The 143,367-nt window shown below is 46.0% G+C and overlaps 8 protein-coding genes across 16 annotated transcripts in view; 1 reads left to right on the top strand and 7 right to left on the bottom strand.

Annotated features, from left to right (window-relative positions):
- Positions 1 to 14,098: 14,098 nt before the first annotated feature.
- On the top strand, positions 14,099 to 34,051 carry map3k10 (mitogen-activated protein kinase kinase kinase 10; the record flags this gene model as incomplete). Its single annotated transcript, XM_080007470.1, has 11 exons — positions 14,099 to 15,104; positions 28,549 to 28,729; positions 29,453 to 29,601; positions 30,089 to 30,264; positions 30,640 to 30,886; positions 31,359 to 31,481; positions 31,713 to 31,851; positions 32,288 to 32,400; positions 32,527 to 32,822; positions 32,953 to 33,487; positions 33,651 to 34,051. 11 exons carry the CDS (start codon positions 14,099 to 14,101, stop codon positions 34,049 to 34,051), a joined length of 3,366 nt encoding a protein of 1,121 aa, XP_079863596.1.
- Positions 34,052 to 42,342: 8,291 nt separating this feature from the next.
- ttc9b (tetratricopeptide repeat domain 9B) lies at positions 42,343 to 60,476 on the bottom strand (the record flags this gene model as incomplete). Its single annotated transcript, XM_080006835.1, has 3 exons — positions 60,080 to 60,476; positions 42,698 to 42,880; positions 42,343 to 42,437 (listed from the first exon to the last, which is right to left on the bottom strand). Exons 1-3 carry the CDS (start codon positions 60,438 to 60,440, stop codon positions 42,343 to 42,345), a joined length of 639 nt encoding a protein of 212 aa, XP_079862961.1. The 5' UTR covers positions 60,441 to 60,476.
- A 4,231-nt stretch (positions 60,477 to 64,707) lies between these two features.
- cUnh19orf47 (chromosome Un C19orf47 homolog) lies at positions 64,708 to 73,941 on the bottom strand (the record flags this gene model as incomplete). Its single annotated transcript, XM_080006834.1, has 8 exons — positions 64,708 to 66,350; positions 66,440 to 66,513; positions 67,902 to 68,051; positions 68,186 to 68,311; positions 68,721 to 68,802; positions 72,063 to 72,177; positions 72,283 to 72,370; positions 73,923 to 73,941. The coding sequence occupies 8 exons, from the start codon at positions 73,939 to 73,941 to the stop codon at positions 65,826 to 65,828; spliced, it is 1,179 nt and encodes a 392-aa protein (XP_079862960.1). The 3' UTR covers positions 64,708 to 65,825.
- A 2,113-nt stretch (positions 73,942 to 76,054) lies between these two features.
- On the bottom strand, positions 76,055 to 83,311 carry fosb (FBJ murine osteosarcoma viral oncogene homolog B). 2 transcript variants are annotated; one of them, XM_080006832.1, is made up of 6 exons: positions 83,090 to 83,311; positions 82,694 to 82,884; positions 80,858 to 81,244; positions 80,565 to 80,672; positions 79,560 to 80,000; positions 76,055 to 78,489 (listed from the first exon to the last, which is right to left on the bottom strand). In XM_080006832.1, exons 1-6 carry the CDS (start codon positions 83,151 to 83,153, stop codon positions 78,436 to 78,438), a joined length of 1,245 nt encoding a protein of 414 aa, XP_079862958.1. In that variant the 5' UTR covers positions 83,154 to 83,311; the 3' UTR covers positions 76,055 to 78,435. The 2 variants fall into 2 exon arrangements, with proteins under 2 accessions (XP_079862958.1, XP_079862957.1); XM_080006831.1 differs by having other exon boundaries at positions 76,055 to 80,000.
- Positions 83,312 to 94,504: 11,193 nt separating this feature from the next.
- Positions 94,505 to 103,849, bottom strand: capn12 (calpain 12). Of its 2 annotated transcripts, XM_080006829.1 has the most exons (21): positions 103,605 to 103,849; positions 103,344 to 103,413; positions 102,630 to 102,748; positions 100,646 to 100,779; positions 100,078 to 100,249; positions 99,843 to 99,926; positions 99,611 to 99,696; positions 99,362 to 99,439; positions 99,063 to 99,247; positions 98,720 to 98,964; positions 98,382 to 98,461; positions 97,987 to 98,109; positions 97,848 to 97,884; positions 97,696 to 97,767; positions 97,525 to 97,570; positions 97,103 to 97,164; positions 96,926 to 96,994; positions 96,747 to 96,825; positions 96,253 to 96,369; positions 95,092 to 95,144; positions 94,505 to 94,997 (listed from the first exon to the last, which is right to left on the bottom strand). In XM_080006829.1, exons 1-21 carry the CDS (start codon positions 103,800 to 103,802, stop codon positions 94,971 to 94,973), a joined length of 2,136 nt encoding a protein of 711 aa, XP_079862955.1. In that variant the 5' UTR covers positions 103,803 to 103,849; the 3' UTR covers positions 94,505 to 94,970. The 2 variants fall into 2 exon arrangements, with proteins under 2 accessions (XP_079862955.1, XP_079862956.1); XM_080006830.1 differs by lacking the exons at positions 94,505 to 94,997; positions 95,092 to 95,144 and adding an exon at positions 95,399 to 95,490.
- Positions 103,850 to 111,106: 7,257 nt separating this feature from the next.
- On the bottom strand, positions 111,107 to 119,647 carry znf296 (zinc finger protein 296). The gene is made up of 4 exons (XM_080006652.1): positions 119,378 to 119,647; positions 116,968 to 117,312; positions 112,304 to 113,167; positions 111,107 to 112,225 (listed from the first exon to the last, which is right to left on the bottom strand). Exons 1-4 carry the CDS (start codon positions 119,427 to 119,429, stop codon positions 111,306 to 111,308), a joined length of 2,181 nt encoding a protein of 726 aa, XP_079862778.1. The 5' UTR covers positions 119,430 to 119,647; the 3' UTR covers positions 111,107 to 111,305.
- Positions 119,648 to 120,992: 1,345 nt separating this feature from the next.
- Positions 120,993 to 135,006, bottom strand: clasrp (CLK4-associating serine/arginine rich protein). 7 transcript variants are annotated; one of them, XM_080007235.1, is made up of 21 exons: positions 134,916 to 135,006; positions 133,746 to 133,885; positions 133,365 to 133,462; positions 133,000 to 133,101; positions 132,670 to 132,746; positions 131,842 to 131,926; positions 130,832 to 130,968; positions 130,163 to 130,259; positions 129,954 to 130,032; positions 129,783 to 129,856; positions 129,656 to 129,697; positions 129,354 to 129,542; positions 128,034 to 128,357; positions 127,754 to 127,939; positions 125,830 to 125,869; positions 122,715 to 122,775; positions 122,524 to 122,582; positions 122,345 to 122,409; positions 122,136 to 122,221; positions 121,983 to 122,007; positions 120,993 to 121,692 (listed from the first exon to the last, which is right to left on the bottom strand). In XM_080007235.1, exons 2-21 carry the CDS (start codon positions 133,842 to 133,844, stop codon positions 121,650 to 121,652), a joined length of 1,968 nt encoding a protein of 655 aa, XP_079863361.1. In that variant the 5' UTR covers positions 133,845 to 133,885; positions 134,916 to 135,006; the 3' UTR covers positions 120,993 to 121,649. The 7 variants fall into 7 exon arrangements, 3 of the variants coding, with proteins under 3 accessions (XP_079863361.1, XP_079863362.1, XP_079863360.1); XM_080007236.1 differs by having other exon boundaries at positions 122,363 to 122,409; positions 132,670 to 132,749; XM_080007234.1 differs by having other exon boundaries at positions 132,670 to 132,749.
- A 2,152-nt stretch (positions 135,007 to 137,158) lies between these two features.
- Positions 137,159 to 143,367, bottom strand: part of LOC307235316 (uncharacterized protein) — a 40,764-nt gene continuing 34,555 nt past the window's right edge. Inside the window, exons 9-14 of the mRNA XM_080007351.1 lie at positions 142,423 to 142,536; positions 140,736 to 140,849; positions 140,197 to 140,243; positions 139,469 to 139,645; positions 138,682 to 138,832; positions 137,159 to 138,542 (exon numbers count right to left, since the gene is read on the bottom strand). Of these exons, the coding sequence (XP_079863477.1) occupies positions 138,106 to 138,542; positions 138,682 to 138,832; positions 139,469 to 139,645; positions 140,197 to 140,243; positions 140,736 to 140,849; positions 142,423 to 142,536 (1,040 nt within the window). The 3' untranslated portion in view covers positions 137,159 to 138,105. The remainder of the gene's footprint in view (positions 138,543 to 138,681; positions 138,833 to 139,468; positions 139,646 to 140,196; positions 140,244 to 140,735; positions 140,850 to 142,422; positions 142,537 to 143,367) is intronic.

Consider the following 143,367-nt stretch of genomic DNA (forward strand, 5'->3'; position numbering starts at 1 on the left):
GGTGTACGTTTTAATTCTCCATACAAGTAAGAAACTAAGGAAACAAAGCAAATTTAATTATTTCTCTATGAGATTAAATCTTATATTGCCCTTTTTTTTTTTTTAATCGGGCACGGTTTTTTTTTAAGTGTGAATGGGCATCGAGGTAGCGGTTTGTCTGGGCAATATATATTCATGAGAAAGGTCTTCTGCGTCCCGAGGTGCACCACCACAGGCGTTCCGATGCGCACCACCACGGGCGCCCGTGATCTACGCACCGCCATGTCGCTCTGTTTGCCCAGAGCGGCAAAATTGCTAGAACTAGGGGCTGGGGGTCCATGTGCCTCTTCCTTATTTTTTTTGAGCACCTGCCCCTCAAAGTCTCTGCACGGGACTGTAGAGTAGGGAAATGAGAGTCGATCACCAGTGGTTACTCGACAGCTCTGAGTGGAGAGGGCAAGAGCCTCCGCCCCCCCCCCCCTCTCCACCTTACACCTATTTTCAATTCCTGGATTTTTCCTCAAGGATAAAAAAAAAAGAGAAAATAAATAATCATCCGCCATCAATGTCATTCGCAATTGATAAGAGTTGATTGCCGATAGACGATTTAATCGTTAATCTGCCCAAGCCTACCACTCGCTCCATCCGAGGGTGAAGAATAATAATAACAACAATAATAAGATTTTAAAAAAATGTGAATAAATGTTTTAATTCAGTCATCATTTCGGATGAGTTGGTAGCCTTGTCCGCCATCTTTGATGTGCTGTAACAAAACACTGCGATTTCTGCAGCATACTTTTTTGCATCATGTCCTGCATCTTGCACACTCTACCCAGGCGCCACCCCTCGCCTAAACCAAACTTTCCAGTTATTTCCAGTAGGTGAGAACACGTATGATACGTACAATCTGCTGTTGGGCGCTACCTGTGTGAAAGGGAGACTCCGGACCATGTGCGGACCTGATCCTCCGGTCATTGTCATTTATATGTGGTTCATATCAGAAAAAGGCTTTGGTTTCCTGCCTGTGAGAATGGTTCCTTAGCATACTTTCTCTAAACTGACACTATATCCAAATGTTTTCCTACTGTATGTAGCAGAGCTCTCAACAGACACTGCTAATCAGAACCCTGGCCACAGCCATGTTGATTGGCTCATATTTTAAGAGATATCCATTCATAGTCTCCACTTCATATACCTAAATGGAGAACCATGCCGGCCTGTGTAAATCACTCCATGTATGCTCCTTCGTGTGGCTGTCCAGATGTTTTGTAGGCCATGCGCAAACCTCTTATAACCCTGTCAAAAGTTTTTTGTGCTAAGTCCAATAACCCTGTTCAAGTGCTTACTCTGTGGGTGGACGGTAGTGGCAGGGCATCTCTCATTTCATCCACCCCTCTCTCCACCTCTCCTGCTCTCTCTCTCGCCAGTGCTGCCCAGGGGGAGCATATAGGCCGACCTGTGGCAAGAAAGGCCTCCTCAACATCTGTGTTTATCCTTGAGCTAAAACCAACAGGCTATATTTACACCAGTCAAACAGGCCCAACAGAGAGCTGTCCAGAAGGGAAACCGTCCAGCCTTAGACAGGGCATATTCCACGGTATGGGAAAACCCTTCTTCTCTCCTCCTTGTCATCATCATCATAATCATCACAGAGCCCTGCCACTTGAGCCCGGTGCCATGTGTAAATTGTGTTCAAGTTTAATCTCTCTTATTCATCCACTTCCGAGAGAGAGAGAGAGAGAGAGAGAGAGAGAGAGAGAGAGAGAGAGAGAGAGAGAGAGAGAGAGAGAGAGAGAGAGAGAGAGAGAGAGAGAGAGAGAGAGAGAGAGAGAGAGAGAGAGCGATTGGCAAACAACACTTTTGAGGGAATTTGACCTCTGAGGGAGTGAGAGAATAGGATGAGATTGATAGACTACCTACTTAGCAAATGTTTTATGACTGCACAATAGCCCATAAAGCACAATCCCCTTTCCTGAGACACGCTATGTGCGCTTCTCTTTCTAGATCTATAACCCTTTGACACTGTCACAGGAAAAGACCCCGAGGGGAATCATGATGGATGAAAAAGATTTACAGGGGGCTTCAATATGGTTTCATCCATCACCTGGCTGAAGCAAAAACTTTGCATTGGCTTCAAACATGTGTGCTCTCATAAGAATATGCATGCCTGAGACGTTAAAATGGAATGATCCCCAATGAAGCCATATAGCAAGCAATTACAGATGCTATATCCTTAGGTTCAAAATAATATACAAATATCATCGTTTTGAGCAACCGCATCCACCCACCCAAACTAAAGTATGCAGCCTAACATGGGCCAGATGGTAGCTTTAGCCTAAGGCATCTTCTTCCCTCCCCATGACCAGGGGACAGGGGACACTAACAAGCATGATGGACGGTTTGGGATATATGTGCTTGTGAGTGTTCTCTGAGGCAAATGTTTATTTCTATTAACCTTTACTTCACCAGGACACCTCTTTGAATTTAAAAGAAAATCTGGAAAGAAAAAGCATTTATGTTCTAAAATTACAAACGAGAGTAGGACTGCCAATGGGTTGTGGTTGGGGGAGGAGACGCTCAAACTGAGGCTGGCAGCACAGGCCCAACACGCTGTCTAGAAACATCACATGGAGAATCTGGTTTAAATCTATGTAGCACATTAGAATCTTTAAGATCAATTTAGTTAGAGCACTCCAGGGCCATTAGGAATATTTGTCCCAAATATACCTCTGAATAATTTATTTTACAGAAAAGTAAAATCAACAGACTGTTGTGTCAGCTGAAATATAGATTTGGGTTTGAGACCAATAATTAGGGCTGGGTATCAAATTTGGTACATAAAAAAAATCCATCAACCTAAGTATTTCATCTCATTGGCGCCAGTAAGAAAAAAAAATAACAATACCTTTTTCTACAGTAACAGTAAATACGTTTATCTAAGTGACATTTGTAAAGCTAGAGAGTGACATTTTATTACAAACCAGTATATGACCTTTAACAAAATATATATATATATGAGTATGGTTTAGGAACTGGTTTTGAAGTTAAGATATAATTATTAATACGAGTAGTTGAATACCAAGATTTTTATTTTCTAACAACAACCAACTGTTAATTCAGCTCCTTTTTAGGGAAGATCCTCCATTTGTACATGACTATACACTAACAATGAAACATCTGAATGAGTAGCGACAAAGACTATGTAGTATCATGATTCAAGTCTTATCTGAGCCCAAATAAGATAAGATAAAAAATAGTACTAACTTATACCAGCAGACTGCGGCAGGCACTTTCCGATGATGTGCGCCAAATTATAAACAGCTTTATGGATTAGCTTGTATAAACATATTCAGGCCAAAAATGAAAACAGCACAAACATATGCTTGGATTATTCTGACATAAATTAGATTAATTCGACAGCCACTAATGCCTTACCAAGGCTGAATGCAAAAATGGTACAGACACAATTTTACATATAAACAAACTAAGGAATGTTCTGAAATACTAACTACAGTGATATAATCATCCAGAAGCACGCTGGTTTAGTCGCAATAAAATAAGTTAAATAAAAATGTGGCCGACAACTTCGGGGCTATACCAAGTGGGATCAATGTGACTGAGTCCAATCAAGAAAGATAGCAGATGCAAGCTTTTCCAGTTAAAAACACAATATGAACAAGTTAAGTCTGTTTATCGAGCCATTCTAACATTCCTCTAAACCAGTGGTTCCCAAACTTTTTACAGTCTGGTACCCCTTCACACATTCGACCTCCAGCTGCGTAGCCCCTCCAGAGTCAGAGTCAGTCGCCCCTCCCACACACACACACACACACACACACTATATAAGATACATATAGGATACTGCCTATATAAGACCGTGTGAGTTATGGATTGTTTTGATTTTTATTTAGCCATCTCACATAAAAAAAAAAATTCAGGCACCAACTCACACGCATAATGAAATTTTTAATTGTGACGTTTCGGTCTCAAATCGTTTTTCATTCAGTTCAGATACAGTTAATTCAAGCGAGAAAAACATGCACCCAAATGTATCAGCCAGGTTGCAAATTGGAATGGACTGGAATAGACAGGCTCAGAATAGCTCCGGACTAATTATTCTCACCACCGTTCCGACAAACAATTTGAACCATTCCAAAGTTCACATGGATTGTCCCAAATTTAAAATGTTGTTTTCAACATTGTGATTACTTCACGTAATTAGTTAAAAGTTATCCTTAGGGATTCTTGGCAAAAAAATGCGAGACAATTCGAAGGATTAGGAAATAAACAATTGTATTCTTATATAAATATTTGCTTTCATGCACGCTGACTGAACGTATACTTTCTTTTACCAATACAGATTAAGGCTAGACCAATGAGACATTCAAATTCATTCGTTTTGCTTGCAATTATAATTATACTGCTTTATAATTAAGTTTGTTTGGAGATCATACCAAGATGTAAGGCAGTTGTCTCCATGTTTACATATTGTGTTAATGACTGGCAAGCCACTTGCAGCCACACGGAACATCGTGATGCAAGTCTGGCGAGCGACTCTTTTTACTGAGTGAATCATCAGGAACTGACGAACCTTTTATCACCAGCCGAATTTGCGCACACTCTCTAGCAGCAGTGATAGATGCACACTCTGCACAATTTGTCATTTGCCAGTTGATGGAAGAATTGTTTCATTTTAATTATTTTAATTTGAATTATTTACAAAAAAAGGTGTCCCTGGTCACGAGTTTGGTCTCGTGACCCGGGACTGTTCGAACCCTGGACTGTAAAACACCATTTTTTTTGTTGCACCCCGACATCACTACACGTACCCCTAGGGGGTGCTCATACCCCAGTTTGGGAACAGCAACTCTAAACCATCCTGTTCCAAAACGGGCTGTTTCTGTGTGTGTAGCTTTAAATGTAAATAAGCTGCCAGGCTCTTAGTTCTGTGAGCCAATGGGGTTGCATTTAGTCTGTAAACTTTCACTGATTTCACCTTATCAATCCACTAAAATCTGTTTCTGAACAAATTTGAGGTAAAAAATAAGTCAATCCAGCTGCTGAATCTTCAGTCATATTAGATCTAAAGGGCCTAATTTAGTTTCAGACTTTCTTTGCCAGTATCCAAGCTTGTGGTGGGACACTGCACCAGGACGCACCGGAAAACAGCACACAGGGATCTTTTGTTTCATGTACACATCGGAAAATAAAATAAAGTAATTCCCTTTTTTTGCACCAGAGGTCATTTTTTTTCAACTGCGCGCAGCTACCCAGCCTTTTACATAGAAACAATCGAAAAGATCCGGTTCTTTTCAGCGGCTCTTTCATGGTAAGGGCGGTTACCGAGCCTCGCTGGGCGATGAGCCATTCTTTTTTTTGTCAAGTTGCTGTCTCCTGCCACCTGCAAATGTTTCCTCCTCCATGTAAGAGATAAAAGGAGAAGAAACGCACACAAGAAACCTCTTGACTCTCTTGACTCTTGAAAAGGAGTGCACCCATAGTCATGTCAGGTTCACAAAGCGAAGGCACACACGCAGTGGTCTGACTTTGAGGTTTTATTTTACTATTATTCTTTTTGTGTGGAAAAATACTGGTTATACCTGTTCTACATAAAAATAACTAACTATAGTACTGGTTTTATTTAGTTTTTATTGTGAAACTTTTTTTTTTTTTTTTTTTTAATATATAAATTAATAAATAAATAATAAACAAAAAATGATATTTGAATTATCCACTATCCTGGACACCCCTCCCCCTCCAATCAAATTAACTTATGAAAATTATAACAAGCCACCAATGAGCTTGAGTTACTCAGATGGAGGGCAGTTCTACCAAAGCCGTAGATGACGTACATCAGGCTGCAAAGCTGAACGGCATGGTTTTTGACATGTTTTCTAAAAAACTCAGCTCACAAGAAACTGGCTGGGTTTCCTTATTTCACAGTTTGTGTGTTAGTAAGCCCATCAGAGACCCAAATGTATGTGCACAAGCAATGAAAAAGTGAGTTTTGCACAAAAGGTCCCCTTAAACACCCAAAATAACGGCACTTTCCCCAGAATTCTTTTTTTATTACAGTGTTTTTTATTATTATTGGAAATGACAGTCCATTTATGCTATTTAAACCATGGCACAAACTGATGTTAAAATGTTCTAACCAAAAAAACGACTTGTGTCTGTGTTCTCTGTGTCAAAAGTAAGATCGAACATCTTTTTTTTGTAATGGCCAATTCAATATGTTCTAAACACACCACTTTTCCAAAATACCCAATTCAAAATATTTAAAATAAAATAAAAAAAACGTATGGTAGTTTTTCTAAATGAGATGGAGCGCTATATAGCTTATTTTAAGGCAATAAATGCAGCTTATTAAGTCATCCTGTCCTTGTGATGACTTTGTTTTAAGCCTTACATATACCGACCAAGCAAAATTTGGAACGCAAATATAAATTGCAGCCCGCCTGCTGTGCCATCTGACCGAAGCCGCCCATGCCAATATGCTATCCCGCACGCCTTGTCTGTTTAGGGCTTTTTCAATGCAAACCATCGGGCCTGAAAAAAAATTATAGGGGAAACACTGCACGCTATTGATTAGTCCAATTGTGGTCAGTCACTTCTTGCTAGTCAGATCAATTATTCTACTATGTGAAGTTGTCGCTTCATTTAACATTGTGCACGTCTTTTGACGATTAAAATGCTGCAATAAAGTAATACAAAAGTAATAAAGTCAAAAAACCTGTAGAAAATAGTTAAAAAAAAAAAAAGTACACTGTGATAAAGTAGACTAACCCATCCGTTATTAGCCGTGTCCATATTATTACTATTGTATTCATACAGGACAAAATGTATATTAAAATGTACTAATCGGGTTGTATCTTGCCTATCAATTACAACAGCATCCACTTCATATCCACTTCCACCAAATATGCACCAAGTATTGTTCTCTACCAAAACTCTCTGAAGATAAATCTTTGTGTGTGTGTGTGTGTGTGTGTGTGTGTGTGTGTGTGTGTGTGTGTGTGTGTGTGTGTGTGTGTAATCATATGTTCGACACATTTTCTGTGTAGAATCAGAATCTGTTTATTCGGCCAAGTACATCTCCATGGACACAGAATTTGTCTTGTTGAGGGTTGGTGTTGTTATACGGACAAAATATATAGACGATATTTAACGTGATTGTATGCACGGGATACATGCTGGGTGGCCTGCACGGTTAATAGTGTTGGCTGTATGTATTCATATAAACATCGATGTACATTCTGTACATGATGAATAAATATATAATAATAATAATAATAATACGTATGCTATGATCATGGATAACAATGGATGAGTAGGTCTAGATGACCACGATGTTATAACTCAACTATTCCAGTGTCTGCAGCGGCTAAAGTCGAAGTCACTACATTGTTATCACTCTCTCCAAGGCAACTTCCCGTTGCGGCGCAACTACTCGGCATTCAAAGCCCGTCCGAGCCCCACTTGCTGCTGGGCTCCGCTCACGACCACCGAGACAATGCCGCCATTGTCTGGAACTTGTAGTTTTCACGGAGCGACTCGGCGCTCCCGCGGGCGATCGACCCCGGGTACAACAAACTACAAGCCCTGCGCTCCGCAGAGCGCCGCGCGGCGCATGCGCGGTGGCGTCCCCGAACCCCAGGAAGGTTGAGGGGTGTTTGCGCGTTGAACGCATTTTCGCCGCCAACGACGCGTTTGACCAGCGCGAACGCACCCCGGGGCCGGGTGGTGCGGGTTGAACGCTGAGCGCCTCGGGGTTGGGAAGCCGCAGTGGCGGAACGCGAGCCGCGAACGGCGCCGTAGTACGCGGGCTGCTCTGCGTTGACTGAAGTTGGGTCGTTTGTAGCGACGGCAAAAAAGAAAAAAAAAAAAAAAAGTCGAACGATTCGTTCGCGGCGAAAGAACCGTCCGAACGACTCGAGTCACTCCGGCGAAAGAGTGGGAGAAGCTTCACTCGCGAACTAGGAGCGACGAGGACTCCCTGGACGCGGGGGACCGGGGACCGGGGACACTTGACACGAGTCACATCCAACGTGACGGACTCGCATTCTCACGCTCCAAGATAAATCCTTTCGGCGGGAGTATCGAATACTGAGCGACATTCCACTTTGCGCTCCCCTGACAATAGAAATCGCTTCGAGGGAACTGGGCTCAGCGATTACCTCGGAGACGCAAGTTTGCGTTCCTCCGCCTGGATGAATACTTGCGACGCAATTTATCGGAGACTTCCGACTGGTTCTTCGCCCCCCCCCGCCCCCGATAACCTCGCACACGCACGACACCAACTGAATCGAAGCGAGAAAGCCGAACGACTCGTTGCACCGAGTCGGCTCCTCGAGAACCGAGTCTGAAAAAAGCCGTCGAGCCACTCACCCACTACGTTCGCCTGGCTCGGCTACTTGACTCCTTACTTTTCAACGGCGTTGAACACCCGGTGCCGTGAAAATCCAAACTTGTTGACGGGGAAGACGAAGGCAAGCGGGGCGGCTCACCCGGCGAAGAGCTCTTCTTTTCGTTAACTTTACATCCCGTTTTCAATCACTCGCGAGCCGGAGACGAAGCACTCTCGCCCGCCCGCTCGCCGCTCACTGCGTTGCCAGGAATGCTCCAACCGAAACCACGGCGGAGCCGCTCGCCCGGCCGCGGCGCATGCGCGAGTCGGGTTCGACGCACTGCGCTCGTAGTAACGTAGGGGGCGCTGTGCGACGGTCTCGCCGGATGAGGTTCATTTGCAGAACTTTTTTCGAAATCAATCAATAGATATATCAATAAAATATCGTCACGCCGACTTGTGAGCCCCATGTGGAAAGTTATGACAACATTACACAGAAAACGTGGCAATTCAGTAACAGTAGCGGTTATTCTTGTTGGCAACAGTGATAATAAGGATATAGTGCTAACGGTGATATGAAGAAGAAGAAGAAGAAGAAGAAGAAGAAGAAGAAGAAGAAGAAGAAGAAGAAGAAGAAGAAGAAGAAGAAGAAGAAGAAGAAGAAGAAGAAGAAGAAGAAGAACAACAACAACAACAACAACAACAACAACAACAACAACAACAACAACAACAACAACAACAACAACAACAACAACAACAACAACAACAACAACAACAACAACAACAACAACAACAACAAGAAAAATGTTAGAAGTGATAATTTTAGTATCACTGATAATAATATGCAATTATAACAAAAATTAAAAACAGCACATATCACATTATATATTATATTATTATATAATACATACTTTTAATTATTGCATTATTATATTGCATATATTATATATTATATTATATATAATGTACATTATATATCATATTATTATAGAATATATAATGTAATCCTTTATTATTATTATTATTATTATATATTACAAGGGGAACATATAAAAGAGAAGTAATGAGTACATAAAATAGGAAAGGTACTAATTGCTGAGAAGTCATACTAGTGGAATAAACATGTACATGAACGCCACTGCAACTCCGCAGCGATTTTTCTTTTAGCATTTTGAGATGGCTTGCCAACCTTGTGGATGTCATATATATAATCGCTCCATGTATTTCCTTCTACTGTCCTAATTAACTGCGGTTAGTTCTTTTTATTCTTTACACAAAAGCCTATTGGAGGCAGACGATCCGCTGTGGCGACCCCTAACGGGAGCAGCCGAAAGAAAAAGAAGACGACACAAAAAAGCCTCGTGAAATTGATTTTGACGTCTTAACATGCGTTTTTGGAGCGGTGTGTTGATTCGAGAAAGCTTGGTTTATATTGGCACACTCTAAAACGTGACACACTGACCTAGACAACCTCATTTGTTTATGTTTATTCATCAATATGTTTTGGCATAAACTTTATTGCTATGGTAATAACTGCTGTATTAAATCACACAGGGGGTGATTAATTGGTCATTCTTAACAAGTAATTACATGTATTACATAGAAACCTTAGTACTCAATTAATTGTACTAAGGTTTCTATTTTTTTGATGATCTTCCAGACTGTTGACTGCTGGCACAGTGGGTGTTGGTGAATTTTATCTTCAAACCTTTTAATGATAAAGCCAAGGTGAAAAAAATCTACTAGCAACTGTTTCAGTAATTGCAGTAATGCCGAGGCTCCCCTAATGAAGCAAGTTAGTAAAGTAATTTAAACTACTGAAAAATAACTCATGGATCAACATAGTGGCTGTAATGTAATCAATATTGTATCTGTAAGGTGAAGCTATAAAATGGCCTTGTGCAATATATTCACAGCCATCGAAGGATTTTCTTCTGCCGTGACTAACTACAGAATAAATACATAAATAAACTGATCAGAATGTTTGTTCCAACCAAGGCCTCAAGCCTTAAGACTAATGAAGTCCAAATTTTTCAATATTTAACAGTTACCCTTGAATCCTCCGGATGTTGCAGAGATTGGTAAGGAAGGCGACCATCAACTGGGACATTTGGAGCAGCGTGGACTGCGGAGCAACTTCACAATGACTTGACATTTACAGGGATTCTATGTAAATGTCAACTCATTGGGGAGAGTTGATGGGCGGTGCATACAGTGTCCATATGTACCTCACATAGACTCTCTCCTCTATTCTTGGATTGCATGATATTATTTTTCTTTTGTTAATTTCTCCCCCCCTCTGCCCTGCAGCCCAGGAGTGTCTCTATCTCCTCTATGGTGGACTATGAGCGGACCTTCAGCCAAAGCAAGATCCTTGCTCATTGTACAAGCTTATTGGACAAACCCCGTGAGGCCATGTATGATAGTTATTTTCTATTACCATTCATGCTCAGGAATGAATAAGCCAATGGACTAAACATTGTGAAACCATACTAACAGTACAAAGCACATCATCACTGAAGACACAAGTAATATTTTATTAAGGAGACAAAATTGGTTAGTTACAATATTTCAACAGAAAGGCAGAAAGGCCTTGACTGTAACATGGGTTTTCACAGTGAATCTGAAAAATGTCTCAACCAACAACCAACCTGCTCACACTGTACTGTGCACAGAACCCATTATACAAGCATTAACTACGGCCTATCATTATAATGTGGAGGTAAAGTTATCCAGCCAAATAAACCACAGGTCATGGTGGAAATGGGGGCATTTTCCAGGTAAGTAAAATAACTTGCCTCGTAAAAAGATCAGGTTAAATCCCCCCCTCTGGTGTCTGAACTGCAAAATATGGATCCCTAAAACACACGATACCACAGACACAACAAGGTAGATCATGAGTCCCACCTGGAAAAAAATGGGCAGTGTAATTATCTGGTCTACTGAGTGAATTTGCTGGTAGTAAGAACAAAGCAATGCGCTGATACCACAGGTGGATCCGAGCGAAAGCAGTGTCAGTCACTAGCCACCAGGGGTCGGTATAACTTCACCAATAAAGCAGCGACAGAGCTATTGACAGTGCCCTGCATTTATATACCCCGATTTTATTATGGTTTCTAAAATAAATGTTATTAATGTTGTCTTTGTTGTTCTTATCACTGTTTTATATATATTTATATATATATAATGTTGTGGCTGGCCCTTTTTGTATAATAATATCATGGCCAGCAATATCTGCCACCATGTTGTTCCAAATTGTCATAATATCACAATATAAAAGAAAACCACGGGCCTGATTGGCATTTATTATAAGAAATATATCATTGGTGCTAAATCATTTGTCACTACAGATAATTCAGAATTTCTGGTGCATTCTTTTGTAACATTAGCTTCCATAATGATTTAGGTCAATGGAGGGATTTTGATAAACTGCGTTACCCACCATGCAATGCGACACCCACCCCCAGCGCAGCTCCATCCCAATAGGTCGGTGCGTCCGCTGCTTCACCCCGCACAGCGCTCCCTCAGTGCGGACCGGGCTAAAGCAGCGGGACGGCTACGGCGCTGCGGACCATCCCCGCAGCCTGAGATCAGCGGCGCACCGAGCCGCCTGCCGTCCGACCGGGGAACCACGGATCCCCGGTATATTTGGATGCGCGGTCCGCCTGCAGATCCTGACAGCTCGGCGCGCAGAATGGAACGTCTCTCGCGGAGGGGAAGGAGCCGTTCGGTGACGAAGTGCCTCTCCGCCGGCCGACTGACCCGCACGATTTAGGGAGCCCGCAGGAGTCCGGGGAGAATGGGTGATGGACGCTGATGGGCCCTGCTCGGATGCAACCACACGCCCATGCGACGATGTCGGTGGATGTTGCTGCCTTCGGTGTCCAGGTTGGGTTCCAGTGAACACAACATTTTAATGCGTTCATTGTTTGTTTAGGTTAAAAGAGCCTAAAGCGGCTGCTATAGTCTTTATCCACACATTATTATTATTATTATTATTATTATCAGCTATTACGCTATTATTATTATTATTATTATTATTATTATTATTATTATTATTATTATTATTATTATTACCAGCTATTACTCTATTATTATTATTATTATTATTATTATTATTATTATTATTATTATTATTATTATTATTATCAGATATTATAATAATAATAATAATTATTATTATTATTGTTTTGTTATTATTAGCTATTATTATTATAAATATTGTTATTATTATTATCATCATCATAAACTATTAGGCTGTTTGTATTACTATCATTACTACAGTATTATTATTATATTATTATTATTAGTAGTAGTAGTATTAATAGTATTATTATCAGCTATTACACTATTATTATTACAAGAATTATTGTTATTGTTACTATCATCATAAACTATTTGTATTACTAACATTATTATTATTATTTGATTTTAAACGTCTATCACTTTGTTGCTGACAGCCAAAGAAAATGTGTCATCGAGGAGGATTCTGTGGCCTTTTTTTCTCCACATCAACACGGATCAGAGACATTCTGCGACAACATTTACAATAATGCCTCATCGGAGACCCAAGTTGCATTGGATGGTACAAAGTGGACTTTCTGTTGCTGTCGTGAAAATATTTTCATCGCCTTTGGGACATCTGTGGTGAAGACCTTACTGACTGACTGGACTTAATGGACGTAAATTCAGTGACATTGGGTCCACAACGAGGCTGCTGGGCTGTTGATCAAGCAGCTGAAACCAACAGGCAGTGAAGGCCAGAGGATGATGACACAGCCAGCCAAGAGCAGAGCAGTTTCTTTTTGTCTTCAGGTTTCCAACTAATGACTTGTCCATTCCAACTAGATCAAATGGTTGCAATGTAGACCATTGAAAAAGCGGCCATTCAAATCCATTAGAGAGTGAACCACAATGTAAGGAGGCAGGTGATCTTTGTTGTGTTGCAGCTCCAGTCAATGTTATTTCACATCTTAAAATAACTTAGGCGTGTTTGCTGTAGACTCTCCGGGATCATTGAGCTGGGTTATGGTTGGCGATGTATGTGCTATAGGATTTAGTTTGGGCTCGCCTGTGAGATTCAATTTAAAAGGATATTTGATAACATAAATAATCAAACCCCACCTTCATTCACTGATACCTACAGAGGAAGGTGTATTTACACATACTGTATATCTACCATGAGAAAGGATAAGGAAATATGGCCCACTCCATCCATCTATCTAGACTATTCGTTATTTAATCTGGCAGACATAATAGCATATATTTCTTATTGAAATTAAACTGACGGTTTAGTTTTATAATTGGCCACTGTGGGACACATTGATAAAGAGTCTTTTGTTTTGCGCCACTGTAAATGGTTACAACACACTTGTTATTGAATCACCACACATTTTACCTGAACCATAATGGAAACATGGTGATGATCCTTTCCTTGATCTTTACCAGACCTGCTATTTTGACAATTAAACATTTAGGTTCATCTCCTGTTAGGGTTCCTAAAACATTTTAATATTTATGAAACCGCTAGTAGGAACAGGGTTATGAATCTGCTGCAGTATATTTTGGACCTGGTGAACACTGTCCTTGCATGAACTTGCCTTTGGATATACATGTTACTTACACACCGCATCCCATCAACACTGGTTACAGGACGTGGCACCGTTTCAACAGCGAGGTGTGTTGATGGCAAAAAGAAGCCGCAGTTCTGCGACCCACTGATCCCCTCTTCCCTCTGGTCAAGGACGTTTTGCCTCGATCAATGGGCCCCATATGGATTTTGTTCATGAGTTGACAGAGGGAAGGCCCAAAACGCCAACCAGCAGCCCCGCTGCCATGGACCCGTACGGCAGAACAAGGAGCACGGCCGACCCCCTGCATTGCACCAGCTGCGGAGGTTGCTGCTCCCCTCCTCCCCCTAGTCTCGTCCCCCCTGGGCCTCTTTGCACTACCTCTTCATCCTCCTCCTCCATGCCCCCTAACATGACCCCCCCACCCCCAATGTATCCCGCCCCGGCCATGCAAGGGGAGAATGGCGGCAGCTGGAACTCGTCCACCATCTCTTTCTCGGGCTCCCCGGACTCCCACCACGGCCACCACGGAGGTGTCCCGAACCCCAACCCCTATTGGACAGCGGTGTTTGACTATGAAGCAACAGCGGACGAGGAGCTGACCCTGCGGCGCGGGGACCTTCTCGAGGTTCTCTCCAAAGACTCCAAAGTGTCTGGAGACGAGGGCTGGTGGACGGGCAAGATTCAAGACAAGGTCGGCATCTTCCCCAGCAACTATGTCACAAAGCGGGACGCTGCCAGCTATCCGCAGCTGACCCCGGGGAGGCTGGTGGCCGGCACAGTTGGAGAGTGCCCCTTGGAAATTGACTTTGCAGAACTTCTCCTGGAGGAGGTGATAGGAGCGGGTGGGTTCGGTAAGGTGTATAAAGGAGTGTGGCGGGAGGAGGAGGTGGCCGTGAAAGCCGCCCGACAGGACCCCGATGAGGACATCAGTGCGACAGCGGAGAGCGTGCGGCAGGAGGCCAGGCTGTTCTGGATGCTTCGACACCCCAACATAATTTCCCTGCGGGGGGTCTGCCTGCGGGAGCCCAACCTCTGCTTGGTGATGGAGTATGCCAGAGGGGGGGCCCTGAACAGGGCCTTAGCCGGGAAAAAGGTCCCTCCTCGGGTCCTGGTGAACTGGGCTGTCCAAATTGCCACAGGGATGGATTACCTGCACAACCAGACCTTTGTACCTGTCATACACAGGGATCTGAAGTCCAGTAATAGTAAGTACTCAGCAAAATAACGTGATTAATCTCCCAAATAAAGGTGCTGCGTGAATATATGAGCCCAACAAGGACCAAGTGACTACCGCAACTGAAGAAAATAATGTTAAAATAATAACGTTTAATAAGTTCAATATATTAAATAAAACACGACTTCAGTATATCTATAGTGATGCTATGCCAAATCTAAATCCTCTATTCATGATAACCAGCTCGGCATGATCACAGAACCCTCCTCTGTTTCTAGTTAATGCCGGTGTTTTTCATTGGACACTGATAAACAAAAGTCTATTAAAGGTTATGGCTAAATATAAGTTCCTTAAATTTAACACGGCGGGAACGCCTTCCTGGAGAGCCAGTCTTCCTCTGCCATCTTTTCCCTGTCAACACTCTCTGCACTTCCTCCTCTTCATCATCCTCCTTCTGCCTTTCCTCCTCAAGGAGCGCAGCTCTGCTCTGCAACTCACTGGGCTATTTTTGGTCCTTTGTGCTACTTGCTGTTTAAAGACACAGTTGCAGTTGTTTGCGCATCAGAGAAATAATACGCCGTGCGCATTTGTGTTTGTACTCAATTTGTGTGTGTTTTTTTGTGCGTGTGCATCGGTGTGTGTGTGCAGGTCTTATCCTAAGTGACATGAGCGATGGGGGATGGTGGTTGAGCGTGCAGGATGCTGACTGCTGGCCTTTTAACATGGGTGCAGAAGTTACCGTGGCTTAAACACTGTTCCCACTGATCTGCCAAAAACGTCTCTTAATCCCCCCCCCTGTCCCTCAGAAGTTCCGGAGTCTCTGATGTGCACGGTTGTGCTGTGGCCGCGCCGAAACGCTCCTCCCGAAACTCACGCGGCCCTTACTTCTTTTTCCCCTGTCCTTTCTCTCCCCTCCGCGTGGCTGCAACGGCGCTGATGAGGATCGGACGGGTATTGGCCAGCGATGCCTTAGCAACAACACCCGAACGCTGCCTTCCTACAGTGACATCGGTGCCTCTGTGTTGTTGAGTCATGTGGCCGAGGGCAGCTGTTGTCCTGTGCTGCGCAAGACGTCAGTCGCCTCTCCTAGAGCGTCCTCTTTGACGAAATAGTCTGTTCTCGGGGAGTGCGGGAGTGCTCTCGGAAAGGCGACGTCCTTAAAATTATGTATCTGTTTCTAATTGAGAGCGTCGAAGATGGAGTCGCTTCATATGTGATCGGACCGTGACACACGGGGACGTTTGCAATACCGAGTGACGCCCAGGGGTGGATGGGAAGAGGAGTCCGAGTTAGAAAAGGAAAAAGAATGTAAAAAGCGAGGGGGAGAGGGGGATTTGAACACCAAATACGTATGCACGGTGACGGCAGAGAAGGTGAGGAGGTAGAGGAGAAGGGCCTGACGGGAAAGGGTAAGAGAAGGAGGGAGCGGGGGACAAACAGCGGTTCATCTCAGTTTAGGGTTACACCTCAGCTCATTGTCCAGGTGCGTTGGTCTCAGGTGTCCTCTTCAAACCGCCGACCGCCTGGCAATCGCCGCGGCAGTGGAGGAGTACAGGCCCCCGAGCCTCTCCCCTGTCTTCCATCACCTCAGATCCCTCGCTCCGTAAACAATCCTAACCTCATTCTCAAAACAGCGCTCGACTCGATATTTGGAGTCCCCAAATATTTGCACAACGCAGAAATGTTGAACGTTCAGACGCTTCCAGTTCGATTGGATTTATCTTTTGTACACACGGGCTGCTGGGATGCCCATGTGTCAGGTCGGCGTGTGCGAATGCATTTCGTATTTAAGCTTCCGAAGCGTAATTGTCAAGCGGACCCAAAGTCTGTGTGTAGGGTATAATCTGAGCACCATGACCTTCTCAGAATGATGTCACACCATGCTTGTGGGTTGGCAGATCGCTGCCCGCATGGTCCTTACTCCACCTGTCTATACTGATCCTGGGTCAGCCTGTGGTCTCGCGGTACAGAGAACTTAGAATTGAAACAAATACGACAAAAAACGGCACCCAAATTGTCGGAGAGATACCTTCACGGCTGTCTTGTGCGACTCTCTAACTGCAGCATCACCCTCTATAATACTGAGGTCTAGTTACGGAAGGTCGCCAGCGTACAGTTGAATCCCATCCCCCCCCCGTGTCCGGGAACTTTTGTGTGGGATCGGTTACCGATCGTGGGGCACGCAGGGATGTACGTGTCCGGCTCATCCCTGACTGTCACTGACACTTTATACAGAGATCATTCGAGGCTGTGAGTCAGCAGCATGCAACACATACGGTGCTGCCGAACACAGGAGGTGACACGCTCACAGACCTCCAGCCATCGCGACTTTCACATAATTAGCCTGCACATACATGTGTATAATAATATCGTACTTTGCTCACCCCTGTTCGTCACTGATCCTGTATTGAATGAATGAAATAATGTTTTTTGTCCTCACCATTTCAGTCTTTATATTTTTTAAGTTCTGGCTTCATTTGCATGGGAATGCTGAGTTTAGTGTAACCCCAATGACGACAGAGAACAGTTGACTCAACTTGAAATTAAAATGTAAAAAAATATTTACATGGTCAACAATGATGCGAGCCCGTGGCTGTCTAGCTATTTGGTAGAAGAGTATTTAAACTAACTTTGAGACTACACAAAGCATCACGGCGTGGAGCAAGACGCATCTTGAGTCCCGGTCATTGTTTGGGAGTCGAGCTGTACCGTCAACACAGAAGAGCAGTAATGATGACACCAACAATACCACCCTTACGTTGTTATTTGTTGTTTTTTTTTTTCGGCTCCTACTTATCTGATTAGCGGGTTGAAATATGATACATGGTCCCTGTCATCGAAAACCCCTCAGCGTGTTTGTGTGCGAGTGCTTTGCGTGGAGAGAGAGAGAGAGAGAGAGAGAGAGAGAGAGAGAGACATGGAGATACGGGGAGAGAATGTGCAAGTGAGTCCGTTGAGGGAAGGATTAGAGTTGCGGCCGCTGCCGACTGCTAATCCCTCTGAGAGACGGAGCGGTGGAGGACTAGACTGTGACTAACTGGACTAGCGGGAGCGAGGGAAGGGCCCGAGGTGGAGAGCGGGGTCGGCGTTAACCCCGAAAGACACACGAACCAAAAAGAAGCGGCGGGAGGCAACTGTGGGAACTTTTCGCGCAACGGTCATTTCAACGGAGTGCGTTCGAGCGGAGGCACGCGCAGACATTTTTTACGAGGATCCTCCGCATCGTATCCCCGCGATAGGTTATAAAGTGAGCAGGGCTGGTGTTTACCACGAGTGACGGGCGTCTGTATGCTTAGCGCACGTGCACGTGCACGTGAGCGCGTAGGCCCTCGGCGTTGACGGAGGTGGGCCGGTGGGACACGTACTGCCGCAGCTTGGGCATTAAACTCACACGCCCCAGTCATGAGCATACATGCACACACGTATGCATGCACACATTCAACGTACACACTCACAGAACATACAGTACAAACACACGCCGAGACGCTCGCTCGCTCACTTACTCACTCACTCACTCACCCACTCACTCATGTACTCATGGACAGAAATGGTGGACACACACACAACCATGGACACACACACTTAGACACACACTTGGACACACACACACCACAGCGGAGCAACAATGACCCCATTCTCACACAGCAGCCCAAGCCAAGACAGAGTGGGAGCAAGGCTCACAATGGCAGGAGTCACTGTGTGGGGTGGGGGAGGATGGGGTGGGGTGAGGTGGGGTGGGGTGGGGGTGCAAGGGACATGAGCCGAAGTGCACCAGGGCCGCTGTGGAACCTGAATGACTAGAATAGGGAGACGGAGGAATGGTGAAGCGGGGATGGATGGTTTGAGAAATGAGATGGAGAAAGAATGTGGCAGCTCTGGAGCAGGCCCTGGAGGTTGGGTTGTGGGCGGGGTGGAGGGGGGTGGGTGTAGAAAGATGGATAAGGAAGGGATTGGATGTAAGTGTGTGTGTAGAGGGTTAGTCCGAGAGGATGTCAAAGCGTTCTCTTCTATCCCTGTGTGCTTACTATCGATTAGGACGGGCGTACTGTAGGTTGCAAGTACCCTCATGACGTATTATCCACCATATCAAAGTCAAATATATGAAGTACCATAATAACCCAACGTTAGAATTGCACTATTTGAAAAACAGCAGCCGCAGGAAAAACGGCCATTTCTGGGGAGAGACCTTGGGCCGGGCTTAGGCTCTTGTGTGAACAAAAGCACAGATGTTTATATTCCCTCTATCGTTAAAGGAGAGTTCCGCTGAATTCCGGTGCTCGGTGTGAGCGAGCGAGTGAGTGAGCGAGTGAGTGAGGGAGTGAGGGATAGAACGGCAGGACCAGCGTGCGGGATTGACCGCACTAGCACAAACAAGTGTGAACGATCAATGTTCACGATGATTGCAAACGAAAACACACATACACACACGCACACACACACACACAGACCAAAGGCAGACACAACGGTAACTCTCTCCATTGGTCAATAAATGGATGAGATGAGGCCGACGGCGACCAAGAATTTGGGCTGACACCCTGCTCTCATTTGACTTTCCAAACACACTGACACACATATTCGCAGGAGCCACGCTGTTCTTCGCTGCATTGCATTTCGGCCATGTTGATCTACCCAGCAAACCAGAGTAATCTTTATCCACGAGCGTGTCCGTGTTATAAGCTTGAGTAGATTGACACCTAAAGCTCGTCAGAGGGCTTGCGTAACATTATGTCACATATATATATATATTTGATTTTGAGCTGGTATTCAGCCCTTCAGGATGCATGCCCCCAATATTTGCCAATAGTCCATTATATAATGCTTGTCTTGTTTGAATGCAGTCAATAGGACAGTTGTGTTCATGGCCGAGCGACGCTCCTACCCCCCTGTATGTTGGCCGTGTGAGACAAAAGGACGGACCCCACCCAAACATACACCCAGACTCAAACTGTGGATTTAAACGTGTCTTCGCACTCTGACAACTTTCACTTGCAAAGCCAGAGTTACAGAGGCACCCATTAGCTTCCCCCCGAGTGTCGGCGCGGCAGTGGCCGACCGAGTGTTGGGACGGCTGTTAGGGGACCATTGTTGCCCGGCGGCAGCCTGGCACGGGCGCCAAGGGGCAGCCCGAGCAGAGAAATCACCGGGTGTCCCCGATCCCACAGTCCTTGACCCACTATCACGGTTTCATTCAGACGGAGGCTCTGCATGCGTGCATTGTGAGTGCGCTGACAATATGCTGTAAGTGTAGGTTACGGAGCTCATCGGGGAGGGGGGGGGGTTGTTCATAGTGGATACCAAAATGTTTTCCATGACAAGCATGTAAAGCCATTGAGATGGTTCGGAACGACCGTGTTAGGCAGCGCCACGTTCCACTTTGTCTAATTCCTCAACAACCAACATCACAACAGAGTCATTAATGTTGGATTTGTTCAAGAACACTTGTAGACATCAATATTTTACAGCAACTGCACTAGGTGGAAATTATTATATTATATAAATTATATATTTTATACCTTGTTCCAAAACGAATGCTTGTGAGCCTGCTGTGCAGCATGTAGGGTCTTGCACTGAAGACATTACTTCAATAACACGCAATCTAATTTCTAAATCACTGGTTGCAAAATGTGCAAAACCATTGTTGCAAAAATTTGCTAAAACAATTGTTGCAAAAATGTGTTAAATAATTGTTGCAAAAATTTGCAAAAAAAAAGTTAATTGTCAGTAATTTTAAATTTGATTAAAAAGATTACTCCACTCGTATTAAAATAAAATACATTGAAAATGTTTACGTTGGAAATAAGTAAAATAGGTTTATCTGTGGATTTCTCACTTATTCTGATAAAAAAACTATAATTCTTCTATACTAGATCAAATGAGTTGCTGAATATGTTCTTTTTGCATTCTAACATTTATGGTTTCACATAATCGTGCAGCAGAATCTGACGGGTGTCATTTGGAAACCTTATTGGGGGGGGGGGGGGGTCTGTTAACATGCAGGAAAAGTGCTTTATTACATATAAAACCCAAAGTCACTGTGATTTTCTGCATCCCTTTCAAACTCCTGTTTCATATCACATACACACAAACATTCAAAAAGAGAGAAAAAGTCAAGAGAAAGTCACCTTCTTTCTAATTCCTCCATCTCTTCTGAGAGAGACGCTGCCCGGTCACACGAATCTGGCAGCTGCGTTTTGTGCGGAGACAAAGTGAAATGCTGGAGGGTGAAACTGTGCCACTGCTCGGCTCAGGATTAGAGCCCGAGTGGCCTGTGGTGGTACGAGGGGAGCCAAGCGGGGGTATCGATGACACGACAGCACACTCGCTGCAACCTCCGTATCAAAGCGCGGAGGGATGGAAAAGGCCCAAAAATATGACAGGCTACGTACGCGGCAAAACCCATCAATGGTCCGTAGCGGTGCCTCTCCCTGTTCTGCGCCGTCAGTGGTAGATAGCTGGTAGTCAAGTAGGTGTCGGATTAAGCTCTCTTTTTTTTTTAAAAGATGTGTTAAAAACCCACCCTCCCTTCAGAGTTCAGTAAAATTGTGGATCCGGGTTTGCCTTTCTGCTGGAATCTTTTCACTTTTTTTTGCAGTACAGTACTCATTTTGAATTTCTATTAGGACTGGAATGGTCTCTACCAAGCGCCAACAAAACCATCATCATAACATCAGGTGATGAGACCTTTTAGAATTGAAGATTCTGCCATCCAGTACAAAGGGCCTGGCTTGCCATGGCATGATGGAATAATACTGCCACATGGGAAGTTTTATTGGATTGGATTTTATTATTATTATTATTATTATTATTATTATTATTATTATTATTATTATTATTATTATTATTATTATTATTATTATTATTATTATTATTTTATTTATTTTTATTTTTTATTTTTTATTTTTTTATTTATTATGATTATTTTTCTAAGACTGTTAAGCTTTTATTTTTTTTCTGTGGATATGCACCAATAATCACCATGACAAATTCCTCGTACATGTGAATGCAGCCTGGCGGAATGAACTCTTTGTGATTCTGATGAGGTGTACTGCAACGTATGGCAAACATCAGGGAGAATGTTTCTACAACAGCGATGACGAAAGGGCGCCGCGCCGCTCCCTTTGAAGGGCGGCGGCGTCAAGCAGGATGTGAAGACGCGCCGCGTCGTGCGATCCTCCCTGCAGATGGCACGGCAGTCTCTCGGGGAGGGGGTGCGGGGGGAACGTGTGAAAGTCAAAGAAACGGAGAGAGAGAGACCTATTTAGGTATAAAAACATCAAGTGTGTGCGCTCACGGGGGGGATGATAAAAGCTCTCCCCGCAGTCATCTCTCTCTGCATTCACCGTCCCACCTCTTTTCATACGCTCATTATCCCTCTCTTTTCTCATACGACTCGTCCTTCCGTCCTTGCAGTCTTCAGCCCCCACCCACCCCACGCTTTCTGCCTGTATACCCCTTGTAGCCCATTCTTCTCGTCTGCCCTCATTTCTGTTGCCCTCCTCTTCTTCTTCCTCCTCTTCGCCCCCCCCTCCATCATTTTTTATTCCTTCCGTCTCCCTCTCCCCTCCCCCACGCCTCATCCTCCAACTCCCACCTCCCTTTTGACTGCGTTCCACGTCCCCCCTCTGGGTCGCGGACCCTCGCCGCCCTCTTCCCTCCTTCCTCCTCGTTTCCCTGTCTCTGTCTTTCGCCCGCCGCCTCGACCCCCTTTCTTGCCTTTCCGTCTCCCCGCTCTCGATCTTCCGACTGTTCTTCTCCCCCGGGCCAGGGAGGACGCTGCAGGCCAGCCGGCGACAGCTGGAACGGCAGACAGTCGGGGAGGGACGCCCATCGAGGGAGGGGAAGATGAGGGGGTGCGGGGGGGGGCTCAGGGGATGTAGGGGAAACAAGCGTCTTGTTGGGTCGTCGGGGGGGGCGGGTGCTGATGTCTTTTCCTCGGGTTGGCGAGGCTGTGATCTTTGCTGATGTAGAAACAAGAGGCTGGACCCCGCGGGGGCGTCTAGCTGCCCTGCGTCAAAGATGGCGCACAAAGGCTGCCTCTCTTTGTGCAGGATCCCAGGGGCCCGGGTCTTATCACCCAGTGTATCTTGTTTTTTCACAGGGACGTTTTCCCGTTGTTGTTTACGTTGACACACCAGATGGGTTCACTGGAGATTAGTGCTGAGTTATGCAGGTTTTTAAGCGACGCAGCCAGCAGGTATCTTGTGTTTACAAGGTTTTGGCGAGAGCCCAGTGCATTGGGAGTTTGGGAGCCGCAGCGGGGGGTAGGTAGCGGTAACTCCATGGGGGGCGGGGCGAAGCGCGGCTCCGGATTGGCCGACCTGGCGCCGCGGCAACAGCTGTTCCACCCGGCAGGCCACACCTGTTCTTGTATTATTCGGAGGAGGAGGAGGGAGCAGAGAGAGGACTGGCAAAATATGAATCAAAGAATCTGGCAAAAGGCGAGAGAGAGAGAGAGAGAGAAAGAGAGAGAGAGAGTGAGAGAAGGGATTGAAACAAAAAAAGGGGGTGGGAGAGTATGGGGGCGGGGGTCGGGCAAACAGGCGATGGACTGAGTCAGGCGAGGAGAAAAGGAAAATATTGAACTATATTGGGGCGTAGAGTTACTGCTCTCTGGGACTTGAAGCCCTCTCCCCTTTCCCGCTTCGGTTCCTTCGTGTGACCTCTGTCCTTGTCGCCGTGACAATAACTTAATGAGGCGGCCGCGCACTGAATTGGCCCCCAGCCAAAATAATATCAAAACGCCCGCTGAATGATTACTTTGCGAGCGGCGGTGCCGCACCACCGCTGTCACGGAGCTATCATTCCAGAATGGCAAAATAAAGGGTGCGATGACGTCGCTGGATCCACGTTGGTGGCGAGCATCGTCTCGCAAAACTACACTCTTTTTTACACCATCAAATACGTGAAGCCGGCAGGGCTCGCTCCAACTCACATATAAATCCAGCAGCGGATTGAAAGACAGAAGAACAATCTTTAATCGTCACACAGCACACCACACTGCAACACATGCTTTGGATGGTGGCTGGTGAAATGAGGCCTCTGCGTTTAACCCATCCTGGCTTGTCCTTCCTCCGGGGCCACAGCCAGCATTCATGGACGCAACCGGGGACCTGGTGATCAGTGTCCATCGCTGGTCAGAGGATGAGTACATGGTGGTGGGGGTCCTAACCCGCCGGAGCATGGTGCCAACAGTGCCCCAGGTGGGAATCGAACCCAGGACCTTCTTGCTGTGAGACAGCAGTGCAATGCACTGCGCCACAGTGCATCGTTACGATTTTAAACATGGGACGGGTTTAGGGTCCAAAAAAACATACAGTACGTTTGTCTGGTCTACACAGAGTAATTGGCTTTCACCAGTCTTTACTCTTTGAGTCAACATTATGCAATTATTGTTTTTATTAAACAAATACTCATTACGTTAAAAACACATTAACAACATGAGGCTGTGGGCTCATGTGTGCCCAGTTCCCCGTGCATGATTCAGGTGAAAGCTCTCAGTAGTGCTGCCGTCGTGTGTCAGCACCAATGATTATTGAACACTGTCTCACTGGCGTTTCCCAACCGAGGTCAGGGTCCAGCGGTGGAGGAACGGGTGGGTGTGTGTGTGTGTGTGGGGGGGGGCTGGTCGTGTCTCTTTATGCGAGTCGGTGTACATTAAAAATACATTGAATACAGTCGTTTTCCCTGTTTGAATCCCTCTTTTTGCGTTATGACAGAGGTCACAACGCCGGTCCTGATCGGTGTTTAATTTTACTTTGTGTGACAAGGGGAAGAGCTGCGACACTTTGTTCCTGGCGTTATGCGTTTTTTGTCGACCTTTGGACAGGAGTTAACTTCAGCCCGGCCAAGATTGATCCCAGTTTCGATCACGTTGGCAGTTCTGGGTGATTAGCAACGCTTCGCCGGTTCCAGTTAGAACTCATTGACCAGGCGCCTGAAGTGGTAAATCCCCTGGGTTTTTTTTCACTCCCGTGTGCATGTGTATGTGTTGATAACCAGGGGTAATGGGAGGCTCGTTCACAGCTCCTTTATTTACACTTTGATCCTACTTTTTATTACTATGCCTCTGCACCGGTGACAGCCGTGGCCGGAGGCATTATGTTATCAGGTTGTCCGTCCCATTCTCGTGAACGCGATATCCCAGGAACGCCTCGAGGGAATTTCTATAAATTTGCCATAAACGTCCACTTGGTCTCGAGGATGAACTTGGTGGTCAAAGGTCAAGTGTAAACTGCAACTCGACTCGTTGGCGGAGGCATACAACCCCAACCCGGTCATTCCAGTTTCTAGCTCTAGTTCACGTCTCGCTTGGGCTTAAACTAGCGCCCGTTCAAAAACATGTCTGTCCGTGAAAGTCAAGGCAACTCGCGGTGAAAAAACACCAGGGAATTATGCTTTCTCACAGAAAAAAAACAACCAAGTCGTGCTTTTGGATAAACTCGCTGTTGGCTTGTTTATTTTTAATATTACACTTGTCACGTGTCAGCACCAAACAAGCCTGTTCGGAACGGGCCAATGGCTTTAACGGGAAGCCCCGCCCCCCTGCTGGTCCACTGTTTCTCATGGGAAGCCTCGCTGTTCACTGTTTATTAATATTACATGTGTCTTATGTCCAAATTGCACCAAATCGGACACTGCACGTCCCTGGGTCCCCAGTAACACACCCACCCGGGTGTGAAGTAGATCAGATGAATGGTTGTCGAGATAATCAAAGGACATACAGACAGAGATTCCTTCCTTTATAGTTAGACTACCACACAGTGTTGATCATGCATTCAAGGTAATGCTCGCATCAAGGCCAAAAGTCATTGGTTTGTCTTTATCGTTTCTATGTCAAATGTGAGGGTTTGTGGGAGTTCAGGGACCTTGAACACCTGCTGTTGCCGTAAAATCTGTAGATTTCCGTCTCTAATGTTTTGCTTTCGCCAATAATTACTTATAAATATTGGTCTTATTGTTTGTAATTGCACAATCATCATAACTTTTATATAACTATTAAATCAAATTAAACGGTGATATAGAAGAAGCTAAATGTTACCCATTTATGACCATTGTATGAAAGCCATAACACCTTTGATTCGGTTATTTTCAATCAATATATTCTAATATTAATATAAATATAATAATCTAATTTATATAATATTCTGTATAATCAATATATTATAGTGAATATACAGTATATAGTGCTAGCACCTTGTGTCGATTACGCACATTTTGGTATTTTTTAGTATTTATAGAGCTTATTGTGCGTAATCACCGGGTGTCATGACATTTCACTGCATATATGTATGAACGTATGTATATGTATGTGACAAATAATCTCTTGAACTTGAACTTGAACTATATATGGCTGCTGCCCATAATATGTTATTAGATGTTGTTTATCGTACCCATAATCACATAACCTGCTCCTAATGTAATTATATATACAATATCAGTTCCCAACACACTGTATGTACATGTAGGTGTGCTGATTCTATATTGAGACTACCGAGTGAGATGGTGGCGTGTGCTGTAGATATTATGTCAGGATGCGAGCCCACGTGGGAGCAGGTGCTGCTACTTTGGTCACACGTCGGTAAACATGCATTTGTTCTCTCTTTCTACCGCTCCCTCGTTCTCTGTCTCCCGACCATTCTCTTCTACTACGTCTGCAACCTCCCAGGCATGGGTTATTGTCCCTGCCTATACCTACGTCCACAATGCATTTAAGATCAGATAAAATAAGAAAAAGATAAAACAAGATGATATGCACTTTAACAATCAGGAATAAAATCTTAAATGGAAAGTGGGTAATGCAGGCGTTACGGCAGCAAGAGGCTGACTGAACCGGACGAATCAAAAAAGAGATGAAAAGGAAAAAATGTCACTGAATAAAATAAATGTCCGGTACAGGCTATAAACAGGATGACAGGTAGCGCTTGCACAGCTGACTTCACAAGTAGAAGTAGAAATAGTGCACTGTAGTGTGTAAGACTTTGAACAACACACACACACACACACACACACACACACACACACTCTGTCTGTTAATCTCTCTTTTTCTTTGACACATAAACACACACAAAAACACACACACACACGCGCGCGCGTGCACGCGCCGGCGCAGAGTGCCAGGAGGGCAAGGTGGTCGTCTCTCACAGAAGCAGTGGGAATGGAGCACAAATGAGGGAAGGTGGATGACAGTGGCTTATTATCACTGTCATCAAGCAGCTTCTGTTTCCTGTCGCTCACACGTGCGTGGCTGGAGACGACACTTCGCTGCACCGCCTCTCGGCCGCGCGTACAGGGGGCCGTGAGAGTCACTATGCAAAACGGGCCTCTGCGAACCGGGAGAACGCGTTTAAAAACCGAAGAACACCTTGTAAAGTGTTTAGTATGTCCTGCAGTGTCTTTTTCCTACAAGGCTCCCGAGCCTCTTAATGGCAGACATTGGCCGTCGCAACACCAGAGCAGAGCCCAGAGTCTGAGAGACACACCTTGATCACATGAGCGCTTTAGGCACGTGTGTGTGCGTGCGTGCGTGTTTGCGTGCGTGTGTGTAAACAAAGACAGTGCTGTGTCTATAGCCTCCTTTCCAACATCTTTTGCATACGCGTATAGATAAGTGAGAATGTGACACAGAGCAACCCTCACCCAGATCCCAGTGCCCCATGAACTGTGTACACTCCAAATATTTCCATAGCTCACCCTCACACGGAAATGAAGGCGGAAGTGCACGGAGGAGAGAGAGAGAGAGAGAGGAAAAGGAAGAGAGAGAGGGAGAGTATTGATCAGGAAAAGCAAATTGAACTTCAGATATGAGGAGACCTTTACATGAGTGCCACGCCGTATTAATTCAGAGACACACATGCACGCAAACACACACACACAAACACACGCACGCACGCACGCACGCACGCACGAACACACAGAACTGCTAGACATGTTGGATAAAGTACAATGTCTCACGGAAACCTGAATCACACACAGCTCTGACCCCACCTACACTGTAAACATGGCTGTCTTATTGACCATGTATCTCTTCCACATATGGTGTTTGAGCACAGTCATATTTTCTTTCTGGGTGTGGTTTATCTATCGAGCTTTGAAGCCCGACTTTAAAAAATAAGATTTGTTTTAAAATGACAGCTGATTTTTATGTTGGATTTTTTAATGGCAGAAATGTTTTACAAAATTAAGTGCATTTTATTCGTCCTTCATGGTCGTTTTGGCTTTGCATTGCACATCATATTAAGATTGATTTTGAGACAATTATGCAATCAGTCCCATTAAATATTAATTATTCCATTTATGACAATTTATAAAGCCCTGTTAGATAAATGTATCTAGGGCATAATTTAATTGGCATTTCATCACATCTTATAGTTGGATCAAAGATTTATCTGGGTAAAATGGTGCTGTCAAACTGTCTTCTAATGCCTCATGTCGACAAGTATAAATATGAACTTTCCTCAACCTTCAAATTCTTTCAGTCCTCATCCTTGAGCCGGTGGAAAGGGACGACCTGAGCGGGAAGACTCTGAAGATCACAGACTTTGGCCTTGCCAGGGAATGGCACCAGACCACCAAGATGAGCGCAGCGGGGACGTACGCCTGGATGGCCCCCGAGGTCATCAAACTCTCCCTGTTCTCCAAGAGCAGCGACGTCTGGAGGTACCGAATACTGCCCTCGTGTTGCGTGCCGAGCTCGCTCGTCAAGGCCCTCTGACCTCACCTAACGTCCAGGTCTACACTGATGACTGAAAACTGAAAATTTGCACAATACTCGTCTGTTTTTATTTGATGCATTTTGCTTGTTTGCTTTTTATTGTTGCTATTTGATTTTAATTTACGGTTTGAATGTTTTCGAAGAAAGGCGCTATAGAAATAGATTAATTATTATTATTATTATTATTATTATTATTATTAATAATAATAATAATAATAATAATAATAATAATAATAATAATAATAATAATAATAATGATGATGATGATGGTGGTTTTTATTATTATTATTATTATTATTTATATTATTATTATTATTATTATTATTATTATTTATTGTTATTATAGAGGGAGCTCTGGCATGTATTCAAAGTTTGTCTGAATACAGAAACTATTGGCTTTATATATAACAATAATCTTTTCATTACAACCTATTACCTACTTTTATAACACTTCTCTTGTGTTATACTGTTTGGTCTGATATCCTTCATTACATACAGTGAACATGTTGATTTGTGTTTGTGACGTTTGAGCTCAAACGATGTGTGCAAACGTGTGTTTTTAATAATGATCTTTCCCTTTCTGTCTTTCAGTATTTAGCATCACTAACACACAACACACTGGTTTATGTCATTTGGTTTCACAGCTTCTCCCTCTCTCCCTCTCCTAGTTTTGGTGTCTTACTGTGGGAGCTGCTGACGGGGGAGGTTCCCTACAGGGAGATCGATGCCCTGGCGGTGGCGTACGGCGTGGCCATGAACAAGCTGACGCTGCCCGTCCCGTCCACCTGCCCCGAGCCCTTCGCTCAGCTCCTGGGAGGTAAGCACCAGGCTGCCAGGTATCATGCGCTGACAGTTTGGGATAATATAATATCATTTTAGCTTTGTAGTCACTGTACAGTAGGTGGTAGCTTAGAGGCGCAATAAAAGGGTGAAGAGCATTCGGGCCAGTTTCATTTAATTGCTTTCTATAAGTCCTGTGCAGTGCTAGACCTAGGTCCTATTCAGCTGCACTTCTTCTCTCCATGGAGCTGAGGCTTGCAGCATTCTACCCACAAAGATATTGCATAGACCCAATGCATTCAATCTATTTTAATTTTGTAATCTCAAATAACACATAAAGTACTGTATAAGCTGCCTCCCATGGAAAAAAAATATGAAATATATATTGAAAAAAATACTTTTAAGTGGTGACAGGTCTTGCTTCAGAATAATTTTTTTTTTTTTAAACTCAAGCTGAGGCTAGAGAGACCGCAGTCATCGCCACAGCATTTTGAGATGCTTGAACCCCTTTTGCCTCTTTTCAGAGTGCTGGAGCCCAAACCCCCACAGCCGACCCTCCTTCACCAGCATCTTGATGCGGCTGCTCGCTATCGAACAGTCGGCCATGTTCCAGATGCCTCTAGAATCCTTCCACTCCTTGCAGGAGGACTGGAGAATTGAGATCCAGCAGATGTTTGACGAGCTGAGAGCCAAGGAGAAGGTAAGCACCCAAGCAACCGGGAGCCTTTGAGGAGACGGCGTCTCCAATTCAGTCCGTCTGCTGCAATTCATAATCAAATGGATTACAAGTCTTTCATGAAATACATCTTTAGGTATGACCCCTTTAGGATCCATAGATGCAATCATTGTACTAATTAGACTAGAAGCATGTTGAGGGAGCTTCTCAGTGTTTATGTTCACATTGTGTGAAGGGAGCGTGCCATCTCACAATCTGTCGGAAGAGATTGGTGTTATGTTGCTTTATTAACACTGCATTTCATTGCACTCTTCCAGTTTTGCACATCGAATACTTCACCACCTTCCACTCCCCCCCCCCCCCCCCCCCCCTCCCCGTCTCCCTCTCCTCACCCCTCAGGAGCTGAGATCCTGGGAGGAGGCACTGGCTCGGGCGGCGGAGGAGCAGAGGGAGCAGGAGGAGCAGCTGAGGCGCAGGGAGCAGGAGCTCGCCGAGAGGGAGATAGACATAGTCGAGCGGGAGCTCAACATCATCATCCACCAGATGTACCAGGAGAAGCCCAGGGTCAAGAAGAGGAAGGGCCACTTCAAGAAGAGCAGGCTGCTCAAGCTGGGCAGAGACAGCAACTGCATCAGTCTGCCATCTGGTGGGTGGAACCGGAACTGCTGTGGCTGACTTCCTGAAGCGAAGCCTGTTAAATCTGCAATAGCGCGACAGTGATATAATAACGTGCAGCGCTTTGCAAAGTGAGATAGTGTGTACTAACATGTGTTGGCCACCTACAGTCTGGAGCTTAATTGATATTCCCTCCTTTCCTAGATGTGATGTCAATTAAATACTGCAAAACAGTGTGGACATAGAGACAGGCCAGTGCTGCAGTGAATAATGACTTTGAACTTAAAGGACAAATCCCTTTGCCCTTTGTAGAGGCAGATGTTTTGCATGATGTAGCTTTAAAATTGGGGGAGTCTTCTAATGTGATGCTGTCTCTTGCCAACATGAGAAAAATCAAATAAAAATGAACTCATTTCAGTTTGCGGTTGCTTTTTTCATTTCGAAATAAAATATCTGACAAAATGCCAGCCATTAAACATTTTCTATATGTTCTCTGTTTGCAGGATTTGAACACAAGATCACGGTGCAAGCATCTCCTAGTGTGGACAAGAGGAAAACTCAGGGCAGTGAAAGCACCACCCCTCCTGCCAGCCCAGGAGTCATTCCACGGCTGAGAGCCATAAGATGTACGTGCAGTGTGTGTGGGTGTGTGTGTTTGTGTGTGTGTATGTGTGTGTGTGTGTGTGTGTGTGTCTCTCTCTCTCTCTCTCTCTCTCTGTCCCTGTATCAGTAATGGGCTGTCATAAATTAAGGTAGTAAATGTTTTTTGGTTTTTTTCATTTCTGTGTGTAAGTGAGAGAGCATGTAGCCATGTAAAGACATATAATATTAATTCATTGTCTTATATTGTCTCTCAGTGACGCCCAGTGACGGGAGCAAGACGTGGGGTCGCAGCGCCGTCTGTAAGAAGGAAGACCTGTCTACCAATAAGAAAAAAGGACGGACCTGGGGGCCGAGCTCCACCCACCAGAGAGAGAGGGTGGGAGGGGAGGACAAGTATGTATATATGATGTATATTTATATATATATATATATATATATATATATATATATATATATATATTGTTGACCAAATACTGCTCGTTATTGATAACCAACAGAGATTTCACCAGCATCAGCAAATCTTCATTTCACACACTATACACTTCACAGCCGTCCATCTGCTTTGTTTCCAAAACAAGCGTACGGAACGGATTGGACCGCCTCTATTGCGACCCCAGATATCTCTGCAGTAATTTAAATAATAGCTGAGCGCCCGGTTTCTATCAACAGCTGCTTCGAAAACATTCCTACAAAGCAAAACTACAACAAAGCACTGCAGATTTAGAGTCCTTCTTATCATTGTTATGCCAAACTGTAATATATTTGGGTGTGACTGGTGATTAATTTGCCACAATGTTTTAAATAATGATGTCATATTTTTTCCTAACAGACTGAAGTCTCTAGGTGAGGGGTGCAAGGTGTGGTCCTCCAGTGCCCCGAACCTGGGAAAGTCTCCCAAACATGCGCCCATGACCGCTGGCTTCTCCAGCCTCAATGAAATGGGTGAGTCTTTGGCCCGGCCTGGTCGTAATCTCTCGAAAAGAAAACCAACACGACAGTCAGATTTGCTCTTCCCATCCCTCTCTCAAAACACTTCTCGTTCTCTTCTCCCGTCCTGTTCCTAAACAGAGGAGTGCTCCGAGTTTGAGGAGTCACCCGGGTCCTTAATGCCCTCAGAGTCCAGCAGCAACGGGGCCGGGGAGGATGCGGGCACGCTGTGGGGCAGCCTGGCGGCGCCCGGTGCAGGAGGGCCTACCGTGACGGCCTGCGCCGGGCCGGGGAGCCTGGGGGCCGGGGTGGGGTGCCAGGACTCCCAACGACGCTCCAGCCAAAGAAAGAAAAGTGACCTGCTGCTGTTGGGCTGCGCCTCCTTGCTCGCCTCCGTGGGCCTCGGACAAGACCTGCTGCATCTCGGAAAGCTGCAGGTGAGCTGAGAATAACTACATTTGTATCTATAAGTAAATGGTAAAGTAAATTTTATATTATTCATCATAAGACTGCAATGTGCTGCTCAGTACGTCAATCTTCATTTGGCTAAATGTCATTTGAACACAGGTGCTCCAGGATGAGCAGGACCTGCGGGAGGAGCAGCGCAAGAAGAAGGAGGGTCTATTCCAGCGGACGGGGCGTTTTCGGCGCAGCACCTCCCCGCCCAGCCGGAATCTCTCCTTGTCCCTCTCCCGCCATCACGACTCCGCTCTGGCCTGCACGGACCCTTCTCCCTCCGTCACACTCCTGTCCCTGTCCTCTCTGTCTGACTGCAACTCCACCAAATCCCTGCTTCCCTCCGACCCCGACGAATATCCCATAACCCCTATTGCCGGGATCAAGGTCCCCGCGCCCCCTCCCGGACCCTCCCTCAACCCCCTGCTCGACCTGCGGGCGGAGAGCTTTAAGAAAGATCCCAACCAGTCGCTGACGCCCACCCACGTGTCTGCGGCCATGGCGCTGAACAGGGGACACAGACGCACCCCTTCCGACGGGGCCATACGACCCCGCGCCCAAACTCTAGGGCATCACAGAACGCCCTCTGACGGAAGCATGCCAATGCCCCCTCCCCCAGGACCGCCCGGCAAGGCAAAACAGAGAGGTGAGAGACCCGCGGGGCAGTGGAATGGTGGGGACAGCCATGTGGTCTAAAAGCAATGCAGCATAGAAGAGCACAGCAGAAATAGTAGAAAGAATAAATGAAGAATAAACTATAACCCGTCTACTGTGTGACCACCTGGCTCATCTTGCTTTTCCTCCTCCAGGTACACAAGAAACTCTGGACATTCCTCGGCTTCCGGACCCAGGCACCTTTTTCCCTGTGGCCCACCGCCGTAAAGCCCCCGCCCCCCCTGTCCCCGACGTCCACCCTCATTGCCTTATAAGCCCTCTGGAGCGACCCAAGACTCTAGAATTTGCCCCGCGGCCGAGGCCCACCCCGGCCAGGGTGAGAGCCGACCCGTGGAAGCTGGCCTCTCTCTCACGGACCCTCAGCTCCTCCCCGGGCAGCAGCTGCGACAGCCCCCTCGGCTCCGGAGACAGCGGCGCCGGTACGGCGAAGCCCAACCTGATGGACATGGATATGGAGGGCCAGAATCTGGACAGCACTGTGCCCCTGTGCGGGCAGCGCCAGCCTGCCACTCTCTGTGGACAGCAGTACTCATAGTAATGCGGGGACTGAGGACTTCCCTTCCACCGGTCTGCTGGTTTTGCGCGGACAGGCCTGTTTCCAGGATATCGCCGCTCAGGCCGCTCGGGCTGAGCGAGGAACGCCCGCGTCATCTGAGCCAAGCGAGCGCACGCTTTGAATCGTCTTTTAAGCATCTGCATACATCCCGTTCACACCGGTTGTTCATTGTCGGGGGCTTACCGGAAGCCGTCAGGTCGTTGTGCTCAAAGCTTAAAGCATGCCTTTCCCCGAGCGTCCTTTTGACTTCAATGCTCCTAAGGGTCTTGGAGACCACACCGAAGCCTGGTCGTGTGTGCAAATTCTCCTCTCCGTGCACATCCACTCGTCCCCTCTACCCGGTGTCATCCCTTTTGACCGCCATCCTAACTGTTCCATTTAGTCGGTCACCTTTAACTTAGATTCCCCCCTCCACCCTGTACGACTCATACATCCCACTCTGAAAATACTGGAATAGGGAAACCGTTTTCTTTCTCTTGGGTGCTGGACTAACTGTGCTCCAATCCCTCACTGAGAGTGTCCTTGTTTATTTTGCACGTATACATTGTAGAATTTCACTGTACAGTACACGGCGTCTCATGTTTTGTCTCCTTGGTCAGACCTCTAAAATAGTATTCGGCTGCATCCTGTCGGTTAAATCATTTAGTCACTGTCACCGCTACCATCCAAGGGGCGTTCTCATGACCTCTCTTCGTAGCATTGCTGTCTTTACTGTTAACCTGTATTCCATCGCTCTGTTTGGGGGTCCCTTCACCTCCTGGCGTCAGAAGTGCGACAGGAAAGTGGTTTTTATTTCTAAAGCGCCGGCGGCTTAGTTATATATTTAGCCTTGTACAGTTAAATCAGAGTTTATTTTCTCAATACTTGCACCACTCCTGCTGTAACCTGATAGCGACGCGTTTTCGTACTGGTTGGGCAGGCCGAGCGCGATTGTTCTTGTTTGTGTGTAGACTGTACAATGTCAGGCGTGTGTGCGGTGTGTGCAGAGCGGGGGCACAACGGGGAGCGCCGTACTGTGCATGTTTTTTGTTTTTTTTCCTGTACACATAAAGGAAAGAGAGATCGCTCGACGATTCGCACGTCTCACGCGCTAATTTTTTATTTATTTTTGTCCAAACAAAAAAGAAAATAAACATTCCTCGCTGGTGATGGTTACCGCTATAGATGAGACATGGAATCCCTTCATACCACCCCAATCACGGACACGAATCGCTTTAAAGAGCATCCCCGCGGTGTTCCCGCTGGCCCAGTCTGCAATAATGAGTTACGTACTTGTTTCTGTTTGGCAGCTTGATATTCTCCCTCAACATCAGTGGCGGTGCCGAGAATCCTGTCATGCAACTAGTTTGTCTCTCTGTGGGCAAGGAATCTCCGCAAAATGTGCTCCAGCCATAGTTGACAAAACTCTATTTCTGTCTCCGTGGTTGTCGTTGTTTAATAAAAACACAAGACTGATAAGGGCAAGGTGCTGCTTTCAGGCCCTTTGCTATGAGCCTGGGAAGCGTACCACTGCTATTGTTTTTTTTTTTTTTTTTTTTTTTTATCTTTTAAGATAGTCCGGGCTGCAGACGGTATTTACATGACTGCACATTTCTGTGGGTGAGTGTATGCGTGAGTGTAAATAAGTGTGAGTCCGTGTGTGTTGTTATACTTTGTATTTGTATGGGATGATGACAATCCCATAGGTAGAGGGGGTGAGCGCCCACCTCATTCTCTTTGCGTGGGTTAAAAACACACAGAGTATTTATTAAATTAATTGTTATTATTAAAAATTAAAAAATAAATAAAAAATCATTATTGTTATTACAGTGCTCTTCGGGGAATATCTGTACATATTTGTTAATACAACACAGGCAGATCGTGAACTTAAAAACAAAACCTAGGAAGCTACCGATCGAAACATCCATCTACAGCTGTCTTATGTCTTGGCCTCTCGCATTGTGAGGCTTAAAATGAGGACGAAGTGTGATATGTGATGAATGACTGTCCTGAGAGACAGACTAATAAAAAAAAAAAAAAAAAGGACAAACAAACAACGCATCGTCGTCTCTGTTGTATCAGTCCACGCTGGCTGACACCGGGGTGGCTGAGGACTCCGGAGGCCGTGGGATCCGGCGGCGTGCGACGTGGTTCCATGCGATGTCCACTCACATGCTGCACCACAAGACATCACCTTGGAGCTGGAGGTGTTGGTGCGTTCTTCCACCAGGACAAAGGCGGCTGCAGTGCCACAGAGCTCCCGGTAGGTGGCAGGAAAGAGCCCTATGATGTCATACCGGCCTCCTCGTTTTTGGAGAAACACTAGATTTTGATTTTGTGTGTGAAATGCAAGCGAGGGAAGGGACACCCACTGGGGAAGGATGCACCCACTGGGGAAGGATGCACCCACTGGGGAAGGATGCACCCACTGGGGAAGGATCGAGGGTGGATGGAGCCGCATTTAATACGTGTATATTATATAAAAACAGTGTTAAAATCATCCGTTAATTAAAATTGTGTGACATTCATTTAATTACACTAAACTTACATATTATTATTATTATCATCATTATCACTATCATTATTATTATTATTATTATTATTAATAATAATAATAATAATAATAATATAATAATAATAATAATATTATAACTATTCTTATTCTTATTCTTATTATTATTATTATTATAATCGTTGATATTATTATTTTATAATTATCATTATTATTATTTGTATATTATATTTATTTGTAATATATACATTATTTATTTTATATATTGTATTAAATGAATTTTCTGAATTATCTCTTATACTGTATATCCAATGAAAAATGTTTTTTTAATGCATATATTCTATGCTTTGTATGAGCAGGTGGGTATATCATTGATAGGTACATTTGATAAAGACACACGAGCGTACGCGCACGCACGCACCCGCAAACGCACGCACGCACACACACACACACACACACACACACACACACACACACACACACACAGCCTTCACTCAGTTGCCCTGTCTGTCAGTGTGACCGCCAATCAAACACCATTCCAGACGCCAGCCAGTTACCTAGCAACCACTCTTCACTTCCATGGTGGTGCTATTAAAAGCAACCACGGAAGAATGAGTGGGGGGAAAAGGGATGATTGGCCTGAAAATGAAACTGAGGAAGGGATAGAATATAGAATCATCATTTTATAAGTCTCACAGGTCCTAATGCGAACACACACACACACACACACACACACACACACACACACACACACACACACACACACACACGCAGGGAATGGTGACTGGAGCATTTCGGTTTCTGCATTCCTCCCATCCTAGCTGTCCTTCCCCTAGGGGCAGCGAGGTGAAGTGGGCAGCCCTTTTGGTCACCCACTTTTCTCGCTGCCCGGGGAGCGGTTCCAGATGTGGGGCCCAGCCTGGGGTCAGGGAACAGGCGAACAAGACAGGAAGCGAATTGCACGTCTGAAAACTCTGTGTAAACCGTGTCCCTGGGTTACAGGCTGAGATCACGGCCCTTGTCATTTGTTGAGATGATTTGCATAACAACCTGTTTATTGTTATATGTGTAGTACCTGTGATCTCTTCTGTACACTTTTTTTTTCTTTCTTTTTTTCAACCATATTTAACAGATCGCTGCCTTGGGGTTGAGGTGGTGAGGTCTGGAGAGGGAGACAACAGAGCATTCACCATTTTGTGGACACAATACATCAACGCTGTGTCCAAAACGGCCTACTACAGTAGTATACTATTTCGTACGCCAAATTAGTGTTTGGTGTGTCTGAAATGTCTGCAATCATGCTCAAATAGTGTGTGAAAAGTACCAGGGTGACCTTCTCACAATGTATACAAAATGTCCCTCAAGGTTTGCCTTAGAAACCCCCTGCGGAATAAAGGCCAGCGGCCTGAATGACGAGCCCGCACCACTTGAGTTAGTTTTTCTGAAACTTTATTCATAATCTTCACTTGACCAATCAATAGTGCATTCCCAGGCTAGCAGTTCAGTCAAACCAGTAAATGTCCTCTGATGATGGGATGTTTGAGCGCCAAATGGAAGCGGCCTCCAGGAAGGGGCGAGACCGAAAACCTCCACAGGACGAGCGGCGTCGCGGTCGGCGTCCCCCGAGGTTCGAGTCCCCCCCCCCCCCCCCCCTCTTGATCAGCACGAGCGGACGTGCGAGAGAGAGGAAGAGACGTCCTGCTCAGAGTTCGTCCTCCAGCTCCGGGAGGTGAAAGGTCGCGTGGAGGTCGCACAAAACTCTGAGCAGGTTCTCGACGCCCGGGAACGAGGAACCTCAACGGGAACGCCGAAAAAACACACGCGGACACAGACTGACACACACACACACACACATGCGCACGCGCACACACACACACACACACACACACATATACAAACATACACATACACACACACACACACACACACACACACACTCACAACGCTGCTCTGCGGGGGGCGGGGGCCTGCAATCCTCTCTTCTTTTTCTCTTTCTGCATCTTTTACCCTCACGAAAATAATTCAGTAAAGTAAAGCTTTTCACAACCATAGATTTTTTGTTCCATTTTTTTTTTTTGTACAATTTCATTTATATATTCACCAAAACTACTTTTGACATTTGACAAACATTTACCTCAAATGACATCAAAAGGAAAGAGCGAGAAAAAAGAAAATAAATAAAACAGCCAGAATTTTTACTTTTCCCCATCTCTCTCCCTTTTTTGTTGTTGTTGTTGTTGTTGTGCTTTTTCCTCGTCGGTTTTTCAAAGCGATGCTAATGCGGAGATTCTCTCTATTTCGTCTTTATTTGCGCGGGCGTCATGCTGTCGTCTCGTCGTGCTCACTAAGACGCCGCGCGGCCGCTCCCCACCGGAACCGGGAGGGAGATCACGCGGGCTAGCGGGTACGTGGGGGAGGCCCCAACTGAACCCGGGCGCTGTCCCCAGCTCGTGTCCCGAGACAGTCACGCACGTTGCGCCGGAACGACTCTGCGCACGGAGACGAAAAAACAGCGGTTGCAGGACCGTTGCCATAAAGCAAGAGAGAGAGACGAGAGAGAGAGAGAGAGAGAGAGAGAAAGGAGCATGGGAGGAGACCGACCCCTCCCTCCCTTCCCACGAGGCCCCGGGGGTGAGCGGGCCCAGCCACGGCTTCTATGGAAACCGTCCTTGCAGGTGCAATTCCTCAGCGCTGTTTGTCGATTTACGTCCTCCGGGGAAAAGCAACGGTATGGGAAGAGATAGAGAGAGAAGACAAAAAAATAACAGAGAGAGAGAGAGAGAGAGAGAGCCTGGGAAAGGCAAGAGGAATGGGAGTGAGGGGGAAATGAAGAGAAGCACTTAAAAGCGAGAAAGGTAGAGAACGCAAAATGACATGGATAGCAGGGGTGGGAGCACCGAGAGTGTAAAAAAGCCTTCCACACCAGATATATATATATAAATTATATTTTTTTAAGCCCTGTTTAGACGACGACCCTGCACGTTCCCCCACGTTTCCGCAGCTCCAGAAGGACGTCGAATTGCAGCTGCTGGCATCGCTGTCCTAGTTCTCTCTCTCTCCCTCACTCCCTCCCTCTCTCTCCCTCTCTCTCCCTCCCTCTCTCTCTCTCCCTCGCTCTCTCTCTCTCTCTCTCTCTCCGCCAGAGCCTCCGCGCTTCCCCGCGGCGGGCGTCCTCCGCACACGGCGCCCCTCTCTCCAGAGTCCCGTCGACACACTTAGGCCCCTATTTCCCGCTTATCGGGTCACATGGAAATGGGGACGCAAAGTCTTTTTCTACCGTATCTCCCTTTGACTTTCTCTCCAACTCATTTCAACTCCTCGAGCCGCGGCGTTAGGCTTCGCCTCCTTATCTCCGACCTCGGCCGAGGCGGGCGGGCGGCCCCGGCTTCCACGGAGGAGATCTCGAGAGGTCGGGACCCCGCCTCGTTCATCGGGCGCCGTTATTAGCGCGACCCGCACTCCGTCACCGCGGCCTGCGCCTGTTCAAAGGCAGAGCAGATCAGCTACAGGTATGAGAGAGCGGGTTAGCGTCAGGTAATTTCGCCCCCCACCCCCGAAAATCGGAAAAATTACTTTCTCCGCCCGTCGCATGCAGATGAAGGGCCTGCACACAGCAAGCCCCCCTCCCCCGGATGGATTTTATGGATTCGGAATGAGGTCATGCCTTTTTTTTTTGCACATCGCTTTTCGTCAATCCAGCCGTCTCGAGAGCAGGACAGAGAGATGCGTGCCTCGCGTAAAGCTATTTTTAAAAGCGACATGAACATCGTAAATGGTCGTCACAAGTCACGAGAGAAGCGGTGGCTATAATGTGTTTATGTATCTGAGCTCTTCTGACGGCTAGCCAAGGATATCAACAAACCCTATTGCCATTAGTGTTGCCTAATGCTAATGTCGTGTTATTATCCGCCTCCGCGGACAAATTAATCTAATCCTTTTTTTATTTTTTTTTATTTTTTTTTTTAATGATTAATATTTTTTATTTTTTTGCAATTTTCAAAACTGAACATTTACCAAACACGGTTACTGTTTCTTCTAAAATACATGAGGACAGGATCCGGAATCTCAAATGGCACACTTCGTAGTGACGTGCACGTAAGTCGATTGGAGCGGCGCGGTGGAGACCGTTGGGGCGGATGCGCGTGATTGTTTTCCCTGCACTAACACTGACCAGAGTCTCCTAAGTGCGTTACGGACATTATGGACGTCTGGAAAGTTTCAGCATCGCCGATAAAGGGTTTCGGTCTCCGGCTTTACCAGGGGAAACGTAAGACGGGGGTGGGGGGCGGGGGTCGGGGATTGGAGGGGCAAAAAGAAACTCGAGTAGAAAAAGTCTCCAGACGACCTGCGAACGGCGGCTGATGGAAGCTTGGGTTCCATTGGCTGTGTTCCATTGTGACATCATTGCGGACACCGACGGAGGAGGGGATAATGGGATGGACGAGGGGCGGGGGGAGAAGGGGTTCTACAGTCTTGACAACGAGTACAACATACTGTACGTCCCGGGGGCGGGGCGGGGGAGGGGGCGGGGTTTCGGACAACAGATTTCAAGACACCAGTTTTCACAATAACACACCTGATAACAGCATCACAGCACAAACTGCCGGAGAAACGTTAGTTTTGCGTCGTCGCTTTAGAAAGAGAAAGGTAACGCACACACACACACGTGTTTGCGTCGAAACAACTAATTACTTTGTGGTATCAGAAACACTGAAAAAAAAAAAAACTCCGGGGAAGGGAACAGAACATTGAATCCGAAAAAAAGAAATCAAAAACTTTTGAATTAGCCCTTGAAAAACAGTCAAGAAACAAAGACACATGGCATCTTGGGGGGACGGGACCAAAATGGAACAGAAGAGCAGTTGAATAATAAGCACAAAGGCAGGCATTTTTTTTTTCTTTTTTCTTTCGATGACGTCTTGATATAAAAATGACAAAATATGGGGTGTGCTAGTCTGTTCGGTGGTCCGGGTGAGGGGCGGTTTGGGCCTGAGGAAGCCCTGTCCTGACAGGATGTGGGAAGGATGTACAATCAGATCGGGATATGGTCTTGATATGTGTCACACACACCCCTCTGTGTCCCCTGCTTTAGAAATGCCTCCACACACACACACACACACACACGCACGCACGCACACACACCCACACACCCACACACACTCTCCCTACCCTCCGCCCTCGATCATTAAGCTTCCAAATTCCAGACTTCCCTTCTGACAGTGTGAGAGAGAGAGCGAGAAAGAGGGAGAGAGCGAGAAAGACAGAGAGAGAGAGAGGGAGAGTCGTAGAAGAGAAGAACAGAAATAGAAATCATCTTTCATTTTATATATATATATATATATATATATATATATATATATATATATATATATATATATATAACATTTACTTTCGTTTCTCCAAAGTCCATTTTTCTCGTCTGGAGTTCCGTCCTCTTGCCTCCACTCGTATGAGTAGTATACAGTTTCGTCCGTACGTGTGTGTGTCGATCTTTGTTGTCGTTGCTTTTGACTGTCTACATCTAGGGAAGGTAATGACGACACCTGAAGGATGGAGGGAGGGAGGAAGGGAGGGCATCCACATGCTTCCTGTCCCGATCCACCGGCTGCCAGGAGTCTGGCCCCGGGTCTCGTCCACTGGCCGTGCCATCAGGGGTCGGGGGTCGGCCGGAGGAGAGGAGAGGAGAGGAGAGGGGAGGAAGGCGGGATTAGAGGAAAGGTCGTGGGATCGGATGTAGGAGGGGTCAGGGGAGGCGGGAAAAGGTCAAAGGTCAAAAGGGTTAGCCCAGGGTCTCTTTGCCACTCTCCCTCTCCCGCTGTCCGCTCTTGCTCATCTTCATCTCGGTCAGCTGGATGTATCGCAGCACGTTGGTGTCTGTGTGGAGATAGAAACGGGGGAACCTCTGGTTAAAGCGAGAAGAGGCGGCCGAGCGGAGGAGGGGGAAGGTGAACAAGAAACAGAGAGGAGAGAGGCGCGGCTCGAAAAAGAAGAGTCGAAATGAGTCGAAAGCATGAGACTCGGGACGAATGTCCGCGCGGATGCGTTTTCTATCGCTTCCGCGCGGATAAAGACGTCTGGAATTAATAACATCCAAAGCATCTCACGTGAGTGGATCTGCGCGTATGCGTCCCTACCTGTGGGCTCGCGGTTCTTGGCGTCGCGCAGGTAGCGCAGGGCACATTCATAGTCGCCCAGGTGGTAGAAGGCGATGCCAGCGCGGTACATGGCCTTGAAGTGGTCTCTCTGGTGGCCCAGCACCTTCAGACAATACTCCTTGACGCGCTCGTAGTTCACCAGCTCCGACTGCAGCAGGCACGCTGCCGGCAGAGGGAGGGAACAGATGCACAGCTGTGAGATAATTATAAGGCACGTGTATTATTTGTGCGTTTCCCTTATCCCTCTAACATCAGTGCCGCAAAAGTGCTTTGTCACATGCACAGGCAAGCACAGCCCAGACAAATAAGATAGGCTCAGATCAGATATCACACCCACATCATAACACATCATGATCCCTGAGGCGTAATCCAGGTGTTAAATACAGCAGCGGAGGTTGGCCAAACGCTGAGGGGCGAAGGAAATGGATTATGGCGGCTTAAAAGCACGATGAATTGTGCATCCATTGCGCCTGCTTTTACTTTGTTTTTTAAGGTTTATGTGCAGTGACTTCAAAACATTTAAAAAGTATGAGTACATCTATGATACCCTTGCTTGTTACTCTTCCGTCACAGTTCATTTATTGCATGAATAAAATGTGTATATATTTTAACTTTTACTTAAGAAATTCTAGTTCTCACTGAATCTTAAGTTCCCGGCTGCTGCACCCGAAAGGCCGTGGCCTGTGAAGCTGTCCATGGTCCTGACATTTTGATTCAATCTGTGGTTCAATCCCTATAACTTTAAGTTGTTTTTTTGATATCTTTTGAGTTTAATGGGAATTATGGAAGCGCTATTTTTTCAACGTTTCTAACGCCTTATTTGTACAATAAATGATTCACAGTTTTGAAAACGTGCGCTTTGAAAGCCACCACAGATTGCTGATCATTCTTCTACCTTTGGATGCCGTGACAGTAATAATAATTTTAATAATAATATCCAAATATAATTTACAGATCACTGGAAGGTGTGGGCGTGAAACCCCTCATAAATGCACTTCAGTTGCACCAGCTCTCTGCAGGGGGTAATAGCGTCACTCTAACTGCATGTGGCTATTAGCACTGGTGTTTGTGAATTGGAAGCTATTTGCACCAAGGCTGATTTGCATAGAAAGTAGCCCATTTTGCACCAAATGTATGAATAATACCTCATTTAAATACACGCATATAGCACCGGCGCACCGAGACCCTATTTGCGTGGCAGCGCAGTTAGGGGTGCATTTCACCGCTTGCGGGCACTTTGATAATTTTCTGTTATTTGCGCCGGTTTGGTGGCCGCAAACGCCGCGCAATCCCTTTGTAAATAAAATATATGTTCACACCAATAAACAGAAGTTAACAGGAAGCAGCATTAACTGAACTTAATGTGATAGAGATAGGGATTACTGGTTCCTGACAAAGACAAAAGAGCTCTTTCCTGCTTGGTGTCTTTTAATAGAGCCCCAGTGATATTCAGCCACTACGGTCTGCTCAGGACGGCAATGAGCCGGCTATTAATAGACCCGCCACAGTGGAACTCTACTCATGTCTGACACTGTGGTCCAAACACAAAAACTGTGCAAACAATTAGAGCCCTCGGGGCGGCAAGAGTAATTTCTCTGCGTGCTGCTGTTGAGCTTGCCTTGCAAAACCGGGAGTGATGTAGAGGATCCGGCACACGCGTCACAACCTCAGAAAGGTGGGGAACCGTGTGAGGATGCCGAAGCCCCATTTCCTCTGAGTCGGCAAATGTGTAGTAGTGGAGAAGTGAAGGCGGCGATGTAAAGGAATAGGCAGGAATAAAACGGGCAGAGGATAGCTGAGTCGCTGATTATTGAGTAAAGACGCAGAGTTTTAAAGCTCGATGTGATGGCTTTTCGGGGGTTTTGGGATGGAATCGGCCGTACCAAGCGCAAATAAAACAAGGAGAAGTTCACAGATCACAAATTTCGGGACGTGACAAACAGACATATAGACGGCCTGCTCAAAGTTAACCCCAAACAAAGCGAGTGGCTTTCGAAACACAGGTTTTTCCTCCGAGTTGGGCACATGTAGGGCATTGTCCAATGTCACTGATGGCGTCTTTAAGATACAGTATCGAGAACACTGGCACACCGTGGGTTAACTTGAGGCCATGAAGCACGGAGTACTTAGCAGAAACACTTGTATTCAACACGGTCATCAATCCTATAGATCTGCCTTGAGGAAGCACTTTGCAGCAACGTTTCTCAGCGTCTCTCTGCTCTGGGCCACTGAGGTCGAGATAACTTCATTAGTAAAGACACACACGCACGCACGCGCACGCACGCACGCACGCGCATGCACGCACGCGCACGCACGCACACACACACACACACACACACACACACACACAGCTTTTAGCCTGACTAAGCTTTTAAATGCCCACTGATCTCTGTCTCAGATATCAGTGCACTTTATGTTGCTGTTCCCCTCGCGATCACAAACACACATGGTTTTTGTCCTAATAAGGAATAATACCTAATTTAAATACGTGCAAACAGCAGCGGGGGGCCAAGACGCTATTCGGTGGCAAGACAGTAAGGGGTGCATTTCACCGTTTGCGGATGCTTTGAGTATTAGACGCTCGCTCCTCACACTTCTTTCTTTTTTTTTTTTTTTTTTTTTATCTCCGTCACCTTGATCTTAAGCTGACTGCTCTGCTACACCTTCCCCATCCCCCTTCCTTCTTCACCCTCTGCCAGCATAGAGTTTGTGACCTCCGCTGTAAAAAATGCGGTCATGAACATCCCTTTAGGAGGAGGGTTAAAAGAAAAAAAAAAAAAAAAGTATCACGACTGCAAGAGATGCCACGCTTTTTAAGGAGAAGAATATCTCTACCGACTCAGCCCTCAGACCGCTTGAGCACCGAGCACCATGTCTTCCAGACCACCGCCGTCACAGCCCCGCCGGGTCTTGCTAGCCCTCCTTCCTTCCCCTCCTTCCTGCTTTCCTCCCTCGCTCCCCTCCCTCCCTCTTTCCCCTACTCTCTGGCTTTGCCCTTGACAGTTCTGTGAATAACATGAGTCAGGCCCTATTAGCTGGAAGGCACAGTGAGTCAGATGTGAGAGACAGAGGGTGAGTGTGTCGGGAGTGTGTTTTGTTGGGGGGGTGTGTGTGGGGAGGGCATCGGCCACAGAAAGAGCAGGGGCGGCGGGGGGAAATGGGGGTCCGAGGGGAGGCAGAGAGTGGCAGGGCAGCTGAGGTGAAAGGGATGGGACGTACTGTAAGGGAGGATACGACAGGGAGAGGGAGGGTTAATCGAGGAGACAGAGGAGTGCGTTTAAAGCAGTTTCTATTCTGCTGCCTGTCCCCCTCCGCTATATCATCCAATGGTCTGTGTATGTGTGTGTTTGTGTGTGTGTGTGTGTGTGTGTGTGTGTGTGTGTGTGTGTGTGTGTGTGTGTGTGTGAGAGAGAGATAGAGTGAGTGAGAGAGAAAATGTATAAGCCAATAGAGTGCACAAAGTGGTCAAGGTCCAAGTGTTTTGTCAAATAACCAAAAGTAATGGGACTTTGTCAATCACATCTGGCCTTGCTCGTCCGCAGAGCAAGTGCAAAACACTAAATAATTCAGCATCGACATGAGGAAATGGAAGAATTCCATACCGATCAATATGTTTCGGTGTTTAGAGGGTGAATTTACATATGGCCCAGAGGCAGTGCATCTGGACAAACATTTCTTCATTGCTTTTTTTTTTTTTACCTTAAAACTATTCTCTCTCTCTGTTACTCACTCCCTTTGACTCTCTCTATCACACACACACACACACACGCACGCATGCATGCACGCACACACGCACCCACAAACAATCACACACATACAATAATAGCAAGCACAGTAGTCCTTTATTTCCATTAAGGCTCATGATTCAGACGTTTTGAGAAGACAAAATAGAACCAGAAGGTCACAGCCATTCCTCAGTTTCCCAGTTGTCAGGGGCGGTCTGCTACCTACAGTACAGTATGGCGGCAGCCACCTCACATGCCCTCCCTCGCTCCTGCACATACAAGATTCAAGATTCGAGAGGTTTATTTGTCACAGACATATACATACGATATATACATTTATGCAGTGAAATGTGATCGCAATGCACCCAGAGATTATGCACAAGTACTAAACTGAACACAATAGCTAACCTAATTACTTACTAACTAACTGCAATAACTGATTACTAAAACGTAATGCACGTAGTAAATAGAATAATATAGATTAAAATAAAATAAAATAAAATAAGGTAAGAGGAGGTAAAATATAGAAATAAAGGGAATAGACTTATGTAAATGGGATAGACTGTTATGTATATACAGATATTTGCAGAAAAGTGGCATGCGAATAAAGTGAGGTAGTGAGTATGAAGATATACAGTAACGCCGAACAGAACAGCAGAACAGTTACTGCGCAGTATGCAGTAACCCAGTACAGTGATACAGCATGCAGTACATAATGCTACATACAGTACAGTAAGGCAGTGGGGCCTGTGTGTGTGTCTCAGTGAGAGCCCCTCTGATAGATGCTCTGATGCTGTATTGTTTTGTTTTTTTAAATATCGCCCAACAATGACACAACAACTCTTTCCACACGTTCACCCATCATCCTCCCCCTAATCCTCCTCCTCTTCTTCTCCAGTGGAGGCTCGCCGAGTTTTCAGGGGATTCAGTTACAGTCCGTAATGGCCTAATGGCTGATGTAGTTAGAGTTCAATGGCATGGACACACACACACACACACGTTTGCGAAGCGGAGTGCGCGGCCACAAAGCTAAATCCCTTAGGATCAAAAATAGATGCTCATATTGTAGTCAGATGTACCGCCTTAAAGTGCCTCAAAGACTCGCAGGTGTAGTTGGAAATAAAAACCGATGGAGATACATGCCAGGATTGAAGCACACAAAGCTACACAACCTAACACACACACACACACACACACACACAGAAATGCAGCGAGCCACGAACAGAAGCATACTGTAATGTGCAAGCGGTATGGACTAGCAGCCCCACCCCACCGGGTCATTAGGCAGATGGATGGCACGCCAGAGGAAATGTGGAGTGTGGTGAGATGCATTAAGGATGTGATAATGACAGAATCATCAGGAAGAGTCCGGGCCGGGTCCAAAAGCACGACATAGACAAGTCTCCCTGAAGCAGCCTGGACGGCTAAATCGGAATCTGACAGCAGCACATGAGCGGCGATGAGCGCCAATAAGAAGTGTACGTGTCCGTGTCAGTACGTACTTTTCAGTGATCACCTACTACCTACCTACAGTGTGTTGCTCGGATACAGAGGTTTCTCAACCTGGTGGGTCCCGATCCAAATGGTTCAAAACGGTCCTGGTCCATTTCGAGTGGATCGTGGGCGTGCAAGTCCACTTTGTCAAGGCAAAGCAACATGCAATTCCGTGGTGCCGCTTTTATTTTCATGATATTATCATGAGCCCTATTTGCATCTAATTACTGTCATAGATAAAACACTATTTTGGAAACTCAGGAAATTCGATTTTCTTGTTTCAATTGATTTTTTATTTAATTCGGTTTTGAGGCCCCTTTGCACTTGTTTTTTTTACATGCCCAAATGCATTGTGAATGACCGCACTATTCATCTTGGGAAATCAGAAACTCGGAACAGCTAAAATCTTGAATTACGTTTGGGTCGTGACTAAATTACGAAGGACAAATGTGGATCCTGAGGGCGGGACCGGCTGCCAACCTCTCTGACCCCTGAGAACTTCTCTAATATATATATATCTCATAACTAATATCTATTCTCAATTAAAACACGTCTACAGTAACCACCTTCCAGGAGTAAACCCAACAGCAGCAGCAGCTGTCGGGTGTCAACCGGGTGAATGTGGACAAGTGTGTGATTCTGTGTGTGTGTGTGTGTGTGTGTGTGTGTGTGTGTGTGTGTCAGTGTGTATGTGTGTGTGTTTTGTGTGCGTGTGTGCGTGCGTGCGTGGCGGTGGTTAAAACACGCTCAGGTGTGCCTGAAGCATCATTGTCTCAAAACCAGCCCCCGTCGAGGAGAAATTGTCCCTGAGCAGCAAAGAGGGAAAAGGTGTAGAGGTGGAGAAGGAACAGAGAGAGAGAGGGAGAGAAGCTGAAGGTCAGATATGAAGAGGCCGCACTTGAAAAGTATTCAGCGACGGAATTGTCGGTATAAAAAGGAAACGAAGGGGAAAGGGAAGAAGGACGGGGAGGGACGAGAGAAGCGAAGCGCAGAGACAAGAGGAGGCAAAGGAGCCAAAGCACAAATGGGTGGACGAACGCCCACAGCCCTCTGTGTCGCCTGATTTCCACTCCCACTACTTAACCCTCACTACTTGTCCACGAGTGACTTCTCTTCTTTCCCCTCCCCGTCCTCCCTTTCTTCTCCTATGAACCAACCCCCCCCCCCCCCCCCTTCCACCTCGTCCTCCGCAGAACTCTCCCCCGGCTCCTCTCTTCGTCCCGTCCTTCCCATCTCGTCCTGTCCTCCTGCTGTCAGTTTTGGTCGGATGCGACACCTCAGACGGGCTAATTTAAAGCCGCTTGTCAGGCTGGTGATTAGTCCGCTGTCCGTCAGCCTTTAATTAGTTTTGCGGGAGGATAATGGCAGATGGAGCGTCCCATCACTCTTACCCGTGCTCTCCATCGCTTTCCCTCTTTTTCTCCCTCAGACAAGCCCCACCCCACCCACCCCACACACAGTATTGCTTATTTCCTCACACTTTCTATCTCCCACATCCATCTTTGACCTTAAAGGATAGCGTGGCAGCTTCGCCTGCCACACCCCACCCAAGTGGCGCTTTCAGGGACCTCAGAAGGGACCTCAGGGACACAGAAGACGGGGTTGTAAACGCACAGTTTATTGTAGAGAGCGGGCAAGGTGGAACAAGCCGATTGACAGGGGCTCCTCCCCTGAGTGAGTGTGGGGATGGGGGTTTTGCCTGCTGCTCGTTAGACAGGTATGCAGCCACACTGATCCTGGTACTTTCAAGAAACTTACCACTCTGCTGAAGCGTCTTGCTGTGGTTAAATACACTCCCGTGGGGCAGAAATGTTAAATCTCCTTTTCAAATGTCAAACGTTTCAAAGATGTTTAAAGTCACACTAGTAGGCTCGCAAAACTATTTTTTGCAATTGCGGCGCGACATCCAAAGTGTAATGTTGGCTCCAGTAAGAAGTTGCCAGGAGGAAGCAACGCAGCTTCCTGTTTCTAGTCCCTTACGTTTCTTCTTTGTTTGTTCTTAAGAGTCGATGAATCTTGAAAAACCCGACGAAAGGCAGGGTTTGCTGGGTTTGAGCTTCTCGTTTTCGAAAAAGGGGATTTCCATTCTCTTAACGGCTTCAGACTTTGCCCTGCTGAACTGTATTCAAGCTGAGGGGAAAGCTACAGCCGAGCGGTAACTTTCTCAACGGCAAAGCATTGGGCAAGCGTCTGCTAGGAAGAATCGTAAATGATGGGAACCAACGTTTAAATTAGGCCCCTGCCCCCGTCTCCGTCCGTCTGTGAACCCCAGAGCGAACACCTGCCTCTCGCCAGCCCTGCAGCCGTCCATCTCTCAGCCGCTCCCCTCCAGTTCCAGCTTTTTCACTGAGTCTGGTTTTTCCTTCCTCTACCAAATCATCGCCCCCGAGACAGAATCGGAGAACCACAGCGAGTACCAGACATGTACACTCGGCACAAACAAACAAAACAACTCCACACACATGGGCACCGCGGCTCCCAGTCGGTCCCACGTTGCTGCAGCACTTAGCGAAACGCCGATCCAAGCCTTGGGCCGCCACCGCCTCTCCCTGTTATGGCGGAGGGCCGGGCCGGAGCTCCGTCCGTCACGGGGCAGGGCCGCACCGACGTAGTATCATGTTTCGCATCGCTCGGCCTCTTTCTGCATGTTTTTCACACTGCGCTATCCCCATCTCTCCCTTGCTTTTTGATATTGCCTCCGCTCTTGTGCCTTGGTCTACTGGTCACTGCTATCCTCGTATCCTCTGCGAAGCCGCTCCTCTGCAATTTGCATTTAGACAATGTCACCGGTGGGAATTTACCGAGAGCTTGGCGACAACTCTGACAATGCCGATGTTTGAGATTGCTTCTCCCATATTAAACGTTAAATTAACTCGTCGGTTCACACGGGAGGCATGCTCGGAAACGTCACGGACAGATTGTTGATTTCGCTCCGATGAGAATTGCGCACACTGTAATAGTCGCAGGAAGTTCTTTTTTTCTCCAAAACCTGATCAATGCTCGTATTTTTTGAAAAGCCTTTTCACTTAGAACAAGCGCTGCAAATGAACTCTTTCAGGATGTGCATCAGCGCGGCGAAAGATTAATGCAGGTTTATATGGTAACAGGAAACTTGTAATTAGACACATTTGTTGCTGGAGTTTGAGGGCTTGCAGTGACGCATTTATCGTTATTTGTGTGTGTGTGTGTGTGTGTGTGTGTGTGTGTGTGCGTGTGTGTGTGTGTGTGTGTGTGTGTGTGTGTGTGTGTGTGTGTGGGTGTGTGTTTGTGCGTGCATGCATGCGTGTGCTTGTGTGTGTGTGTGTGTGTGTGTGTGTGTGTGTGTGTGTGTGTGTGCGTGTCCCAGGAGCCACCCTAGCTCCTTTTGAGGGCTGCCAAACCGAGTCAGTGAATATGAACCGGGAGAACGCAGGTTTGGGAGATGAGGGAGCGCTTATTAAATAATAATGTAAAAAAAAAAAAAAAGAAAAAGAAAGATGTAAGATAAATGACGGGAGGGAATGAGAAACCGTGGTGGAATGAGAACACTCCAGTGGCAGAATGTTTCAGTTTCTCTTTCAAGCTATTCCACGCTTTTCTGTTATCTCCACCTGCGTCCCCCCAATTTCCTCGTAAACTTCTAAAAAACGCAGCTTCCACCACACACGCCGCCGCCGTGGAAACTGTCGGCGCATTAAATCTACATGCACCGATGGCCCATAAGCAACAGCGGCGATCCTGGAAAGAAGTTGCTGGAATATTCTGTCAGATTTTTTTCAAAGAGATCAATTGATAGAGCGATCAAGGCAGGAGGATAATGAGTGAGAGACACGCTCTTCTGTTTAGCATTCACCATCCATCCAGGAACCAGCCTCGCAGGGGTTTTCAACGCAGCCACGGCCGTCGAAACCTCAACACAACAGGCCTTGATCAACCTTTTTGGGATTTGTACTTTAATCTGGTCAAATCAGATAAATTTTCTTAATCACTGTGTCGGGGGCGTTATGCGCCATCCCACGTTTTCCGAAACGTGTCATTTTTAGGTTTTTATAATGATGTCCACACTCTCACCCGTTTCTGCGCTCTCGGGCGCCCGTTCGGGGAGTCGGTTTCGGCCAAGGAGGCGGTATTTATCATTCCTACGCGACCGGGCCGACGTCCTCAGGGGTCGGGAGCCGGCCCCGTCCATTTTGAATTCTCCGCCGGTTTCCTATCGGCCGTGACTCTCCTCGGCGTCGGGGACGCTCGCAGGCTCCATCCTAACCTTAAAAAAAAACAAAAAACTCATCGTTGCGAATATCTCATTAAAAACGGCGAGATACTGGCACGGAGAGCGGTTGTTCTCTCTCCACATATATGAATAAATCACTTCCTAATCTGAAAACCCAAACCTGTGGGAAGAAAGGCTTTGTTAGTTTTTTTGCTTTTTTTTACCTCCACAACTCCAAAACTCCCAACCTACAACTTCCCCTGTTCCCGTCCCTTCCCCGTCTCCCACACTGACGCTATTAACCCGCCCGCTCTCGCATTGTTCGGCTCGGCTCACCCGAAAATAGTCGCTGACTCAGGATAAATTCTAATCTACTTAAATATTTATACAAGTGAGGGAGCTATCTTTGCGATGACGTCGCCGGGGATAAAATCACCTTAATGCTCTCCTTCTCTGCTCTCGCTGCACTTTAGAGCGGGTTTCTAATCCCCCGTAGTATCTGGGGCGGTAAAGAGGTGGATCAGTGACCACCGGGAAAATAAAGATCAGTCGTGTTCGGCAATCGTCCCGTTAGGCCGATGGGAACGGGAGCAGGTCCAACAGGTGACTCCTTTTTCGACTTTCTGTTCCATGCAAATTTGTGCGGTTCGGGGGAACTCGTTACTTTACCACTCAAAGGGAACCGAACAAGAAGGTTTTTATCGCACAATCTCTTTTTTTATCGACCCCGAGGAACGTAAAATCAGGTTGTTTTTAACGCGTCGGCAACATCTGGACACGCTGTTTTTCTACCGCTGTTTTTCGTTGTCAAATGGTTGGAAAACTCTTTTGAAAAGCGCGGAAGGGTGTTCTTTGAAAAGAACACAGTCGGATGGCTGGGGCTGAGAATCTCACAGTCAGCCTTAAAACTACATTAAGAGATGTTTCCGCTGATAAAATTGAATCAGAAGGCTGGAAGATCGCTAAATACTGCCGTCGCAAGTTGATAAAAAGCAGCACAGCAGCAATTACACACAGCTGCAGTCTGGGTACATCGCTCACAGTACTGCATCAATATATAGTCAAGATATTGAGCTATATACAGTATATACTTTATATACTGTATATATACAGTATATACTGTATATACTGTACATATATATGACTTACTCTGTAGGGACACACTCATTCTGTTTCATTTAGACTTACAATAAATGCTCATATTTCACCTTGTGCTACTGCCACAAAACACAGCACAAGCCCACAAATTCATCTGGCGTGGAGCTCGGAACTCGGTGGGAGCCGCAGCAGCGCGCACAGGGCTCCACCGAGGCTTGTTAACCGGCAACGCGATCCCCCGACGCACGATCAGCAGAAAGGCCTCGACACGACCTTTGCATTTCAATGTCAACACACACCGGGGTACCGAGGACGCACTTTCCCCTCGACCGATCCCGGGCGGCGCACGGAAACGAGGCCTCCGGACACGTCCGGGCGGGCCGATCGGCCCCCCCCCCAACGCTGCCACGTCCGCCGGGGCACAGGGGACGTTTGCGATTGGCACGAAACAGCGGCAAACGAATTCTGGTCAGAGCCGGCTTAGCGGAGATGAATATTTCCCTCTCTCTCCGCCTCTCTTTGTATGGATCGCAAATCCCTCCGCTTCAGTCCTTTTCGGGGGTGTGTGTCTCTGGGTCTCCTCTGGTCTAATGCCCTGACTTCCGACCGATACGGCGCAGGGCTTTGAGAGACACTTTCTCTTGGAACCCCACACTTTTTGTCATTCCCCCTTCCCCTCTTATCTCTCGCTCGCTCTCTCTCTCTCTCTCTCTCTCATTCATCCTCGCTGACGCCTGGATCTTATTTGCTTGCGTGAGAGGATTCATCTCTGCCTGTCGAGGCCCGTGACATAATGCAGCCGGCCTCGGATGGGGTTTCGCAACGCCACCTCAATAAATAGAATATTTCTAAAAAAAAAAATAAGCGAAAATAGAAAGAAACACCCTCTCACTCGCCCTCCCCGTCTGTCTCTCTCTCTCTCGCTTCTTGCTGATTTATTATCCACTCATATATAACGGTTTCTTTTGACAGTGTCCATTTTATTTTTCAGTTTTCGTGGCGTTACCCCATCCCCCTACTCCAACCCTGCCCCCCCCCATACTGACTTACTCCCCCTTCCCCCATCTTTGGTGTGAACTCCAAATCCCTCCCTCTCCCTCGCTCGTTGTCCATCTCTCTGGATCCTTTCTTACCCCGTGTCCAATGCTTTCTGATCCTTGCCATTAATCCCCCCCCCCCTCCTCTATCCTCCCTCTCTCTCTCTCTCTCTAGATTTGGGTGTGAGGAATAGTATAGCGGTACAGTAGTGAGCCCCCCCCCACAGCGATGCCATGCCATCTGCAGACTTGGCAAAACCAAAGCCCCCACGACTCCCGTTGGGCTCTGTCCGCCGCTCCGAGGGCGGATGCTCGGACAGAAGGGAACTCACCCACCCAGCTCACCCGTTCCCTCTTCCCACCTTAGCGTGTCATCTCTCTCTCTGTCTCTCTCTCTCCCTTCCTCCTACTCTTCCTCGCCTCCCTTCCTCCATCCATCCTGCACGCAGGCCGCCCCGCTTCCCTTCTCTCGTCCGACAACCGTGCCTCTGCAGCCCCCTCTGAAACCCTTCCGCTCCTCCCTCCCGTATCGAGCGTCTGTTTCCCCGCCACCCCCCGCCTCGCCATCCCTCTGTTTTACCTCCATTTCGCACTCTCCATCACCTCCTTCGGTGACGTAACTGGCAGTGGATGAGGAGGTGTGCGGTGGGGGCCGGTGGGGGGGGGGCGGCGGTGAGGGGGGATCTTCTGTGCGCTGCCCCTGTAAGCCGCTCACCGTACAGTGGCTGCGGGTTTGCCGCGTCCTAGCGACTGCGGTGTTACGCATCACAAAGCCCCCTCTCCATTACGAGCGGGCAGCACCGAGACGAGAGGCTGTGGGGCGATAAATCTCGCGGTTCTTGGGGAGGGGTGGGGTGGGGTGGGTTGGGAGGAGAGTGAGGAAATGTCTGCTTATCGGGTACAGAGAGAGAGAGAGAAAAATTGCGTCTCGTTGCCTCTAAAAGTGTGAGCGCAGCACAGGCGGCGTCGCGGGAGGAGCGGAGATATCGACGCAGCTTGACAGGCCCATTAAAGCCCCGTTACGCCGGGGCGCCCGATAATGGCGAGTCACGGTTCAAAAGTTCAGCGATGGCCCTCGGTTGCAATGCCGCCTTCCAGCCTCGGACCACGGGATACGGACCAGGGCGTGCGGCGCTCGGTAGTGCATTCGAAACGGCCGCGTGGAAAGCTCGATGAGCGGCTCGTGCGCCAATGTTAATCTGGCAAATTACTGGAAATTTGCCGGATCATCACGGCGGCGAGGGGAGCCGCTGGGGGCCACAGCAGCCGAATATGAAGGTGTTTGGTGTTACGAAACAAGCGATTCCACTCGCTGCCCTCCCCCTCCCACCGGCCAACCCCTACGCCTCCCTCCATCCATCTCTCCCTCCCAAGGCTGTGGCTCGTGACTCATTCGCGGGACTGAGGAGTCGATCAGGACGGACAAAATGAGCAGCTCACGACAACTCAAGTCGGTTGGGGCGAGATCAAAACGGCAGATCGATCCCACTCAAAGGAGGAGCGAAGTGGGTGTTCAGCTTTCCCTACATGTTCCGTTCTCTTTTTTTAGGCCGGAACGAAAAAAATCAAGCCTAACGGCTCGTTCCCAGCGCTCCACGCACAGATCGAGACAACAAAACCGTCGACTTGTAGCTCTGGTTTTTGGAAGCGGTTCGCTCTATTTGTGCAACGTCACGGTTATCTTCTTAAAAGAAAAAACAAGAGAAACCAATTCCGGTGGGTGAACGGCGGAGGCAGACTCTGACCAACATGTTGTTGCGGCACTGGGTGAGCCGCGGCATACACAGATGGTGGTGGTGGTTGTGATGGTGTAACCCATTTACAAACAACCCTCCAGGGACACAGCGACTAGGGGGTGCCTTTTTAACATCTAACATCATTTATCTCTCTCTCTCTCTCTCTCTCTCTCTCTCTCGCTTTCTCTCTCTCTGCTTGGCAAAATCAGGCACCACGACTGGAGGTTCGCAAATGTTTGCTTTTTGCTTGCTCTCCCTGTTTCTTCTTCTTCTTCTTCTTCTTCTTCTTCATCTCCTTCCCAACCCTCCCTGACGGAGATCTAAAGACCATGTTTCCCCCCCCCCCCCCATCGCCAGCCTCCCTGCATTCATAGTTGAATCGATTCCTTCCTTTGACACACGTCTGTCACTTTGACGCCGCTGTGATCCTCCTCTCCCGTGGTTCCCTCCTGATCTCGCCTTTCGCGGCACAGTGTGTTAAACCGGTTCCCCCGAAATGCTGCCGTTTGGTTTAGACTCTCCCGGCGCTCTCTCCGGTGAAGGCCTGGGTCATTCGAGTTTAAAAAGTTACGGTGACTGCGGCACGAGACATGCAACCAGGTGTGCGATGGTGTGCGATGGTGTGCGCGCACGCACGGACGCACGCACGCACGCACGCACGCACGCACGCACGCACACACACATGCATTCACTCAACCACACAAACTCAGCAATGTCAGAATGGATACAGGGAGAATGGCAGGGTGAGCAGCACTGTGAGCCTTACCACCATCTCTCTCTCCCGCTCTCTCTCTCTCTCTCACTCGCTCTCTCCTTTTCTACCCACACTCCCCTTAACCCCTTAGCCAGCTGCTGTACCTCAGGCTGACGACTGCTGAGACAAACTCTCTCTCTCTCTCTCTCTCTCTCTCTCTCTCTCTCTCTCTCTCTCTCTCTCTCTCTCTCTCTCTCTCTCTCTCTCTCTCTCTCTCTCTCTCTCTCTCTCTCGGGAATGCACGGGTGGATCTGCAAATGAACAAGCGTACAAAGACGCACGCACAGAAAAACACTCACATGTTTTTGGTAATAGACCCACGTACATTTGCATTTTTTCTCACCGCGCACACACACACACACACACACACACACACACACACACACAAACGCACAGACACAAACAAACACCAGTGAACACACACGTGCCCTGTGCGGCTGGTGGTGGTTGTATCATGCGTCAGAGGCGGAAACAGCCGTCCAATCAAATGGCGGCTCCTGACTTCTAACCGCAGGGGCCACCTTCTGTCCAGCAGGACACTGTGGCTGGTCAGGTGGGGCCGCATGGGACCAACGAGCCACGGTTATAAATAAAGATAAATCAGAGTTTTTCATCATGAGATTTGTGAGTTTTCACATGTCTAAATAATGTATTGGATATATACCGTTGTAATTCTATATAAATAATCAATGAATTATTTTGTTGTTGTTATTGTTTCGGATCCTCTTTGTTGATGACACAAGTGGATTTAAATGAGTTCTTCTGTAAAAGGTGTTTAAGGATGCGTCCTCACACGTGCACCGACAGGATGGAATGGTCCGAGATATTATTAAGAGAAGGGGAAAGGGAAAAGGCCCTGTCACGGTTGCCATGGTAAATATGATCCCCTGTCGGTTGTAGCAGTCCCTCCCTCCTCCTGTTTCCTCTGTCTCTGTCGCTCCCTCCGCTCTGCTCTTTCTTTCCATGTGTTGTTTGTCGCCCTTTGATCGGTTCAGATTGACTCTCTCTTCCATCTTTTCTTTCCCCGTGGCTCCGGTCCCCGCCGCTCTCTAATTTCCTTAAATCCATCCCTCAGATCCATCTGTCTCCCTCGCGCCCCTCTCCTTTCTTTTTTCCTTTCCTCACATCTATTTGTCTCTTCTCTCCTCTCCTCTTCCATCCCACCCCAACCTCTCCTTCACGCCACAGTGGCCTTCCTGCAGGCTCCAGACAGGCCTCCGACACCAGCCGGACCGAGCCGACCTTCAGTGCACCGCGGCGGCCGGACCGCACGCAGCGAAGACACGGATAACCTTACCCAGGTCACAGGGAAATATTCATATCGGTCGTGATATTTTGTTCAGGCAGCACAAAGGACTTCCTATTAAAATCTCACCGTGCGCCAATCCATCATCCGTCATGTCCGACTGGATCTGTATCTCATCACAATTTGACTTGCTCTACTTTGAGCGGACTGAACACTAATAGAATATATTGCCGTTATTACTATGACACCAAACTGTTTGCCACTACAGAAAATAACCAGATACGTCTGAGCGCATCAATGTGTTTTTCGTGGTCTCCAGTTTTTATTTGGATAATGGTTGCACTCGTCTTTGTATCAGTGTTTTGCCATAACCTCAGTTGAGAATGACATTTGTATTCCTCTCAGAATGTCTCTTGACTCGTCTTCAATAAAAATAAATGCTTAATGATTCAAAAGCTCACATTTGAAATAATAAACGCTGGTTCATGTTTGGCCCCATTAAAAGATTATTTTTGATGGGTTCTTGGATGGGTGTGTTCGGTATATTATCTTGTTTCCAACTGAAAGAAAATTCCATGAGCTGACGTGCGTGTGGATTAAATATCTTTTGTACATTTTCTACAAACCCTTGAGGCTTTACATGTTTGAAGTGCAAAGCCCCGTCCCTGGATATTTCTGAAATTGAGATATGTGATGAAAATACATATATGTCACTGTTACAAATGTTGGTACATTGATGTTGCTTGTATCAAACCAAATTGTTGGGAAACAACACTGATTTATAACAGGGGTCGACATTTCTCTAGTGGAGGAATCTGTTAGAAAATCCTGCCTTAGCCCATAATGTTTTTAGTCAATTCCTGGAGGTAGGTTCTATAACGCTTTATCGCATTTAAATTCACTCAAATCGATTCACAAACTCACGTTCAAAGCTTGATGGCATCCCTCGACTCTACACCCTTAATCTGCCAAGAAAATACAGAGGAAATGAAGGATCCCCCTTAAAGGATGGCGATGCAAGGAATGGTGCCAAGTAGTCGGAGCAGCAAACAGCCAAAAATGCCAATTACCCATGGAATGTAGAGTGAAATTGGTATAAACCAAAAGGCCACAGTGAGAAATTAATACACAAAGCCACACACACACACACTATTTGAATACTTGGTCACAATACAGCTGTGTGCTCAACTGAGGACGCATGTGATACCAGGTGCAATCGTGACTAGCCAGCATACTTCAGCTGGTGCCAATTCCTTGTGTGTCTCTGTTCCTACTGTTTTAGGATGCGTTAGCTCCAAAATCACAACTAACCCCCCAATTCCCACCACAAAATCAGCAGATGATCATACAACCAGTGGGTTTGGCCATTTTGGCAAAATTATTACGCTAGATCAGAAATTAGAATAATGTCAAGAAACGCTGTATAAAGTAATGCAAATATACAGGCTTGTAAAGCACATGAGAAAATGGGTTAAATAAACACAAATAACCTAACCCCAGCACCAATACACCATTACCCTACTAATTCCTTTGTCAGTTTACCTGTGTCTATTCACTATCATTCAATTATTGTGACAGACAGTGAATATAATGTAGGCCTATAAGGGGCTTCACATTCTCAGTTAAATCAAGACCCATTTGTGCCTCACGATTGATATTGCAGTGGACCTGTATTATTTTACACTTCTCCTCCAGGAAACAAGAAGTCTCATTAAGCTCTTTTGTATAAGATAAATCTGACCAAAGTGGAATTACCTGCAAATCGAATGATCCTTCAATATCTCTTAATTAATGACTCAAAACTGAAACTCAGCATAATATATACTTTTATTTCTAATCTCAAAGAAATGCATTTTGAACGTTAGCTTTTTTCTTTATTATTATTGTTAGTATTATTATTGTTTTATTATTATTGTTATTATTATTTTTTTTGTTATTATTAAATCCAATTCATTGTGTGAACCCCATGAACCGTGGAGAACAATGGTGGCAGCAGCGGGCCACACACAGGGAGCTGGAGCTCCGGGTCCCAGCCCCGCTGCCTGTCTCCCTGCGTGTGGAGCCGCGGCAAAAGCAGCTCACCCGTCAGGCTGTCGTAGCACTCTATCTCGGTGCTCTCCACGCTCCTCCGCTGCTCCTCCGTCAGCTTCACGGCGGCTTGGCTGAGCAGGTTCACCTCGGAGCCCGTGGTGCCGTCCGCCACATGCACCCCCTTCAGCTGCAGCAGAGCCCGGTGGTACTTCCCGATCGCCTCCCGGAACTTCTTCTCCTTGTAGCAGCGGTGGCCCTCCACCTTAAAGTCAATTGCCTTTTGGATCTTGGCTTCCATCTCCGCTTCACCGCCGCCTCCTCCGTCACCCCCAGCGGCCGCCGCTAAGCTCCGGCCGCCCGTCTCCGGGTAGCTCTTCAGGCTCTTGATCGGGTGCTGCTGCTTGGCTTCCATGTCCCTCAGTGGGCGCGGCTGCAGCGGGCCATGCCGCTCCGGCGCCGCGGCGTGTTTTCTGGGGGAGCGGAGCGGCGCGCTGCGCTGCGCATAAAGGGGCCGCGGAGCGGAGGACGGCGCCGACGGGGTGAGAGGGGGGGGGGGGGGGGGGGGAGTGGGAAGTCGGGGTGAGAAGCGCTGTACGCGAAGGGGCGTCAAACACCGGCTCTCAATCTCCCGCTCGCCGCCGCCGCCGCCGCCGCCGCCAACGGGACGACACCGCGCGTATCACGGCACACGCACGGAGCGCGGGGTGGGTAGTTCCCTGGGAAAAAAGCTTCTCCCGCCGCGTCGCCGTCCGGTCCGCCGCGCTCCGGACTCCGAGTCGGTGTGAGGAGGCGGCGGTGAGGGGGCGGTGAGGCGGCGGTGAGGCGGCGGTGAGGGGGCGGTGAGGCGGCGGTGAGGGGGCGGTGAGGCGGCGGTGAGGCGGCGGTGAGGGGGCGGTGAGGCGGCGGTGAGGGGGCGGTGAGGGGGCGGTGAGGCGGCGGTGAGGCGGCGGTGAGGGGGCGGGGCCGCGCGCCGCCTCAGCTTCAGCACCGCGGACAGTGCACGCGCGCGCGGCGGGGGGGCGGCCGGGGGGGGGGGGGGGGGGGCGGCTCTGCGCGCGGGGCATTGTGGGAAAGAGAGGAGTCTCGAGCGCCGCGTCCTCCCCCGCGACACCGAATCAACAAAAAACGACGTTTTTCACCTTTTTTTTTTTTGCGCGGTGACCGGACGCGGTGTTATCGACACTGGCTCTACTGAAATGATGTGTCTCCAGACTCTATTATAACTCGTGTCCCTAGTGTTGTGATTCCATTATTTGGTGTTTTCTAATCATGGCAGCGACGGTGAATTTCTTCTGCTTTTATCCCGTTATCGGCGGAAGCCCGCGGGGGGGGAGGAGGAGGACAGCGGCCTCTAGGGGAAACGGGAGTCAACTACACTGACTTTCACTCGGGGAACGCCGCAAGAGCGCGTTTCACGAGCTCGTTTTGCGTCATTATCCAGACTTTCGAAAACGATCAAACGGAACGTGTTCTCGTATGACAGAGCCCCTGAACACGCCAAGTAGTTTCAACTCAAGGGTGAACAGAGTGAGGCTCACCAGACAGAGGGCGACAGGCTCTCTGCGCGGTACTTCGCTCAGTGTGTCGCCCTTGCGCGTGTATTAATACTTTGGGAGACCAGTTGTCAGGAGACTGTGTGGGGAAAACCATTGTAGTAGTAGTGAAATCCAATATGCTTTTGCAATCTTAGCATTCCTTACTGTACAAAGATCCAAATATTTGACTATTCACGAATGTTTTTTCTTGTTATTCAAACAAGAAAAACATGCAACCACAAATTTCACTGACACGAAGACATCTGCTAACTTGGAGGAAAAAAAAGCCAGACATTTGGCCCCTTCTTTTTTTTATTGCATTATCAAATACACTTTCTTTAAACAAGAGCTCTTGTATAGATTGTTGTTTTTTTTTACACGGCATTTCCTTGTGTTTTTGTCATGACACATTATTTAAATCTCTGTAGTGTAGAAATGTTTTGGTGTGATGTTTCACATCAGCAGAAATAAAAATCCATGTCCATCCTGGGCTGGGTGGAACAGATGGACCTGTGTCACCTGGAGTACAGTACTTGAGGGTTTCTCAGCATAACAAAATAGCAACTTACACATATAAATATTTGTAGAAGGAAAATTCTGCTCGGTGAAATGAAGTTTTCCAAATGTACAATTTTCATCATATTAATAATAATAATAATACAAATGGCATTCAAGTAGGTGGTGATACAAATGTTCAGTACTAGAGTAGAAAAGTGGCCTCTGACAGATGCGCAGCTTAATTCCTCCAAAAACCCTGAAAACGAGGTGGGGTGGTGCTTTGTTTTTGTTTTTTATTCAAGTTTTGTCTGAGAGGCGACTCTGTTGTCATTTATTTTCTGGTCCGAGGTTTAAATCCAGAAGATTTTAATTAACACCATGCCATGTTTCCTTAACCACTTCTTAAAAAACACAACATGCTAGATGAGGTTATTATGGAAGTGATGAACATGAAATAACAGTGAATGTATTTATTTGTTAAGGTGGATAGATGTCCTTTGCATATAGCGTGTCAGCCCGATGTTATTTAGTGAACCAATTGTTTCCCAAGTTCTAGAATACACCTTGGGGTGCTACTTGGGTACATCTTCAGCGATGAACACGGAGTCATAGGGTGACCATCATCATTCAGGTCTTTAATCATCAGACACCCTCGCCCGGGCAACCCAGCCCCCTACTTGTGTCAAAGTGGGGCACTGCTCCATGGATCCCTCTTCAGATCCACAACCACCGCAAGGGCTTTTCAGCAGCCTCCAGAATGTTCTTGGTGGCTCTTCAAGGAGTTTGAGAGTTCACTGTAATAAATGGCCAGCAAAGCCCCAGCACCCAACTTCGACTGGCTCACAGTGGGCTCTCCAGCCATTGCAACAAGATCTGCGTATTTAGCCCTTTTGCGCTCGTTGGCTTCTTCAATCAGGTCTTCCCAGGGGACAGTAAGTTCCAGCAGGGCCATTTGCATTGTAGACTCCGGTATTGCCCTTTCCCCAACGTCTTCGAGCAGCAACTGAGGATGTACTCCATGGTGCCCCTCTTCTGGCACAGCTGGCATGCTGGAGTGTTTTCCATGCCCCAGCAACGAAGGTTGGCCCGGCCTGGGAGAACATCATAGCCCGACTGGATGAGAAACTTGACGTCTAATTGTTCGGCTCTCCAAAACTTGGTCCAGCTGATCTTGTGAGATTCCACATGCTCACATCTTGTCCAGGCACCTTGTTTGAACATACCGACCATCTTGTTGCAGCGTTCTTCCTCCACCACTGCTCGTATCCCCTCCTGAACCAGTTGACACTTCTCCTTTCCCTGGGCTTTGTCGTAGCATGGTTTGGCAAAACTACCCGGTCCTGAGGTTGCTGTAATAGTCTAGAATGAGGTTTTATAGTTGTCACAACTTAGACGTTGTGACACAATCTTGAAAATCTCCCCTTGACACTGGGCATTGAAACGATACAAGACTGCTTGATGTTGCTTGAATCCTCTTCTTTCGCCATCCATACATCCTCCACATGCCTCCGCTGAGCAGCGACATTTCCTTTCTGCCAGATCAACTTTAGGATCGTCCAGAGTCGCACTAGGAGCCTTGGGAACTGCTTGTAGACCTTGTAGGGTACTCCACTGGGGCCAGAGACGGAAGTTGCTCTTACAGTTTTGACTGCTTCTTTGACCTCTTTCAGGGTGGGCTCAGCGATGTCGAATTGGGTCACTGGTTCTGGAGGTGTCACCAGTGCGGGGCCATGGTCTTGCGAGATGGTGATGGATCTCCTCTAGAAAACATGTGGGGCGGCCGCTTCGCTTCTATCCCAGAAGTCTCTTGTGAAGAGACTTCACAAGAAGGAAATGGCAATGGATGCATGCTCTTCAAGCCCTCTCCTTGCCCTTCCTTCGGTGCCTCTCAGGCCGCCGGAGTGTGAGGAGTCTCCTCCTTATGATGTCTGTGAGTTCTGACATGGTGCTCTCTCCTCCTTGGCCGCCTTAAATTGACACTTCAGGGATTCGAGTTCTTGTCTCAACTGGCTGTTGTTGAGCTCCTGCTGATTTGGCCTCGCTGGATTACTTGTTCCAGGCTTTTGCTTGACACCAAACCATTCTGAGCCTATGCTTATTGTGATGGTGCGCATAGTCTGGAGATTCTGTTCTGCATCGCCCTTTGATGGCGCCTCCAGGATCTTGTAAAAGACCAAATCCATAGTTGTGTCACAATTGTCCTGAAGCAGCTATTACACATCATGCATTGTGTATGCGAGACATTTGCTTCCACAAAAGAAAATGCTTCTTCGAGAAATTGTGTAAGAACAAAAATACTAAAATTTAAGTGATATGTGTAATGAGGGTTATGATAAAAAAACAGCAACTTGGTAGCTGCCATGCCCATGCCTTAACACAAAGAAAGTAAAACAAAGCAATTACAGAGTAATGATATGAGTGAATCTTGATGGAACAGTTATTTTGACGATCAAAAGGGAGTTTAATAAGGAGTTAATTAAGGAGTCTAATTATCATGGAAGCCCTCGTTGAAGACCAGTGTGGATGCCACACAGCCATGACTATTCTTCATTTGGCATCTCGACAAAAATGTGTTTAAATGTTTAAACTGCTCTTTAAAATTAACTAAAAGCTTAGACCACGATTCTGCATCAAAGCACAAAAATACTCAAGACAGGCTAGTTTTATAAAACAAAAAGCGCAGAAACAAATTAAACTCAAGCTAAATACCACAACGTTCTTACAGATTCCAAATGTACCAAGGAGAGATAGAAAAATGTGGTAACAAATAAAATAAACATCTTTCAAGACAGGTTCACCATTTTTCCAACCAAGGCCTTATTAAAGCGGACCTATCATACTTCTTTTCAAGGGGTTAATACAGGTCTCTGAGGTCCCCAAAACATGTCTGACATTTTTTGTTTAAAATACCACTCAGATTATGCATTCTCGACATTCTAAAATGCCTCTATAACCCCCGTCGTCTTGATTGGCTGTTTCAGTGTGTGTCTTCATCATATTAAATCTACAAGGTATAATTTAAAAGTCTGTTCCAACTTTCATGAGGCAAGGACACGACTGCAATACCAATTGCACCGCACAAGGATGTTTCATTCAATTATGTAACGCTAAAAAATAAATGCATCTACAATAAAAACACAGTTTTTATTGGTTTTGTTTGGAGAAACAAACAGTGGAGCGCACGGTGCATCCAACAGCCAACCTACCACATGTTTTGTTCTGTTTTTTTGTTTTTAAAGAAACAGCACAATTATTTTCTTAATAATTAGATTTCCGCCATCTGCAGTTTTGTCACAGACAGTTGGTATTAATTCCTTTCATTTAAGAGATTTGTGCTGGTCTGCGCAGCTAAGAGAGCAGTTCCCATGCTTAAGGGGGTCCGGCGGCCCTTGGTAGTTCTCCAGCCGTCGAGTGGTTCTAATTCTATTGAGTGTCCAAGGTATGTAGGATGGAGACGCAAATCTGAACAGCTTGTTGAATCATAAAAAACTGTCTGGGTTGTCTTATTTCACAGTTCATGTGTTAGTAGACCCATCAGAGACCCAAATGTATGCACACAAGCACTGAAAACATGAGTCTTTCATCATAGGTCCCCTTTAAAATGCCTAACCTAACACGTATAACTTCTCAATGGCAAAGTGTTCAGCAAGGCTGTGCTATGAACATTCTGAAATTATGGGGATCAACATTTTAATAAGGCCTGCGTTGGATAAATAGCGAACGTATCCTTTAATATTTTCTAAGGAGGTATATCAGGATAAATGCTAGGTCTTTTTGTTGCCCAATCTCTTAAAGACGCTAACAGACCCGATGTCCATCTGGGCTCCCAGACTCTCTCCTGCTCCGGTGCTGCTGCTGACCTTGGGGCTGGCCAGCGCTGGGCGGGTCAGTTTGCGGGGCTTGGTACTGGTGACCCGGTTGTCCTGCATGTCGGTGGGTGGAGTGGGAGCAGCAGCGCCTGCGTTGGTGGCAGGAAGTTTCCCCAGTCTCTGAAGCACACTGAGCTTGACGGGGGGAGCGCTGTCAGGGAGGCTCGTGGAGGACGAGGAGGGAGAGTCGATCGGGGGCCGTTTGAATTTGCCGCCGAGGCGTCGGAGGGTGATCGGAGCCCGTTTGGGTGCGGGTGCTTTTTTTTGCGTGACAGCGAGTTTCTTCAAAACGCCGGCGTACTGGAGGATGGAGCCCTCTCCATCGCTGTCTTCGTCACCTCCCGTTTCACAAACCATCCTGGACCCTGGTTCGGCTTCCTCTTCACCGGCTACGCCGAGACGACTAAACACGCCTGTGGGCTGGAGACAGATGAGCACAACAAATGAAAACCATTCTACAGAACTTCAGTAAAAACACAAGGAGTGGCAGGGGGCGCTACAAGTTCTACCTTGGTGTTGCTGGTTGTTGTGTCTACCTTGGATTCAGCCCCAAGTCTCTCAAATACAGAGGTCCGCTTCACACCTGTGGGAGACAAAAGCGTGACCGCATGTTACAGAGAGCCTCAGGGGCCTCTTCCGGGTTCCTGACAACTTGACCACCACCAAACTCTCTGTCATGTCAAGTTTTCCTACTCTGGGAATGATTCATCCCTGGGCGAGTGCACAAGAGCATGTGAGCTGAGAGGGCTGAATTTTACTGGAACGCTGGGCGAGTTTTAAATTCGAATATACACCACTCAAATGGCGACCCAGAGGCATGCACCGCTTGGCTGACCCACCATTCATTAGCTTTTGTCTAACTATCAGGGAGGGGAATGCGCTGAGTCGTGCAATATTATTCTGTGTGCGATGCCCCTTTCAAATGCTCAAACACACATCACAGGCCAAATGTAGATAAATGTTGTTCAATTATTTCTGAAAACAAAACATGCATGGGCTGATTTTGGAGCGTCATTTTTTTTCTTCTCAGCATAGAGCGGAGCTGAGGGCTCATCGGGGAAAATTCCCACTCTGTGAGCGCAGAGGGAGATTGCTGTCCGCTCAACTCTGCTCACATGCTCTGGCGGTGAAACATGCAGAGGGTCTCCAAGGCGAGGAGCAAGATCATTTTCCGTACAAATAAAATAATTGGGGAAAGTACAAAGAAGATAAATCAATCATAATGGTTAAAAGCAACAACGGGGCTGCTGCCAGTGGGATGGTGAAAAATGGAAGACGTGGGGATGATGTGTAAATAATTTAACTTTGATTAGGACTGCTCTGATGATTATCTGTTACTATTTAAAAAATATATCACCAAGTCATATATTTTGTGGAAAATATTTGTTTAAATATATCCTTACAATATATTATTGGGTATATTCAACAGAAGGTAAATTGAAATCATATTATTCAGGTGATTCTATTTTTTTCCAATACTATGAAGACGACACTAATTTCAAACATATGCTTGTGTGTCTTCCATGTGAGAACAATCTGTAGCTGACACAAATAATGAATGATCTAGAAAGTCATTATATCAGAAATGTATACCTACAAAACATGTCAATTGCATAAATGAGAGAATGCTTTGCTGCGTCAGAGAGAAAACGACACTTCAGATCTTACTGAATGGAAAGACGCAGGTCACGATGCAAAGATTCAAATAGTGAAAATGGCAAAACCAATGCAGACGAAGATATTAGTAAAGGGCTAAAATTTCCAAAGAACAAAAGGAAGCAAAGTTCTCAGCAGGCTTTTTACCCATTTAACCATCGGGTCCAAAGGATTCACAATTTTCAGTTAAAAAAAAAAAAAAAAGTTAATTAATGGTTTTAGTATGTAAAAGATGCCAGTATTTACAAACGGCTGGTGAGAGAACATTTTTAGTGAGCCGACGGTGAGGCGCCCAGGACACTGGGTCAAGCCTACCTTTCTTGGCCTGCTGGGCCAGGATGCGGCGTGTGCGTGCCGTAGTGCCTTTGGGCATGTTGATGATGTACTTGCCTTCCATCTCTGCAGTTACACGCCGCCGCTTCACCGCAGATAAACCGTTTCCCTCATCTGCAGGCTGAGTTACGACTGCAACGGAGGAGGTAAAGCCAATGGAACGGGAGAGGCAGGGAAACACCGACTGGGTCAGCGTCAGGTGACATGCAGTGACGGAACAAAACCGTGTCTGCGAAGGGGAAACGGGAGCCGGCTGTTGGGCCTACCTGTCTTACCATTCTTGTTGGCTTGTTTGTTAGACACGGTGACGGAGAGGTGGTTGTCCGAGCGTCGGGCAGGAGTGCTTGGTGGCGAGTCGCGGCTCAAGGCATTGGCAATCATTCGCGTGGCAGCTAGAGAGAAAAACGCAAAGAACACAGCGATGACGCCGTTATGTAGTTTTACTCTTTTCCAGTTTTGTGGCCAAGACTGGAACAAATCTGGAGCAATGCGAAATGTGTGAGGAGTTTCTGAAAAGCTCAATCGCGAGTGAATTAAATGTATTTTATACCCGGCACAATGACTTTTTAAGCTTCAGCTCAAGTTGGGCTGTCCTACACAAATAAGATCCAGAGTCAAAATCTGAACAGATTTTCATAATATGGAAACTAAAGGGTGACTGCAAACTGCAATGATTTTTTTGGTGTTTTTGTTTTTTGTTGTATAGCTTGCAAAGGGTTGTCCTCAGTGAGAACGGGAGTGAGAACGACAGCGGTGAAAACCCAGGCCATGTCATGTAGAAGACGTAACCCAATTACTCACGGGTGTTGGCAGTTCTCCTTAGTTCAGCCTGAACACTGGTCTGTCCTGAAGAAATTGCGTCTGTAGCCATTTTGCACATGTCCTGGAGATGGAGAAGAGTTATACTGGGAGAAGGCACTTACTAGATTGAGGTCCTACAATACCCCACAAAAATGACTCTTCCCAACTAATTGGTATTGACTGGTTGATCCGTATTGATTAACCAGTTGTATTAGCTGTTTTTCTGATTAACATAATTAGCATTTAGATTGATACACGTAACAAAAATAAGGACATTTTGTGCTTTTTTAGTTGCGCAATATCTCACCCACATCATTATCTGATGGGTTGACAGATTGCCAATGAAATGTAAATGGTGAATTAACAAAGATGATAGCCTCAATAGCCTGTTAGCATGTTCATTTTTAACAACAGCGGACTAATATCCAATTTCCCAGGTACTTGGCATGATGCAAGCAGAGCTGCTGGTCATTAAGTAACATTTTCGGTCACCAAAAGAATTAATATATTTTGTTGTTTTTTTATCCTTGATCTGGATTGACTCTTCCTTTTTTCAAGAGAGTTTTAGGGTTCTATTTTGAGTATTACCAAACAGCCAAAACTGAGGCACAGCAACATGAGAGTATGCTTACTATGCTGGATAATGTTTTGTTCCAGCTTAAAACATTATCCTGCATTCATTTTCTATTTGGATATGTAACCAGCCCTGCCAACCTTGGGAAAACATTTTGAGTACCACAATAGTGTAACAGGAAGTCTCCGTGGCCTTTGAGTTACTGCAGCTAAATGACTCCATCAGTTATTCACACCATAGCTGCCTCGTAATAAGGCTAATCCCATCATATGCAAACTCAAATTAGTCTCATTAGGATACACCGCTTGAAAGGCGTTATCTCATAAAGTTACCGAACATGTTTACCAACTAAAGGTGCACCGGTTGCAATTTTCTTGGCTGCTTCGATCTCTTCAAGTCTGACCTGCTGATTCTGATTTTGGACTATTCAGATTTTCATTCAATTGTATGTTCATAATAAAACTGACTATTAAATATCTTTTACATTGTCGTCCGATCACTTTGAGTTTATATCCGTGACTGGAGTAATTACATTTTCTTATAATTTCGTCTCATTGGGTATATCTGCTGTAAGTCAATGACAAATACATCATGTGATCTGATCACGCTCACCTGATAGGACAGCTGCACATATGGACTACCGCTGCAATTTTCAGTTACCACACTAGTGAGATTGCTGATTTTGACACTGTTTATTATTGTTCATTATTCACTATGGAACAATAAAAGAACATGAAACTGTACTTGAGTTCCAATTAAATAAAATACAACATGGAACGGTCATTGAGTTCCAGTAAAATAGTATATGGGACCATCAGCAAATTTCGGTATAATTCAACCTGTAACTCTTACTGAGTTTTACTAGGACACAACATATAACTAACACGGAAATGTTCAGTTCAAACTTCAAATAAAAGTCTCTTTCGTTTTTAAGTGCAAATATACACTCACCGGCCACTTTATTAGGTACACCTTGCTAGTACTGGGTTATACCCCCCCCTTTTCCTTCAGAACTTCCTTAATTCTTGGTGGCATAGATTCAACAAGGTGTTGGAAACATTCCTCAGAGATTTTGGTCTATAATGACATGATAGCATCGCGGAGTTGCTGCAGATTTGTCGGCTGCACATCCATGATGCCAATCTCCCGTTCCACCACATCCCAAAAGTGCTCTACTGGATCGAGATCTGGTGACTCTGGAGGTCATTGGAGTACAGTGAACTCATTGTTATGTTCAAGAAACCAGTTTGAGATCATTTGAGCTTTGTGACATGTTGTATTATCCTGCTGGAAGTAGCCATCAGAAGATGGGTGCACTGTGCTCATAAAGGGATGGACATGGTCAGCAACAATACTCAGGTATGCTGTGGCGTTTAAACCATGCTCAATTGGTACTAAGGGGCCCAAAGTGTGCCAAGAAAATATCCCCCACACCATACCACCACCACCAGCAGCCTGAACCCTTGATACAAGGTAGGATGGATTCATGCTTTCATGTTGTTTACGCCAAATTCTGACCCAACCATCTGAATGTTGCAGCTGAAATCGAGACTCATACAACCAGGCAACGTTTTTCCAATCTTCTATTGTCCACGTTCAAAGTCACTTAAATCCCCTTTCTTCCCCATTCTGATGCTGGGTTTGAATTTCAGCAAGTCATCCTCACCATGTCTACATGCCTTAATGCAATGAGTTCCTGCCATGCGATTGGCTGATTAGCTATTTGTGTTAACAAGCAATTGAACAGGCGTACCTAATAAAGTCGCCGGTGAGCGTACATTTCTATTATATTAATCTGGTACTTGCCATTACAAAATAAACTGCAATCATTGCAAAAAAAAAAATTATGATAACAAATGGCCGACTATTACATTACATTACATTTAGCAGACGCTTTTATCCAAAGCAACTTACAATTGTTCAAACACCGACGGACGCAGCCATCAGGAGCAATTAGGGGTTAAGTGTCTTGCTTCTTCCTATCTCCTTCTTAAGCGTCAACTAGGCTTGGGCAGATTTACGATTAAATCATCTATCGGCGATAGACTCCATCGATCGCGATTGATATTGATGACATATTTTCATCAATATCAATCAATATCGAGTCTCTTTGTTCCTCCTCCAGACAGCGGTGCGTGCCGACTCCGGTGCCTGTCTTTTTATATTAGATTTATTTTCGTTTGTTTCGTACATCTATGAAAGTATTTTATTTTTATTTACTGTTTTTTTTTTTGTTTTTTTTTTCACACGACTTAGTTAAGGGACTGTCCCGCTCCATACTGTTCCAAAAGAAGAAAAAAAATTGCGTCCCCACCGTCAAGACAGTGGGGATGCACATCACCCCATTGCTTTTGGTTGCTTTGGGACTTAATTTAGTAAAAGCTAGATGTTTTTGTGTAAATAATAAATCCTGCACTTCTGGAACAGGGAGACCACATTACATTACGTTCTATGTGCTCACACTTTCCATAATTAAATTACATTTATTTTCTCATAGTTTCGGAAGGCATTTCGTATCGGTGTATTTTGACCAAGAATTGGGTGGTTGGTACACAAAATGGGGGCAGGTTGGCAGGTCTGTGTAATGCTTGCATGAATGAGATAGAAGCATGTGTTACAATTAAATCTTTGCATTTTGTGTATATGTGAGCCAAAGCATATAAAATACCTTTCAGGCAAATAACCCAGTTCTTAATTAGAACAATCTGCAAAAATATTTGATTGATAAAATAACCACAACTTTACTCATAATTATTGTTTGTGCTCACCTGTCTGTAGACCTGCTTAGCATGTTTGAGGATGGCAATGATATCACCAATGACCGTGATGCCCAGATCCATCATGATTTCTTTACTGAGGTCCATTAACATGTTCTTTTGTATTCTGCAATTTAAAAGATTAAAAGACATGTAAGAGAGAAGAAGGTTCCGAACAAGTATAATACTTAAATGATATGAAATGTACAACTTATGTTAATGTGAAAGTTACCTGTTGTCCACAAAGGAAACAGCATAGGTTACTGCCAGCCCGGCAGGAATCCCTGCATCTTTGAAAAACTGAATCCATTCTGAGGTGGCTGTGAACAGAGGTCATAGATGGGCGTAAAGAATTGTTAGAAAAATAAGATACCACACTGGCAGACCGTGCGTTGTTTTCTTGTATTTTGTTTCTTAGTTGAATTACTGGGGTTATTGACTAATGTGTATACTAAATAATGTGCCCTTTCTTAGTTAAAATACACACAAAAAAAAAAATCCTTTGTGCACACCATGCAGAACCACTACAAGTCAAGAGGGGCTGCAACTTTAAGGAAGTCATTAAGGGGAAAGGAGAACCACAAACATATATTATATAACGGCATATAAACGCTTTATCAGGCTCATCTTAGTACAATACTGTAGCTGAATAAGAAGCAATCTTAGACACCGCTCTTGCAATATGACACTTTTTTTTTTCCTCAATAGTGATAATATTTCAGTCCAAGACAGACTTTCACAAGATTTGTATAACTTAAATGTACCACAATCAAATAATGTATGTTTGGATATAGAGTATGCACCTGCAACAAAAGGATTACATATGCACGTTTTGTTGAAACTTAATTAAGACTAAAACTGAACATTTATTTTGTGAAAGGCAACATATTACGATTCAGTAGAAAGGGGCATGCTGACAATCCCATGGGTAGACCTAGACCCAGGAGCACAGTACACACAACTCAACACATGGTGACCAGCTGCAGGTTATTTATAAAAATGTGACGACACATCTTGTGTTAACTACGCCATTGGGTGTAGCAGCCACTGCCGGAGAAACAGCTTTTCCCGGCGTGGCTAACAATGTGAACTGGGAGCTTGATGATAGCTATTACTCACCTTTTTGTGAGATTGGTGTACAGTATGTGCCATGATTGCAAAGTATGAATGTCTCCAAATTGAAATGGCATATATAAGTCAATGAAGAAAAAGTTGCGGCGATGTTGCTCAAGCTAGTTTTAAAGTTTATATATATATTTCTAAGAGACCACCCCCCCCAAACAAAAGAAAACTATGATACAATTTCAGCTATCTTACTCCCTCTACCACGTGGATTTAAAGGTTACATATTAAAAACAATGTCCAGGATTATTATGATTGAGTGTCTGGTATCAAATTCCCTACACACAACAGAGAGCCAGCCAAGGTTAACGTTATGAAGATAGAGAAATAGGAGTTAGGACTGCCTATCTGCCGGAAGGAAAGCCATCTAGGCGGGTGCAGCGGACCTACTGATAGCTATCAAACGTCCCAACATAAACTGGAAACTTCGTGGATTTTCAGGAATTGAGATGTTGTAATTCGTTGTCTTCCGGTGAAAAGCCCGATCGGAATGTATGTCAACAAAGCGCTGTAGCCGGTAACGTAAGAATTAAAAAAAAAAAGATAGCATGTCAGCATGTTAGCATTTCGATTCACACAACGCTAGAGAACCCCGCTGTATAAACCCTACTCCGCCGCCATCAGCGATAACGCAACTCGACGTCTGTTTGGCACGGGAAGCGTACAGAACACAAGGCAACTTGAGGGCAGCGGCCGTTTTGACAAAGCAAGCAACTACGGTTCGGGTGGAATCGGCCTCCGTTCTCTCACCTGTTGTCACGGACGCCATGTTTACAAAATGAGCGGCGGGCGAGCTGCATCCGGGCACTTCCAGCCGCGCTGGTGACGCCGCTTCCGGCGCGGCTGCGCGCGTCTGGGACGCGGTCCGCGCCCCTGGCCTGGTGCCAATTCCCTTTTTGTCTCGACGCGTCATCCAGGAGAAAGAAAATCAACAATATTTAACTCAAATAGATGGCGAATGAACCCATTTATGTCGGGCTTATTTTTTTTCTTGCAAGGAATGTCACCAAAAATCCGAAAATGAATAGATAGATGGATGAATAGAACTCTCTGGAGATGAACGACTGGGGTGACTTGAGATTAACGGATGCTTCATTCAGTTGCTGTTGTAGCGCTAGGATATGTCATCACGATCCTATGTTTCTTCCTTCGACCTATATTTGTTTTTATTGTTATTGGGTTGTTTTTTTTTGAGATTATCAATAGGAAGGAAAACGGAAATCCTTATACAATTAAATCATATCATCCGCGACCACTGGATGGCGGTGTGGACCACGTTTTGTATGACATGTTTCATTCTGACGTTCTCTATTTGGTACAGAGTGACTCTAAATAGTAACAAAAGCAAGTTTCTATTTCAACCCAGGATTGTCTTTGAGATTAAAAATAAATGAAATAAAATGAAATGGAAAGAAGACTCTGACCATGGCAATATTATTCTTTATTAGTGATAATTCTTTATTAATGTCAATTCTTTATAGCTATGAAATGAGGATGGAGGGGTCATTAAAGCGGTGCTTAACTGACCTCCAGCAGTCAAACATGAATAGTTGGCCCTCTCACATGTGAACCTTGACAGGGAAGCGGAACATGCTCAGAAGCTTACATGGAGAGAGGGCAAATGAAAGATGCATGGAGGGGGTCGGGTTCAGGAGTGTCCATCACTATAAGTCAGAGCAATGAGCATAATGAGCAGAGTGCCAAACTTCTGAGTTACATGGAATTAAGCATGCCTTGAAAGGGTGTATTTATTCGAGCACCTTGAGCTGAATCAAGGTCCTATCTACAGTACAGGCTCTAGATGGCATGGATGTGAGGACTGTGTCCTAAGACCTGGTAGATCTGGCCATTCACTCACTACCCAGTTTCTAAATGTATCACATGTCAATTCATAGGAATATTCCGTCTCATTTTATAATTGCGACACAACTACAACATTTGCCCGTCAGAGAGAATACAGTGTTTGTGGAGTGGAAAAGTGATTCATTGGAAGGATGCAAGGAGAATGCCTTGGCACATAATGAAGGAAAATGTGGTTGCCATTAATTGGTAAAATAATATTTATTCATGTAGCACTTTTCAAGTCACAAAGGTGCCCTCAAGAAGTGAACAAATCAAATGACAAAGGAAGGACAAAAACTTCTATATCTTTTGTCAACAGAAGGTATTACCAGAGGGTTATTAAATAAGCAGATGCGATGTGACCAAATTGTTTTTTCGTAATTATTATGAATGACATATCCACATATCAACTGGAGTTCATAAATAAAGCAATACTTTACCACACTGGACAAAGTAGCAGGAAAAGTGCCAAAGTAAGCTTAGAGCACTCAGTGATCTTCAGATGATTTGCTACATTATGTTTATCCAAGAGGATAATAAGTATTGCATTTCATACACTGCAAGATAGGAAGTGAGAACTCGGGTGGATGAAGTTCTCACAACTTTGAATACATTATTGGATCTCTGACTGCAAGGAACACACAGAAAAATATTCCACGTTCATAAGTAAGGTAGAGTAGAGGGAAATACAATAAAGTAAATGTGAAAGTTTGTGATAATTGTTTGACGGTACAGTACAAGGGCCCTATGAAATCACACTGTAGCAGGCCATTGGTTATAATATCAAACTTCAAAAGTATCACAGATGCTTTTTTTAACCCATCGCTGGGTTTCCAGAGCTGCGCATTCACTTAATCAATGCAACACTTTGTTCCATAATGGAATAAGATTTGTCCTGATAAGACAACTTCAACAGTGTGTTATTTATGTCTTAGCAATAAAAATGTGTAATCTTTATAGCAGAAACGTGAAACTGCTTCTCAATAGCAGTTTATGTTGTAAACTGTAAGTAGCACCAAAAAAGGAATGTACATGAGAACTAATGAATATACAGACTTTATGATTATTCTGACCCCAAAACATTTTTTTTTTTTTTTATCACATTTGTTCCGGAGAGAAAAGAAAAGGCATCTTCAACAACTTTACAAGCATGGGCCTTGTGCAAGAATATGACAAATTCGATCATTTGCCGATCACCACCAGACAAATTTGAAGGAAATCAAGATTCAAAAAACAAAAAACAAAAACAAATTGTGATGTGGCAAAAACAATCATTCTAGAATTATTTTCAATCTGTATGATTGTCTACATTCCGATGATTATTTAATAATTTTACCATAATGATGTTGACACGTATGATCAAATGAAACTGTCCTCATTGTCCATTACACAACTTTGTTAAAAAAGTTATGTAATGCATGTTAAAGTTATGTTACGGAGTAATATGTTTTACCTCATAGATGCATGCTGTACATAAGTTTGATTTGAAATGAAGTTATAAAGTCATTATATTGCAGCATGATTATTTGACTCTGATAAGTGTCAGGAATTTGGTCTATGTGTCAGTAGCTTTGGGACAGACCTCACAGAAAAGAAAAACAAACCAATACACATCACATAGGCAATAGAGCTGTGATGTAACTTCATCTTAAACGACACATTCATGTGTCCTGGATAGTGTTTTATATATAAAACATATAAATCCACATGGCAGAGGCAGTGAGATTGCGCTTGATGCTGCAGGACAGGGGTTGCTTCAATTTTATTATAGATTTTTTTTTTTTTTGTTCTTTTAGAAAAATATCCATTTTAAAACTAGCGAGAGTAACATCACCTCATCTTTTTCTTCATTGACAAAAATATCCCATTTAGATCTGGAAACATTCATACTTTACAATCATGGCACATACACCTATATGTATATATACTTTCCCTGTATATATGTATATGCATATTGGCTTACAAGTCATTTTCTTTGACACAGAAACAATTTCATAGTGCACAACATGCCTCTGAAGTTGCCAAATAAAAATACAATAAAATAACAAAACAATATTAGTTACAATTCTATAATAATAATAATAATAATAATAATAATAATAATAATAATAATAATAATAATAGTAACAATTATGAGGAAATATCCCCACAAAGAAAACAACATACTTTGGCAGCAACGGTACAAGAAAGAGCATGAGACAATGCAAAACAAACATTCAAACAAACATAAAACTATAAAAAATAACAATTTTCACTCAGCCACACGAGAAAATAAATCGTACATGTTCACAGGCAAGAAAGAACATTAACTCCGCAATCGCCGAACTTTTCCAACCTCCCTAATCTTCCATTTTCTCGCAGGTCTCTCTTTGTGCCACCGACCTCAATAAAGAAAGAAAGAAATGGGCTCGTGGCTCCGAGTGGGACGCACTCACAATAAATGCGCCTCCACTTTCGTCCCCACTGAAGGGGGGCAGAGGAGGCGCAGAGACCACTAAACCCCGCGTTTAGAGGTCCTCCAAGCCACTACGAAAAGTCTCTTCTCTAAGTAAAGGCATCGGTTCACATCTGAATGACCCAACATCCAAACAGCAAAGTCTCGGGGAAAGCTCTTTGTCAAAAAAAAACGATCCCAATTTAGCATAATAGTTTTCATTATCCGCCCTGCGTTGTTATTTTCTCCACGACGACATCCACCACACACAGGAAAAAAACAAACAAACCTGCTTGTACAACAGAAAATATTCGGTGACAAAACACGGTCGTGGGAGGTGGAAAACAAAACATATATATATATTTTTTTACTTCAATTCAGAGACTCAAAAAGCGAACATTTGATACATGCACGGCGGGGTCCAGAGCGTATCAAAGGTATACATGGTACGGGGGGAATAGTCATGTTTCCAAGCAGTCGGAAAAAGCAGGATCTTTTTTTTTTTTTTTTTTTTTTTTTTTTTTCTCGCTGTGCTTTAAACATTTGGCTCCAAAACATTGACGGCAAAGCTCATCCTTTTTCTCCTTTCGCTTTCGGGCTCCGACTTCCTGCTCCCGCTCTCTCTGTCTCTTTCTCTTTCTCTCTCTCTCTCTCTCCTTCCGTGCTCACTTAGCCTTTAGCCCAGAGGATGCATCAAAGCTTCATCATTTTAAGTTCCATCCATGGCTCAGGAGAGGACAGTGGTATCCCTCTTGTCTTTGTCGATTGACTTTGTGGGTTTTTTTTTTTTTTTTTTTTTTTTTCTTTTTAACATTTGGGATATACTGTATGTGAGTTTTTGGGGAATGACTGTAACGGTCTTCTTGGAGCTACACACTCCAGAAAGGCTCCTCTGTGAGGGCTGCTGGGGAGGGGGGGGGGGGGGTGTCCTTGCGTAAGAGGGGTGGGGGGTGGGGGGGATCGGAGCGCGTTATATCGCCCGGCGTTTCACTCGAGGTCCCAGGGGCTGGAAGGGGTCTTCGGGCTCTCGGGGGTTGAAGACTTCAGAGAAAAGGGAGACAGGGAGACAGAAGAGCAGAAACATAGATGGAAGAGGTGCGACGGACGGCAGGTAGGCAGGCGGCGGGAGGGTTTAAGAAAAAAAAAAAAAAAAAAAGGCGGAGAAAGGGCACAAGCTAAGAGCGGAGGCTGATTCAGATTCCCAATTGGCAAAGTCACAGCTAATGAGGAAGCGGAAGAAGTTGGGCGGATGAAGAAGGAGGAGAGGAGAGCGAGAGATCAGCAGTCTGTCCCTCTGCGGATATGACCCGGAGAGGAGGAAGAAAAAAAAAACCAACTTTCCTTCTTCCTATTTCAGCTTTGCACAAATACATTCAGCATGATGCAGAAGGGAAGGGAGGGATGGAAGGGTATGAGAGCGAGAGCACTGCGGAGGGGCGGCCGACAGAGGGAACGACTGTCGAATTGTAAATTCGTGACGCTTTGCCGGATGTGTGCCGCACATCTCTAAAAGTTGGATGGAACTAGCGAGCTGAGATACAGTCTCAGCACTTTTCAGCAACGAACAACTTGTACAGCTGGTGATATAAGTCTCTATGAGAAGCTGCTTGAATCTCTTCAAAATACAACAAAGGCATTATGGACTATGATAAATTGTGTAATGTTAAATATTGGTCCAATTGGATCTGTGTCTTACTGTATGTGCCAATATGTAAGAATGGCTCTTTTTTTTGTGAGTGCATATCTGAATACGTAAACTTGTGTTTGAATTCCATGTAGCCGATCTTATTTTCGTCAGAATGCTATGCCTGAGCATATTCATAATTGAGCGTGCGTGCGCGTGTGTCGGTTAGTCAAAGTGCCAGCAGAGAAGGCGAGTTCAGGGAATCGGACGACTGCTCGCTACTGCTGTTCCGCTGGTTGGCACTGACCCCACAGGCTCCCTCTGGGTAGGTGAACACAAATGAAGATGTGTATGAGGGGTTGTAGCTGCCATCATGGTTACCACAACCACCCCCACCACCACCACCACCACCACTGTCGCTGGCCATTAGGCACGGCCCGCCCGGCGCCGGCTCACTCGAGCCATAGAAAGAAGTACAAAACGCTACCTCCTGCATCAGCCCCGGCTGAGCCTGCTGCTGCACTTGCTGCTGCTGAACCGGCGGCTGGGGCTGCGTGGAGGCTGGGTGAGGTGTGTAGGCGGGAGGCATGTAGAAAGAGTCTTCCTTCACAGTCAAGCCCACATTGGAGACAGGCGCTTGTATAGTCTGGGGAGTGAGTTGGGGCCGGGCTGGAGGGAGCTGCACCGGGCCCTGCTGCTGCTGCTGCTGCTGCTGCTGCTGCTGCTGCTGCTGCTGCTGCTGCTGCTGCTGCTGCTGCTGCTGCTGCTGCTGCTGCTGCTGCTGCTGCTGCTGCTGCTGCTCCTGGAAAGGGATCTTACAGCTTGGCTGGTGGGCCACCAGGACAAACTCCAGACGCTCCTTCTCCTTCTGCAGCTCAGAGATCTCAGCCTCCAGCTCTGCCTTCTCCTCCTCCAGTACGTCTGTTTCCTGTGGGGAACGGGGAGAGGATCAGAGCAAAGAATGAAAGGGACGGCGCCAATGGGACGGTTGAGGAAATAGAGAGGAGTGCGACCGAGAAGGGGTTAAATATGGATGAGGATAAAGGGGGGGAAAGGAAATACCTATGTATTCAGGTTCAAGTCAGGTTTTTTTTTTAATTCCCTGGCGGTGAACATAACACTGACACCCGTGACATCTCTGGAGGACATGGTATTTAGCCCCTTTCTGGTCTAGTTCTAATTCTATCTCTGTAGAGAATATATCTCTGTAGGAAGGAACACTATGCAAATTCCTCCACAACTGATATATACTTTCGGCAAGCTTACATAAACGCTCATTAAGTAGGTCATAAGTACTGCAGGTGCAATAGACTGTCCTCAGAATTATAATCACAACGTGATATCCTACTGCCTCCTCTCGCTTTCTCTCTCACACACACATACACACACACTGACTCATTAATATCAACCTCTCTCGGCTTTATGTGATATAATACTGTATATAATTATAATCATTATTCATTTTGCAAAGGTAAAACAGGGCCATGCCTACCGATTGCAGTCTATCAGTGAGTTCCCGTCTACGGTTCCGGCATTTGGCTGCAGCCAGTTTGTTTCTCTCACGCCTAACGCGTCTCTTCTCCTCTTCCTCTGGGGTGAGCTGGGATCGGAGAGAAATGAGAGACAGATAGACTTAAAAAACATGGTCTAAAAAAGTGGGTTTAATGTTTGATAATTTGAGATTGGATCTTGCTGGCAATTACTATATTGCACAACTAAATTCACAAGACCAAATTCATGGCAAGGGTGGGCCAGAGATCGAACTGCACAAGCACACACACTTACTAACACACCAACATCTCCATCGTCACTCACAGACTCCTCCCGTGTGCGGCGGCTGCGGGTTCTGGACGAGCGTATGGGCCCGGGGGCACCCCCAGGGGGGTCTGAACAAGGGGGAGTGAACCCAGGCCCAGTGGAGTAGCTGGGGCCGGGCAAATCATATGGATCAACTAGAGATGGAGGCTGGGTCATGGCGGAAGTGCCAATGGACCCGCTCTGCCCAGAGGCCTGGGATGAGATAAGAGTGGGTTGCACCATCCACTGCAGGTCCTGGCTGGTGCTGATGGCGGTGACAGTGGGTACAAATGAGCCAGGCATCTCCACCCCTCCAATGCTTCCCCCTGGCTCGCTGCCCACACTGCTTAACCCACCTCCAGCTGGCGCACACTCCTAGCAGGAGGCACACATGGGCAGGGGGTTAACACAAAACTAATGCTCCTATAAATACTTATATATACATTTACATACAACACAGTACATACTTACTATTGCATGTTGTACGTGTGTACCTGCATACATACATACGTACATACGTACATATGTACATACATGCAAACAAACATACGTACATACGTACTTATGTACATACATACAAACACACACGTACACACGTACATACATATATGCACACAAACATTTCAATATTTTTTAATATATTACATTTTTTGGTTTGCTTATTCTTTTTAAAGTGCATTTATATTTTTTTCAAGATTTTTGATGATTATTATTATTATTATTATTGTTATATGTTTTCCTCCTACTTAGTTTTGCACAGCCTTCGGGGTTTTTGTGTGCTTTGTAATTGTGTACACAAACACAGGCTAAAAGAGCTACTGCCGACATTAAAAGTTGTATTATTCTAGTGGTAATGTTGACAAACATATTGCGCACAGAATAACGACTGGCATGTTCCCGGCTACCGATTTTAGGGGCGAATTTGTCGCCGATACTATTTGCTTCGACCCCGGCGACGCCGCCAAAACGAATATTGACCCTCATTCATTCATATTCACACGCAACGTGTCTGAGACGCGGTTGGCCGAGGCGGGCTGAAGGGCAGCCCGCCTCGGCCAACCGCGTCGCTCCAAAGCGCCGTTCTCCCGCCTCCCCCTCCTGCTTCCTCCTCTCCCGTCACACCCCCGGTGTTCCCCTTAGCAACGCTCCAAAATAGAACGCATTTACGTCACGCCGAGGCCTGAGAGCAGCGCGCGTGGAGGTGGGGGCGGAGCCTGGGCGCCTACGTAGGGGCGCTTTGTCGCCGGCTCTGCGGCACGCCGTGAACCGCCTCGCCGCCGGGCTGAGTCGAGGAGAGCCGGCGAGCGCCGCGCCGGAGACCCCGGGGCGCGCTCGGAGGATCCGGCCGCGGCAGCGATGTGCGTCAATATTATTACGCCGACGCACAGAAAAAAAAACGGATGAAAGTTTTGGGGCGAGAAAGATGGACTCCCAGCTCGGCAGCGCGTTACCGTTCTACAGTTGCTACCCGAGCGTGTGGAAGAAACGATAAAACTTCACGAAAGTGTGCTGCGGGTTTCTAGTTTAAAATGTTGTCATTGGTGCCAAGCGGTTTACAATGACAAAACTGAATTGGTGTTTACACACATACGACTTGTCTTCTAACTTGATTGAAACACCGTATTATTGCCTATTCCATGTTTACCCGATAAACCGCAATGTTATGTGTAATGAATGCAGTAACCTCAACAAATAATTGAAAAAAAAAATCTTGTAACCGTGATTCCGATCCGGTGCATATGATCCACCTTTTATTGCTGTTGTTGTTGTTGTTGTTGCCCTGTCACGGTGTGTGAAGGATCGGTATCCCGCCATGTGACTTACCTGTGGTAGACCGGTGGTGGTCGGGGGGCTCCCGAAGGAGTCCACGGAGGAAATGTACTGAGACTCTATTGACGGGGAGGAACTTCCGCGAGAACCGCTGTCGAGGTCGCCGGGGAACCCCTGGTACATCTCCCCGAGGGAGGCGAAGGAGAGTGGGAACCCTGCAGCTCCGGGAGACAGCGCGATGTCACCTGCGGCGGCGGACGCGGCACCACAGCGGGGTTATTACAGGGTTATTACAGGGTTATTATACCGTGTCATAATGTTTGGCTCTGTTCACATTCTAAGGTATGCCAGATGTGGCGGACAGCGTTACACACTCGGAGGGAGTCGGTCAAAGTTGAGGATCCCTATGAATAAGGAGCGACCGAACGGCAACAGCGCGCGGCGACTCACCGTATGTGGTCTTGTTACAACTCTCCGGTAAAATGCTCTTGGTGTCTTTCCAAAAAAGTTGCATGAAGAAATTAATCCAGTTCCCCTCGCAGGGAAGAAGCGTCTAAACTCCAGATGTTGCGGAAGCCCTCTCGCCGAGCGTTGGGGAGACGCCGATGTCCTTTGCTCGTCGTCCGCTTCACTCGCGTTGTAATTTTAAATCCATTTAGACGCGGGTCCCCGTTAAACTGTAAAGTCCAGCGTGGCGGGTCTCGCCTTATGAGTCTTGAATGAACCGCCCTCCTCGAGTAGAACCGAGGCATTTCTAGCCTCATCTTTTTTTCTCGCTCGCGCACAGGTCCCGCCTTCGGAGTTCCGCTGACGTACGTGCCCATATATGGAGCTCGGCGCTTCGGTGTTTTGTTTGGTATCCTTGGTGACGTTGAGGGAATCCCTCTGCCGCTGAAAATTGGCGAGTCGCTTCACCTCGGGTAATAATAGCATTTCTTTTTTTTTTTTTTTTCTTCTTTTTTTTTTTACTATCATAACCACGAGATGTTTTCTCACCGTCTAGCAATTTTTGTAAAAGGGGGGATTCTAGAAACGTCGAACGTGCTGAAAAAAAAAAATAATTCTCAATGATAAAAACGGCAAGTTTTCATAAGGCGCGTTCCCCATTTCACGTCGGCGAAAGTTATTAACGGATTGGATGATGGATTACGTTTTACCTATAGGCAATACATCTGAAACATATTCTTTCTTCTAATTGTTGATCATGTTCCCTCTATGTTAAATACACCCAGGGGATTTATACGTGACAGTGTTTATAATAACAACCACGTTTATATTAAGCATGTCAACTAAAGCATGTATACGGGTTATTGGAGGACCCGGACCGAGCTGTTGCGCAACGCACCTTTTTTTTCGCTCAAGGGCGGAATCCCGTCGCTAGAGGCAGGGAACTCCTGCTCGCCACTTTCTCACGGACACGCCCTCGGGAATTCTCAAAACTTGAATCTCCAGATTTAGGGTGTTACGTTGTTTGAGCACCTCCACGCCTATGTTTACACAGCAAACTGGGTCAATCCTTTCTAATGACATGGGTGTAAGACGTTTAGGCCTATATGTAATATTATTATCATGATCATGATCTCTATTGTTATGATTATGACGATGATGATGATGATGATGATTCTTATTTACAATAAAATACTATTGACAATAATAATAATAATAATAATAATAATAATAATAATAATGATCATAATATCACATATTGTTTCGACTATTATGACGTACCATTTTATATATATTTACCATTATATATATATATATCTTATCAAATATATATCACCTAAACATTACAGTATATTGTCATCATATTCTTTGCTCGGATTAATGGCGGGTCGCCAAAGTTATGCCCAGACCTAAACAGATGACTTAAAAAAAACAGTGTGATTCTCATAGATAGTGGGCAGCGGTGACGGAAATCAACGCAAACACACATGCTGTGACTGCACACAGTGGAACACACAAGTGAGTCATTGTTATCGAAGACACTGTTTAATGCACTTAATGGGGAAAGTGGGAGGTTCGCCTCTGAATGAAACAGGCGAACGCTACAAGACTGGCTGGGAAATATTTGTGAATGAAAAAGAAAAGATGGAGGAATTGGCCTGCGTATGGGTGTGTGATGTGGCAGAGAGTGACGGGGCGGGTTATGCTGTAGAGTAGACTGTGTACAGGCGTGAGGAGAGAGGGATGAGTTGGCGATAACAACAATTAGTCAGCACCACGACGTCACAGACGGGGCTCGACAGGGAGCGTTTCGTCCCGAATGCACCGCGTTGTACCGGTGCTCGTCCGGGATGAGTAATTCCAACAGCCCAAGCAGACGAGAATACAAGGACCTGGTACAGGGTAAAGAAGAGTTAATAATAAATTAAATTATCTCTTTATTAATTTTACCTAAGACAATAGACTACATGCTTTATGATATGATATGATATGATATGATATGATATGATATATGATATGATATGATATGATATGATATGATATGATATGATATGATATGATATGATATGATATACGATATACGATATACGATATATGATGTGCTATGTTCAAGTTCAAGTTCAAGTTCAAGAGATTATTTGTCACATACATATACATACGTGACGTGATATATAACGTGATATATGATATGATATATGACATTATATATGATATTATATATGATATGATATACAGTACTTTATAATATATGTTATGATATATGATATGACATACGATATGACATATGATATGACATATGATATATGATATGATATATCATATTTGATATGATATATGATATGATGATATATGTGATGTGATATGATGGCAGGCTAACATTTTCAATATCAACTACAGAAAACGGATTCAGTATTATAACAAAATACTGTTTAACTATTCATTATAAAATAAAATATAACAATGGTATAAAATAAATGTATTAAAAAAATAAACTACATGATCATGTTAAATTAATTCATTACCTTGTTTCATCCCACTTTTATTTCACAAAACACAAAACCCTAAACACGCACTATGACATAAAACAAACAGAATCATATCCTCGAGGTCACACGAGCGACCATGCGCAGTGGCCCCGCTTCACCGCGAGTCTGCTGCGTGTGTGTACAGGCGTTCCGTTGCCCTGGAAACGCCGTTGCACGTCTGACGCAAAGACGTAATAAAATGGGTCTTTTTTGTTATGCCGCCTAGCAACCAGTTTCCCTGGCAACCGCTGTGAGCGACAGGCGGGAGAGCGGACAACATGGCTTCCGGGTTTTCGCAGCAGACACACGGCACGGTAGCGGTTGACCGGGGGGGAGCGCGTGGCTAAGGCTGAGGTTTGGCTGTAGTAACGCGCTGTTCTTCGCCCCTAAAGAACATATAAATGAGTAAACACAACAACCAGGAAAAAACAAACCCGTAGCTCGTTAACGACGCGGAGTTTTGTAGAGTTGAGACTGAATGTTTCGCATTCGCTGTTCGCGGCCACGCGTGTCCTGTTATGTCACGTACCTGCGTAATGATTTGAGCCCCGTGAGGACGTTGGTGTTGCAAGTAGGTAAATAGGTGAACAAACTTTATTCGGCGCTTTATTAAAGCACACGGCGACCAAGTCTCCCACGAACAGAACAGAACGCAAGCGGCGTAGCAGAGATAAGACAGAACAAATGTAAGATGGATTCGAACAGAGTGGCCATTAAAAACGGAAGGTGACGCTTAATAAAAAACATATAGAGTCAAAAAATGCAGAGAAAAACAACCCCCCACCCAATTAAATATAAGTTCAAACAAAACAAACAGAGAGGATATAAAACAAAGAGCTATGAAAGGCTAACCTATAAAATTAATTGCTTTCAGGAGCCGCTTAAAAACAATCAACAGAACAACAGAACAGAAACACTGAAAGGCACTGTTGATTAAAAGTCTTTTTGTCTCCCGTAAAGGGAGGCAAAAAAGCAGTGGACTCAAATTCAAACTGGCCAGGTTGTCTCCTTCGAGGAACATCAAGGGGAAAACAAAGTGTCACAATTTCTCTTGTCTGTTACTAATGACACCAAATCATAATATATATATATATCTATATTCTGAAAATATAAATCCAAACTATATTGTTTAAGTCAGCATTGTGATTTCAGAATTAAATTCAGTGTCAGATTTAACAACGTTTTATAAACATGTAGCGGGACACTTTCAGTTGTCTCGTGGGCCGGATTTGGCCCCTGGGCCTGTAATTTGAGACACCTACAATAAAGGGAGGCAAAAGCTTGAATAGCGTTCTGTAACTCAAATTACATGACAGGTCATTACATTTGTATCTGATGTCTCATGTAATGTGCACTGTAAAAACCAAAATACACCCATCGGCCACAACAGTAAAACCACTCACAGGTGAAGTGAATAACATTGATCATGTTGTTACGATAGCACCTGTCAAGGGGTGGGATATGTTGAGCAGAAAGTGAGCAGTCAGTTCTTGAAGTTGATGTGTTGGAAGCAGGAAAAATGGGCAAGCGTAAGGATCTGAGCCACTTTGACCAGAGCCAAATTGTGATGGACGACTGGGTCATCTGCAAAACAGCAGGTCTTGTGGGGTGTTTCCTGGTGTGCAGTGGTTAGTACGGAAGGACAACCGGTGAACCGGCGACAGGGTCATGGGCGCCCAAGGTTCATCGATGCAAGTAGGGAGCAAAGTCTTTCCCGTCTAGTTCGATACCACAAAAGAGCTACTGTAGCACAAATGTCTGAAAAAGTTAATTCTGCTAAGGTAGGAAGGTGTCAGAACACACAGTGCATCACAGCTTGCTGTGTATGAGGCTGCGTAGCCGCAGACCCGTCAGAGTGCCCATGTCGACCCCTGTCCACCGCCAAAAGTGCCTACAATGGGCACGTGAACGTCAGAACTGGACCACGGAGCAATGGAAGGAGGTGGCCTGGTCTGATGAATCACATCCTCTTCTACGTCATCGTGGATGGCCGGGGTTAGGGTCTGATACAACCAAGCATCTGTGGGATGCGCTGGAACAACAAGCCCGATCCATGGGGGCCCCACCTCGCAACTCACAGGACTTACAGGATCTGCTAACGTCTTGGTGCCAGATACCACAGGACACCTTCAGAGGTCTTGTGGAGTCCATGCGTCGATGGGTCGGAGCTGTTTTGGCGGCATGAGGGGGAGCTACACAATATTATGGTTATTAGGGGTGGTTTTATTGTTGTGGCTGATTGGTGTATTGGTGTATATATTGACTATCTCCCTTTCACTCCATAAACCTCAATCTACTCACCCAGAGATTCACATTATATTGTCCTCTGTGTGACTGTATGGTGTACATTTTGTTGGACTTGATGATCTCTTCCCTTTATTCCTAACTTTAATGCAGTTTAAGACAGTGTGAATATATCTTGCTGTGGCCTGGACCTCTAGGGGTCCATGTTGAGATTGAGTTACAAAACATGTTGGATGCCCCTGGTGTGCTTTGTTTTGCTTGCCCTGGCCCAGTCTCTTAGCATATTTTCGGGAAGCGTCTAACTTGCCCTGTATTCATTTGGCCAGTCTCTGTTTCCTTGAGGGAGGCGGGGCATGTTTGCATGGTCTTCCTGTTCAAAATATTTGTTACCAGGCAACGGCCTGCCCTGTCCCACTTCTTAGCAGTGTTGTTTACACCCCTTCTGGCTCCTTTGCCGGACAATATTGCATAACTTTCACAGGCTTTCCCAGCTTCAGAGGAAGAAATTTGATCCATCTTTCTCTCCCCTTTTGCACTGAATCCAACCACTGTGCGGTGCCCTTCTCCGTCTGTCTGTCTGCTGTAACCTCTCACTTACTCAGCTGTTTAGGGAAGCAAATGTTAAACAGAGGTGGCTGTCTTTTTGGAGTGGAGTGTTGCAAGATGAACTTGAGTAACCCAACACCTGTGTAGGGCCAGGAAAAATATTTCTCCTGTTGGCTCCTGGTTTGTTGGGCTCGTAGTTCATGTCTGCCTCTGTTCTCTTATCTATTTCCCCACAAAGCGATTAATGACTTCTTGGAAAAGCCGTGGGCCATTATGTTTGACTATGCAAACATGTATTTTCAATATTCTACTATTAAATGAACTTCATTGGGGCTGAAATTAATAAGTTACAGAGAGCCCTTCTGATCATTTGAGCTCAGGCTGACCTTCAAACTTTTGAACTTCCAGTCTCCGGACTTCCAGACTCTTATTCCTGCATAGCAGCTTCTAGAATTCCTTGGTTAAAAAAATCTATTAACTAGAAAGGTGTGCTGAAGTGACATTCCTAAAGTGACACTAACACACTGCTTAAATAGTTGATATAAACACAGTAAAAAAACATGTGAATTATCTACTGATTCAAGTCATTGTTTCATCAAAAACATAAAATGAAGGTTTAGCTCCATGGGAAGTCAATGGAAGCTGGTTTGTCAGCCTGCAGTAGGTGCTGTTGCTCCCTGGTCTTTACATGCCTTGAGGTCTTCTACCTTTAAGAGCAGGCGTTTGACATTTAAGGCAATATCAGAAAATTGAATTATTTTTCTTAACAAAACACATACATTTATTATTTATATGAGAAAATATACAAAAAAATCCACCATACCCCACGATACTACAGACAGACAAATACAGACACTGGCCCTTAAAAATAATTTAAAATGCCACTGTCATTGTCCTGGGATCCTCGCATTCTAGGATGATTAAATTCTAGGAGTAAACAAAATACATGGCTGAACAGAGGTATAAGATACAACTTTAGAAATTATAGCCGTGTTAGACAACACATATAGTACAAGACAATGTAGAATATGGCATAAAATAAAAAAGATGAAAATAATTCAATTGTATATAAATCCATACAGGACCGCTTTGTCCAATGTAGGCAATGTTAGGCTTTCACTAATGGCCACCACTATCCACTATCCGGTCTTTAAGAGCATAAACCATCATTTAGATAAACTATTATCACTTCTGTGTTGGCAATTATAACTGTTAAGTAAGAATAATATCTGTATGCAATGCCGAGGAATGCCAACAAACGGTTCTATTATTGCTCACTACGTCAAGCTAAAATCTCCATTGATTTATTTCTCTGGTTTTGTGATCCATATACGTCAGCATTGTGTGGCAGAAATTAGAATGGATTGTTCTATTGTATCATGAGCTGCATGGGTGTCGGGTGCCTAAAGTTAAATGCAATCAGTGGGTTTTAGAATTCCAACACTCTGTGTGACTCAGACACTGCCAGCGCGTCAATCTTAGCCTACTCTCAACAGGCCCATTGCCAGGAAGTGAAGCAGAGTGCCAGGGAGAGCGAGGGACGGGGGTGAAAAAGAGGGAGGATATGCGATGAGGAGAAAGAATGCCAAGATCATTATTCCCCCTACTCGGTCGCCTTTTATGTTTTTGCATCTCTCTTTTTGCTGCAGAATCTGTTTCAACCTTTCTCTCCCCCACTCGTTCCTTTTTACCTTATATAATCACTGCCTATTTTGTATGGGCCAGCTGAAGGTGGAAAATATGGGGAGCAGGTGGATGAGGAAAAAGGATTGATGGAGGGGGCAATGAAACAACAGGACATTGGGGTATCGATGAAGACTGTCTGAACATGTGAAAAATGCAGCGGTCTGCATGTTGTGTCTGTCCCTGAACCCCTCATATTTCGGTTATCTTTTGCCGACCGAGCCCACATCGCTTTTTTTTTTCCCCCTCGCCGTCTCCTCTACCTTTTCTGATTGTCTGTTCTTATCGCTTTCGAAACTTACCGCTGTAACCAACCCCCTAGCTCTACTCGAAATAGAAATCCATAGAAATCTTTGGCAGGCCTATACTTTCCACCTGCTCTCTAGTCGATGAAACATTATCCTCACCTTCAACCTCCTGCCACCCTCCCAAATCTTCAAAGCACCTTGGGGATGCTGCAAGTTCAAACTAGGTCAAATAAATCCAAACCATGGCAGGTACTGTAGGTGGCCTACATTTGCTAACTTACCGTGTCAGGGCGGTCAAGACAGATGTGCATCAGTTGAGGGCGGTCATATGCTTTCTGAGTGCATCGATAAGACCTGTTGGACGGCCAGCTCTGATGGAGTTACCAGCTTTCCTGAGTCTCATGGGATTTGGGGAGACATGGATCAACAAGATAAATATGGTGCATATAATATATTTTACAGTTAAGCATAAGCATTACTTTTGATATCCACATTTTCATTGACACAGAGCTGATATTTCAAATGTTGCGCCTGTAAAAAGAACACACACTTTTCTTCCCCCCACACATGCCAATTACTGACCGAAAAGAACATGGTTTTGTGTCTGCAGCACTCGACTATCCTCCTTGAGACCATTTTCTGTTCTGGAATAGGTTTCCTAAAATTCTAGAAAAAACTTCCCAATTGTGACAAAGGGCAGTGTCAAAGAGATTTTCACAATTATGTATTTCCACTTTGATGCACAGCCACCTACTGTATATATTTTCATCACAGAATGGTGTGTTCTTCAAAAGAAAAAAAAAAAAAAAGCAACGTTTACTAACGTTAATTAATTAATATCTGAATAATAAATAAATAAGCAATTTCTTCCCACACATTTATTTTTATAGAAAATTTCTCACACCCTATGCGAATGAAAATATATTTTGTCTGGTAGATATCTGTGCAAGAATTATGGCATATTTTGGAAGAATATGGTTATGAAGATAATTTAAAATAGCCATTCGAAACCAACAGCATAATGGAAAAGGGGCAAAGGAAAAACAATGTATTGGCCACAAATAAACCCCGAACCTAGCCTCAATTAAAACCAAACTTTGAGACCTGGGTCCCCCTCCCCTGTTACTCCCGCTGATATAATCAGTGATTGAGGTCAAACCGTCCACTATCATGGCACGTCACTGCCAAAGATAGAAGTAGCACCCTGAGAAAAACAGCCCAAACAGGATGAGAGGCAGCAAACGGTCGGAAAAGGAGGTGTACTGTATATGTGAGTCCAGCCCTCCTGGTCTCAAATTATCAGCCTACTATCTCGCAAAATAAACATACTTTACATCTCCTGCCAACAGGAATACACACACACACACACACACGCACATCCTAAAATACCCCTGCTCTGACGACAAATACTACTGCTCATCAATATTATGCGTGAGTGAGCCCGGTCTAAATTTGCTGCTTGGCCGTCTGAACTTACGCAATCGCTCCTAAGCCCCCTCCTGTCTATACAATGGCTTGCATCTCAGTTTCCCTCCGCCGTTCCAGCCCTCCCTGGATCCCAGCCCGCACAATATACACTACAACTCCGCCGCTATTTCTGTTCTCACTCCCCCGCCGCCACGGCCCAAGAATACCAGCACCTCCAAGAACAGACGCCAAACTTGTCAGCGCATCATCGCTTCCCACAGGACAGTCGGGGAGAGGGAGGGGCGGGTGTGAAGAGAGGAGAGATGAGCAGGAGTCAGTGAGAAGATGAGAAGCACAGCTGTTACAGGGAGAACAGAATCAAGGGAGCAAAAAAAAGAAAGAGGCTGGATAAAGATTGCAGTGACGGAGAAGGTTCTATTTCCTACGGATAAATGTCAAGTTTTTTCCAAATGTGTTGTTGATGAATGCATCACCTGCTAGGGATCCTCCTACATGTCCTGATGAGGCCGACTGAACTTTGTGTGTGTGTGTGTGTGTGTGGGTGTGTGTTTCAAGATTCAAGAGGTTTATTCATCACATACATATACATGTATGCAGTGAAATGTCCATGAAAATGGACACAGTAGCTACCTTAGAATTTCTACTTGACCAACTAACTGATTTAAGTAAATTCCCCCTGGGATTATTAAAGTATTTCTGATTCTGATTCTGATTCCTAAAACGTAATGCAGTAAGTCTAATACTATAGAATAAAATAAAAATATATAGAATAAAATAAAATAAAATAAGAACTCAAGGGTAATGCAGGGTGGGGGTACAAAATAGATAAAGGGAATAGGCTTATGTATATGGGATAGACTTATGTATATGGGATAGGCTTTTTATGTATATACAGATATGTGCATTAAAGTGGCATGTGAATAAAGTGAGGTAGTGTTTGTGAGAAATACACCACAGTATACAACAGTACGGCGCAGCAATGCGGTAACACCGAACAACCCAGAACAGTGACACAGTATGAGGTACAGTATGCTACATACAGTACAGCAAGGTAGTGGAGCCTATGTGTGTGGCTCAGCGAGGACCCCTGGTGAGGTCAGCACTGACAATTCTTACGGCTTGGGGGAAAACAACTGTCTCAGCCTCTCTGTTCTCGCTGTGACTGCGGAGGCGCTTGCCTGACCGCAGCAGCTGGAACAGTCCGTTGTTGGGGTGGTGAGGATCCTTCATGATCCTGTGGGTTCTGCTACTACCTTCTGGTGTATAAGTCCTGCAGGGAGGGGAGTGTAGTTCCAGTGGTATGTTCAGCTGAACCCACCCAGGGTAAAGTCCATGTTAAATCCTCTGTGATGTGGACTCCCAGGTACTTGAAGCTGCTCACCCTGTCGACAGAAGTCCCATCAATCACCAAGGGCGCGTTCTCGGTTGTAATCCACGCCTAAAGTCCACAATCAGCTCCTTAGTTTTGCTGACGTTCAGGTGGAGGCTGTTGTCTTGGCACCGGAGTGACAGGTCAGCCACCTCCTCGCGGTAGGCATTCTCAACGCCGTCGCTGATCAGGCCCACGACAACGGTGTCGTCAGCAAGCGATGATGGTGTTGGAGCTGGACCTGGCCACACAGTCCTGTGTGTACAGGGAGTACAGTAAGGGGCTGAGGGCGCAGCCCTGGGGGGATCCTGTGTTTAGGAGTGTGTGTCTTCGTGTGTGTGTGTGTGTGTGTGTGTGTGTGTGTGTGTGTCTGTCTGTCTGTCTGTCTGTCTGTCTGTCTGTCTGTCTGTCTGTCTGTCTGTGTGTGTGTGTGTGTGTGTGTGTGTGTGTGTGTTGTGCATCCTCTTACTCTGAATAAAGCAAATGGACTGAAACTCTTTGAGCCGACAGTGTCCATTATCTGTACCGAGGCCTTTTACAAGCCTGCGCCACAAACCTTCGCTCCCGGGAAACATACTCAACTCTGGGCTAGTAAACGGACAAGATGGAGGCACAAACGGTTGTATAGATAAACCACAGCCCAACACGATAGGTTCTCTGTCTTTCTCTCTTTCCCTCTCTTTCCCTCTCTCTCTCTCTCTCTCTTTCGCTATACCCCAAGGTAGATGGATGGTTGCTGAGGGCAACCTGCGTGTAGCCACCTAACCGGGCAGGAAGTACTGTTGTGAGCAAAGGTACTATTTTTAGACTTGTGGAGAAAGGACAAGAGTGTGTGTGTGTGTGTGTGTGTGCGCGGGCGCGCGCGCGCGCGCGTGCGCGCATGCATGTGTGCATGTGCGTGCGTGCGTGGTTGCGCGTGCGTGTGCGTGTGACTATGAGAGAGCAGTCAGTGGGTACCAAGAAGGCGGAGACAGCTACTAGAGAGAACAGGAGGGAGCAAAAGAGTGAGGGATGGATGGAGCGAGTAAGGGAACGTAGCGGAGGAGGGGGTGAGTGCATGTTGACGCTGTACGTGGCGTCAGTGTGATAAGAATAGAGACTGTGTGTGTGTAGTGCTGCCGAGACAGCCCTCACACAGAGAGTGGGACACACTCACGTGCGCGTGTGTGTGTGCGTGCGTGTGTGTGTGTGTTTGCATGCACTTGTGTTGTGTTATTGAGCGTTACAGTTCATATACCCCCATTCATGCCCGTATGGGTGGATGTGATCAGGATGACGTAAAGGTTACACGCTATTAATGTTCGAAAATATTGTTTTAATATTTCATACAATTTTACTTGTTTTTAAGCATCACACTTTTTTTTCCTTTTTTTTTTATTAGAAATGTTATTTGTGTTTGTATAACATAGATCACAACACAGAAATATCACAAAAAAACTAACTGAAAATGCTTTTTGAACATAAAAAGAAATAAGATTAAGAATGACTAAAATATTAAGTGTATAACAATTACAATGTCTACACAACTAGTATGTTGTTCCTGAATCTTTAACCGTTGGTACTGAATACAATATATGGCATCTAATGAATACTATAACTAATATAATAAAGCAAGAATAAGTACGAATAGTCAAGTTATGAAATAATTTAACCAATGGTAATACTTTCTAATAAGGCACTGAAGGTTATACAAGGCATATGTACGTGGAAAGAATTTTGAAGGCATTACAAATTCTGAAAACCACGAGGTGTCAGTTATAACTAAAACACGGGCAGAAAGCCGTCACCCATGGCATACTGCAGACAGACTCTGGTCCTTGACTCAAAGGCCGTTCAGACCTTCACACGGCGACAAGGTTCAGCAGCCACTGTGGAGATGAGACAAGCCAGAGCATCTTCAGCATCAGGAAGAAAAACTCACCATATATTTCTTTTATTTTGTTTTGGAGACTGAATACTCACAGAGTTGACCCCTCTGTCCTTGACCTCTTGGCTGGGCTCTGATTCAAACAGAGCTACGGAGAAGTGGATGAATACTCAGTTTCAGTTAACGACCACAAACCATCTGATGTATTTGAACTATATACAGTGGAAACCGCTTATATGGATCAAACAGCTTGGGACAGAATAATTCCTGTACAAATGCTGTTGTAATAATTTGCTAACTGTAATGAAGTAGTCCGCTTACGGTGTTCATTTTGGGTCTTTTCATAAGTGACAACATGTGGAAATCTTTCTCGAACCTACCGTTACTCTATTTCTTTTACTTTACTCCCATGATACTTTGCCTCACGGTAACCCGTCTGCAGTGGTGGCGCTACGCCGGGGCTTGCCGGTGCTATAGCCCCGTCAGGAGAAATCCTGCCCAACAATTATGTTAAGTTTAAAATGTATTTAAGACTGATAATTCGTAGAACAGGCAGGTGTAGGGCAGTGGTGTGAATGCGTAATGGAGAGGGAGCAATCCCCGCTCCGCTACACCGCCCCGTTTCCCTTTTCTTAAAAAAAATTATAAAAAGAGTGTGTTTTTATTTTACATGTATTTATTTTCCTCAGTTTCCTAATATTGGAACAGAACAAAAAATCTCTGTGCGGCCTGTGTCAGGCTCCGCAGAGCCATTGATACCATAAGATGGTAGTCTGCATGAGGAATATAAAAAAGAAAAGAAAATCCGTTATACTGTAATAATCATCCGCTTACAGTGATCAATTAGACTCAGACAGACGTAAAATCTTATCGTAATCACGATAAGATTCCATTGTGCCTCAATATAGTCATTGGATGATTCAAGAGCTCACAATATATTGAAGACATATGGTGAGCGTAATTTTGCTGAGTGTAAAGTTTCTTTGTGGACCTGCTCCATGACCTGACTGGACAAGCTGTGGAGATATGACTGACCGTAAAGGCACCGTTCATAGATATACCGTGTTTTATTCAATGTTTACAGTTTCATTTTGGTACCATAAAACTGTGGTATTTGCTGTGTGTGTGTGTGTGTGTGTGTGTGTGTGTGTGTGTGTGTGTGTGTGTGTGTGTGTGTGTGTGTGTGTGTGTGTGTGTGTGTGTGTGTGTGTGTGTGTGTGTGTGTTCACCGATGAAAGAATGTCAGTGTGTATTACCAAATAGCTTGTGCAGCCTGGTGATACAGGAAACAAAGCCATGGAAGGGCATGTGGAGCTCTCCACAGCAGAATCTCTCTGACAGCAGCTGAAGGACCTTCCCGTCACACTGCAGCCCTGGAAGAGGAAACAACTATGTTCGGTGGCTTCAAGGCACACAGCTAAACTATACACATGGTAAATAACTCATTATCATTATGGATGACAACGTATTTTAAATGAGACCAAAATGTCCGTGTTTCAAATACAAGCCCGCTAAATTGTTCAGATCAAATATTGTCGGGAATGTCAGGTTATGTCTTCTTACCGTAATGAACTGAGACGCCACAATGGTCTTTCCTGAACGTGTTGCGTTGCCGATGTCTTTCTCGTGTGTGTGTGTGTGTGTGTGTGTGTGTGTGTGTGTGTGTGTGTGTGTGTGTGTGTGTGTGTGTGTGTGTGTGTGTGTGTGTGTGTGTGTGTGTGTGTGTGTGTGTGTTTTTGTGGAAACATACCAGCTGCATGTAATGCTGCGCTGAGCTCAAAGGGGCTCATGGTCCCTGAAGAATCCTCATCAAACTGAAAAAAGACGGACTGACAGGAGGAGAGTTATCAAAGTGATGATGTGATTGTAACGCACGCACGCGCACGCACGCACACACACACACACACACACACACATACAGAGTGGTACCTGCAGATTGCGCAGTTTTGACAGCAGTCGCCCTGTTTGTTCACGGGTGAGACTGCAGCGCCCCTTTGTCTGTGAGTGAAGTTAAGGGAAACCTCAGACGGCGTGAAGGTATTTAGGTGTACTATGTTACACATGCACGTGGATGTAAGCGCTGCAGCATTATAACGGGGGGGATACGTCCTCCGCCAGTATGAGCTGTCTGCATGTGTCCAGCGCCAGATGGTAACCTTTCTCCAGAACTGTGGAGAAGGAGCCAAGAGGTGAGGTGGGATTTAGCTGAGGAAAAGTCAAATTGGGGCCAAGCACACTTAATCAAACTCCATTTACATCATCTGCAACTTTGAGCTGCTGTCTAGACTGTTGGCGACCTCTGTCCCAAGTAGATAAATTGAACGTCAGTTCTTGATTATAAACTGTAGCTTAACTCCCATCTAGTGCTCAATAGGGGTACTACACTGGAGTAGATTTATCAAACAATTGCGGTCTTTTCATGGTAGCTGTTTCCCTTGTATTGGAAACTTTTTATTAAAAATAAATACGTAAAATACAAATAATCACATAAAATACATGATGAAATGTCATTAATTTGTTTTTCTAACCTGAATTTATCAGATCCATGAGCTCTTTCGCGTCGAGCCGGTCGTCCTACGGGGAAATAGAACAGCTTCATTAAGTTGCCCAGAAAGGTTTTCGCTTTATAAATGTGATCCCTGTAATAGAGGTAATAAGGCCGCATATTTGTGTAACTGAAGGAGCCAAATAATTCTTACCGGACCCGCCATCTCATCAAAGATCGTCTGGACTCTGATTTGATCCTCTTGAGAGACTGGCTTTGACATAACCTAGAACGCAAAAGTTAAGTGTTTTAGTTTTTTTTTTTACATCTGCGCTGTGGAGTCTTTCATGATGCCGGTGAACTTACCATCAGGAGGCTGGAGGCGCAGGTGAAATCCTGGCTCCTGTAACAACCACCAATTCCCGGTTTAGTTCCGTTGTATATACTTTGACAGGGATCAAAAAGAATAAAAAAAAAAAAAGGTTAGACTCCATTTCTAGCGTACCCCAGGGTGTTTCCGGTCTTCGAGAAAAAGCGGAGGTAGAATTCTCCCGGGATGTTGGGTCGATAAGTCGAGGCCACAATCACGTAGTTGCCAGGGTCCATGTTCAGCTTCCTCCACACACCCCTGTCATAGTGAGGACACACCGACACACTGTTTATGATGCCTCTGACGGAACAAAAAACGTTCCCAAATCAGTCCATTAACTGAGTATTATGTCTTCAACAGTACTGTATTGTGATAATAGGAATTGGTCGTCAAAATATTATTTTTTTTGCTTCAGCAACATGCAGTATAGTTCTTAAGCATTGGGTTAGAATGGGGGATATTAAAATCATATCATATCACATCACATCCCAATTCCGGTTCTAAATATGATCTCCCTCGTAGCTCTTCACCTCTGAGCTTGGTACTTCCCAGAGCGGCCGAAAGGTCGGTTCTTGATGAAAAAGCTGCGGTCCAGGCACATACCATCAAGCTGTTTGTGGAGACAGAAACAGACGGCAGTGGGGGAAAAAGAAAAAAAAAAGTCAAGCTCCGTCAAGTCAATAATTACACACAACAATGTTCTGACACGAGTCCAACAAGAAACCGAGGAAAGAAGCACGTGTCCGACGGGTGTTTACCTCAGGTGGAACCTGTCGAGCAAGAGGAAACAGCAGAGGTCAACGAGGCTCTTTACACGAGAGTGGACAAATCTGGAAACAATGCTTCCGCCAAGAGTTGTAATAATCACCTTGTAGATGTGGAAAGCAATGTAGAGGAATTTGACTTTATTCTTTTGCCGTCTGTCCTTCTGCAGGAGTTCCACCAGCACCGTGCACCGTTTCCCCTTCTCCTTTTGCCTCTCGGCTATTTTCTTCTCTGAGGTCATCTCGTCCTCGTCCTCGTCCTCGTCGTCCTCGTCGTCCTCATCTTCCTCGTCGGGCCGGTCCTGCTCCAGGAGGGACAGGTTGAACTGGGGGTTCTTCCAGAACGATCCTGGAGGGCGGGCAAAAGTGAAGCGTGAGGCTGCGGGGGGGGTTCACGACCTGTGAGCGCCAGAGCAAAGCGGCTGGGAACGGCCCGCGTGAACCTACGGTGGTATTTGCGGCTCCCGCCGGCAGAGCTCCCTCTTATCCAAAGACCTTTGTGTTCACTTATGGTCCAGGCTGAAGCAGGGGAGGCGGCGGAGGCGTCGGCGGCCCCCTTCAGCAGCGTGTCGGGGTTCACGCTGCACAGCTCCACCGTGTCGAACAGCCGGCTGAAGTCCTCCGCGCCGATCCTGACGGGAGGGAGTCACGCGGGGCCATATGGTGTGTGAGCGCCGGAGTGGATATCAAAACGATGAATGTGAATATTCTCTCGATGCTCGGTCGCGAACAGATTCGGTACATACCAGAATTCTCCGTCGTCCTCCCGTTTCAGCTCGATCCGTTCCCTTTCCGCGCCGTCCAATTCATTCCAGTTTTCACACCTGTTATAACATACGAGCCACATGGAGGAGCGTTCCTGGCGTGTTTCTTACAGGCGCTGACAAGCACTCACACACTGACCATACCATTACACCTACATACACACTTCATATACACACACACACATACACACACACACACACACACACACACACATAAAAACACATACTCACGCGTCACTCCAGGGTCCACAGTATTCCACGAAGCCCCATGGGTTCCTCAGTCGAAGCAGCATCGTCTCTCCTGATGCCTTCTTCACCTAAACACCCAAATGCCCAAAAAAATACCCCCGGTGACGATAGGTTGTAATATTTGGCTGAATGGACATTGTTGTATTCTAATATGTTGTGTGATAAACATTGCGTAAAAATGCACACGTGCGTGCCTTTTCCCTTTGATAGCCACCTTGTCACTGTCGGTGATGGCGTAGGCGTGGCCTTTGACCAGCCCGTCCCCCGTCACTTTTCCCACCTCACTGTAGCTGCTGGCCTGTCAGAGCAAAGCAGAGGACTTCAAGATGGAGACATGGTCGTGGGAACGTAAACGTCTCAGTAGCATGTTGTTGTTATGGTTATGTCAGGTTGCTTTTAGTCTGATTTGCGAGACCGGGGTTAAGGTCAGCCCCCCAAATGTACGGCACCTGTATGAAGCAGCTGAGGAGGCTCCCACGGGAGAGGGCGGCGGACAGAGCCCTCCAGAGGACCCGAGGGGTGCGGGACGAGACGGGGAGGGTGTACGCGATGCCCCCCGTGAAGTCCTCCATCCCCTCCGAAATATTGCCCCCCTTCAGACAGCCGTAGGACCCCATCAGCCTAGATATATACACACAAACACACACACGCAAAATAATTGTTGAGTGTGTATCAAAGGTGTGTCGCTAATGTCGATATTTTTAAACCGACCCACACACACATACACCCACACAAACAAAATAATTGTCGAGTGTATCAAAGGTGTGTCGCTCATGTCGATTTTTTTAAACCAAGACACACACACACACACACACATACACACACACACACACAGAAGAAACACACAGACACCTCAGTGCTGCCCTTTAAATAGAAGTCTCTTCATATAGTATTAGTTTAAGATATATACACACATATATGTGTGTATATATATATATAAAATCTGCCCAAAGAGTGTGTTTTGTCAGACATGATAACCCAGACACCCAGGCACATATGCCGGTGCAGGCGACTGACTTGGCGTAGGCCTTCTCCACCAGGGCGCTCCAGTACTCGTTGCGGGTGTGAGAGTAGCTGAAAAGCAGACGGCCTTCACGCACTGGCAGCCTGTCATCCACCACCACCTCCACCCACTCACCATACTGCCAGAACTGCACAGTGACGGAGGAGGACAGAGTGGGGGGGGGGGGGGGGGGGGTGGACAGATAAGGGGATTGTGGGGTCAAAGAGAGGGGAGTCATTCTGAGAAGGAATGCAAGGGAGGAACTGATTGTAAGAAGTTCCCGATCGCACCGCATCTGTTGTTAGATTCACTCAACAGCTTAAATGCAGCCAGATCTGTCATGCGGAGACAGGTAGTATCCTACTGAGAAAAAAAGAGCTTGGTCCGGTACGGGTATAAACCAGTGAAGCCAACAGGTTAAGTACATGTTTCCAGCACCTGTATTTCGTTAGAGATTTATGAAGTATATTCAAGGAGCAATCACTTAAGTGCGGAAATGTCGAGGTGGTACTTTTACATTGACTGGGAGTCATCTTGTGTCGGGGTGTTGGAGACGGGGTAGGTAGGGGCGCGAGGTGAACAAAGGAAGTCCTGTCTGCGGCTGGGAGCCCTCTGGCCAGTGAAATCAAATATGTAAAAAAATAAATAAATAAAAAACCTGTTCCCTCCTCCCCTGAATTGGTTTTAGTCAAACAACGTTTCGCAGCGGTTACTGGTCATGTCTAGAGGTGTGTTCCGTACAGTTGACGGTGTGTACACACAAACAACAGGCCGGGAACAGGCCCGCACTGGCCCTTAGTAATTGCAGCTGTGTGTGTGTGTGTGTGTGTGTGTGTGTGTGCGCGCGCACGCACGTCCCAAGGGCAGCCGCTCCCTGCGTGTCTCAACCCCGCGCCTATGAGCCCATCGCTTTGTCTCGGCGTGAAAAAACGCTCGCCCTTCTCCTGCTGCCGTGCATGTTAAGTCACGTCACGCTGTTCGCCGGAGCTCCCACAGGTCCCTGCCTCACATCATTAAACCGCATCGGGAAAGGGAAACCCAAACCCCCGTTTAGATCACTCTACTGTTGTTGGTGTGAATTTTAATGACGGATGATGTGTTGAAATGTAATATTTTCACCGAGCCCTGAAGGGAGGCTCCATTTTTTTATTTTTATTTTTTATTTTTTTCGCTTATTCAAACTCCCCCCACCGCCCGGAGGAGATTAAGGGAAACGGGGCATTGCTATACAACACCACCCGTGGAGCTGGCGGATGACTGAAATGAACTTTGTGTAACTGATATCTGACATATGATAACATTTCTAAGACGCCAGGATTAGAAAAAACAAAAAAAACAAAAAAAAAGACAAAAAACAAGAAGGTACTGGCAGGGAGAAATGAACAATGTCTGCAGAGAATGATTCAATGCTTTATCTGATAAAACAAACGCCCGCAGCAAATCCTTTAATGTGAGGTGCGACGTGTGTGGTGTCGTGTTTGGACATGAGGATAAGGTTCCGCGCTTGTGAAGGCCCCCCTGCGCAAGCCTTTGGCCGTCATTCTTCTTGAACAACCAATCAATATGGATAGATTTCCCTGTTTTTCCCTTATTTTTTATTGATATTCTGCGCCAATTAGGGCAAAGTTGGGTGGTGTCAGTGGGGAAAGTGGAAACTGTGTGTGTGTGCGCGCGCGTGCGTGTGTGTGTCTCAGCTGGTTGAGTGGTCATGGGGGATGATAATTAGCTATTTCTCTCATTGGTGATATGGGGGGAGGGATGTATTTTTTGGAAAATCGTTTTCCTTGTAAGGCCAGGCAGTAAAGACATCTGACGGTCAATTCCAACGACTTCATCAGGCGATACCATATTCCACTTCCTCTGACTCTTTCATATTCTATTTTGAACTAAAATGTATTGGTTACGACACGGTCTGTATTTTAGTCACCGTATGCGCTCTCTGTCTGCCTGCGTTTCTGTCTGTGTTTGCTTTTCCACCATTTGCAGTTGACTCCTTACCCTAAAATGAAAGATCCCTGCGTAGGACTCAGACAGGCTCTGTTTGGGAGGCACCACCTTGACGAAGAGCTTGGGATGCATGGTCAAGCAGGAGAGCGCGGCGAGGAGCCAACAGTTGCCTGCATTGGAGAAAACAAAAAAGACATGGAACCAATTTGGGAGAAACGTCGACTTGGGCATCGCAGACAAACACTCTCCGTTCACTGTGCAGGTTTCGTGGATGTCAAAGGCACATTTAAAGTCAGGCGTTCCTGTTTCGGTTGCAGGTTTTCTTTCTTCTCTGCGCTCTTCAGATCGTCGGCATCACATGCGCACAGTTGGTGAGAGACCATTGCGGTCTCCAATTTTCTCCACAAATGGAAAACAGACTGAACAACACGGACAGGGAGGGCTGGGTGCTCCATTCGAGGGTTTGGTAGAAATCACAATGTGTCACCCGTGATCCCATGGCATCCCCCGGGTAGTGGCTTGAAGTTCGGTCACATGGGCTCCTCTTCATCTGGAGAGGATGCACTTATACCGAACAACCCGCAAATAGATGACCATAGAAAACAAACAGGAGGAGTCATTCAGATCTGATTTATATATTTATATAGACTGTGGTCATGCCTCCTCCACTACACGTGAACGCTACAGGAATTGTACATTATGCTTTTTCACGTTTTCACTGCGTAACCACAGAAAAAGCTGTGATTCTGTTAAAACATCACTTACCCAGCTGGCCCTGGCAAATGTCTGTGGTCCCAGTGGTGCCCTCCACAAACACGGCATTCTCACTGATTTCCTGCACGACACACAGTGGGAGGAACAGTCAGACAAAAGGCCTGTTCCACTATGAACCCATATAACGATTGATGATGATTGCAAAGATAAGATAAGATGCGGAAAAAGAAATCCCTTCATATTTTCACGTGATTAAAAATTGATCTGTTTTCCCCACCCATTGCAATTGCATTTGGCAGTGACAGGGTATACCTTGGGTCGCAGCCACTTGATCTCCTTTTTGGGGTCCGGGCTGTCCGGCATGCCGATGGACTTCTGGTCAGCAGTGAAGGTCGGGTCACAGAACAAAGACCCTGATTTGAGGCACTCATCCCGCAGAGTCTGGAAGAGCTGCTCCCTGAACTTCACCGGGTTGTCCGGGGATCCCAGTTTGCCCTCCTCAATCTGCATTTTTTTTTTTGTGTGGTTTACCTCGGTGTGGAGTTCTTGATGCTATGCATGAAACGAAACCCAAATGGGATGAGTGCTTTTGCGTGAGCCCCGTGCTTAAATACAGCCACCGTGCACACCGCCCGCACGCACACCGGTGGGAGCGCCCCCACAGCTGTGCGCAACCCGGAGAGGAATGCCGAGCGCCGGGGGGGGGGCTGGGGCTGGGGCTGGGGGGCGGGGGGTTAATGACATGGCGCCAAACACAACTTTGATCCTCCACATTTATGGATCTGTTATCACGCTGTCATTCTGGGTGACGAGGGGGGCGAGAGTCGTCCATCACGTGGAGGTCAAAATAATAATAATAATAATAATAATGGTGATGGTGATGTCTATCTCCCCTCACCACCGTCTCCATCTCTCACTATCTCCCCACTGTAACTCCGAAAAGGGGTAAGTAAACGAATAAGCAAATAAATAAGTAAATAAGTAAATAAATATTCCTAAGAACATTTTGAAATACCCCATATTCCATGGTACCTTTCTCCTTTCCTTTTTCTGTACTTTTATATTATCCTTTATAGGCACTCCAACAAATCTCACCTAATCTAAGTATTAGATATCTGAATAAAATGTCAAGCTACACGATAACAATCAGGCATATATTGAACATTAAGGTCATATAAACGCAAATAAATTAGTCCTTTTATAGAGTTAACAATGTGCTTTTTGATCGTAGATATGACAAAATAACCACATCACTATCATTTTGGGTGGAGCGGTGGCTTCTGCAGAGTTCTGTGCAGTTCCCGGAGCCGCCACTAGATGGCGGTATTCTCCTTCTGGCCTTGTTGGCAAAACCTGGCGTTAATGACTGCAAAGTGCAACAGCTATGACGCATGGGAGGACATGGCTAACAGTGTACCTGAGGGCATTTGCATTAACCGTAAAGGCTTCTTCAAGCGACTTAATAAAATACATCTTTCATTGAGGTGTAACTGTGTAACCACCCTGGACAAATCCCCTCCAGTTAAAGTGGTAATCCATCACGTTTGTCCCTGTGCAAATGCGACGGTTGGTTTTCAACACCCGCCTTCACTCCAAAACGGTCTTTCCTTTCTCTGAAGTCTGCCTTTGCGATGATTGATCTGGGCGGGGAGGGGTCGGTCCCTTGAGGTGGTGTGGATATGTTCTCGTCTGAGGGCCCCGCCCTTTTTCTGCGAATGTTCATCCCTATTGACAGTTCACCGACCGCAACGAGCTACGCTGCTTCTCTCAAATCCGCCGCTGCCGCCTTTCACTTCTCGCATGTGCTCAAACTTTTACATTGTTGCCGGGAAAGGCGGACCCCGCCATCGACAATGTCCACAGCATATGGGGGGAACGTATGCAGACCACAAACACACTAAATGGCTGTTAAATGGCTTAGAAAACGCCGGCTTAACGAAGCCTAAAAATGTGGCGCTTCTTGTCGCTTTCAATTACGTTGGGATTACGGTTTGATTTGTCCTAAAATGGTGTCTAACATAGCCTTACCGATGACCACTTAAACTTCATTGTGGCACACTGACACACCCAAATAAAAAAAGGACCTTAAATGAATACCGCTGGCTTCCATGGTGCTTGTGAAAAGCGGCCGTATGCACTCCTTAAGTGGACAGCCAATTTATTTTATTTAAAACTCCCCCCAGAGCCTGCGCTATTCATATAATTTCCAGGTGATTATTGGCGTCCACTCCACTCGGGGTCTTATGCAGATCCCTTGTATTGGCCCAAGCACAAGCTCTCCAAAGACCCTTCAGTCTGCTTCAAGCGGCCTCTTTATCATACGCTTGATTACACGGGCGACGGCGACTAAACGCGAGATGACCGGCTCTAAACAAACAGGAAGAATGGCGACACACATCCGCATAATGGTCACCATTTAACTCCATTCATCGCCGCGCCATTATGTCCGTATGGTCTTTGAGGCCGGGATTATAAGGAAGCCCCCATAACAAAGGTCGGCGGCCCGCCCTCGCCTCGCCGACACTCCCACACCTTTGGTGACCCTTCTGATCCCACGACCCCGGAGCCGGGAGGCGACTGGCCCGGGCTTCTGAAGGAGACCTGCTGCTTCGCGGAGGATGCAACACACCCTCAGGCGCCCCCCCCCACCCTGCCCCCCGTCTCTCCGAGGAATCGGAACCGACGGCGCATTATCGACAGAGGGAATTACGTGATTTGTGAGGACACGCTACGCCTCACTTGTTTTATGTCGGCCGCATTGCATTCAATTCCCCCCCCGCTCAGCGTCTCAAACCCTCGTCTTTGTGTGGTGATGAGGCGCTGTGCAAACAAGCCGGCCTCTGCCTAAACTTGAGTTATGTCTTGGCTGGAAGCACGGGACAGGTTTTGGTTTTTTTTTTTGTGTGGGAGGATTTGGGTTCATCTGCCTCCGAGGCCCTTCAACGCCTCCTGGTTGGATGGACATGAAAGCATTTTCACCTGTCACATGACTGACTGTCGAACCCCTAACCCGCTATCCTAACTCTAACCTGTAATGAATGATATGGTGATGGTGTGTGTGTGTGTGTGTGTGTGTGTGTGTGTGTGTGTGTGTGTGTGTGTGTGTGTGTGTGTGTGTGTGTGTGTGTGTGTGTGTGTGTGTGTGTGTGTGTGTGTGTGTGCGTGCGTGCGCGCACATGCGCATGTGACCTTGACTCAGAAGGTTCTGGCCTCTCAGTGTGTATTGTATCACAGCCGTTTGATTTTCTTTGTTTTCTTTTTCCAATTTTGCCATCTCTATCATTCGAATTCAAATCTTCTTGTTCTTTTTTCCGCCGCGAATCCAACTTAAATCCGCCGAGATCCCGGCCGAGATAGACAAACCGACACGGCTCCCTCCCGAGCTCCTCCTGAGCTATTCAGTGACATTATATAACGCCTATAAGAATGGACTCTCCTTGGCTTACCCTCCACTTATTGTGCAAAAGGTGTTAAATGGCGCGGGCGGACACGGCGCATTGACGGATGGTCGCCCGGGTCTGTGTCCCCTCTCACCCGCCCGTCCTCTCACACTCTCACTGCAAAAGGGGGCTGCGGGAGGGAGGGGAGGGAGGCAGGGGAGGGCCGAGAGGTGAAGGGGTATAATTCCGAGCTTCGGGTTTCACTCTGCGGTCTCTGCAGGAGGAGGGCGGGTGCGAGGGAAGGTGGAGGTTGTGGGAACATTTAGAGGATGCCCGGCAGAGCGGGAGCCCTTGCGGTCAGTCCGCTCATTCTCAAACGCATCCCTTTCTTGTCTTTTGTCATTCCCGCCGCCGGTTTTTCGGTCCTGAGCGAGGGGGCTCCCCGGCCCTACCTCAGCCCCCCTCCTCCCTCCCCCCTCCACCCCTCCGCCACTTCCGTACTCAGCAGAGAGAAGTGGCTTAGCACAACACACAATGAAAAGTGTAATTAAAAAAAATAAGTTAATTGGCTTTCTACATGATAAAGCGTAATCAATTCATATATAGGCCTATGTGGAAAAGCTGCCATGGCCACAGGCCTGCCCAATAGGAATTCAAAGCATGCAGCCAATAGTTTTCATTTCCCTTTGTAGTGAGAAATTCTGGTTAATAATAATTAATTTCATCAGTAGGCGTGTTTGCGTCAATATTGCCCAGAGATTACACTTAATTAAAGTTGATCCATTAGTCTTTGGTATCAAACAGCCCGGTTTTACCCGATCCACACATAACATGTAGTTTTGTTTGTCTACAACTGCGCACTTCTGTTATTATTTACTGTGTACGATTATGTTGGACATGCTGCATAGACCACTTAAAATGCCGTTCATGCTTTTTAATATATGTGTATGTAATATATGTACTATTTGTGACCACTGAGTGAACTGGGTGAAGAGTTATTGTTGTGTTTGTGTGTATGTGTGTGTGTGTGTGTGTGTGTGTGTGTGTTTGCCTGCCGTTCCTCCAGCTGCTTCTCAGAACCCTGGACCAACAAAAGCCTTTTCTGTTGAGCTGAGACGCAACTATTAGGTCTCAAAGTTCACATTACTCCTGCCCTTGGGCGAAGTGGCTAGACGCGCGCACGCACACACAGACACACACACACACACACACACACACACAAACACACACTTTTACGACCGGCTGATAATATCATCCACACTCTCCTGGGTTGGATGAATTGAACAATATTATCAGCCTGTTGTCCTTGGTGTGGGCATTAGTTTTTGGTGAAAGCCCGGAGAGCGTTGACCCGGTCGGGGTTACTGCACAGCGGCAAGGCTCCAACCCAGAGAGGCATGGGCTGGAAGAACCACGCGGGAGCACAAAGGACATTTGGGGACGGTAGAGATATCCCCTTGCTGGGCTACTGTGCTGGTGATCTACTGTGGATCGCCTTACCTGACATAATTGGGCCATACGACCACCAAATGGCGCCGGTAGGAGTGCCCGACAGACCAGATGACCGGTAACCCAGGGGAGGGGCCGTCATGGGAGGCATGCTCTCACCTCTCCCGCTCTGGCTCACCTGTACTGTCCTCCTTCCTCCTCCTCCCATTCTTTAATTCCCTTTCTTTCTTTCTCCTAGACAGTAGGGTGCGGACTGACTCGTCTAAATCCACGGGCCATGTGAATTGCATCCCTATTCGTTTCCTCCTTGTTCTCTGCAACACAATGGTAATTGGTAGTAGTGGGCGTATGTGCATCTGGTGCCATGCACCCACCAACCCCAGCCCCCTCTATGTACCCAGCCCCCACCCTGTTGAAACCTCATTAAAAGACCTGCTGTTAATGAGCTAGAGGGATCATAGAACTTCGTTTTCATTAGAGGGGGAGGGACTAAGGACAGAGATGCTGTCACAGAGGTTTTTATGCCCATAAAATGGAGTCAGCAATTATCCCAACCCCTTGACACTCCCCCATAACCCAGCTCTGTCCCTACCATGCCCAAAACACCATACTGTTACTACACCCGCCCCCACCCCCACCCACCCCCCCCCACACCATACCCTGAGAAACCTTGGTCACCCAAGTCCCATTACACCTCCCCGTGCCCGAGTAGCTCCAACATGCTGCATAATGGCAGTTACACGTCATGCACACCGAATAATTGACACCCAGTGCCACACGCACACGAAGGCACATGCATGCACCAGCAAATTCCGACTGGAATTATGAACAGTGCTCCAAGTCAAAAGGGATAACATCACAGGGATGTAAACAAGGACTGCAGGTCCCTAATCCCAAACAGTAACATTAAACATTAATAACTCAGCGTTCACTGTGGTCCTCAGAGATCCCCAGCTACGCTGCCTTTGCCAACAACCCCGTACAAAGTACAGACATAAAAATACTTTAAAAGGCCGAGTTGTAGGATTTATTTTGTCGGCCTGTGCAGCCGAATAACGCGTAGCCCAAAAGAAGCCCCAAAGATGAGCACAGACATAGCAATGCACATTAATATATGCAAAGTAGGATGCGTGTTTTGTTTCAATTCTTTATTGAACCTCCCGACAAGGTCAGTTACTAAACAGTAGAAAGGTTAAACAGAAAGTGGAACAGTAGCATTACAACAGTAAGTCCTAAGAACAGAGAAGAGGAGATACCTGGAAATGCTGGGAAAATAAGTTGAAGCTGTGAAACGCTGGCAGCTAATAATAATAATATAATAACAATAATGATAATGGCAACAGCAAAAACGACTGTCAATATACATACAAAATATTGTCCCTGAACAGTCACACACACACACCACTCATGATTGTTCACGCCCAATCCCATTGTGATTTTGTAGACAAAGCGCATATTCAGTTTTTCCTTAAAAAAAGAAAAAGTCCAAATAAAAATAACAATATAAATCAAAATTGTCATACAAAGTCATTACAGTAGTTTAACAGTTTTCAGGACTAGACTAAATCACTTTATTATTTTTATTGCCATGACAAATAGTTCTCCTGGTGACACACAAGGCTGCCTCTGCTTCCTGAGCTTGCTGAACATACGCTGACCTCGTGGACATGTGGAACCATACATTTGACAAGTTATGTCATGCTCTGGACACAAGGGTCCGCGAAGTGAAGAATTTCCCTGTAGTTACCACACACACACACACACACACACACACACACACACACACACACACACACACACACACACACACACACACACACACACGGTAGAACCTACAAAAACTCTACCAGCGATGAACTAGCGCTAACCATAGCTCGACCTCCACCCCGTAGTTCGGTTACACAACTACCAACATGCAGTGTCCATAAATAAGGACCAACTCAAACACAGGGGAAAAAAAATTAAATTAAATTAAAAAAATAAAAATAAAAACTAAACAGCAGTTAACATTTTTTAATGGCAGCAAAACATCCATATGCTTCAAGCAGTCCATTACTATACACATGTAAACAATAAACAATAATAATAAAAACATAACCACCACAACAACCGAAAAAAAACAACCCGTTTCACATGTATGTAAAATTACAGGATTTTTTTGTTATGCATATGAGCCAAGCATGGAACAAGAAAAAATAAAGATATCAAATAAAAATCAGTAGGTGAGACGTTGAAGATGTCTCCTTATTCACGTTTAGAAAAATTACAGAATTACAGTGAACGTACAAATAGATACATGATGTCACAGACAGGAGCGTAAGCTTGTTCGGCCCGTGAGCCCTGTAAACATTACATTAAGTGACAAGTGTCGTGACAACCGGGCAACATTAAAAAGAAGAGGCTGAGAAACTGCAGGCAGGCCGTGCACAGATTCGTTTCGCCCCCCCCTGTATCCATTCGTACATCTCCAGCCTTTTTTATTTATTTATTTTTTTTAATAAAGGTCTCCCGCTAAGGGAACATGGCTTTCTGTAACAGCAAGGTTACCCCCTCCTAGTCTACTCAATCACTGGTTTTAGCCTTGAAAAAAAAAAAAAAAATTACAATAATAATTAAGAAAAAAAGAATCTACATCGACCGCCTTTATAGATTTTTTTTTTATCTTAACAGCAAAAATAAATCACATCTTTTTTTATTATTATTATTGGAAAATTAAAAATTAACTGCATTCTCATCACCTGCCCACCAGATGTATAAGATCTCCCGCGTTCCGCGCTGGGGCATGGTGTTCTGTTTCCTGTTTTGGGTGGAATGTGGTGGTGCATGTCCTGTGTGAGAGTTCCGTCAGTCGTCCCCACATAGAAACGACTTGCCCCAGTTTTGTTCTGCGGTGGAAAGTAGGCACTTAGTCTCATCCAGTGTCTGCACATGTGCTCACAGAGAGCACGGCCGGCAGTGATGAACCTCAGCGCTGACAAAGGGTGAATGAGTTTGGGGGGGGGGCTGCTCGGTACCTTCTACATTTTCTGCAAAACCCTTAAAGCAAGACTCCAATTTTAATTGACAATCTTATGAGCGTGTTTGAATGAACACGTTTACGTTTAAATCCTAGGCAGTGCTTTTAACCGTGTTGATAGTCAAACTCCAGTGTGTGCGGGGGGTGGGGGTGAAAGATGCGCGAGAATCAGGGAGTGGATGTTAAAGCCACGCCCACATCGACATCGGCGGGGCCTTCGGACAGGTGCCGCCCCACTTCCTCCTTGACGGTGACAGGGCCGACACTGTCCTCTGCGTACTCTGATTGGCTGTGTTCCTCATCCACCTCCATGTTTTTCAGCAGGTCGCCCTCCATCTTGCTCACTGCCTCCATCTGACCCAGACTGGTATCATCCTCCTCCATTTTCACCACCACCGCCGCCGCCTCCTCCTCCTCATCTTTAACGGCGGCTATGGTGGCGGCGGCGCTGGTCTGCGCGTAGGCGCCGATGCTGGCGTGGCTGAGGCCGTGGACCTTCTTCAGGTGCTTCTCCAGCGTGGCGTAGACGGTGAAGGGCACCCCGCACAGCTGGCACAGGAATGGCGCCTTGGTTCCGCGGGCGCCGTGCGTCTTCATGTGGCGCGTCAACTTGGAGCTCTGCGCGCAGGCGTAGTTGCAGAGGCCGCAGCGGTACGGCCGCTCGCCCGTGTGGCTTCGGCGGTGCACCGTCAAGTTGCTGCTGTTGCGGAACTGTTTGCCGCAGAACTCACAGGCTTCGTTTTTCTTTTTCCTTACCCCTGAGCTGCTGCTAATAATGTTGTTGATCACGTTGCCGTTGTTTACTCCAGCGGTTCCTCCTCCGGCTACGCCTCTCCGCTCATTCTCCCTTTGCCACTCCTGCACCGCCTCACTGGCCGTGCCCCACTCCTTCTCTCCCCCTTCGTTGTCCCACTCGCCGACGGCTTGCGCCCTTTCTCCCATCTCCGGCCGCTTGGGGGTGCAGTTCCCACTAGCGATACCGCTCTCCCCACTGCCGCCTGTCTCCCCGCTCTCCAACGAGCCCTCGGAGGGACTGGCGCATGGAGGGGTGTGTTGGGGTTCCCTTGGTCCGTCGGCCTCCTCCTCCTCTGTCGCCGCCGCCGCCGCCGCCACTGCCGCCGCCGCCGCCACTGCCGCCGCCGCCGCCACTGCCGCCGCCGCCTCACCTCCCCCTCGCTGCTGCCGCCGGAACAGTCTGAGCAGCTCCCGGTCCGAAGGCCTGGCCTGGGAGCCCAGCAGCATCAGGCTGGAGCTTATCGAGAGGTGCTTGGGCAGCGTCAGCTCCAGGTCGGAGATCTGAGTCCTCAGCTGTCCTCTGTCGGGGACCACCCCGTCGCCCGCCGCCCCACACAGCTGCGCCGAGAGTCCCCCTTTCATGCCCTGCCTCGCGACTTCCTCCTCCACCGCCCCCATCGCCATCTCCGCCAGCTCGTACCCGCTACCCCCTCCGGCTTCCCTCCGGTGGCTCCTCATGTGCCGGGCCAGCTGTCCGCTCTGGGCGAAGGCCTGGTCGCACACGCCGCAGTGGTACGGCCTCTCGCAGGCGTGGGTCCGGCGATGGGCGGAGAGGCTACGCAGGGACTGGAAGGCCTGGCCGCACAGCTCACAGGGGAACCTCACGCGCAGGGACCCCGTCTGGGGGAACGGAGAAGCCGCCGGCGGGGATGAGGACGGAGAGAGCATCAGACCCGTGGCGGGGTTGCCGCTGCCCTCGGCGATCTCCCTCAGGCGGACGGAGAAGTTGAGGGCCTGCAGGTTGACGGAGGAAGGGGCCGGGCTGTGCACCTGGCGGGGGCGGTTGAGGCTCAGGGCGGAGGGCTGGAAGGCGGAGGCCAGGGCCTGGCTCAGGTGGCGGGGGTCCAAAGTGGCGGCGGCGGGTTTGTGTCGCGGGAGAGCCCGCCTCCCCCTCTTCTCCTCGTCCTCTTGGTAGATGCTGAACGAGTGTGCGTGCTGGGCGTGCTGCAGGAGGCTCCACGCCGACGGGAACACGTCCTCACACTGCTGGCAGGTGAAATAGGACGGCTCCACCGCTGCACATAGAGAAACACAAAGACGGGACACAAGGAGTCACATGGACTGGAGACAACGTCATCGGAACAGCGTCGTGTTTTGATCAGGGCGTGTGATTGACAGGGAAGCAAATGAAAGTAGGGTAGAGGGAGGGACGAGACGGAGGAGGGGATGAGCCCCAAGACGAGGAAAGGTATGGGAACGAAGGAGGGGAGGAAGGTCAGGAGAGGACGCGGTAACAGTGCAGTGAAGAGTCGTCGAAAAGAAAACCAGAAGAGACGGAGCTCCGGAAGCTGAAAGGCCAGAAGAATGGAGGGAAGGGGAGGGTGGTGGGTTCTGTGTCAGTACATTTGGAGATATTTTTACATGTGGATAGCTTTGTCTCCTAACCGCAGAGCCACTCTCCAATTAAGCTGCAAATTGCTAATTAGCAGAACGGAGAAAACTAAGACTTTATGCAAATGGGGCACTGACTCAGCCTGCTTGACAAATGAGACCTTTCTGCATAAATCACAACTGAGCGAAGATTCCCCAAATTGAAGGGGGGAAAACAGTTCTCTCTCTCTTTTTTTTTTTTTTTTTTTGTTAGGGTTCAAAGCCGACTCTGGTATAAGCCTCTTTCATGTTTCCTCAAGTCAAATCCTTCTGTATTTTACTGGAGGGGGGAGGAGAGAGAGAGAGAGAGAGAGAGAGAGAGAGAGAGAGAGAGAGGAGATGAAAAAGAGAGCAACACTGTCTCTTTCCCCGCTCCCTCCCTCCCTCTCCCTCCCTCCTCCGTCTGGGAAGGAGAAAGGGGAAGAGGAGCCGCGGTGTTGGTGTCCTTTAACCCAGCCCATGGAGGAACGACGCGGAAGTCGGGAGGTTTCCTTTGAAGAAACGGGGTGAGGAGCGAGGGAAGAGGGAGGTATAGGTAGGTCAGGACTCTGGAGATGGAGGGTGGAGGGTGGAGGGCGGTGGGCGGGGAGGGGGGGAAACGAGTTAAAAAGATTAGAACGTCGTACCGGGGGCCGAGAGACACGACAGAAATGTGTCACCCCTTTGGATTGTACTTCAGACCCATCCTCCCATCACCAACCCCCCCCCCCCCAAACCCTCCAAATCTTTCCCTGAGGGGGGGGGCTTTTGTCTCGGGGTCCTGGAGTGAAACACAATACCCAGCCGGTTTCTCTTTCGCTCTCTCCTTTCCCCTCTCTCTCTCTCTCTCTCTCTCGCTCTCTGGCTTTTTTTTTGTAAGGATTCCCATTTGGCCCGGGGTAGCACTTGAATATTAAGCAGAAGCAATAACTACTAATTAAAAATGCAGATTGGCTGGGAGCACTAACGAGCAGCAGGCAGAATCTCTTGTCCCTGGGGAGGCAGAGGGAGGAGAAAAGAAGGAGGGAAGACGGGAGTGTGGGGGGTGGGGGTGAGGTGGGGTGGATAGAAATTGAAAGAGGGCAAAGCGAGAAGAGAGTGCCGGGGAGGATGGGGGAAGAATAATGTTGGAGATGAGGAGAAAAAAAAAAAAACACAACAAACAAGGAGAATAAATAAAAAGGAATGAGACAGATGCACATGGCTCCTCAGTAATCCATCACCCCTCCTCCACCCCCCGCACCACCACCAGCCCCCCCCCCCCCCCCGTCATCTTCCTTGTCCTCTCACCATCTCTCTCTCTCTCTCTCTCTCTCTCTGACACGAACCCACATGCAAACCATAGGAAGATGACCTATCTGTTGTGGTGTAACTGCTCTTTCACTCTGTCATCACAGGAGGCTTCATCTCCGAACTGTTCAGTCTCACACTCTCACAGCAAAGATTTTCTTTGGTGTGAGGAGAGAAAAAAAACCAAAAACCCCAAAAAAAACAAAAAAAAACGTGCATCAAGTTCTGAGTCTGAATGCAATCCCCGCGAAATTTGCACCTAAAGAAAATAAATGAAATAAAAAAATAATGATCGCCCAAATCATAGTATTCAGGGAGAAAACACACTCCGCCTCGAGTAAACCTGAGGAGGGACGACTGCTGGGTAACGGATCTGCGTACGAGATGTAAGATTCATTGAATTTCAAAGCGCCGTTTAAAATAATGTCAGCCTACATTTGTTAATAAAACTTTAATCCAAATTTTGCAGCTTTTTCATTATTCAAAATCGGTAGTGCTCTTTCCCCCCGGGTCGTTCACGTGATGACGTGACGGGGGCTCTGCCGCATAAGCCTGCTGCAAGCGTCGAATAACTAAACCGGCATTCGGGGGGGGGGGCCAACGCAGCCCGCCTGCGAGTGAAATATACACTTTAATCACCTAGAAGAAAAAAAATGTGATGGACAGCGTGGTACAGATAAAGGCAATAAATCAAAAAAAAAAAAACAACAAAAAACCAAACAGGAGACTGTGGAGTATGGACGGACGGAAACCGTGCACGCACCAGTTACTGAGCGTTACACAAAGGAAGGAAGTGCAAACACATGTACGCCAGTTTCTGAATGTCTAAAGGAGACTCATCCAATCACCAAAACGTCGTCTGCATCCCCAAAGCCTGTTTCGATACTGATATTCTGCGTGACCTTCTCAGACATTTGATCTTCAGAGACAAACCACAAAATCAGCTCGAGCCCCATCTTATATACACACACACTCCCACAGCACTGCCGAGGAGCCCTGAATCTGTTTAGAGGAACTTTAGAGAGAATTCCTTTTAGAGGCGTTTGGGTTCTGATACGCTTGATCACGAATGTTATTTTTGGCACAAACATAAGTTTCCACAGACGGTGTACGCAGAACACACGACGGGGGGAAATAACGGTGCCGTGGAAGATTTGTGACGAGAAGCCGAGTCAAAAGCAAAGCGTCGAGTGAAATCTTGAGAAAGTCTGACGGTTGAATGATGTTAAAGTCGGGAAAGAGAAGAGATGCAGAGGCAGAAGAGAGAAATGGAGAATGACGACGCACACACACACACACACACACACACACACACACACACACACTTTTTTAAAAGACGATGGAGAGGGAGAGGAAAAAATAAAAAATAAAAAAAAGAGAAGGTGAGGTTGCTGTATTTTCTAAAAAGGAAAACCCTGCCGCTCAGTTGCCCGGGGCAGATAACACGGGGTCAGTGCTGCGCATGACGCAAGGCTCTCCATTTAAGTGTCATTACAGGGGGATAGATTTCGTAACACGAAAGTGACCACTTTTGGTCCGATTGTACTGCAAGGGTTCCTTTTTTTTGTATTCTGTTTTTATTTATTTTTTTAATCTAGAATCAAAAAAAAATAAAAATAAAAGCTCACACGAGTCCGGCAACAACCAAGAAGTTGGATTGGAGGTGATGCATCAAAAAAAAATAGGTCCGACAAGTAGTTTAAGCACCTCTGGGCTGATTAAAGACCACGCAAGTCAAAAGGCTGGTGTTGTCCGCACTGTAGTGGGCGGCTGGGTGAACGAGAGAGAGAGAGAGAGAGAGCGAGAGAGAGAGAGAGCGAGAGAGCGAGAGAGAGAGCGAGAAACCTGTTTACCTGGCCACTCCACCTGAGAGACTGACATAGCCAAGGAGATGGAAAGGGAGCTCAGGTGCTCGGCCCGAGGCCCTCGGGGACCCCGACAACACTCCTGCTGCCTATGCTTTCCACACAATTAGCCAGTGCGTCGCTAACTCACGAAGGCCTGCTAATGGCAACGGCTGACTAATGAGCTGGACTGGGGAGGGAGGAAGGGAGGGAGGGAGGGAGGGGAGAACAGTTGGAAGAAATAGTAAAACAAAACAAAACAAAAACAACAAAAAAAAAAAAAAGTCACCAATTATCAACCTGCCTTCTTCTTATTCTTCTTCCATGCTCACCTGTTTTGTTCGGCTCTGCCTTCACGCCGGACTTCTCCCCCCAGGGGCCGTCCCCTCCCGCCCCGCTCCGGGGCTCGGCGGGGCCCCCCTCGGCCTGCGAGGCGGAGATGGGCTGCCGAGCGCGGCCGGCGGGCGACGGAGGCGCGTTGGCGTCGGGGGCCTGGCGCCGGGAGCGGCAGCCACCCTGCTTGTGCTGGATGAACGCCAGAATGTGGGCGAGGGGGAAGGCCTGGCTGCACTTCCCGCAGGTGAGCAGGTCGCGGCCCTCCTGGACGGCGATCGCCCGGGGGGGTGCGGGGCACGCCTCGGGGGCCGGGGTTGCGGCGTCGCCGGCCTCAGGGGCATCTGACGGGAGAATAAATGGAGGAAAGGGGGGAGGGAAAACAAAAGAAAACAAAACAAAACAAAAAAAAAACATTGTTATGGAACGAGGTGAAATTGGGATCCGGAATGCGGGAAGCCCGGTTCCGAACATGGAGAAGGGATGGTGAAGGGACCGCATTGAATATAGAGCTCCTTCTAGTCCAGCACTTTACAATGTTGTCTCATATCCACACACGGGTATGGGGTTCAGTGTCTTGCTCGAAGACACGCCGCCAGGAGGAGCCGGGGATCAAACCGGCGATCCTCATAAACGACCAGACGACCCGCTTAACCTCCTGACCACGAGGCTCAAATATTGTGGGGATGGGAATATATATGGAAATATTTGAGAATATCCACAATGTAAAAGGCAGATTTCAAGCCATATCATACTTGTCAGATATGAAAAAGCGACTTGGTTTTTCTGCCTCCCTGGCACATGGAACAACGCCTCCAATCATGAGAATAGATGATAGACGCCAACACTTCCGATCGTTGACCCCAAAACAAGAGTCAAAGTCTATTCTGTTGGTGAAAAGTGACGGGTCGGGCCGATACTACAATTTGAGGAGCAGTGATCACTATTGGCAGTGAAAGAAATGTTATTGGTGCATCCCTAAAGTTAATCTCCCTTCCTGCACCCCTTTTACTAGCAAACAAAATAAGGAACCAACCCAGAGATCAACAGAACAAGAGATATGAGAGCGTCCTGGTGAAAGTGCTCAAAGTGCTGCCTTCCCCCTCTACTGCAATGAGGCCAATCGAGCCAGACCGTAGTGACCACTTCCTGTAACTAACCCAGAACACATCAGCTTTTGACAGACTGTCGGGTGATGGGTAGCACGCAGGGATGATGGTATTATCATGTATTGAAATATTTTATTAACAAAAAATAAAATACAAATAAAAACACCCAACAACAACAACAGCCTGCAGGTTACACAGGCAATTACAACACAGGGACTGGGGCTGTGTAGCCGCCGTTTCTCAATAGGAAGTAGATTGCGATGAAGATTCCAGCTGATTTCACCTTCACCGCGGGCGAGCCTGAACAACATATTTACAGTTTGAAATTTTAATTCTGATGTTTTGAGAATACTGAAGCGGGTGTAGCAAGCTCCAAGAGAAAGACATTTTCGAACAATAGCCAGATGGACTACGGGAGAACTGGGGAAAAAGTGGCGTCAGGTGAGGGTGGTGGTGGTGGTGGTGGGGTTGTGAGTCAGACTACATTGCCCAACACGGTCACTGGCACACCCAGGTGCCTGGACTAGACCCACCTGCTCGGAGCAGGACAGGTACAGACAGTACAGTGGGGAGGTGGATCTCGCCAGTGGTTACTCAAAAATGTCACCTTTCCTGTTTCCAGGCTCGACTGTTTGTGCAGACACGCAAGGCGCGGCCTCGCGGCGCGCGCCCCGAGGGCCCGTGGTCAGATCCGCACGCACCGTGAGCCGGGTCCGGGGGTTTCCACACCCACGCCCATGACCTCTGACCTGACAGTTACTCAAGTCAAACAACTCAACGCAAATTGACCCCATATAATAATATTAATGGCATTTTACATAATAAGTCTGCAAAACAGGGCAGTTAAAGCTAATGATTTTGACAGATGGCAAAAGCAAACGAAAACTGAAAACTAAAATAAAAAATAACATAAATAATAAGGTCACACAGCAGATCAATAAACTTGAAGATGATTCATGGTCGATTCAGAGATATGGATCTAGGTTTATTTAGGGGGAAGTAGTAAACTCAAATCAAACAAGGAAAAATGTTAAAAAATTAAAAAAAAAATAAAGAACTTAAAAAAAAACCTCGAACACTTTGTATCCTGGTTAAAAACTAGATTCTCGGAAAATGTTGGACCATAACAAACTTTAATAAGCGTTTCCTGGTCCCAGGCGTTACTTAAAAAAAACAACCAACAACCTCAAATAACAGAAAATAAATACTAAAACCCCTGCTTCCTAAAATAAAATGAGATAAAACAGAATAATAAACAAGCTGGTCCGGTGCCGGGAAAATGTAGCCCCCGTCGTCTCACCTTGGATGGCGCTCAGGTGCTGCGGTCTGCTGCCCAGTTTGCGCCTGGACATCCTGCCTCTCTGCGCCGCCGGGGGGGGGGCAACAGTTCGAGCGGCGGGTCGGGGTCCTGGTCCGGGTCCGGGTCCGGTGAGGCTCAGGTTTGTTGTGGTGGGTTGTTTTTTTTGTTTGTTTGTTTGTTTTTTTTTTTTTTTTTAAAGGTTCTTGGGTCAGAAAGTCTCCCGACGCCGCGAGCTCACACTGGACTGGACTGAACCGGACGCACGCGCTGCTGCTGCTGCTGCTGCTGCTGCTGCACCGCCGCCGCCGCCGCCGCCTCGCGCGCTTCGGACGTTGTTGTGACTCGCGGTGTTCAAGTTCACGCGATCCCCCCCCCCCCCCCCCCCCCCGGAGGGGTGGAGGGGCGGAGGGTGGAGGAGGAGGTGGTGGTGGTGGGGAGGGGGAGGGGGGGGGTATGGGCGACCTGAGGCCACGCCCATCCGTCACTCGGACCACGCCCCCCCCCCCCTCTTCACAACCGTCTCCTCTCCTTCCTTCCCACTTCACAAACACACGCACGCACGCACGCACGCACACACACACACACAGACGCACAGACGCACGCACGCACGCTGTTATCTCTCTGTCTAAAAAAGTCCGTCCTGCTGCTCGCGGTTGGAAACAGCGGCTTCCTGTAAAGCAACACCTTGAAACCCGCCGCGGTCCGAGGGCAGCGCCGATAGCACCGCCACCGGACCGTTGACCTACATACATACACACACACACACACACACACACACACACACACACACACGTCCTGTTCAAGTGTTGTGGCGTGTTCCTCATGGCGCCGTAACACACACACACACACACACACACACACACCTGACCGCCCACGCCCTCTCGCGCCGCGGATCAATAAAGTGCTCTCTTATCTCACTCCATCTTATCTTACTTGTATTAAACTCTGGCTGAGGACCTTGCCTCACCTTGGTGACAAGAAAAAATGCAGATCTCACACACAAAATAAAAAAACAACTCTGCCATGATGAGTGAGGTTGAGTACGTAACCCCCCCCCCCCCTTTTTTTTTTTTTTTTGGTAAAATAAATATATCTAGAAAAAAATAAATATATATGTGCTATCGATATGATTTACGTTTGCTGCAGAGCGATTACCAATTCCTTCGAGGACCCCCTGAGGGGCTGCGGACCCCGGTTTGCACATCCGTTACAGATCCAGCAGTCAGTAAACCCGAGCGTTTCTCACGCATCAAAACAAAACAAGAAATAAAACCAAACCCCAATCTGAACCAGTTTCACCGACCTTTGTTTCGAGGGTTTGTCGTTGGTGTTTATCAATAGACGGATCCGATTCCTACGCTCCTGTCCAGCGCGCGCACCTTTCGTTAGTGGCGCGTCTGGCGCCATCTAGTGTCCAGACCACGACCACTACGTCCGCATGCGGGTGGTCGTGCAAGCGTTGCAATTAGACGCTTGTGTTGAATTTCATAAAAAATAAAAAATAAAAAGTCAAATAAAAATAAAACATGCAGTGGGAAGGCAAGGGAACGCTGGAATACAGGAAAAATAGACACCAAAGAGAATGGGAACAAAAGGTGAAAATAGTGGACAGAACCGCTTTATTTGGAAATTTGCATGTACCATTCTGTATTAAGGGACGAGAGGGTGCGTAGAAAAGAAAATGATTTTCATTTGCTTGTGAATTCATGATTTCCTTACACGTTTTATAACGGAAGCCAAGTTATGTCAAAAATGCATTATTTTGTACCTTTTCCTTTTCACAAAACATGGCCTGGTGTGTCTTAAATTAGTTGGGCAAAGGGGCCGTATTGAAAAGTATCACTCTTCGATTACAAGATATACCTAATATAATGCTAAACGTGTGGATAACAGTCTGCGGTGAAGGCTGCACAGAATTCTGGATCAGGCAGAAGACTTTAGAAAGCAGAGGTAAACGCACGGGACATTTATTAATACAGCTTCACAAGACAAAAAAGAGAAAAAAAAATAGAAAAAAAAATGATGAGCCCAGTCAATCGAATGGTAATTATTGATCTAATTAGCGAGAATAATCAAACGCACACTGACTTCATTGTAAGCCAAGATACAGATGTAATTCGAAAGCCTCCGAGGCTCCGGACACAGTTTTATTGAACAGCGGTGAGCCAGCCTCAGTCTTTATTGGACTTTCTTCCACTTCATACTATTCTGTTGCAGGTCAGTACGTGTGCTGGTAGTTGGGATGTTGGGGTCATGTCTGCCGCTGCCAAGCTTAGTATCTGTAGTATGGACTCCTAGACCGAGACCGTGACCTCCTGGAAGAAAAAGAGAAACTCATTGAGAAGGGTGAGCGGTGGAATAACACAAAAGTCAACTAGTTGCTTGTGGTCACTTTTGAGACTACGCCCGAGAGAAAGAGAGCGGCGGGGAAGGGAATAATCTGTCAAACAGACATCAATTCTAAGCGCATTCATTGCAAAGTAAACATATTGTAAATACGTGAAGTTCAGAGATTTCGGACGATGAGCGTGTGAGACAATGTTTATGCTTGTGCGGTCCGTGAAAAGGCATAATTCCTCTGGCTTCATTGTGGCTTCTCGCATACCTTCTGGATGAGCTGTAGTCGCGGCCTGGGGGCAGAGGACACAAAGGATAAAGACACGAGATTAAAACGAGGACAGCAAAGAATCGCAGCACTATTAAACTGTCGAGAGAGAGAGAGAGAGAGAGAGAGCGAGATGCACATGGAACCTCTTACCGTACTTGGACGGAGAGGGCGAGTGGCTCTGTCTCCCGTACTGTTTCTCCCATTCATCCCTCTCTTTCTCCCGCCGTTCTCGCTCCCTGAGGACGGAGAGCGAGGTTGAGCAAATACAGTCGGGAAAAATAAATAGGAAAGGAAAAAACAAAAAAACAAAAAAAAACAAAGAAAAATAAAAATACCAGACACAGTTGACTAATACACACATATCGTGACAGTCATACTTCATGCGGATCTTGCGTGCCATGGCTCGCAGCTCTCCCTCCCGTTCCTGTGAAGACAGTGTAGGGCGATGAGAAACGCACAGTGTGCAGGAGCTTGTGGAGATGTTTTTGACGCGCGCGCGCACACGCACACGCACACACACACACACACACACACACACCTGTCGCTTGTGTTCCTGTTGTTGGATCTTCACCTGGGCTGCTTTCTTATCCGCCTTGGCTGCAAGGTTAAAACAAACGTTTTAATCGATCATCGCATATTGCGCCAACATATATAATGAGCTATGATATCTCGACCGAAAATATATTTCGACTGAATGAGGCCTATACGTGGCTCTGCAGTGGCACTCACACTGCTTGTTGAGCGCTTTCTGCATGCGGATCTTCAGCTTCTCCTGCGGCGTCATCTTGGGCTGTGGGTGAAACCTGCATTAGCACGCTCACAAAGCCGGACCAAGCAGAGTGTGTGTGCGTGCAGCTGTGTGGACGTTGTGCCTTCCTTCCATACAATAGCTGGCGGAAGGGCACGGAGACATGAAAAGAAAATGTGTGCAACGCGGGTTAAATGTGAGCGTTGAAGCTGGAATCTGGCTGGACGGGCTACGTGGATGTTATTGGGGTGTGTGTGTTTGTATGTGTAAGTAAAGTAGCAGCAGCGGTGAACTCGGTGGCCAGTGGCGTCGCCTGCAGCTGCTCTAGGACAGTTAAGATGCAGGACGGGATCCAGTTACATGAAGCTGGCCTGTCTGTGTGTGTCTGATATATTTACATGTATGAATGCAGTTGGTTGGGGGAGGGGGGGGGTTGAAAAGGTGAAGTGGCCGAGCAAGAAAGGAAGCAAGAGCAAGTTCAGGTCCAGCGAGTTCATAATTGTCAGAGATAGCCGGGGGGCGTAGCGCGGCAGCGGACACGCCTGTCAGCGGGTTGATAATACCTGGCCGGGCAAGAATTCAGCTGCTCTCGCAAGAGTCACTGCAGGTCAGGGCCCTGCCGTGCCTCCGCCCAGTGAAACCCTGCGCTGCGCCTCGCTCCCTGACCGACGCGCGGGGAACGCAAACCTGTCCGCGCCGTGAGTCAGCCCAGAGTGGTGCAGGTTTAAACAAATAAGAAATGAAAAAATGTATGCGGGGTCATTAAATATGTTCCCTCGCTGAAGGCGGCCTTTGTAAACCTGCCAGTTTTGCTCCGGGTGGAGGAGACCGTTGCGAGGACAAGCCCAGACACCACTGCCCAGAGCGCAAGTCCTGACTTTCAGCGCGGGCTATGGGAGGACGGAAGAAAAACTTCACTAAACTATGGCGTGATTAGCGCTCAGGAGATAAGGTACATGGTCCCGAGGGTAGGAAACAATCCTAAAAGCTGGACCAACAGGTTACGGGCCCCGGCTTAGTGACCTACTACGTGATACACAGTCATAACACCCCCCCCCCCGCCCACACACACACCTAGAATGTTGCCTTTTCTGAAGAAAATGCGCGTGAGAGTGGGAAGCTGTGAGCAGGCTGCTGCTGCCAGCTGGAGCAAGCTTCTTCCAATTGCTGGTTGCTGCTGCCACAACAGCAATTTTTCAACCCTTTAGCGCCACCTATGGGTGAATTTGTATCAAAGGCTACCTGCTCGCTCAGCATCCTCAAGTGTACAACTTTATGGAATACTACAATAAGACATGTGGCAGTTAATAAGTCGTATGGTGGTGATTAACTATTGGCCACAAGTTGGTGCCATATGTCACGCACAAGCTCATGGAGAACTTGTTTACCAAGTTTAATTTCACCAAAGTCAACAGAATTTTAGAAATATTTTAATGTTGCCATAGCAACCCCGTGGGTGGAATTGTATGGAATGTCATAAAGTTGTGCAACGCGGCTGGATGTACAACATTCCCCAATTTGGTCGCAATCCAATTTAGCATTGAAGAGCTATGGCCTATCAAGTGCATCAGGCCCCGCCTTTAAAAATGTGGTCACAAATTACGAATAAAACGGTGACACCCAAAAAGAAAATTCATATGTTTTGTTCGGGGTCATCTGAATATGGTACTTACCAAGTTTGTTCAAAAATTTGATGACATATGTGCCAAAAGATGCAAAAAATGTGTTCACCAAAAAAGTCCAAAATGCCGGAACAATTACATGCGCAAATGGCCGTGGCCTGTATCAGCTGAATCGGCATCGTCCAAGGAGAACACTGCAAGTATTGTTTTGGTACGCTTCACGGAACAAAATACACCATAACTGACCCAGCGGCGGCGCTATTGGTACCACGTTTCAACATGTACGGCATCTCCAAATGGGGCACCTGTGCATAAAGTATAAATACTTTACCACTTGTAGTTGTCAAGATTTCAACTGTCAAACATTCCTCCAATGGATCCCAATTATAAAGCTTAATACTTAAAATAATAAATAAAAATAAATAATATATATAGAAAATCATTGAAAAACATGTTGGAATAAAGAAAAGTAATGGCATACATCATCGAAGACAACGTGGGAACAAAGTTTCTACGACAGACGGTGCAGGAGTACGGACGGCGAAAAATGGCCAGCTAATACAAATTAGGCGAAGACAACAACATCTGTGTGAGAGGCGGCTCCCACACTGGTGACCGGTTCCAAAAACACTGCGCGGTGCTTCCAGGGAACCATGGACGGTGCAACATATACAACAAGGTGGGAGAGTTCCCGTGAACTCAGAATCGTTTCCAGCAATGAGCCACCGCGTCTGCCAGACCAGTTTGTCCTGTAACGTCAGCGGGCTCCCTGACTCAGGATCGTTGCGGCTGCGGCAATTTTCCTCTGAAGCTGCCAGGCGGAGGTTTTGAAATCTTTGGTTTGCGACTTAATTCTACAGAAATAATCGTTAAAAGAGCCGCACTCAAGTTAACCTGTGGGGAGGGGGATCCATCCGGCTAGAAGAACCAAAACGCGGGGGTTTTGGGATGCGAAGACAACCGCTGACAATCTTTTCTTGCTCCTCTCCCGCGGCGCCTCCGAGAACACGTCGCCCCGGTCATTCTTCGGGAAGGTTATTTTAGTTTTCGCCGCTTCAGTGAAGTCCAGTGTCCTTAAATTAGCGCTACTGCAAGCAACGAGCAGGGGGGTGGGGGTTCGAGTCGGGAGTTCAAACTCGGTCGGTTTCTTTTCCCGTCGTGTTTACAGTGCTACAGAGGTCATTGCCCCGGAGCGTCGGGCCAGAACTGATTCTCAAGACCGCTCTCGGCAAATTCAACAAAAGAATAATAAAAAAAAATAATTTAAAAGCGGAGGAAAGGAGGAGCGGCGACGTGAAATCAGAAAGTGGACTACGGCACATTTCGCTCGGAAACAGAAACTTCGCTAGCTCGGTTCTCCGTGGGCAACAGCGGCCCCTACATTCCGGCCTGGTTGACAACCAGGTCAGCCTGTCATGGGTGAGGGAGGCGGAGACTTTAGCAACAAACCCAGCTAAATCAAATTCTTACTGACTTTGGCAGCTCCCGTCTCTTTACCGCCCGCAGTGTCAGGCCTGGAGGAAAGAAGGGGCGAGAGGAAAGAGTGTGTTAGCTGGACAGACAGTGCCTTCAGAGATTCTGTTAACTTTGGTATTCCCTCTCTGGCGTTGGGGCGCGGGCAGATTTACAATTCAATCGTCAATTCAAACGTTCATGACACACAACCTTTTTTTTTTTTTTATATAATTCTTTTTTTTTTTTTTAATTTGACAGGAAAACTCTGGCCATTGAAACGGTGTCAGCGCAGTTTACTGTGAGGTACTGCTGAGGCTCTCGCCCTCTCCGTTCAGAGCTGACAAGTGAACCACGTGTGATCGGATCTCACTTCCCGCTCTATATGCAAATCTTGTGATTATAATACAGCAATATATAATTTATTCTCACAGAAAAAGATTTCCATTCATTTTATCTCCTTAGTTTCTCACATGTATGGAAAATGAAAAACGGAAACCTAACTCAGAGAATTGGAGCCGAGTCCCCCCCCCCCCCCATTTCTCCTCCAGACAGCGCTGCACCGTGCGTGCGTTCCCCGGTTCCCGACCCCCGTGCCGGTGTTTTTTTATTTTAGATCTATTTATTTTCGGTTGTTTCCTACATGGGAAGGGGGAGACCGCATTTGCCACATTACATTACGTTCTATGCACAGCCCCCGCCCACTTCCCAATGAAAATCGGTTGGAATTTTGCACGATGGCCCAAACTTATCGGGGGTCAGAACCCGGCATCTCTGTATGTGTTCCTACAGCTGAACACATTTTGCTTATTTCCTATTTCCCTCCTTGAATATTCACTAGTCGGGGTGCAACGGTTCACAAAATTCACGGTTCGGTTCGATACAACAGTAGTGTCACGGTTTACAATGTTTTCCATCCAGCAAAAAAGTACAATTACTGGAGAAATCCCAAATTGTAATTTATTAAAACTAACTCTTAACTTTATTGACTTTGATCAGTGATGGAGCTGTACATCACCCACCTTCTGGGGTGTCTCTTTAGCAGCATATAAAACAAAAACAGCTCCTTATAAATTACATTATTAAATGTATTATTGTAGTAGTTATAAATAAATACAAACAAAAGAAAACGTTTTTTTAATATGGAACTCAGTGTGTTATAACTCAATTATCAGTAAAAAAAAAACTTTAAAAAGTTAACAGTATTTAAATGACGGAATTTTGAGCAACAGCACAATAAGCTATCGGGAAGCGTGAGCCGTTAACACATGCTCAACCTAAAACAACATTAATATATATATTTTTTTTTAATATTAACTAAAAAAAAGGTAATCTTTTAGCATATTGACAATTATACCGGTATTATCGTGAACAACACGATATTACACCCCTAGTAGGATTAGTCCAATTAATCGTTTGGTTTGTAATGTGTACCGAACCAAAACGGTTTAATAGGATTATGTATTGTTACACCCCTACTGACTAGTGATGCAGAGGTATTGATATGTGTGACCTCTGTATTGTGATCTGTGATAGCTCTATCCAGCTGTTCTGTAAAAGCAGCAATCTGAGGCTGATCTTCACACAAATCTTTTCTCAAGTATTAGGTTCAGTGGCAGACTTAGGATTTTACAACATCAGAATTATTGACTCTTGAGGCAGAAGAAACCTGACAAAACAAATATATGGATAATAAAATCAGACAAAATGTTTGCTAAGAATAAATTAGTTCAAACTGAAGTCTATTAATATTAGAACATTACATTATATATAAATAATAAAAATATAAGGCCTAATTAAGGCCTAATATTGGTAAAAGTGAATTTAAGATATTTCAGGTATTTTGAAGTACGTCCCTGAGTAGTACTGGGTCTGCAGTCTGTAGTTGAGGACTCTGTTCTGGCAGTGGAAACATGTTATTATTCCCTCCGGTAAACACATCTTACTTTCTTAGCTTGTCAGACAGGGCGGCGCTAGGGGTCTGGGCCCCTCTGTGAGTCGGGGACGGGCTGCGGTTGGTGTAAATGGGGGACGGGGAGGGGCTGGGGCTGCTGCTGCCCCCCCGCCGGTGGCTCCCGGAGTTGCGACCCCCGTGCCTGGAACCGCCCCCCTGCCTGGAGCTGGAACGAGACCTGGGGGGAGGAGGAGGAGCGCGTTGTGAGGCCCAGAGCCACGTACACTTAAAAACAGTAGAGACATTTTGGAAGAACCGCCACCCGCTGCTACCTCGTTCGTCTGCGTGAGGCGTAGCGCCTCCGCTCCCTGTCCCTCTCTCTCTCCCTCTCCCGCTCCCTCTCTCTCTCCCGCTCCTTGGAACGGGACCGCGTCCGGTCACGTCTCCTCCACGACCCCGCCCCCCTGTTCCCCCCTCTGCCCCGCGACCGGGAGGAGGACCGCCGCCGCGACCGGGAGCGGGTGCGGGAGTGGCGGCCGTTTCTGCCGCCGCGGCCCCCCCGCCTCCGCCGCGAGCGGGAGGACGAGCGGGAGGAGGAACGAGATGACGAGCGGGAGGACGAGGAAGGGGAGCGGCTGGACGAGGATTTTCTTCTCCTGGACGGGGAGGGAAATGAGAGTCTCAGCAGGGGCACAGTGGCAACGGTCAGCCGAGATCGAGATGGTTTTAGTAATCAAATTGATTAAACTATGCTTTGACAAATGGCAGCAAGCAAATGTGCATTAAAGCATACAAATAACTCCAAAACACACAATAGAGTGTTATAGCTTGTAGTCCTAAACCCCAGAAATAACCTAGCGTTTTTAAGACACAGATTCCTTCACCAAATCCCCCATTTCCCCCACATTGAGTTTTGGTTTGATCAATAAAATAGCGTCTTGGGCTGAAAAAAAACCTAAAACAAAACACAGAAAATGTGATTTTATATGTTCTATGCTGTAAATTACATCAATAAAAAAGACACTCCTAAAATATGACATGGTAGATTTAAAGTGAGTTGCAAACAAGGTTCTAATTGAAACGTAAGTGAATTATCGTCAGTGGTGTAGTAAATGGTCAGCAGCTAATTGGGTGGCGAGGTTTATTTGAGAGTAAGTTTTGCGTTTTAATGATAAAAATCTGAATTTTGTGGTAGTTACTTGTAGGAATTATTGTGCTTAGTGCTTACCTAAAGGTATTACATTTAGTAGGTCTGTAATGAAATCTGATCTAACGGCAGGGATATCCGCAGGGATTTTTTTCCTGCATCAATCCAAAACCGAACAGGAAGACTGGAGTTTACGCGAAGGAAGTCATGGTCGGGCTAACTTCTGGGTTAGTTCAGAGAATGACGTCATCCCTAGAACACTCTATTGAATAAATAAGACAAATGTTTATTTTGACTTTCTGACATAGCACACTGCATTATGAAAGTGGTCCATATTTGAAGTCAATTTCTTTTAATAAAATTATACTTCCCACCTCAACTATCACACAAAAACCATAACAAAACTGAAATTAAATCAGTATTCTCTGAGAGCTGTGATCAGACAACAAAATGACTGCCAGGAGAAAACAACCAATGAGAAGCCAGGAAGGGGAAAGTTACCGACCGGGAGCCCCTGCTATGACCTGCGGGGTGCTGCGAGTTGGAAGGGGCGTGGCCAGAGTTTGGGGGAGCGGCCGGTGCTGTCGGCGCCGCCTCTTCGTCGCTCCCTCCAAAGCTGGTGATGAAGGTGATCTTCTCCGGGCCGGGAGTACGAGAGCGAGACCGAGACTCGGAGCTAGACTCGGACTCGGGTCTGATGGAGGGGCGGGAGGGAAACCAAACACAATGAACGTCCATACCAGGGACTCGGTTGTTAAATCAGTCTAAATTCACAAAGAAGGAGATGGTGACGGAGAGCAGGTTTACCGTTTGTATGGGTCGTATGTTGGGCTGTCTCTTCTGGCATAGCTAGAGCGGAGGATGGGGAGACGGTGAGTGATGTGTTGTCTCGTATTGTCACATTTTAAAGGATGTAGGAGAGAACAACATTCACCTGGGCGGGCTGATCTGTCGGCCTTTAAGCCTCTTCTCCCTGAACTCTCTTCTCTGCCTCCGAGATCGACGGCCCTGGAGCATAAATGGTTTCTCTGTTTAGTTCCTGTAGCTTGGTGGGATAAGGGGCGATAAATAAACACACAACGGGCGGAGGGAAGAATAATCTTACGGAGTACATGGCCTTCTCCGCCTCCAGAGCTTTGGCGTGTTTGATGGCTTCAACCTCCTCCTTGTCCTTTCTCAACATCCTGCCGGAGAAGATAGATTTTAACCTTGTATTTGATTTCCCTTTCAACAAGACAGATTTTTTTTTGGAATTAAGTTTCAGATGTCCACAAGGAGCCCCTGCCACATAATTAAGAAGACAGGACAACACACCTGACATAGTCACCCTCAGCCATGCCATATGGAGTCGCCATTTTGTTCAGGTCAATCACCTGCTCCTGGTTGAGCTCATCCACATCCACCTCCACATCTAATGGAAAACACACAGAAAATGTTTCCAAAAATGCAAAGCATAATGCAAGACTGTATTCAGGTTTAACAACTTAAATAGTAGAATTAATGAATGAACTGACCAAAAAGATTTGTTAAAACAAACAAAAGGCAAAATTCCTACATCAGGCAAAATGGTATCTGTATTTGGTGCTAGGGCTAAGTAATTAAATATTATCCATCATCATCTCTCTATAGTATTGATTTATCATGATCTTTAATTTTGAAGTCTGAATAAGTTGAAGGAGATATTACCTAAAAAGTCTCAAATGAGGCCTTAAATATTTAGAGCTCTAACCAACCCCTCTACAGTCACTGCCATGCTGTGTTTGGGCCTGCAATCTCCATGAATTGGTAATCTAACATTAAAAAAAAAATATATATATATATATATATATATATATATATATTTCTACGGCAGGCGGTAGATGCCACTACAGCGTTGGTAACCGACTCGACGTAGTGGAACAGTTTAACTCTCCGCATCGTTTTCAAAATCCCATCTCAACAAAAACAATTTTTTAAAAGAACAAAAATATCTTATTTTCTAACCAATATCTGGGATGCCTTCATCTTCTTCTGATTCGCTGTTTTCAGAGTTGTCTTCGTCTTTATCTGATTGGGGCTCGGGTTCTGTCACAGTGCTGTCTTCATAGGTGTAGCCAATGGTGGCCTTCTTTTCAGAAAGTCTGCAAAAAATAAAATAAAAATAAAAATACATCATGAGTCAACATGGAGCTATACAAGTTGTTATATTATTATTATTATTATTATTATTATTATTATTATTATTATTATTATTATATATTATACAAGTGGGCGAACAGTCGATGGCAAAATATTGATTGATTGATTGTATTTATAGAAATACAGTATGAGCAGCCTAAGCGTATACACCGGCAAAAATTCACACTGGTGGAGCAACTTCAGGATGTAAAGGACTTCATTCCTTATCATACAACTATGTGTATTTCAAGTAGTTCTACAATATTTATTAGTATGCCTAGCAATAAGGACAACTGGAATATACAAACTCACCTCAAGATGAAAAATCTAAGCCCCACACTAGTAGTATACACATATTTACTCAGAAATCATTACAGCCCGGGAGCATATTGAACCTATTATTAAAACAAACAATACAAACATATAATATTCATTTATTAAAGTAAAGTGAAGTGGCTGTACATTAACCAAATTTTAGTAAAAATGATCAATTATTTCACATTTAAGAGGCTTTGGGGTGGGCTCCCAGCAGTCTCCAAATTAAATTTCTGACCTGGTTACGCTGACGGACGACTGACCAAGCAAACGTACATCAGATGACCGTCTCAGAGATTTAGTGTAACTGTCATATTTGTTTGAACTCAAAATGTTGTTATACTGAGGTCTGCTTACAGTGAATAAGACATGTATAATAAGAACGTACATATATTTTATTCACTAATTGATATGGTTTTGAAAATAACATTTACCGATAAATACTGAACTTCGCTATTTGATCTGTAAATATTGCAGTATCATTTTTGAGCTGTAACCTCCAAGCCCTCAGTGGAACTCACTTTTTCTTCTCGTCCTCATTTGGCCTTGGCAGGCCACCGTACAGTTCATCCAAGTAGATCTGGTACAAACACTGTTCCTCGGATACTGCAGGGGGAGGGCATGGGATTAGGAGAGAAGCACGATAGCATGATATCCACTGGGGGAAAGGTAACTATGAGGAGCCATTACAAGAATTAATACAATCCTCCTCCCACAAAAAACACGTTTTGGAAGAAGGTGGTTTAAAGGTATGTTAGAATGGCTAGAATGCATAATCTGAGTGGTATTTTCAGAAAAAAAATAAGTTCAAAGACACGGTTGGGGACATCAAAGAAATATATTAACTTGTGTAAAAGGCAGTATAATAGGTCCACTTTAACATACAGGTTGACAATTTTGCAAATAAAGCCAGACACAAACACAGCATAGTATTACTATTATATTAGTAGTACGCATATTATTATAATGCTATTATTATTATTATCATCATCATCATCATCATAACTACTATACTGCCATTTCACTATACTATGGATATATATTTAATAATACGATGACTTGAGACAGCGGCAGTGGGGAAATAAATTATTATAATAGCTGATACACAATTTAAAATACCAAGTCACACTAAGTGACAAAACTTAAAGTTTTCAAAATATGTTTGGTGATATAAATATGTATTTTAAATTATTCAAACTCCATATTGAGATATTACTACTAATATTGTGCTCATTTTGGACAAAAAAAATTGTACCATTAAAATGTTTGCAGTGTCACAAGCCTAAATGTCAAATACTGAAAGGAGCACCTCAGCTTCAGCACGCAGACAGGTAAACAAAAACACTCACTGTTCGCAAAGTCGTTTTGAACTAAGCCTCTGTAACGCTCGTAGTTGCATTTCCTCTCCTCCATCTCTTGCTCTGGGCTACTGTAGGGGACAAAGCAGGGCACTGAAGCTTCATCTTCGGGGCTAAATATTACGTATCGAATTGGAATTTACTCTTCCCATGTTAACCAGATCAGGCATTAACTTCAACCGAAAGCTCCAAAACAGAACAGCGTCATTATTGTGCTTCATAGTTCAATCATCACTACAGAGGTTAAAGAATGTGGCTTGGTCATTTTACAGACAAAATAATGACGTTGTTATTTTGGTTAATGAGCTGTGCAACACTTACACAGTGCTGAGTAGTGGTGGGGTGTAGGTGGGGATGTAGTCCAGATGAGCCCTGACGTCAAACCTGTCGATCATGTTGTTTGCGTCTCCCTGCCACGGCATCCTGGGTAAACACAACAAACACACAAACTCACGTCACAACTTACATCATAGTGCGTGTTTTCTTGCTTGCGTACGTGTGTGTGTGTGTGTACAAACATGCCTCTCCCTCCACTGCGTCTCTGTGTAATTGAGCATTAGCTGCAGAATTTGGTATACATGTAAATGAAGGAATGCGGTGTTTGCCCAAGCACAGCAGGTGTCTCTTCAGTACTTCACACACTCTGGGGTGTGTGTCTGTGTGTGTGTGTGTGTGTCTCTCCTCACATGTTAATGGGGCTCTCTGCAGCCAGCGCGACTGCAGGGTCCAAATGGATCTTGTAGGCCCGGCCGTGAACCTGAAGGAACTGAGCCGGATCCTTTTTCTGCGCAGAGGAACGAGCGGAGAAAAAGTTAAAAGACCAGAGACTGGCGCTGAAAACGGTTCCAATGCATGAATCCGACTTACAACTGCATTTTAAACGCCAAAAATGTTGATTTTGAACATTTCAATTTCACCGTCCTGTCAAGACGCGTGTCGATAGCCTGCACCATCAGCTGAAGACATTTAGGTCACTTCACACAGGGCACACGTCACTATCTCCACTAGTTCCAAAGAGTTGACAGTGACAACTCATCGGTAGTTTTAGGAGAAAAGGCATCTCTTACGATCTTCTCGTAATACTCCCGCCGGCGCTCGCCACGTCGCTTGTAGTCGACCATCATACCACGGAGCTTGCGCTCGTGTTTGCGGGCCTCCTGCCACATGACAGCTCCGCTGGGGGTGGGGGCGCGGCGGGGCACGGCTGCTGATGGGCAGAAGGAGGAGACGAGCGGCACGAGGTGGAGAGGAAAGGAAAGGAGGCAAAGGGGAGAGAGAGAGAGAGAGACACGGGAAGGATGATCAGTTGGGTGTGAGGGGAAAGGAGAAACATGGAGGGAGAGGCGGCGGTTGCACCTGACCACAGGTGCTCTGCACGGTTTTTGTTTTTCTTTGCTGGATGTTTGATTGTTACAGGGGTTGGTACACATGGTTTACTGTTCATAGCCATGGCAACAGTTTCATGATGTTTAATAGACAAATATTTGCGTTTGAGCTTTTGCGATTAATTCAAGCAAGCAGGGGCAGCCCTTCCCGTCTGGAGTTGAACATTTTCCTTAATCAGTGAATTTGAATTTTGTTTATTGGCACTTGTTTTTTTAATTTTCATTTCTTCAGGATTATTGGCTAATGTTTGGACTGGAGATGCTGTAACACCACAAGTTCCCTCCGGGGATGAGTACTATGTTTGGATCTGATTGGAATATCCTCACGTTACCCAAGATGCAAAAACATTCCTTCAGAGTAACCGGCTGCTGTCAACCAGCTTCAGATCCCACCGGTGTTCATTAAATATAACTGGCTTAACGCTCAGGAAAGGGGACTTTAAAGTCATTTAGTGAAGATCCTGGAATTCAGAGTTTGGTGTTAGCCGAGCTGCTAGCCTTATCCGCCACGTTATCCACATTTAAAGCCGCCACACTGTTCGTGATTCAGAAGCCGGAATATAAACAGAGCTCTGCGTTTCGTGGCGTTTTGCCTTGGCTTCTTTCCCGATCCACGCGGGGATTTTGCAGCGTTTCCATGACTATGCTAAGCTACCGTGTGTAGAGCTAGCGGCCTGAACGGCACATGCTACTCTGCAGCGACCGTTAGCTACCTAGCGAGCATTGGCTAACTGGCTTCCCAAATCGGTGGACACGAGCGAAACGCCGACACGGAGCTCAGTCTTTTTTGTCTGTTTCGGTTTTAAACGCATAAAACAACTCATAGGCGTCGACCTAGATGGGAGTATGTACCTGTTTTTATGGCCACCACAAAGACACTTGGGTTAATTCTGCTCTGCTCCACTCAGCCAAAAACCGACGGGACGGGCCGACTGCGGTCACACCTCCTTTCCGTTCTCGGACTTGCAACGCGCGGCGGCGGCCACACGGTGGCGCCGCTGCACCCCCCCCCCCCAACTAACCAGTTGGGGGATGCAGCGGCTAGGAACTAAGATATAACGGGTGGTTGTTTTTAGTCGGACCATAATAAAGGACGGATACGGACTCGCCATGTTTTTTGTAGTTCAATTGCGTCAAGGAGCGACTTGTAGGCTGGCGCGACCTTCCGAACGACTTCAGAACTACAGCGCATCACCTTTCTTTTTATTGCAATGTGGAACTATTTTGGTGATTTTTTTTTTTGCCTGGATACGTATAAAAACACACACTTCCCATGTCGGAATTTATTTGAGGGAATGTTACATTTCCATGGTTACCCACTTCTGAGAGAACATTTCTCTTCTATTTTATGACCCTCGAATTTTATTTTATTTTATTTTATTTCTCTTTTATTTTTTTTACACTTAATCTATTTTGTTATTTTTTTTTTTTAACGGCTGTGTATTTGTACTTGTGATAACTGGGTTACATGCTGTAATACGATGAGTGCCTTTATTGGTTGAACATTTGAATTGTTGTTTAATTAAAATAAATTTAAAAAAAAAACTTTCAGGTTGGCATCCCCAGTGAATTATTGGGTGGGAAAAGTATCTGGCAATCGAATTAAAAATATTTTTACCTTTTTCGTTTTACTTTTACAACTGGACACGCCACCTCGAATCACAACAATTTCTTTGTTTTTAGTTTTATGCACCCTACACCATACATAGTTATTATATATATCATGATACATGTTATATGTTATATATAATATATAGATAAGTACAATTTGATTACAATTTATTTATTACATATTTAATTTTACTATATATTAAATCTTTATTATGAAGAATATATTATATATACATATTGCATTTTTAATTCATTATGAGAAGCCAATTGTACCAATTGTGATGAATCTTAGTTTATTTATTATTGTCTTTTGAATACATGCTGATAACTGTATCCAAAATGGAAGCATAATTCAATTACACTAATAAAACCTTATTAGTGGAGTGGAATTATTGAATGAACTTATTGAAAAATCTATTCAATCTATTCAGAATTTTGAATGTCAGCTAAGCCTTTGTAGACTAAAAATGTGGAGAACAAAAGATGAAAATTGATTAATTAAGAATTAATTAAAATAATGAAGTTATTCGTGTTATATTTTAGCCAGATTTAAGCCTCACAGAAGTACAATGTTCAATTTGCCTGTTTACCCCTTGGCTGCAATCTCTCCTGTGGTGAGGCATTTGGAAGAAAATCAGTAATGGTTCTTTCCAACAGCTGCTGGTCCCTGGGCTCCCGAATTAAACAGAGTAACTGGCAGAAGCACAACAATCACCTGCTGTAAGTCTAACCTTGACCCCACAGTCAAAGCTGAAGGAAAAATGAACTTGCAGTAAGACTGGGGCAACATTATTTGGCTGTTAACGGATCCCTGCAGTATTGACCGTGGGTATATGTTTTGCTTAACAAGATATAAAATACGTTGGAGGCCAAAGAAATCTTTAGAAAGCGGAACTCTGGCCTCTCTACTGAATGTAAACACACTAATGGTTGGGCTGGTTTTCTACATCCTGAGGCTCCACAGCAGGTGCAGGGGGGCCTTATACATACTATAATACAGTGTGTGTGTGTGTGTGTGTGTGTGTGTGTGTGTGTGTGTGCGCGCGTGTGCGTTACTCTACTTCCTATATTTCCTCCTGCGCATGTTGGCGACGGGAAGCCGCATGTTCATTTCCAGCCTGTTATTCGTCAAACGGGCCAAAGGCTGCATTCATAATTTCCATTTGCTTGTTCTCTGCTGTGACCTCACACTTAATTTCTGTTGCCCTTGTATATCCCTTCCCTACACACACACACACACACACACACACACACACACACATTTTCTATTTCTATTAAGAAGCAAACATATCTCCTTTAACCAAAAATCCCTAGATTTGGGGACAAAATTATAATAGAAGAGAATAGAATAGAATATAATAGTTTCAGTTAGTAAATGCACTTTTATTACAATCCACATCTGCTTGCAGCTCCAAAAGGAAAGCAAGATAGGAAAGAGACAAGAAAAAGTGACTCAAACCAAACCACAATAAAAAAAAGGCGCAATATGTACAGTATATTTATATACAATGAAGCTATTATACACACGGGTATGAAAAAAATCATACATCTTTGACAACTGTAGAATTACAGAGGCGGTACAGGCAACAGTGTATATTTTTTTAAACATGTCTTTCCAAGGTTTAAATGCTTTGTGATCCGATCCAGAGCACATTCTCTCTTTTGATAGAAATCGTTCAGTCAGGTGCGTGGATTTTTCCAAAATCTTTTACCACACACATACATACATACATACATACATACATACATACATACATACATACATACATACATACATACATACATACATACATACTTTTCTTTAATTTCCACGTAAAAACACGCACAACGGACACAGGCACACAAACATTTAATCAACAAATCCAATCATAGTATTCAACCCTCTCTCTCGTGGTACATGTGGATTTGAGGTTTAAATAGAAGCATCCAGCTGTTAAATGGCATCAGGGACTACTGGGAAACCCATGGAGAGGGACCTACTGAGGTCTATCCTCAAGGACGCTATATTTCCCTTGAGAACAGAGCACAGGACTGAGGCACACAGCTGCAGGCCTCAAGGAAAGTCTCACTGTCAGCACATTAGCTCTAGGGTCTCGATGAACTCCACAGCCAAAGACCAATCGATGTCTGACGCCTCTGCTATTTACTGATTTCAGTCCTCAAAACGGATGACAACACCATGAGACCGTCGCACCCTCCTGCTAAGCCGGCGCTGCTCCCCCAGGGGTCTGCAGATGACCACCCGGGGTCATAAATATTGCAGGACAGGTTCAACTTCCCAAAGCAGAGTCAGGTCAGGTTCACCGATACCATCCCTTCAGGAAGTACAGCGACTGTTAATCGTCTCGGCCCCGCTAGCCAGACAGCGCGAAGAACACGAAATGGAACAGAAACAAAACTCCTCCGAGGAAGAGGTTCTAGAGTTCAGACATCAGATCTCCACTTCCTGGTTGTCTGTGTAGTGAAAGCGGTTCAGCTTCTCCCTCTCGAGGTTCGAGATGTCCAGTTTGGCGGCGTGGGCTGGTTTTAGTGCTGGGGAGGGGTGTGAAGGGGCCGGGGATGGAGGTAAAGTGAGTTCAATCTCCTCGTAACAACGCGGGACGGGGGCCGGGGCCGGCGCCGGGGTGTGCTGGCTGACCGGCGGCAGGAGCGGGGCGGGGCGCTCCACATTTCTGATCAGGGTGACAAACTCCCTCTGGTTGTTGATGCCCTCCTCCTGCGGACCGCTTTGTCGCTTTTTCCTTCGCCGGTGGAGGTGGGAGAGGAAGAAGGCGCAGGCGGCACAGCCGCAGACGGCCACCAAGGCTGACACGCCGACCACCACCATGTAGAAGCTGATCCCCCCGTGCGCCGTGTCGGATATTGCACCTTGAGACATGGAGGAGGGAGTTAGGCTTGAGAGAAAGACAGACAGACGGACGAACGGGCAGGTGGACAGACAGACAGACAGACAGACAGACAGACACACACACACACACACACACACACACACACACACTTCCCTCACCTGGACAGTGCTGACCAATGCAGGGGTCCTTGAGGCTCATGCATTCATTGCTGTAAAATCCATGAGGACAGGCACAGATATACCGACCCTCCATGCTGTGGCAGGGCACCCCCTGCTGGCAGGGGTTGGGAATGCACAGATCTAATTCTATCTGTGATTTTTTTTTTTTAAAGGATGAAAAGCAAATTTTGGTGTGAGACATTAATAATAAGGGAAATTGTTCTGATTATTCCTCAATACATAACACAATGTTTGATGAAACGAAAAATTCCAAAGCGAGTCAGGTCAGGTTCACTGATATTGATGAACAGAAACATTGTCACACTGTCAGTACAAAATATGCTATGTACTGTTATGTAGTGTCCATAGAACCACTTTATATTTTTTGTAAATTTTGCTCACTCTATGCACTGCCAACTCAGCAGTTTTACAAATGCAGAGGTTGCCAAAAGTATGTTACACGAACCCGAGGCTCAATTAATGAAGTGTATAGGTGGACACAGCCTTATAGAAAATACATAAAGCTCAGCTAAAACAGAGAAGAAAATCTGGTGGAAAGAAGGTATGAACTTCAACTTTTATTCTTACTATATTCTGTTGGTTGACTGCAATCATCCAGCGTACAGTGAAGGCAGATATACAATTCATCAGTAACCTGAACCATTTCTTCCCACACAATATCTTCTCAGACTGGGGTGTTTCCCCAAGACAATCCTAAATATTGAATATTGAGTATAATTCTGTTGAGTGTTGGTTTGCAGACAGGAGTGACAAGAAATGCACTAACCTCGCAATGCAGCCCTGAGTATCCAGCAGAACAGGTGCAGGTGGTGGTGCCTTCATCCTTCTCGACACATCGTCCTCCGTTGAGACAGGGGCCGCTATCACATGGACTGACCACCGTCTGGCAGTATTTCCCAGAGAAACCAGGCGTGCACAAGCATCGAGATCCTGAAACCAGGTCCTGGGTGGATAGAATACATTTGCGCCGGATGATATAGACCATGGCCATAAAACAGACATTTTAATTAGTACTCATGCGAATGTTAAGTGTAAAATAATGTATCGGAATGGAGCGCTAATTATACTGATGTCGGTAGTAAGGATTATAACAATATTACATCAGGATGAATATATATCATGGGAGATTAATGGAGGACTGTTTCAGGATGGCAAGTGGCTTCAATCACTACAGATAACTACCAAGCCAAACTCGAGAATGAATAAAAAGGATAAAAAGGCAATTGCTTGCTTTTAACAGCTGTAATGTTTTGGGATTTAAATGGATTAAAACAGTCAAATTACAGTTTTTGTCCATGAAGCAGCATTTTTTTTTTTCAAATGTTTTTATGTGAGCTTCGTTGTTTTTAGTATTGAGCAGATAGCACGGGCGGTAAAGGGAGCACTGAAATCCCAATTACGGTTGAGAAATTGAAACAGTAATGGGAAAACAAGGCAGGGGACAAATTATATACAGATAAACAAGACAAGGGGACAAGTTAAGCGGAGACTCACCTCACACCGTCCTCCATTCAGACACAAGTCATGGCAGCTGCTGTTCCCTATGGATCAGAGAGAACCGGTAACAAACCATGAAGTCGCCACTCCGAAATATCTGTTTTGCAGTAAACATACAACTTCTTTTTTATTTCCTAATAAACATTTGATAGTATTTCTAGTGTAAGAGACTGCCTGCAGTGCAAGATGAAGATAAGATTGAGAACAGAACGAAAGCAATTAGAGTAATAGCTCATTAATACAGGATTTCCTGCGCGACAGCTGTGATCGATCTGAATGCTTGGCGTGGATGTTCCGTAATGATGCTGTTCATTATGCAGTGGGGAGAAGTCACACCGAAAAACAGCACATCACTGCCAGGCTGATGAATAAGGTGAGTGCTATATTTTTTTAAGGTGTTCGGGTGATTGATGGAGTTGGTTATCGCGACCAGATGAAACACTGCACGCAGGCCCAGTGCCCGGGAGGAAAGTGCTGTTTGAACACAATGCGCCGAGGCGCTTCATCGTCCACCTCTCCACCTCCGCCATACTCACTGATGTCGCAGCCGGACCCCACCCAACCAGGAAGACAGTCACACAGGTATCCACCAATCAGGTTGCGGCAAGAGCGGGAATGAACGCAGACGCCAATTTCGCATTCATTGGTGTCTAGAAAGAAACGAGACGATTGGACATGCTGATTTATCGACACAAACAACATTCATGACATGACATTTTCTGTCATTACCATAATTAAATTAAATTTGACTTCAAACATACTTCGTACATCTACAAATACATAGAAGAGCCAACTCCAAAGCTTGCCAAACAAATAACCACAATATTACAAGACTAAGCATGGAAGACTGATACTGTTCAACATTCATTTAAACGTAGAAATTAAAGTTGAAAATTAGTAGGGCTCATAGGGATGCAAACTATTTTAATTACACTCGTAATTCATCCAATGTCATTTTTATGTTAGAAAGGCACCATACATACCATGGTGTAACATGGAGTAAAAGGGTTTTTTTCAAATTAGTTCCCAGAAATGAAAACCACCTAAATATTTCCAACCTCCCACCCCTCCCCACAGTAATGTGGCATCTATACGTCCCTGTCCCCCCGTCGCCATTCTCAGAGTTTTGAAGTGAGCCTCCACCCACTAACACCCGAGGGCCGGCTCCTCTGATCGCGAGAAGGGAGGGATTAGAATGTGACACTGAAAGAATGAGGAGGAAGTAGTCAGTGTTTTATAGGTAATCCAAACCTGTGGCCACCGGTGAGCATCCCATCAGTATTTAACACCAGCGGTGTCACGGAGCGGGGGAGAGAGCACATGAGACAAAGGAAGAGAGGCAGGGAGGAAGAGGGGGGCGGTCTATAGGAAGTGCCTCGGGATTGTGCTCAGTGAATAGCCACTGATTCACATGAGGAAGTGGATGAGGGAATTGGCCTAATAAAAAGAGTGAGACTGATAGAAAGTATACCTGCATGGTATCGCTTGGATCTCATCCGATGCTCTGCTTACAGGCTGATTCGATAGTCAGTGTTGTGACAAATAATTTTGTGCGTTTGCGGGTGTATGGGAGAAAGTGAGACCGTGTTTATGTCAGTGTGTGTGTGAGGCACGCGCAGTGTAGGTTAGACTGCTGAACAGCAAAGTAGAGCTAGGGGGGATTATCAAGTGTCAGAGTAACGTATCACTGGAACGAAGGAGTAAGAGAGTCTGTCATGCTGAAATATGTCTCTGTTTTCCCACTAGAAGCCGCAAGCCTTTATGTGTATGTGCATTTTGGTGTGTGTGCGTGTGTGTGTGTGTATGGCACTGATTCAATACAATATGCTCTGCTGTACTGTCTATCTTTGCACCTCCTGGGAAATTTTTTGTTGTTGTGTCGCACAAAAAGTGTGTCAATGCCTCGTGCATGCTGGTTCACAAAGAGAATGAACTAATGGATGCTTTAATATGCTGTTGGCTCTGTACATGCCCCATTTAAAAATACGTAATCATATATTATTATTTGAATATAATGTTGAAAATATAGCACACACATTGCATTGTTCCTTCACAGTGGCCCCAATTTATTTTTCAAAACAAGCGGTGAAAGGGGTAATTAGTGAGATATATCATGGCAAAAAGCCCCTTATATCATTTCACAGAACATTTCAATAATCATAAACATTTTTTTTATAATTTTTTCTTTTATCTAAACATGTGTTTAAAAAATACTGTGCTAACCCAGTTGGCATGTTCTGCCTGTCCATCCGGGGGGACAGAGGCACCGGTACCCCTCGGGAGACTCCTGACACGTTGCCCCCCTACCGCATGGGCTCAGATCACACTGCCTCACCGCTGGCGGAGAGAGAGAGAGAGAGAGAGAGAGAGAGAGAGAGAGAGAGAGAGAGAGAGAGAGATATGAAAATTTGTGCATGAGCTATTGGTCTGTGTAATGGGATGGTTTATTTGGATAAGTGTTGGAAAAATGGTGAGTAAAATGCATTTCATTGTGTGTGTGTGTGTGTGTGTGCGTGCGTGCGTGCGTGCGTGTGTGCGTGTGTGCGTGCGAGATCCTCGTTGCATTGGCATGCATATGCTTTTGCAGGATGTGTTTTTTATTCCCTTTGGTTCCTGCGCAAACAGTGATAAATAAAATCTTCTGCTGCATATACTTCACACCTCATACTGTAGCTCTCCCAGAGAAAGAGAGAGGGAGAGGGCGGAGAGAGAGAGAGAGAGAGAGAGAGAGAGAGAGAGAGAGGGAGAGATCGAAAGATGTAATTTCAACTGAAAAGCAGACGAACTGGAAAGCAGGAGAGCATGCTGGCAGAAGGGAGAGCGAGGGGTGGAATAGAAATGGACGGAAGGAGCTGCCACGGCTGGTTTCACTCCTCCTCTGAAGAATTTAAAACACAGGGAATATTAAGAGGCAGAAATTAAGGGGGATGAATAAACAAAGACAAGCAAAAGCAAACAGGGACACAGAGACAGCGAGATATATTTCATGGGGTTAATCATGTCTAACCTGAATGGCACGTCTGAGCGGCGTTCACACATCTTCTCATGCGCGGCTCCATGCTATACAGTATTTCTCCCCCACCGGCCACTCCTCTCTCATAACCTTTTTTCATTTACCTAACCCTGACGAACAATCATTTTCTGTCCCCCTGACCCTGCATCCAACCC

Source organism: Zeus faber (assembly GCF_960531495.2).
Source record: "Zeus faber genome assembly, chromosome: 9".
NCBI classification, from domain to species: domain Eukaryota; kingdom Metazoa; phylum Chordata; class Actinopteri; order Zeiformes; family Zeidae; genus Zeus; species Zeus faber.

Coding starts and splice junctions, on each gene's coding strand:
- fosb (XM_080006831.1), bottom strand. CDS start 83,153: ATGCAACTTTTTTGGAAAGACACCAAGAGCATTTTACCGGAGAGTTGT. Junction 82,885..83,089: donor TTGTAACAAGACCACATACG/GTGAGTCGCCGC, acceptor CCGCCGCCGCAG/GTGACATCGCGCTGTCTCCC. Junction 80,001..80,564: donor TCACTGATAGACTGCAATCG/GTAGGCATGGCC, acceptor CGTTCCCCACAG/GAAACAGACGTACTGGAGGA.
- capn12 (XM_080006829.1), bottom strand. CDS start 103,802: ATGCAGATTGAGGAGGGCAAACTGGGATCCCCGGACAACCCGGTGAAG. Junction 99,440..99,610: donor TGTGGACCCTGGAGTGACGC/GTGAGTATGTGT, acceptor ATGTTATAACAG/GTGTGAAAACTGGAATGAAT. Junction 95,145..96,252: donor CAGGCTGCACAAGCTATTTG/GTAATACACACT, acceptor ACTTCTCCGTAG/CTCTGTTTGAATCAGAGCCC.
- znf296 (XM_080006652.1), bottom strand. CDS start 119,429: ATGTCCAGGCGCAAACTGGGCAGCAGACCGCAGCACCTGAGCGCCATC. Junction 117,313..119,377: donor GCACCTGAGCGCCATCCAAG/GTGAGACGACGG, acceptor TTCTCCCGTCAG/ATGCCCCTGAGGCCGGCGAC. Junction 112,226..112,303: donor GCGGCAGCAGCGAGGGGGAG/GTGAGGCGGCGG, acceptor CGGCGGCGACAG/AGGAGGAGGAGGCCGACGGA.
- clasrp (XM_080007234.1), bottom strand. CDS start 133,844: ATGTGGCAGGAGGCCCGCAAACACGAGCGCAAGCTCCGTGGTATGATG. Junction 130,260..130,831: donor TGAAGGCATCCCAGATATTG/GTTAGAAAATAA, acceptor GTTTTCCATTAG/ATGTGGAGGTGGATGTGGAT. Junction 130,033..130,162: donor GCTGAGGGTGACTATGTCAG/GTGTGTTGTCCT, acceptor CTTCTCCGGCAG/GATGTTGAGAAAGGACAAGG.